Source organism: Moschus berezovskii, chromosome 2 (genome assembly GCF_049115385.1).
Source record: "Moschus berezovskii isolate FMDL1 chromosome 2, NW_MosBer_1.0, whole genome shotgun sequence".
Taxonomy (NCBI): domain Eukaryota; kingdom Metazoa; phylum Chordata; class Mammalia; order Artiodactyla; family Moschidae; genus Moschus; species Moschus berezovskii.
The window spans coordinates 8,669,325-8,813,503 of record NC_142461.1 but is presented as its reverse complement, the minus strand read 5'-3'; the positions used below and the strand labels follow the sequence as shown (position 1 = coordinate 8,813,503).

The 144,179-nt window shown below is 46.9% G+C and overlaps 2 protein-coding genes across 5 annotated transcripts; both read right to left on the bottom strand.

The window, feature by feature from the left end:
- Positions 1–4,132: 4,132 nt before the first annotated feature.
- Positions 4,133–36,063, bottom strand: LDLRAP1 (low density lipoprotein receptor adaptor protein 1). 3 transcript variants are annotated; one of them, XM_055397531.2, is made up of 10 exons: positions 35,845–35,986; positions 34,816–34,947; positions 25,797–25,939; positions 24,859–24,971; positions 22,838–22,952; positions 16,716–16,788; positions 16,254–16,340; positions 15,392–15,522; positions 13,934–13,968; positions 4,133–12,151 (listed from the first exon to the last, which is right to left on the bottom strand). In XM_055397531.2, the coding sequence occupies exons 3-10, from the start codon at positions 25,890–25,892 to the stop codon at positions 12,007–12,009; spliced, it is 795 nt and encodes a 264-aa protein (XP_055253506.1). In that variant the 5' UTR covers positions 25,893–25,939; positions 34,816–34,947; positions 35,845–35,986; the 3' UTR covers positions 4,133–12,006. The 3 variants fall into 3 exon arrangements, with proteins under 3 accessions (XP_055253506.1, XP_088699740.1, XP_055253505.1); XM_088843614.1 differs by lacking the exon at positions 34,816–34,947 and having other exon boundaries at positions 13,934–13,965; positions 35,845–36,063; XM_055397530.2 differs by lacking the exon at positions 34,816–34,947 and having other exon boundaries at positions 4,134–12,151; positions 35,845–36,061.
- Positions 36,064–67,972: 31,909 nt separating this feature from the next.
- Positions 67,973–136,726, bottom strand: MACO1 (macoilin 1). Of its 2 annotated transcripts, XM_088843613.1 has the most exons (12): positions 136,438–136,726; positions 120,406–120,547; positions 118,741–118,867; positions 113,647–113,770; positions 111,737–111,915; positions 110,003–110,504; positions 103,259–103,369; positions 85,424–85,582; positions 83,736–83,918; positions 80,437–80,557; positions 74,890–75,064; positions 67,973–69,901 (listed from the first exon to the last, which is right to left on the bottom strand). In XM_088843613.1, the coding sequence occupies exons 1-12, from the start codon at positions 136,515–136,517 to the stop codon at positions 69,699–69,701; spliced, it is 2,106 nt and encodes a 701-aa protein (XP_088699739.1). In that variant the 5' UTR covers positions 136,518–136,726; the 3' UTR covers positions 67,973–69,698. The 2 variants fall into 2 exon arrangements, with proteins under 2 accessions (XP_088699739.1, XP_055253336.1); XM_055397361.2 differs by lacking the exon at positions 103,259–103,369 and having other exon boundaries at positions 136,438–136,725.
- Positions 136,727–144,179: the final 7,453 nt, after the last annotated feature.

The window sequence follows — 144,179 nt, the reverse complement described above, 5'->3', positions numbered from 1 at the left end:
ACGCTCACAGGACATCACCAGGGGCACCCATGGCCCAGCTGAAGCCTCCCCTGACCCAGCTACCCTGCAGCCAGGTTTTAGGCAGAAGTCAGTCTGTCCTGAGAGCGCAAACACTGGCCCGGGCCACACTGGCTCGCTTCCGGTCTGTGCTTCCAGCCAGCCCTGACAACACATGGCCTCCTCCACACCAGGAGGGGCAAGCAGAGCCTCTAGACCTGTAACTGGGGTTTGCTAACCACGTGGGTACGTGCCTCTGCCCTTCAGCCTGGCTTTCTGGAGAGGAAGAAAGGCCTGGACCTGAGGTCTGACCCTGCCCTTCTGCGTCAAGGTCTTTAGTCAAGGTCCATCTTCTCTCTGGGCCCCACCCCAGTTTCCACCAGATGGCAGGCCGATATGATGTGTTGAGGGAGGCCAGGCCTCAAATCCTGGCCTGCCCCTTTTGGGCTGTGGGTCCTGAGGCCAGTTACATCATCTCTCTGAGCCTCAGTTTCCTCATCTGTAAAATGGGACTGTTATAAAATGAGCTGTTATAAAATTACTGTAAAACAACATTCAGGCACAGACTAAGTGCTGGATAAATTACAACCATAAATCATCCTAATCCAACACCACTTCCCCACAGCAGCCCTAGGGGACTGAGAGAGGACCCTGGTCAAGGGGACTGAGGAGGGGAGGCAGAGCTTTCAGAATCTTTCCAAACCTGGCCCACCTTCCTTCCCACCAGCCAGCACTGAGGACACACTGCTCCAGGGACGCCAGGCGGGACTCACATCCTCCACTCACAGGCCCTACCTGGGCAGCAGGCCCGTTGCAGCAGCCTCTGAGCTTCTGCCCACACCTGACCTCACTGAACCTGCATACCAGCCCTTGGGGAAGGCAGCTTCTGGTTCATGGTCCCACTTCACAGACAAAGACACTGGGGCTCAGAGAGCAGGATGTTGACAACTGAAGTCAACCAGGCAGTGATGGAGTCAGGACTTGAAACTGGTTCTCTGGCTCTGACACCAAGGAGCCACTAACTGCCACTTCCCTCTGCAAGTATATACGGCCGGGGATATTCTATGGGTTTCGGTGATCCAGGCCGTGAGACCCAATAGCTCTGGAGGCAGGTGGAAAGGGCAACTGCCCCAGAGTACAGAAGCAGATAGGGAAGGGCTGCAGAGCAAAGCTGAAGATCTGGGTCCTGGGCTGCTCCAGGGTCACAGGGTCACCTGGCCTCCAGCCGCAGCCCCTGCTCCTGAGCAAAGCAGCACAGACTCCAGGGTTGCAAGGACCCTGGTTTAGTCCTGGCACTGTGCTCACCTGTTGTGTAATGGGCTGATGACTTCACCTGTCTAAGCCTCAGTCTCCTCACAGCATCAATGGGGTGCGTGCTTGTATCCCCAGAAAAAAAATGGTGGGCATCACGGATCTTACGTCACAGGCCCGTTTTACTTTCCTGGGGCTGCAGAACAATAAACAGGTATCCCTGCTTTTGCAAAGTTTGTTTTGGGATTTCCCCGGTGGTCCAGTGGTTGGGACTTCACCCTCCAACGCTGGGGTGTGGGTTCAATCCCTGGCCAGGGATCTAAGATTCCCACATGGCTCAGGGCCCATAAAACCAAAACATAAAACAGAAGCAATATTGTAACAAATTTAATAGAGTTTGAAAATGTGCCACATCAAAGAAAAAAAAAGTCTTAAATAAAAACAGCCCAGTTAGCTTTATGCCACTTTGTGTTTACGGAAGATCAACGTTAGTTCCTGTTTCCAGTAACCGAAAGACATCCAAGAGGGTTTGCGCTTTTCTGAAAAAGGCAAAGAGTGAGACTAGCGCTCAGCGTTTGTTCTGCAGCAGCTGTCACAGGCAACGCACACCGAGCAGACGGAGTGGCACCGGCCGGCTCCCTTCCTGAAAATACCTTCTGCATCTCAGCAGCTCAAGCCACCTTAGCTTTGAACCGCGTCTGTGAGCATCTGTACTTCACAGGATTTCCTTTGCGCATCTGTTAGCGAGGTATATCCTATGGAATTGCTTCTTCGCTTTATATTAACTCAGCTTATGAAAGGTTTCACAGGAGCTTTGGAATAGCAGGGAAACCTATACCCAAAGTGTGTAGCTTAGAATACCAGAAATGGACTGTCTCACAGTTCTGGAGGCCAGAAGGCCAAAGTCCAAGTGTCAGTAGGGTCTGCTCCCCGTCCACTCACCTGCAGGAGACCCTGCCTCAGCTCCTCCAGCTTCTGATTGCGCTAAGTGTTCCTTGGCTCATGGCAGCATCACTCCAGCCTTCACACTGCCTTCTCCCTGTGTCTCTTCACACAGCCTTCCCTCTGCGTCTGTCTGTCCCTCTGTCCAAATCTCCCCCTTTTTATAAGGGCACCACCCAAATGACTTTGTTTTAATTTGATTACCTCTGTAAAGACTCTTTCCAAACATGGTCGCATTCTGATGTACTGGGGTTTGTGGACACATTTCGGGGAGGACACAAGTCAACTTATAACAGGTTGCAAGCTCTTCTGCACTGGATCCTTACAGGCAGGCCAGAAAGGAGTGTGCCCATTGTACAGATGAGGAAAAATGGAGCTTGGGGTTGGGAAGTTGAGTACAAAGTCGCATAGTGAATGAGACGCAGAGCCAGGATCAGAACTTCAAGTCTCCCAAGTCTGATGTTTTTCCACCGCCTTCTTTAAAATTTAAAAGGGGAAAGGAGAGTCCAGAGCTATCCTTTGGGGTCAGGAGTTTGACCCTGAACAGCCATCTGGCATCAGAAATTACAACTGACCAATCACCTACCAGAAGTCAGCCCTCGGCTTATATTCACTGTGTCACGCTGCTGCTTTCGAAGTCAGACTCCCTAGCTCAAACCCAGGTTCTCCCACTCCTAGCTCAGTGACTCCAAGCAAGTAACTTTACCTCTCTGGGCCTCAGTTTCTTCCTCAGTAAAATGGGCCAGCATCCACTGTAGAGGATTCAATGTGGTGACTCACGCAAAGCCCCTTAGCCCAGGGCCTGGCATGTTGGAAGTTCTCATTTAATCTTCATAAGGACTCCGTGAGGTGGGTCCCCACTTTACAGAGAGAAAGCCAAGCCATCATTCAACCACAGTTATGAACTATGTCTAGTAAATGACAGGAGTGGGACTTGAACCCAGCTTCCTCTGACTCCTAATCCTGTCCCCTCCCCCACCACAGTGCTGAAGTCCAAGGCCTCCAGGCTTGGGAATATGACTCTTACTGTGGACTGGCAGGACTCAAACTTCAGACAGCCTTTCTAACTGGATGCCGAAAGCCCTGGTCCAGCTGGGTCCCTGGAGAAGGAGGAGGTCCCTGGGTTTAAACAGTGTGATGTGGGAACCAGGGGATGGGTGTCCTCTCTACTTCAGCTGTCTGATGCCCCCTTTTGGGGCAGACCCTCAACCCAAGTCCCCAGGGAGCATGTGACAACCCCCCTGGGTCCCAGGGGCCTCTGTTCGGATTTGCTGTGAAAATGAGAGCCGCTCAAGCCAGCAGGGGGACCAGACAGTGAAGGGGCCAAAATCAGACATTCCCCACTGCTGCCCCCTATAGACCAGCGAGGCGCCCACACAGGCGCAAAGAAATAATCTGCTGGCTCCCGCCCAGATCACCGTCCACACTCACGTTCAGACACCCACACCTGCAGCACAACACAGACCCCAGAGGCGACACACGCCCATCGGGATGTGACATGTGCCTGGCTACCCTCACACCTCAGCCTGACGCGGGTGGGGACTCAAGAGATGCAGACCCACAGACCGCCCTCAGAGGGAAACAGAGTCGGAAGTGTGTCCTGATGACAAGCTCCCACCTGCCCCGTTTCGAGCCCTGAGCTCTCTTCTGAGCCTCACCCTGGATGACTGCCGCAGCCCCGAGGCGTCTGTGGCCTCTGTGATCTTGTCTCTCTGCACAGAACCGCCCGCCCCGTCTCAAGCGAGCCAAAGGTCCGCGCGCTGAGCTGCTCCCTGGCCTCGTCTCCAGGCTCTCTGCTTCCGGCCACGCTGGCCTCCCCCGCTCTTCCAGGGGCGGCAGGGAGCGGGGTGCACTCGCTGTCTCCTCTGTCTGAAGCTCTCTGCTTCCTCCCCCACCCTCAGGTCCGTGCTCAAGCGGCCCTGACCCACCCCCAGCCCCACCGCCCTGTGTAACGCGGGCCTGCCCCCATCTCCATGCTGGATTTCCATCCTTCATAGTACTGAGCACCGCACAGATGAATTCTACATCTCCGGGCAGGAGGGAGGTTCAGATCCCCCTCCTCCAGTGGACGCAGCTCCGCAGGATGGGGTCTTTGTCATGTGTTGCTTGCTGCCTGCCGTGTTCCAAGCTCCGGGGACCCAATCTGGTGGTGGACGGTGGATGCTCAATCAGTGGGTGCCAAATGGATGACTCCTGATGCCCAGCCTGGCTCAGAGAGCACCCAGAGGCAGGGCCAGAGCTGACGTGCAGACAGACCTGCGGGCCAGCCTGGGCCGGTCACGCCACCTCTCAGTCTCGGCTCCTGCGAGGACTGAAGACCACGTGTGTCGGCTCTCAGCACAGCAACTGACACGGTCCACACGGTGGTGAGGTTTTCTCTGGCCCACCCCCCCACTCCGTTTCTCTCTCCCTGCCTACCTCAGGAGTGTCAGGGAAGGAAGGGTGGCCAGGTGGTCTCAGCACCATTTCCCTTCCTTCCAACGTGCCCCCCTGCATCTCAAGGGCTGGATGCAGGGAACCACTCTCTCCACCTCCCTTGGCCAGCCGGCTTTGTATCGGCTTCTGGCTGCGCGATCAGATCCCACAGGACCAAGGGCTGGAGCAGAGGGCGGCCAGGCCACGGCAGGGGCTCCCTCAGCTCCAGCCTTCCCGGATTCCCTGAACCTTGTGGGCCTTCCTTCACACCCCCAAGCACTCCCAGTGGTTCCGAGGGCCGAATCTCTTTATTAAGAGATTTATCTCCTACATGAAACAGGCAGAGTGGACAGTTTTCTTGCCTGCCTCCTGACTGGCTCCCGAAGTTTCTGGAGTTCTCCCTGGGGGCACACTTTGATGGGGAGGGGTCACAGCCTGCACTGGGTGGCACGTGACTTGTCTCCTCCCCCTTTGCCATCACCGGTGGGGCTGGACCAGCCCTGCGGTGACACTGGTCCTGCACTCCCTCTCCTCCCCCAGAAGCCCTCACAGTGACAATAAAAACAAGTGGCAGCCACGGCGGACAGCTCTCAGCACCTTGCCAGCACTAACTCATTTACTCCTCACAACATCCCTGCGTGGACGGGGCTGTTACCGTCCTATTTTTGTTGTTCGTTGTTCGGTCACTGCCATGTCTGACTCTTTGTCCCCACGGACTGCAGCACACCAGGCTTCCCTGTCCTTCCAGCTCATGTCCACTGTGTTGACAGCGTCACCCAACCATCTCATCTTCTGTCGCCCCTTCTCCTGCCCTCAATCTCTCCCAGCAGCAGGGTCCTTTTTTTTTTTTTTTTTTACAATGAGTGGGTTCTTCACATCAGGTGGCCAAAGTACCAGAGCTTCAGCATCAGTCCTTCCAGTGAATATTCAGGGTTGCTTTCCTTCAGGATTGACTGGTTTGATCTCCTTGCTGTACAAGGGACTCTCACTGTTTTATACACGAGTAAACCGAGATCCAGACTATTAAGTCATCTGCTCTTCAGTCATTTACATGGCTAATAAGTGGCAAATCTGAGAGTCAAATCCAGCCTGGCTCCAGGGGCTGTGCTCGTAATTACAGCTCTCTGCTCTCTCTTCCAGGCATCCGTGCCAGCATCTCGAGCAGCAGATGAGACCTCAGAGCCCTTGAGGAGGGGGGATGAAGAGACGGGTGATGAGCCAACGCTCATTACGTGCTTGAGAACTCACTAAGGCCCTTCCTCCAGCCTCTCCTTGTCATCATTCCCACTTCCCCACAAGCACGTGGCCCCCTCCAGCACACATGGGGAAGGGACCTCTCTCCTTCTTATGGGGTGGGGGACAGGGCGTGGGGGCCCTGGAGAAGAATAAAGCTCCAATCTCAGCTCTGCTTCTCCACTGCCCCATTGGCCTGAGGTGACCTGCACAGTGGGAAAGAGATTTCCCCCGGCCTGTGAAGTCAGCCCCTACTGCCCTAGGTACTGAGCCCAGTCAGGGCCCTACCGCTCCCTTCCGCGCTGAGGGAGAGGCTCCCCAGAGCAGGGAACAGGCAGCTCGGCTTGGGGTAGGTAGGTAGGTACTCCATGGGGAAGGTCAGTTCAGTTCAGTTCAGTTCAGTCGCTCAGTCGTGTCCGACTCTCCGCGACCCCGTGAATCACAGCACGCCAGGCCTCCCTGTCCATCACCAACTCCCAGAGTACACTCAAACTCATGTCCACGGAGTCGGTGATGCCATCCAGCCATCTCATTCTCTGTCGTCCCCTTCTCCTCCCGCCCCCAACCTTTCCCAGCATCAGAGTCTTTTCCAGTGAGTCAACTCGTCACATGAGGTGGCCAAAGTATTGCAGTTTCAGCTTTAGCATCAGTCCCTCCAATGAACATCCAGGATTGATCTCCTTTAGAATGGACTGGTTGGATCTCCTTGCAGTGTAAGGGACTCTCAAGAGTCTTCTCCAACACCACAGTTCAAAAGCATCGATTCTTCGGCTATCAGCTTTCTTCACAGTCCAACTCTCACATCCATACATGACCATGGGAAAAACCATTGTAGTGCCATGGAAATACACAAGCTCTGGCACCAGGCAGACTAGGATTCAAATCCAAGGTCCATTCCTTACTGGCTGGGAGACTCTGGTCAATTGTCCTATCTTGACAGTGGTACTAGGACCACCCGGCTCCTGGCATGGTTGGGGGGACTAATATCTCTGATGTTAGGTGTAAAGGACTAACAGGGCCTGACATGTGAGCCCCGCAGAAAAGCTCACTCCCCAGTCCCCAAGTGAAAGCCAAGGCGGTGGACTGGAGGACTACTGTGGCTCTCCCAGCTCTCACCTTCTAGAATCCTGCTTTAAAGACGTCTGAAAATAAAAATCTTTGGGTCAGCGCAGAGGAGTGGACCACATGTTTTAGCAAACCAGGCTGGACTGGACATGCGAGGCCCCTGGCTGCACGATGGCGACCAGAAAGTCAAAGCCCTGGGGAATGGGAAGCCGACCACCGGGCAGTTTTGCCTCTAGAACAGATGACCTACGAAGCTGATCTCTGGGCTGCTGACTCCCAGCCTTGCCGGCCGATCCGAGGCTGCCCCTGCTCTCGAAGGTTCTCACGGGAAGTCCGGCTGGTTGTGTCACCAGCTGACTCGAGTCACTGATGGCCACTCTGTGCCAGGAGCTACACTGGGCACTGAGAGCACAGGTGGATCAGACCCAGGCCCGGCCTCCTGGAGCTCCCAGGCTGGTGAAGGCTGTCTCCAGCACGGCTCCCCTCCTCCGAGGCCCAGCTTCTGGAATCCTCTTCCAGAATCCTCCCTGGCTTCCAGCTCTGACTTCTCATGTCCCCCTGGTGTGGTACAGACCTAGCCCATGCCCAGGAATTTTCTAGGGCACCATGACCCACAGTCCCTGGACAGATCCCAGCAGCTTGACCCCATGCTGGGGCTCAGCAGATGTGGTCAGCTGGTCAACAAGGACTTGTGACATGGCTCACATCTGTCCTGGCTGAAAGTAAAGGCCCCAGTCTAAGCCAGCATCCACGTGCTGGGCACTTGGCTAAGATTACTCTGTGCTGGGCCCCAAAGCTCCTAAGAAGAGAGGACATGGTATTGCCCAAATGTTCCAAGAGATTGGCAGAGAGGCGGGGCCACCTCAGGACAGTGGCAAACACAAGGCTCTGAATCCCAGGCCCGCCTCTTTCCAGCCATGTGAGGCTGGCAGGTGGCAGAAGTTCTGTGGGTCTCAGTGTGATCATCTTTAAAATGGACTAATGATGGATGCCTGCTAGCACAGTCACTGCACAGCAGCTTAAACTAGCTTTAAGGTTCAGATGGTGCCAGGGTTCCAGAGATGTGTTCCCCTCCTTCTCAGCTCCTCTGAGACTGCTATCACCACCTAACACCCTGAGTCTGCTCCCAGAGGATACTGCCCCCCTCTGAGGGACACCAAAGCTCACTCTGGACATCTCCCCACCTCCCTGCCACCTCCCTGCTCCACTACAGGCAGGGTGATGCTGACCAGGGGCCAGACAGGGCCCGAATGTGATGCGACATGCCCTTCCGAGTCCTCAACTGGACGTGTGCAGGGAAGCAGCCGCGAGGGCATGCTTGCACAGTGGGAGGTTTCCCCGGCCTGTGAAGTCAGCCCCTACTGCCCTAGGTACCAAGCCCAGTCAGGGCCCTACTGCTCCCTTCTGCGCTGAGGGAGAGGCTCCCCAGAGCAGGGAACAGGCAGCTCGGCTTGGAGTAGGTAGGTAGGTACTCCATGGGGTAGGTAGAGCCATGGAAATACACAAGCTCTGGCATCAGGCAGACTAGGATTCAAATCCGAGGGCCATCCCTTACTGGCTGGGAGACTCTGGTCAATTGTCCCGTCTTGAAAGTGGTACTAGGACCACCCAGCTCCTGGCACAGTTGGGGGGACTAACATCTCTGATGTTAGGTGTAAAGGACTAACAGGGCCTGACACGTGAGCCCTGGAGAAAAGCTCACTCCCTGACAACGGAGAGGCCGCCTGGGTGCTCTGAGAACAGGCAGGAGCAGAGGGAAGGAGGCCAGGTGAACAGACCCCAGACTGGAACTGAGGACACGGGAATTCACCCAGATTCCTTCTCTGGACTTGTTAGCAAGTCCTTGGAGAGATTTTAATTGGGATGGTCTCTCCTCCGGGGAGAGGAGACCCCAACATCCACCCAGTGAAGCTGAAGGTCACATCAAATCTGAAAGGCGACTTTGTTCTCCGTGGCTTCATCCGTTATGCATGAAAGAGCAGATGGCGGGTGCTCAGGATTCATGATTTGAGACATCCGGAGACTAAAGGCACTGGCCAAATTTAAACCGAAAGATGAACTTGTTGGGTGTCTTTTCAGATTATGGGAGAGGAAGAAAGGAGAGAATTTCTCTGTCATCTCCCATCCGCTCAGAATTCACAGCCTCTCTGCCTGAGAGTCAACATCAGAGGGCTCCGCCCTGGGTTGTGGAGACTTTTATTATCTCCATTTAAAAGGGACAAAGAGATAAATGTCCGAGGAGACCCCCCCCCGGAGCCTGAAGACGGTGGCCTTTCTGTGCGGCTCGAAGGGAGGCCACAGGGGATACAATCACAGACGTGGCTGCTGGGGGGACCGGGACATGGCAGAGTGGAGGGTCACACAGACCTGAGGCTGTGTGTCTCTGCCGAGTTCTGGCCGCATGGCCCGCAGCCTCAGTGCCTGTAGCAGGAAAGGGAGCACGAGCCACCTGGGCTCAAGAGGAGCAGAGTGATGAGGTAGAGCCGAGAGCCTGGCAACAGCCACGGGCACAGAGAAAGAGAGCTCAGTAAACAGCGGCCACCATTACCACTTTCACTTTGACTTCCTTAAATATATTTGGTCCAAACTGCCTTTTGCTCTGAGATAACCTCTGAGCCATCTACGCCCATCACCAACAATACGGTAACTGTCACTCAAGTCCCACAAAACCCAGAGAGGCAGAAAAGGGTCATGATGGTTGTACCCTTTCCCCAGATGGGGAAACTGAGGCTCAAGGAAAGAAGACGCAGATCCAGAGTCATAGCCCCAGTCAGCAAAGCCAGAGCTAGACCTTAGATCTTCCAAGTCACCAAAACACACTTTCCACCAACCCCAATCACCTGAGCCACAGTGTCCTGAGTCCACATGGACAAGGTGTCTGGACTGCTTAGTCCCCAACTCTAAGTCCCAGGCCTGGTTTGAGTTTAGCACAAAGTCTGTCAAATGAATAAATATCATGGCCTCATTTGAGAGGGCGAGAAAAATGACAGACATCCTTCCCAAGAAAAATGTATGTGTGGCCATGTATATTTCAAGGGGTCACAGACCCTGGTTAGGGGCCTTGACCTAGACTTTCAGAGACCTCTCCAGGGCCGAGCTCACTACGCTATCCAGAGATGACTTCTCACAGCCCATCGGCCAATGAAAAGAGGGCCTGCTGGTTTCATCTGCGGGACCACAGACCACCGTTCCCCACGTCTGGACCTTTGGTCACCACCACTCCAACCACCCCAGGGCAGGGTCCGCCAGAGGTCGCTCCATCTGAGTGCTCTTTGTATTTCAAAAAGAACGTTTATTACTGTTTTTTTTCCTTTTTAGAATTCCTTTACAGCAACACCAAGTAAAGCACAAACTTCTCTGAAGACACACCGGGAGCACACTGACTGCTGTTGGTCGGGCACCAGATGAAGGCCTCACTGCGAGTCACACAAACACAGCACAGCCTTTCTCTGGGCTCCTGGACCCTCACGCCAAGGGCGGCCTGTGTCAGGCCCAATCCCTGCTGCCTCATGACAGACACAGGGGCTGACACCAAGGAGGTCTGGGTGGGGGGGTGCAGGAGCTGGGCCAGGGCCCCATTCTGATAAACACAATCCCACCCCAGGTCTCACCCAGGCATTTCTGTCTGTGCTGATTCCAATGCTTAGATTTGCAAAAATCTAAAAAAATGATGTTTCCTAGGCTGGTGTAACTTGCTCCGACTACCACCAGGGACTTCAGCTTGGTAAAGCCAGGCCTGGGAGGCACCTGAGGATGGAGGATGTGCTGGTGGCTTTGCTGGGAGCCCTGTGCGACAGGTGAGGGGGTAGACTCTGAAGACAGGCAGCTGCTGGCACCGACCTGGGGTTGGAGCGTCAGGAAGGAACTGCATGATGCTTACGAAGTTTGGTTTTGTTTCACCCTCTGAATTAGCAGACTTCAAACACTTCCATTTTCACGGAAATCAACAGCAAGACAGTTAGCAGGGCACACAGGCTCATGCCAGTTCTGTGTGTAAAGGCACCAGATGGTTTGTTATGAAACACATTTTGGTCAGAAAATAGCTGGGGCTTTTTGGTTCCTGGGAGGACAACAAAGCTAGAGCAAAAAAAAAAAGGAGGCGTGACTTCTAAGAGGTGCGGGTGAGAAGGCAGCTTTGGCACCAGAGCTGGGTTCCACTCTCGACTCTTACTTCTTCCACACGTGTGGTCTCAAGTTTCCTCATCTGAACCTTGTGACCAAGGAGTCGCAGAACAAGTCTAGGTGTTAGGTTTCGCGTGTCATCTCAGGAAGGGTGGGGAGGTGGAGCTCAGACCCAGCAGCAGCACACGAAGGGGTAAGGGCGGCCACACAGATGACCCCACTGTCGCTGGCAGACTCTAGGAGTCCATGGGCAGCCAGTTACACTGGTTCCCAGCAGTGGTGGGGACCTTCCACGGGGACTTTGGGCCCCTTCTCTCAGAAGAAGGGCAGAAAGCTCGCTCTACACAACGCAGCACCATCGCGGGGCGGGGGCCCGCACCTGCAGTGACTGCTCTAAAGTGCCTGCCACGTGCTGTCTTTGGTCAGGGGCTGCCCCTGTCTCTCTGAGCTCCCCTGGGGCCAGGAGCTCAAGCCCCAGCCTGCTGGGGCCTGTTGGGAAGGCGAGCGGGACGAAGCATCTTCTCCTGAGGCTGCGGGGCCCTCCTGTGCTCAAAAGGTGGCAGAAACGAAGGACCCAGATCCTTTCAGTAAGGAGCAGGGGCGCCTTCAGGGAAATCTGGGCCCTCAGAGAGAAGGGACGAGAAATGCTTTGGTCACCATCCTGACACCCACAGCGAGCAGCGCTCACGCAAGAGAGGGCAGGAAGTTGCTTATCACACTGCGCTTGTGCCTGATGCCAAACCGGCTTCTGTAACCAGGAGTCACTGAATAAATATTCAAGGCATCTTTCAGTTCTTAAAGAACAAGGTTTAAAAAAAAAAAATCTCTCCTTCCCTCTGCTTGACTGGCTACAGCTTGATCTTCAGGCTGACAGCACTGCCAATTACAGGAGGGTGGCCGGTGTGGGGGCAGTCCAGGAGCTGGCCCCCATCCCAAACATGGAGAGCTTTGGTTCATCATGTGTCCTGCCAGCCCCAGGCCTCAGAAGTTGAAGAGGTCGTCCGGCTCGGCGCCACCTCTGTCAGGCTTGTCCCAGTCGACAGGTGAGAGGCACTGGGCGTAATGAATGTCCTGTGCTGTCAGTCCAGTGTCCAGGACCTGAGGGTTCGTCCGAGACTGGGCCAGCCTGCAAGGCAGAGCCGTGTAAGCTGGGGGCCCAGGCGAGGGGCTGGTGGGGGCTCAAGGAGACAGTCCAGCACCAGGGTCAGAAGCGAGAGAGCATGGGTGGGCAAACGGCAGGACTCAGGGACAGAGAAGAAAGACCCAGGGATTCCCTGGTGGTCCAGGCATTAGAAATTTTCCTGGGTACACAGGTTTGATCCCTCGTCAGGGAACTAAGATCCCACACGTGGGCAACTGAACCCACGTGCCTCAACTACTGAGCCCATGCGCTACAACAAAAGAAGCCACTACAGTGGGAAGCCTGCACACCGCGGCTAGAGAAAGCCCTTCTTCAGTAGCGGAGACCCACTGCACCGAAAATAATAAATAAAATTATTGTTTTAGAGAACAGCAAGAAAGACCCAGTTGTCGGGAGAGGTGGAACCTCTAACCAGAGAGTCTACCCTTGAGGGTCAAGTGGCTCAGCAAACTGTGGGGCAGGCAGTGGCATTCCCACCACAAAGAGGCCGGGCACCCACGGCTCCATCAGGAAATGCCCAGCAAAGAGAAGAAAGGGCAGCTGTGCCAGGGCAGAGAGAGGCATGCGTGGGAGGAGGCCTGGGGCAACCATGGAAGACCACTGGCTCTAACTGCGTTCAACACAGCGCCGTTCACAAAGTAAATTCAAAAAGGGGCACGATTAAATGTCAAAAAAATCCGGAGAGTTAATTACAGCCCACATCCTTAAAAGAATGTGAGGCAGTCGATGAATGAGGTGTTTACAAGGAGTTTTTAATAGCCTGGAGAAATGCTCCCGATATATAACAGCACAGAGTGAAAAATCAGGATCCCCAAATACAAATAATCATGAGCTGATCAAGGCAAAAAAATGCATATGTATAGGATCAGCGTGAGTTAAGCCCCAAAGTCTGGGCTGTGGGATTATGGGATGGTGTTATTTCCTGGTTAATGCTTTGTTGATTTTCAAAGTTGTTAATTAAGGGCATATGACACTTCAGTAATCTGGAAAAAGCAAATGAAAGATTTCCTTCAAACAGGAGGGTTGCAATCAGCCAGGGAAGCAGGAGAGACGGCCACAAGAATAATGAAGGGGCCACACCTGCTGCTCCCCGCCCCCACCAGTATGGGCCGAGAGGTTCCCACTGGCTCTGGCAGGAAAGTGATAAGGAAGGGGGAGACGGCTGTACGGGGCTGCTGCGGGTCGCAAGGGAGAAAGGAAGGCCTGACTCAGGACCCAGAGCTGCCCAGGCCTCTCCTCAGCCTGCCTTCGTGGTGGCGTGTCCCTGAGCTGAAGGAAGCCGTGGACAGAGATGAACCCAGGTAAAAAGGGGAAATGCCACCATCCTCCAGCTAGACAACCTGTCTCCTGATGGGCTTCACTCCCACCTCAAGTAAATGCTACATGGATTTAATTTAACATTGCCTTCTCCCTGCCCCTTTCCATAGAGGCAAAACCTCAGGAGCCAAAAGCCCATTTTTGAAGGCCACACCAGGTACAGGAAGAGCAAGCCAACCTGAGCTGCAGGGTGCTCAGTTCGGCTCAGACTGGGTTCAAGCAGCCACAAGGAACAATAGTTTCAGATTTCATCGGCAAGGACACTTTGGCAGGCCTGGCTGAGCAGTGAGCTCCCCGCCCCTGGACGTATTCAAGTTGAGATTTTCCCTCTGGAGAAGGTCAGAATTCATGTTCTTGGACACAGCAAAGAGCCCTGGAGGCCAGCTCCCCACCTCACCCCCACAAGCGCCAGGCCTCCTTCCCCAGCATCAGGAGCCCAGCTAACATTACCTTGAAAATGCTTCATCCAGGCCATCATCCAGCTCCTTGGGGAAAACAAAGTGGGAGATGAGAGCCCTCAGAGGGGGAGCACGTGCCCACAGCCCTGGGAAGCTACAGGGACCGAGCTCGCAGGAGGACGGGAGGAGTCTGGCGGGCACCTGGGGGAACGGACACAGGAAGGCCTCCCTCTGGCTAGCCATCAGCATCTCAGCACAGGGACCCAAACCTGGGACGGGAGAGAGGGCACCCAGAGGCCTGGGGGTTCAGTTCCCAGCTCTGCCACAACTCAGTGACACCTTAGTAAGGCAAATCACCACTGCTCTTTGAAACTCAGCTTTTTCTTCTATAAAATGAGGAGACTGGACTGAATGATCTCTGGCGCTTTCCAAATCTGAGAGGGAGAGGGTCGGGGGAAGGTTTTTCTTGCTTTTACCCACTTTCAAAAGCTGAGCCAGGATTCTAAGCTCATGATGGATAGCTGGTGGCAGAAATCCCACAGCCTAGGTGAGAAAAAAAAAATAGACAAGGCTCCTTCCACAGCCTCCTGAGGGACAGGCAGGTGGCAAGGCTGGCTCCCAGACCAGTTCATAGTGCCCGCTCGGGGGACAATGGGTGGTCCCCAATAGGCAGTGGGATTTGGCAGTTTTTTAAGTCCCTCGACGGTCCAGATTTTTAAAAATTAAAGGGATGTGACAAGTAAAGTAACGCGTCATTCTGCAGCGGATCCGGACCAGAGAAAGGACACTGGAGGGACAAGTGGAGAACTGTGAATCAAAGCTGGTAGCTTATATAACAGTGCTGTATCAACGTTAGTGATTTTGATCTTTGTAATGCGGTTATGTAAGATGTTAACAATTGGGGAGTCTATATGAAGGGGAACAGGAATTCTTTGTGCTGTTTTTGTAATACTTCATGTCTGAAAGTATCCACAAATGAATTAAAAAATTTTTAATAAAAAAAAAAAAAAATCAGGTTCCTCTGGAAGATTCTTCAGGCAGAGGTCATGATCATCATTGAGGAAGTGAAAGAGCTGAGACAGAAAAAGGTCAGGGGGCTTGCCCCGGGTCACAGAGCTAGTCAAGGGCCAGGCTGCCTGCCTGAGTCTCAGGCTCCTCATTCAGACGGCCAAGGGGGAGGGGGCGTCAGGAGAGAGCGGCCCACAGGGAGAACAAGGGGGCCTTTGGCTGGCCCTGCAGTGGGCAGAGCGGGATGCTCAGGCCAAGAGGCCGGGCATTGTGAGGAGACAGCTCTGCTGGGAGCCAAGCCTGCTGGCGACACAGCCCTAGGTTCAAAGGGACATTGTTCATCCCCTACCCGGGGCCCGGGTGCTGCGAGGGTCAGGACCTCCTAGGGGCCTGCAAGAAGTGGGTGCCAGGGCTTGCCCAGGAGCTGCCGTAGGCCTCATCCGGGGAGTAAGCCGAGGCTCGCTGGATCCGTGGGGGACCCCCAGGCCCCATGGCCACTCACCCAGACAACACTGCTGCTGTTGAAGGCTTGCAGCCGCGGTGGCTCGTCCGTGTTGGCAGTGTTGGCGCTGACCGTGGACAGCGGGGCCTTGGCTGCCTCTTCCAAGTCCAGCAGGTTCCCAGTGACGACCACTATGAGGGTCAGGCGCGTCAGGGGGAGTGGAGGCTCCTGTCCTCAGCCCAGCCTCTGGGCCCCATCCTGGTGTCTCCTGGGCTGGGCTGGTCCTGACTCCCTCCCTGGGCATGGCCTTTCCAGGCCCATCACCCAGACCACCGAGACCCACCCTGGAAGCTCCTGAGGCAGCTGCACAGCAGCCCACGGTGGGAAGCAGGGCTGGGAAGCTCTGTCCCACTCGTAATTCAGGCTGGAGCCCGTATTCACAACAGGCATTAAGGTTCTGTAAAGTGTGGAGGGAGAGACGCATACGCAGATTTCTGTATCTGCACAGGATACACACCTAAACAAGTCATTTTTTCCCTTTACCTACATTTGCTAATTTATCTATAATTAAGTATTACTTGAGGCTTCCCTGGTGGCTCAGAGGTTAAAGTGTCTATCTCCAATGCTGGAGACCCAGGTTTGATCCCTGGGTTGGGAAGATCCCTGGAGAAGGAAATGGCAACCCACTCCAGTACTCTTGCCTGGAGAATCCCAAGGACGGAGTAGCCTGGTAGGCAACAGTCCATGGGGTCGCAAAGAGTCGGACACGACTGAGTGACTTCACTTTCACTTTAAGTATTACTAGTTTAACAACAAAATGAAAATTAGAACCTAGGCGTTGACCCCAGCCCAGGAGGGAGGTGGCCAGGGTAGGGGGGTGCTCTGGATGAGGGGCAAGCCCCTTCCCCAGTTCAGGACTCACGGTTCCTCAGCGCAGGGGCGCTGTCTCGGCGGCCCCCGCCCAGGACGTCTGCTCCCTCCTGGTTGGCTTTCTCCCTCTGCTCCTTCTCTGTGGGACCAAGCACAGCGTGTTGGGAGTCCCCGAGCCCGGCACTCCAGCCCTAGCCACCTCTGGGCAGGGGCAGGCTGTGGCCCATCTCAGGGGAGCCAGGCGTCATGTCTCCAGAAGGGAGGAAAGAAACTTGGCCTATTTCATTTACTCCTCACAAGGACCCTGGGGGAGGGAGACAGCTGTTCCCAATTCTTCAGATGGAGAAACTGCAGCTCAGAGGTGCAGGGACTTGGCCAAAGCCACAAACCACATAGGTGATGAAAATGAAGTTGACTCCAGAGCCTTTACCATCTGCCCCGCCCCTACTGCTCAGCTGGTCTTCAACACCCCCACCCCCACCACCCACTCGCTGCATCCACAAACAAGACTCACCTTCCTTGGATACCTGCCAAAACTCAAAGGCGACTTTGAAGGCTTGGGCTACTGTGAGGGTGACAGCCTGGGCCTAAAAAACAGGAAGTGGAGTCGGGGAAGGGGTACAGTGTTAGGCAGGTAACAGCAAGTCTCCACCGGAGGCCCTGGGACTCCAGGCCAGGCCCACCCTGGCTCTGGAATGTCTGATGGGTGGAGGTGGAACCCCAGCCCCTCCCCGTCACCAAAGCAGGCCGGAAGGAAAGGGGCCACACCTTCCCCAGGCAGCTGAGGCCCATCATCACTACCCAGAGCCCGGCCAAGGTTCCCACTGGTACTTCAACCCCCACCTTGGCAAGGCCTATTCACCTTCACGTTTTTTCCTTCCCCTTTGAGTTTCCCTAAATGCAATTAATTAACCGTGAGGCTTACTTCTTCCAAGAAGTCCTCCCTAATGACCTGAGGACTTCACATAGTAACTTAGCCCTTAGAATTACAGGGCAGAACAGCCAGAGTTGGGAAAGGGCCCCCACCACTGCCTGAATGAGCCACAGGTTAGACTCTGGTCAGGACTACAGCGGTTAGAGGGGCTTGCAACCGGATGCCAGAAAGGTAGGACGAGGCTCTTTCATTTCCTGGCAGGAAAGTGAAAGTGAAGTCACTTAGTTGTGTTCGACTCTTTGCGACCCCGTGGACTGTAGCCTACCACACTTCTCTGTCCATGGGTTTTTCCAGGCCAGAATACTGGAGTGGGTTGCCATTTCCTTCCCCAGAGGATCTTCCCAACCCAGGGATCGAACCTGGGTCTCCCACATTGTAGGCAGACGCTTTACCATCTGAGCCAGCAGGGAAGTCACTTCCTGGCAGGAGCAAGATGTCAATAAGGGCTCGGGGCAGAAGACTAAAACCATCCAGTGCCATCACCCACTTATAAAGGCCACATGTTGGCCCTCACCCCTGGGGGATTCCCATCTACCCCTTTAAACCCAACTTAAACGTCCTCACCCCTCTTTTGTCATGCCATGTCACATGACATCACAGGTGCTGGGCTCCCACAGCCTTGCTACCTCTCTCTAGTGACATCATACGAAAGTGTTACTAGTCTGCATGCCTGCCAAGAAGAAGCTTCAGTCGTGTCTGACTCTTTGTGACCCTATGGACTGTAGCCTGCCAGACTCCTCTGTCCATGGGGATTCTCCAGGGAAGAATACTGGAGTGGGTTGCCATGCCCTCCTCCGGGGGATCTTCCTGACCCAGAGATTGAACCTGTGTCTTCTGCATTGCAGGCAGATTCTTTACCGCTGAGAGAGCGGGAAAGCCCATGCTTGCCTGCCTATGTCACCCCAACTGGGTGCTCCCTAAAGGCAAGCATCAACTCTGAACACCCCTGACCCCCAGAGCCCTCCAGGGGTGCCTAGGATGCTGGCTGGATCGCGTTTGCCTGGGGACAGGTCTCTGAGGCCTCACGCTCCGCCAGGACGGACCCTCAGCCCACCTTCATCTCAGCCCCTTCCTCTGATTTCAGCTCAGGGTTAATCAGCTCGACTTCTGGGAGTCAAAGTCCTAGAACGTGCAGCTGTAGCCGGAAGCGACATGCAGCTTCCTCTGCAGGCCCGGCCTGGGGAAGAAAGTGCCAGACTCTTTCAAGTGCACAACAAGTTCAGGCCTAACCAGCCTCAGCCCCATTCCCTTCCCCTCAGCCAGACAACTCAATTTAATTGAGAAATGAATCTGTGGCTACTGCCTTTAAAACTCTTCTTTAAAATTTAAAATCCCTAAACAAGCTGACTGATCCCTGCCAATTAAACTTCACGAAGTATAAAATCTCATTTGAATGTCTCCGTCATTTACATTTTTGATAGAAGTACGGGTGCTTTATGGCAAAACTTAAATATGGTAATTAAGTATGAAACTCTTCACAGCTGTTTACAATTTAAGCTGTCACGTCTGAATCAAGTTTAATAGACCCAGTTACCATTGAGAATTGCCCATGAACTAAAAATATGGGCTAATTACCAGCCAGAGTCAGATCACTATACACCCAAGCAAGGGCTGGTCACCCAGTGTGGCAGGGAGATGGGAATGCCATTATTTTTGCCTCCAGGAAATCTGGGGACACAGGCCTGATGCTGTTTTTGCATAAATCTGCTTGTTCATTTGCATACATCCCCGCCCTTTCGCCCTGAAGTCCCGAGCTGCAAGTTAAACCAAATATAACTCCAGATGCAGATGCCTGCAGGTGGCTGCAAGCCCAGGCTGGACAGCGACTGGGACTGGGGTGGGCCCCATTCTCCTGGGCGACTGCAGGAATCTGGGCACCAGCATGAGATGGAAGGACTGTTCGTGTCTGCCCACAGAAAAGCCTTCCATTCTCCTAGGCGGCTGCAGGAATCTGGGCACCAGCATGAGATGGAAGGACCGTTCATGTCTGCCCACAGAAAAGCCTTCCATGACTCCACATGCCAGATGTCCGCCCCTCCTGAAAGCCTCTGGCCTGTGGGTCTGTCTGATTACCTGACCTGGTACTACCTTGCCCAGTTTTTCATGTCCCTGTCTTGTTCTGGATAACCAAGCGGTCAGCTTCTCACAAGGAACCGTCGGTCTTAGGGCTGCAGACCCGGGCCAGGACTGTGGGATCCAGGATCCCAGCTGGGTACTCAAACCAAATGGGGCCAGGTGCCTGAACAGTCCTGCTGCCCAGAAGCATTAACTGCTGCACCAAAGGATTACCTGGGGGAAGCCATGGTCCTGAGAGGGAGAAGAGCTCTGCCCACCTGACCCCATGTAGAATTAGGGAGTCCACCTGTACTGCAACCCTGGACTCCCCACTGACGCTGGCAATGGCACTTTCACTTCTGAGCCCAGAGGTTGAAGTGCTGGCTGAGGACTCCCAAGTGGGCAGATAAAAACATTTCTTTGTAGAGAATCTTATCCTGGCCATGTGCAAGAGGAGCCGCCGGGGAAGAGAGGCCTGGTGCTTGTGCTGCCCATGTTGAGCTGAACTGGTGGGCGATCCAGAAAGGGACCCCTTGCCCCTCCATCTGGGTGGGTCTTGGCTTCTTGCTGATTCAGGCAGCCCCGTGAGGAAGGGTGGGGAAGTGGCGACTCTGGGCCGCTGGCCAAAAGGACTGAGGGCTGCGTCAACATCCAAATTCAAGGCTCCCCTGAGGTGCCATCCACCCAGGCTGCAGCGACATCTGAACCCCCACCCCCAAACACATCACTGAAGTTTGCACTCGGGTCTCTGCACGTGCTGGTGATTCCTGGGCTGGAGTGCAGCCACCCTCTCACCACCCTGCCCTCTTTTTCTCGGCCTGGGAAACTCCTCCCACTCATTGCATCCCTCAAAGCCCAATTCGAAATGCCTCCTTCTCTGAGAAGTCTTCACGACCTCCAGCATGACAGTGACCACCACCAGAGAAGCAAACTCCCTGTGTGCCAGTAACTGATTCCTGGCTCTCCTCTCCGTGGCCTCACTCCCCGGGTCCCCAGGGCCTGGCACCGAGCTTTGCCCAGGACAGGCAGCGGCACGCGTCTGTGGAGGGACCTGCCCGCAGCAGGGAAGCAGAAACCGGGGTACCCATTTCACCTTCTGCCCCCTCGTCAGCCACACCCTCTCCGCCCTGAGAGTCTCGGGATCTCCAACACAACCAGACCACGAGGACATAACACACTGGCAGTCCAGCCTCGGCTGAGGCCTTGGGAGCCACGAAGACGCCACCCGCATGTCAGGTGGTCTATTTACCCCGCCCTGGGCTGGGCTGTCCCTCAGAGGGGGCTGCCAAAATCAGAGAGGCCAGGTGGGAAAGGCTGGAGAAGGACAAGCCGAGACCCAGCCGCTCCTGATGCAGATGAGAATGGGCCGAGAAGAGCAAAGGGCCTGGGCGCTGGGCGGCCAGCAGGAGCCGGGCCTCTGCCGACGGCTCTGCTGTCAGCACCGAGCAGTGGCCAGCTGTTTTCCCCAGTAAACCTAACCAATCAGCCGGGGGCAGACTGGTTGCATTCAAGCCCATCTAAAGTCCTCTGGCCCCAGGCTAGGCTCCCATAGCCCCTGGGCCAGCATTCGCTGTCTTTCACCCCCAACCTTCCCACCCCAGAGCAAGTCCCTGCATGCTGGGAGCCCCTGCTCTGTAGCAATGGCTGAAGGCCAGCTGCCCCTGCTCAGCGCCTGCTCTGCTCAGTGCAGAGGAAGAGACAAACAATGGGGACATAACAAGCTTGTTCCATGGGGAACAAGGCTGTCACGGGAGAAGCCACCACAGCTCAGGGACCCAGGACTTCATGAGGCCCGGGGGAGGGCTGGCGACACTGTGTCTGCAGGGAAGAAACAAGGTGCACAAAGAAACTGGGGCCCGTGAGAACAGTCCAGGAGGCCGTGGAGGCGACCTCCGCGTTCCGCCAATGGCAACGCAGCCCAAGGAAGGGCAGGGTCTCACTCACGGCCGCAGGGTGGGATCAGGCCCCCGGTCAGACTCCTCGTACAGTGCTCCTTCCACAGGACCTGAGGTCTGTTGAACCAGGCCCCCCCTCCTTCCACATAAGTGAAAGTCGCTCAGTTGTGTCCGACTCATTGTGTGCCCACGGACTGTATAGCCAGCATACTGGAGTGGGTAGCCGTTCTCTTCTCCAGGGGATCTTCCCAACCCAGGGATCGAACCCAGGTCTCCAGCATTGCAGGCTGATTCTTTATCAGCTGGGTCACAGGGGAAGCCCGCCTACCCCTCCCCAGCCCAGATGTCCACAGTCTAATCCTAGAACCTGTGGACGTTATGTGGGGAGAGGAACTTGGCAGGTGTGATTAAGTTAAGGGCTCTGAGGTGGGGATTACCCTGGATTACCCAGCAGGCCCAATCGCAAAGCGAGAGGGAGGCAGGCGGGCGAGAGTCAAAAATAGCAAAGTGACGACAGAAGCACAGGGAGACTGGACAGTGCTCCACTGCTGGCCCTGAGGGGTGGCAGAAAGCCTGGGGGCCATTTTAATGTCGGAACATCCTGGATGTGTCCCTGATGACAGGGGGCGTTGAACAGAGCCTGTCTCCTTGGCTTTAGGGACCCTATGATACAGGAACTGGGGCTCTGGGCTTCGGACACAGAGATCAACCAAGGACAATACTAAATCAATAAATGTCAGGAACCTCCTTACAGGGCGGATGCTCAGACCTCAGGGGCCTCAGAAACAAAACCTTCAATGCCAAAGGCTGACTCACTCCAGCGCTTGCCACGAAGTTCAAGACAAAAGCCCAGAGACCACCGAGGTCCCACCCGCCTCAGCCAGATGCGATCAGGGTGGCCTGTAAATGGCGTAAGGGGCTCCGGGCTCCTTAGTCACACAGGGAGGGGAGAAACGTGGGTTTAGACCCTCCCTCTGCCTGGCTGGCTATGTCATCTTGAGCAAGACAGCCAACCTCTGTGAGGCTGCTTCCTCATTAAAAATAAAAACAGTGAACACAGTCACAGCACCCATCTTGCAGCGTTGCTCTGAGAAGCAAATGAGACAATACCTTAGAGATGACCATTGGAACAGGCAGAGTGGGAACCAACATTGGGCCATCTCCCTCGCTGCTCTGGCCACAGCCAGCGAGGTCCTCTGGGGCCCCCACCTCTGCCTTTCACCCTGGACCCCTCTGATCACCAGTCTCCAAAGAGTAACCTCTGTAAGGCCCTGCATCCCCAGACCATACCAGGGACAGATCACCTCTCCCAGATCTCAAATCCATCAAGTCATGTGACACAGCAGAAGGAGCCCCAGGGTACTCCCTGGAAACGTGGGCTTGTTGCTGCCCAGAGGCCAGCTGAGGGCAGTCCACCTGCCAGGTGACCTGCAGCCTTACATGGGTGCCCACAGCTCTCAGCTGAGGAGCCACTTGAAGTTCCCAGGGATTTCAGACTTTTAACTGATACCCCTAAGCTGGGAAGGATTGGGGATGGGAGGAGATGGGGACAACAGAGAATGAGATGGCTGGATGGCATCACCGACTCGATGGGCATGAGTTTGAGTGAACTCCGGGAGTTGGTGATGGACAGGGAGGCCTGGCATGCTGTGATTCATGGGGTCGTGGAGAGTCGGACATGACTGAGCGACTGAACTGAACTGAACCCAAGCTGAGATTCCCGCTGCCCGAGCCCAGCCTCCCCCTACTGACCATCTTCCGCTTGGTGCAGAGGAAGGCGTGGCACTCGAGATTCTCGTTGTGCTGGCTCTGTGCGATGTATGCAAACACTTTGTCGTGCATCTTGTCTGCCGTGCAGTAGGAGATTCTGAAAGGCAAGGGGAAAGTGTCACCAGACTCTGGGACAGGGGCCTGACTGCGTCCGGGACGTCCCTTAGAGCATATCCCCTGAGGTCCAGACAGCCTGCCGTCCCATTCCACCAGGGCAGGACTCTGGGCCTGGTGTCCTGGGCCAGCTGTGGCGGGACAGGGGAGGAGAGGGAACCCAGGCTCGGCAGGAAGGAGTGATGGGAAAGACTGGAGGAAGGCCACATCCCCAAACAATAGTAGCTGAACCCTTACTGCACACCAGGCAGCTTTCTAGATGGCACCTCACTGAATTCTCAGAACTGCCCTCTGAGATGGCCACCCTCACTTTTCATGTGAGAAAACTAGAGCTAACAGACCACCAACCTAATGCGCTGGGAGCCACAGCCACTGCCATGCTGCCTCACAGAGGTCTGTGCTGACCGGCTGGAAGGGGGAGAAGGATGCCCTTCACCTGAAGGCCCCCCAGCTGCCCTCCCTCTGATCACAGGTCAGAGGAGTCCCAGGCCCATCGCTCCCAGGGTGACTGAGACTGCTACCAGGCCTCCTGGAGCTCGGGCCGGGGGAGGAGCTGGGAGCAGGGTGGGGGCCTAGGAGGCAGCTCCCCCCGCTTGAAATACCCCCCTCACCCCATGTGATCCCTCCGTGTGGCCTCCAGTTGTCCTGGGAATCCCTGTCGGGAGAGGAGCTGTGGGCCCAGAGGTGGGACAGGAGCACTGCAGACTCCCTGACTCGCATGGCCCCAGCTTCAATCACAGGCAGCAACAAAGGGATCCATCAGGACCATTTAAAACCCCCACGCGGGCGGAGGGGCAAGTGCCCAGCCGCCTCTTCTCCAACCCTGGGGAGCTGGTCTCAGTGCCCTGGGTCTTTGGTATCAATGAACCAGATCCTGCTACTCCTCAAGCCTCAGCAAGGAGAGGCTTTCCCGGGGAACCCCAGGCAGGCCTCTCCTTCTCTGCCCTCTTGGGAAACACTTCTGTCTCGTGTCCTCCCCTCCATCTCCTCCGAGACTAGAAGCTCCCTGCAGGCAGACTGGGTCTGGTCCCCTCACCTGGCACAGACCTCAGCAGAGCAGGGAAGTGCTGGGTGAGGGAGACAGGCAGCGTTAGGAAGGGACGAGGAGGACACAGGCTGGAAACTCTGTACCGACCCCACAGCTTAGATCCAGCGCCCCCACTCCAACCCGAGCCTCAGGACTGGCTTGTGCTCTAGCTGGCTGAGCCGCCTGCTTGGAGATGAAGCAAGAGGGTGTAGGGACGTGAGGCCTGACACAACTCTGCCCTTGGTGTCCTGGGCTCAACTCAGTCATGACCTCACCAGGAGGGCAATTCCCTCCCAGGGCCTCAGCAACCCAGGTGGAAAATGGACCGGAGTTGTCTGTCTCTTCCAGCTCTGAAGTCCTACAACTGACCAGCTGAGAGAGAGGTGGGGATGGCCTGAGGCTCCAAGGGCCGGGCCTATCACTCTGTGACCAGCCCCCACCCACTACTGAGATTGTCTATGCTCTGGCCTTGGCCGCGCCTGAGGCCTCCCTGGACAGCCTGGCCAGATGTCCAGAGCTGAGCTGCTGTAATCCCAGGGAAAAAAGGCAGTGACAGTGCTGCTGTCTGCTCCAAGCCTGACTCAGCAGCACAAGCGGGGAGGCACAGGGTGTCCCAGGGCAGCTGCAACTAGTGACGGCGGCAGCGGCCATTCAGCCAGGCACTCGCTGTGAGCCAGGTGCTGGGCCCTAGGTGCTTCATAACAGCTTCTCGGGCGGGATCTGTTTCCACCCAGACAGATGCAGATGAGGAAACTGAGGCCCCAAGGTCTCCCAGACAGGCAGTGGTAGAGCCTGGACTCAGACAAAGTACTCCACCCACTGCTCTGAGGGGCAGAGGGAAGCCAGGCAACGCTGAGCGTACCTGTAAATGGAGACGTTCTCAATGAGCTGGTTGGTGATGTTGTCCGTCAGGATGATCCCCCGGGGCGACACCTTGAGAGTCACCTTCTGCAGCTTCTTCCCGCTGGCCTTGGCCTTGGGGCAGACGTGGGTCAGAGGAGCCTTACCTGCCTGCACTTGGGACCCACCCTTGTGGGCAGCTCCCCGCTGTTCTGAGTCCCCTGATGTGAGGCCCACGGGAGGCCTCAGTTCGGGTGACTGGCAGAGATGCAAAGGGGAAGATAATTCGGTTGACACCCCCTTGTGATAAAAACAGGGACACAGGTCGCTCACGGCACGGCACCTCGAGTCACCCTCACAGGCTGCAGGATTTCGCCTTGGGAGGAAACAGACTCAGAGAGGTTAAGGGACTGGCCCAAGGACACACAGTCAGGAGGGGTGTCAGACTCTGGCTGAACGGGCTATTAGAGTCCAGCAGGATGGGGACTCTGTGCTTCACCCGCTGTACCTGCCGGGGTCTGAGCTGAGGGGGCCTAGACCCCCAGGAGAGGCGGGCTCCGAGGGCACGCGCTCACTCGTGAGCTGGGGAGGCGATCCAGTAACACAGGGCTACCCCGTCTCTCAGGTCATAAGGCAGGCGGTGGGTGCCAGCAACACCCCCCACCCCCACAGACTCTCTCTCCCTTGGCTGGTGGCCTGACCTGAGGGACAGGAGGCTTAGAGAGGTCATGGCCATAATAGCTAGACAGGAGGACACTGGCCTTGACCCTGACACCCAATGACTCCCCTCTTTAGAATCTCTGAGCTGGATGCAGGGGGGCGGGGGGGCAGGGCAGCTCTGACACATTCATCCCTGGTGATATACGGGGAGCGGGGGGCGGTGACGAGTGCTGACCCACACCCCCGCAGGAGATGGCTCCCCCTGCCTGGAGCTCCCACAACCCGCCCTGATGGGCTCACCGTGGCTACAATCCTCTTGACGGCGGCGGCTGACAGCTCCTCACCCTTGGGCTGCTCCACCAGCGTCATGCCCAGGTACTTGAGACTGAAGAGCATACCCTCGAGCAGTGTTTCCCGGGTGTCTGTCCAGTTTTCAGGCAGCTCTGGGCAGAGGAGGACAGGCCCTCAGACCCTGATGGGTAAGGCCAGCATCTGCAGCCCCCATCTCCTAGGAAGACCCAACAAAGGACACTGGGGTCCCCCTATCTATCACTTTAACCTTTAATGAAGAGCTAACATTTTCTAGCATATCCCAGGCACTGTGGTGGGAAGCTTTACATAAAATCTTCTCATTAACCCTCATGAGAATCTGTGAGGCAGACACTTCTATCAGACCCATTTAGAGACACAGACTCTGAGACCCAGGGAGGCGAAACCCCATGACCAGGACCACAGAGCCAGCAAGTGCAACAGCCAGAATCAAACTCTTATTTTCAAGCCCAAACTCCTAACTTCAGTGCTCAGATTTTCTGAGGGCAAACCATGCCGCTTTCTTACTGAATCTTCAGTGCAATCCGGTGAGATGGATAGTATTCCCACTTTACAGATTAGGAAACTGAGGCTCAGAAAGATGAAGTTGGCAGACAAAGGCCAATGAGTAAAGGGTTGGAGTCAGAATTCAAGATTAGGTGATTCCCATAGCCCCAGCCTGGCCTGTTTTTCTCTCTCTGTATAGCCACAGACCCCAGGAGGCAGGGAGGAGGGGAGACCAGGAAAGAGACAGCAGTCCAAGGAGAGCAGGAGTGAGGTAAGGCTTAGTGGGGAAAGAGGGAGGTGACTGGACAAAAGACATGACATGAAGGTCACCTGAATCCAGAAGACCAGGGTTCAAATCCCAGCTCTGCTTCCTTCCACCTGCATGGTCTTGGGGAAGGCCTCTCTCTTTAAGACTAATAATGCCGGGGCTGCAGCAATGGCACCCAGCAGCACCCACAGGAAGGACCCTTTGCAAGCTCTGAGCATGACCGAAGGAAGGAAGGTTGGAAAGAGGGGAGGAGCCTGGCTCACTGGGTAGTGAAACAGACCAGGAAGGAGAGCTGGAAAAGAGGCCCCTGTTTGGCCCCACGCACGTGAGAGGCCCTGAGCAGGCAGAGGGACAAGAGGAGAAGTGTGGTCTTGGCTGGGGTACGGGTCATACGAGAACTCACAGAGTTCCCAGTCCCCTCTCTGCAGTGAGACCCAGGTGAACGGGAACTTGAGGGATGCAAGCCGGCATGCCCGAGTGAAGGAATGACCCAGAGGATGCTTTCAGGCCTGAGATGCCCCCAGTGCCACCCTCAGCTCTGGACCCTGGCCCACTGCCTTCAGGCCTCTACCCCGAAAGAAGGCCAGGCCCCACTGAGAAGAATCCCAAAGGGACCCCATCCTCCATCCATCAACCAGGAGTCTATTTCATTTGATCCTCCAAAGAGAATCAGAAAGTCCTCGAGGTGTTACGGTCCTGGTCTGCTGATGAGAACTAAGACAGTGGGCCTTCCCCTCAAAGAAACTAACAGGGCAAAACAGAGCTCTGACACTCACGACTACCTCACAAGCGAGCATTCTCTCATGCCCATCTCCCAGATGAGGAAACTGAGGCTCAAAGGACAAGGAATTGGTCCAATCAGTTCTCTAAGTCACGCTTAAAGCCCAAGTTCCTAACCATCAGGTGATATTATCTTCCCATGAGGCAAACTACCCTCCTTTTAGCAAAATGTCAGGGAGAAGTTCCTACAGCCAGAGGTATTTCCCTCCACAGTTCTTAATTCCTGAGGCTCCCTCTCTGTAGAAATCTGCCCAGATCACCACTCTCAACCTGAGACCCCTCTGAGCCAGGATGGCAAACCAGGTGCGGCCAGGCCTGTCACCTGTGTCCTTGGCAGTCATTGCTAATCCACTGCAGCTCTATTCCCTCCGATTTAAAGGCTCTGAACTGTTTCTCAATACAAGGCTGCAGGCAGGTAATCCCAGTCCCTCAGGGGTGGCCTTATCCGTCTCTTCATCCACCCCTGCCCCTCGGCAAACATCCTTCCTCCTCGCATTTTCATGTCTCCTCGCTCTCATTTCCGCGGCTCTGCCCTTTCCTGGCCCCTCTCCAAAGCCACTTCCGCTCCCTCCATTCCAAAGGGTCAGAGCTTGCCAAGGTCACAGACGACCTCTTTGTTGTCAAGATATTCCCCGGTTCCCCCTGACCTCTGAAATGCTTGGCATTTTTCTGCAATCCTCCTACCCTGGCCTGACCCTTCCCTTCTTCTGTGGGCTCCTAGAAGAGGGCCCTGGTAGACTGGTGGCCACTCACCAAGCCTCAGAGACCCTCACCCCAACCCCCTTACTTGACAGATGACAAAACGGAGGCCCAGAGAATGATGGGACTCGTGCAAGGTCACACAGCAAGTCAGAGGGACCCCAGCTCCCAATCCACTACAGGTAATACCCACAAGGGCTGTTGGGAGTTACAGGCTGCCCAGCCTCCTCTCCTCCTACACGTGTGCGCACACACACATACACACAGGCGCGCGTACACACAAGAGGTTCCAATTATGCAGAGCTTCCTCCCATGATGTAGCGTTTACTTTCCCATTTCTATGTCTTTGCTCACAAGCAGCTCCCTCTACCAGAAATGCCCTTCCCTTTGCTAGACTGAAACCCCTCCATCCAGTCTCCTCCAGGAAGCCTTCTTTGAGGCGGTATATCCTAGTGGTTAAGAGCAAGGGCCTTAATCCTAGAATCCACTGAGCTTGAGCAGGTTAATTAACTTTCCCTAAGCCTCAGCTGTCTCTTCTATAAAATGGTGGTGGTTTAGTCGCTAAGTCGTGTCCAACTCTTATGACCCCATGGACTGTAGCCCGCCAGGCTCCTCTGCCCATGGGATTCTCCAGGCAAGAATACTGGAGTGGGTTGCCATTCTCTTCTCCAGGGGATCTTCCCAACCCAGGAAATGAACCCGGGTCTCCTGAATTGCAGGCAGATTCTTTACCAACTGAGCCACCAGGGAAGCCCTCTATACAATGGGAGAAGCAAGTCTCCAGCTCACAGGGCTGTTCTGACCCTTTGATGAGACAATTATTAGCACAGGGCCCCAGCCATGGTTCTGCCTCCTGGGGCCTCTTCTGTCCTGTTGGAGGCTACTCTGTTCTGGGTATGGATTTCCTCCTCTTCCTCCGTAGCCACATCACCACCATCAAGCAGCTGCCTGCGAGTGTGTTCTCCTCCTGAAGGACTTCCGTGCACGTCTGCCTCCTCCGCGATCTGCACCCCTGCTCGATGACACTGTCAGGCCTCACTCTGCTTCTCCCTGCCCGCCCCCATCACCCTGGCCTCCCAGGCCCAGGAAGGAACTTTCTTCCCCTCCAGTAAACCCTCCCTCCCCTCCTGTACTTCTGGGCATGAATCATCTCTTTGAGGAGGTGTCAGCTCTCTCAGGCCCCACGCCCTCCCAGAAGAAACCAGCACCTGGGAGCACTCAGGAAAGACCGAGGTAAGGCTCACTACCACAACTGCCCGCTCACCGCCCGGCCACCTCACACCGAAGCCACGAGTCCCTTTCGAGGAGGAACCCCAGGCATCAGGAAGAGCTCCCAGAGGCCCCGAGGCAAACGCAGGCCTGAGTCCACAGCCCTGTTCCGGTCCTGGTTATTTCTGGCCCTGTAGCGTGTAATAACTGTGCTATTTTAACTTGTGATTTTTACAGATGACCTGCTGTCAGAATTAGCTAGGGACGGAGGGACCGCACGCCCAGTCTAACTTGTAGCTGCAAACACGGTACTCTTTCTTCACTGAGGAGCCCTTGACCGGGAGTCAGGGCTGGGCAGGGTGCCCCCATGCCCCTTCCAGCCTGGTTGATGGCTGGAACATCAGGGCTACAGCCAAATCTGTGGGCTAGGAGGAAACCTCCAACCGGGCTCCTGGCCTCCAGTCCCCTCCAGCCTGCTGGGGAGATGGCCTCAGGAGCCACGGAGCGGTATCTCAAGAGGACCCAAGTTCTGCCATGACCTACAGTGGGGCTGCTTCTCCAGGCCACAGTCTCCTTATCCGACAAATGGGCTCAGTCCTGCAGGAGCATCAGCAGAGAAAAGGTTCAGCGTGTGAAATGTGCTAAGCAAATTTCAGAAGTTATTAAGATTATCAAAAGAAAGTAATAATGATTTTTTTATAAGGTGATCAAGTGGTTAAGACTCAGGGCTTTCACTGCAAGGGCCTGGGTTCAATCCCTTGTCGGGGAACTAAGATCCTGTAAGCTGCCAAGCCCTCAAAATGATAACAGCAGTAGCCACCAGATGGGCAGTGGGGTTCACTGTCACTCTACTGCCCTGGTCCTTGGCTTCCACATTTTAAAATGGTATTAACAATAGTATCAGTCCCACGGGACTGGGTGGGTGAGGATGTGGTGAGGATGGAATCAGTATACACACGAGCTGGGCTTAGAACCATGCCTGGCAGATCACAAGCGTGAGCGCTGGGTCTTTCAGTTCAGTTAGGTTCAGTCACTCAGTCGTATCCAACTCTTTGCGACCCCATGAATCACAGCACACCAGGCTTCCCTGTCCATCACCAACTCCTGGAGTTTACCCAAACCCATGTCCATTGAGTCGGTGATGCCATCCAACCATCTCATCCTCTGGCATCCCCTTCTCCTCCTGCCCTCAATCTTTCCCAGCATCAGGGTCTTTTCAAATGAGTCTGCTCTTCGCATGAGGTGGCCAAAGTATTGGAGTTTCAGCTTCAACATCAGTCCTTCCAATGAACACCCAGGACTGATCTCTGGTTGGGTCATTCAGTTCAGTTCAGTTCAGTTCAGTCGCTCAGTCGTGTCTGACTCTTTGCGACCCCATGAATCACAGCACGCCAGGCCTCCCTGTCCATCACCAACTACCGGAGTTCACTCAAACTCATGTCCATTGAGTCGGTGATGCCATCCAGCCATCTCATTCTCTGTTGTCCCCTTCTCCTCCTGCCCCCAATCTCTTCCAGCATCAGAATCTTTTCCAGTGAGTCAACTCTTCGCATGAGGTGGCCAAAGTACGGTTGGGTCATTACCAAGGGTCAAATGCAAAGGTGCACACAGCCATATCCAGTACTTTAGAGAAGAGTCAGGATATATCATGGCAACCCACTCCAGTGTTCTTGCCTGGAGAATCCCAGGGACGGGGAGCCTGGTGGGCTTCCGTCTATGGGGTCACACAGAGTCGGACACGACTAAAGTGACTTAGCAGCAGCAGCAGCAGCAGCAGGATATATCAAGACTCCCATTTGGCAGATGAAGATGCTCAGAGGCATCTAGGCATGACTCAGAATCCACAGTGCTGAGCCTTGACTTTCACAGCTGTGCTTGAGACTCTCTCCTGCAGTCTGCCGAGCCCCTTCCCATGAGCCAGGCCAGGCTCAGGATCACCCAGGAAGAACAGGTAACCTGCCCTGCATGCTGCCTGAAAGGAACATCTGGCTCTCTTTCAGTGGGCCGTGGTGACTGGACTCCGTCAAGCCACACACCCCTCCCTCAGCCACCGGGCTGTGAGACAGCGCCAGTTAAATGTCCCTTGCACATGCTGTTCCCTCGGGCTGAAATGTTGTTCCCAGATTCCTCCCTCCTTGTATTCATCCCTGTGTTCCGAGCCACCTTCTCTGAGAGGCCTTCCCTGACCCCCTGCACTGCACTTGCATCGCCCCACCTTTAGCTCCTCGCGCTATGCCAGGTCACTCAGTCATGTCCTACTCGCTGTGACCCTATGGACTGTAGCCCGCCAGGCTCCTCTGTCCAAGGGATTCTCCAGGCAAGAATACTGCAGTGGGTTGCCCTTTCCTTCTCCAGGGTATCTTCCCAACCCAGGGGTTGAACCCTCGTCCCCTGCAGTGGGAGGCTGGTTCTTTACCATTAGTGCCACCTGGGAAGCCCAAGGTGGGTACCATTTCCACCCAGGCCACCTGACATGCCATCTCTCTGGCTGCTGGAGCCCTGGATGCCCACTCAGCACGGGGCAGTGAGAGCTCCCGTCTCCAGCAGCCCTGCAACCACTGACAGGAACTGCCCCTCAAATGAAACTTAACTGCCCTGGAGCTCCCCCTGGGGTGGCGTCTCAGGTGCCTACAATGCAAACTGGCTTCATGGTGTCCACGCTTTGGACTCCTTTCCCTTCTCGCTTCTCCTAAGAATACTTCCTGGGATCTCTTCCCAAATAAGCGACTGGTAATCAAACCCCGGTCTCGGCATCTGCTTCGAGAATAACCCAAGGACACCGTCTATCATTTCCTCACCTGCTTTATCTTGCCTCTCAGTGTCACCACTACCCACAAGCACACCACTCACTGGCGCGCCAGTCATGCTTCCCACCCCAGAGGGCAGAGATGAACTCACTCACCAGCCTCCCCGACACTATCAGCGCCTGACACACAGTCGGGGCTCAGTATATTGTGGTTTGGGGTTTATTTATATCATTCATGGTTAACATTATAAATAAGTAGGACGAGATCCTCCGTCCCACCCCCCACTACCATGAACCAGCTTTGCTGAAACCTGCACCTCCGATTTCTTTACTTGGTCTCTCTCTCAGAGTCCTCTGACAACCCATGGAAGAACCCGAGGGTCCGAGGGACTCCTTGTGGAAATAAGGGTATTGAGGGGGTGGGGTGAGTCAGACTTCCAGGCAACTGGAAGAAAGGAAAACCCCTGGCCAGGGACTGAAATAGAATATTTATGGTTCCCAAAGAGATGGCATGGGGTGGGGGGCGGGGGAAGCCATGTGTGCGAGAAGAGAGTCCCCTTGGAGTCAGCAGTAACTGGGAGACAGGCGGCGGTGAGGTTCAGGACAAAGACGCCAGTCTGCTGCTGGCTTTGCTCTGTGACCTCAGCCAAGCCCTACTCCGGGCTTCAGTTTCTGTGCAGATAAAACAACGATCGCACTAATCCCAGCTGAGGACCTTGAGGGGTGAGGAGCAAGTCACAGCCGATAGCCAGTATCAGGTCTAACCTTAACTCCACTGGCTTCAGTTCAGTCCCCAAACTCAAGTGTAGGGCTCAGACCTTGAGGGCTGGATCCAAGGCCTGGCTGGGACATCAACCCACGTCAGGCTGCCTCAGCACTCCTACCCCAGGCACACCCCACTGCCTCCCCCTCTACTTGTGGCCACCGCTGTCCTCAGGGGCGGTCAGCCCTGCCTCGGTCACTCCCGGGGTCAGAGTCCGTGGGGCCACACTGATAAGACCCTGGGCTAGGGATTTGGAGCCAGCTCTTGGAAGCTCCATGTTGGAGCTACTGACTCCACTTCCCCAGCCTCGGGTTCCTTTATCTGAAAAATGAATCTGATAAGAATCCCTGCTCTGACACCTCACAGGAGCAAACACGATAATGGAAGCAAAAACCCTACCTAAAAGGAAGAGTGACAAAAGCAGTAGTCACCATTCACTGAACTCTTTCTGCCAGGCAAAACATGCTTTCAGTTAGTCCGCATCAAACAACAACAAAACTGAACTGGGTACTACGATTATCGACAATTTACACATCAAAAAACTGACTTAAGCAGGGACAGGTGGGGATTCACCCCAGCTCATTCTGGGTCCAGAAGGCTCCAGGACGGCACTCTTGGCTTACTGGGGTCTGCCTAAGAGGAACGGGGCTCTCCTCTCCTTTCCTACGCAGTTGTACACAGGCTCTGAACCACCCTCCCCCCCAAACTTGTTCCACCACATTAAGAGTCATGACACATTAAGGCCCACATGACAAGTAGGGGAAGGGGGAGTAGGGGAGAAGGAAACCACCAGTTAGGTGCCAGAAGGAAGTGTTATTGTCAACAACCTTCTCAACACCTCTGCCAGAGAGACTTCCCTGGTGGTTCCGTGGTTAAGAATCTATTATATCTTCTGGACCTCCCCAGTGGTGCAGTGGACAGGAATCCACCTGCCAAGGCAGGAGACACAGGTTCGATCCCTGGTCTAGGGAGATTCCACATGCCGCAGAGCAACTAAGCCCATGCTCCACAACTGAGCCACATGCTCCAGAGCCCAAGAGCTGCAACTAGTGAAGGCTGTGCTCCGCAAAAAGAGAAGTCACTGCAATGAGAAGCCTGGGCACCACAAGAAGAGTAGCCCCTACTTGCCGCAACTAAAGAAAGCCCACTCGCAGCAATGAAGACCCAGTACAGCTAAAAATAAATAAATTTTTTAAAGTAAGCTTAAAAAAAGGGCTTCCCTCATAGCTCAGAGGGTAAAGACTCCCACATGTTGGGGGGGGAACTAAGTTCACGTGCCACAACTACTGAGCTGGCAAGTTCTGGAGCCCTCAAGCCACAACTAGAAAGAAGCCTGCTGCACTGCAAGGAAAGATCTCACACGCCACAAAGTAGATTCCCTGGTAGCGGACCCAAGGCAGCCAAATAAATAAAAATAATTAAAAAAAAAAACTAACAAACCATATCTCTGCCAGGTTAGAGTTTTTATCCTGATTTTACAGATGAGAAAACTGAGGATCAGAAAGGGCAAGTGTCTTGTCCAAGATCAGAGCAGGCAGGAGAAACTCTTTTCTGCCACTCAAGTTGGCTACTTCTCCCCTTTCCCCATACTGAGGGTGGGGGGGGGAAGAGGGAGGAGGTGTTCCTAACTTTCCTTCCCTGTCCTCGCTCCTCCCTTATCCCCAGAGAAAACGACAGGGTTTCCCCATTGGAACGGGCCATCATTCTCAGAAGTTCTGATCAAATCCCACAAATATTTAAAGGAGCTATTTTGGGAGTCCATAAATGTGGGAGATGGGTGCATCCCTGGCCTCCTCCAGTCCTAATGGCCTGACCCCAGCCCTGCCAGCAGGCACCAGCCCATGTTCCCAATGCTACTCTTTCTTGGTTTAGGAGGCAGGCACCGCTGGAACCGCAGAATGGGGCAAGAGGTGGGGCAGGGCAGACTCCCTAGGCCCAGACACGCTGGCACTCCAGGGCCTCTCCTGAGCCTAGGGAACTCGGGCTCCCCTGGTGGAGCCCTGGAAGGCCAAGACCGAAGAGGGTGGAGTGTACTGACAGCGGGCTTCCTGGTGCGGGAGAGGACAGGGTCCCAGGCTGTCGGCAGGGGAGGCGGGAGGGTGCAGCAGTCCTGGCTTTCGCTCTGTATCTCCCAGTAAGGCGCTGCGTGACCCCAGGCAAGCCACTCCTCCTGAAAAAGGAGGGACCTGGGCTGGGTTTCTCAGGCCTCGCGGGGTAAGGTGCCAGGTGGCTGGTTGGTTCCCTGAGAGCAACTGGAGACAGGGAGAGGAGGCGGGAGCCCGGTGAGGTTCCTCGCAGACGCCCGGACGCCCCTGGGAGAGGCGGCGGCAGAATCTGCCTTTCGCCCGGGGGCCCAGGGACTTCGGAAGCTCAAGCGGCGAGGTGCGAGAAATAAAAACAGGTTTCCAACACAGCCAGGACGCTGGCCGGGCCACCTGAACCCCGCCAGAGGAGGGGTCTAGCCGGGGCGGGTGGGGGTCACCTCCTGAGACCCCAGGTTGAGCCCCGCCCCCAACTCCCAGCAGGTACCTGCGAAGCCCGGGCTCGCACCTGAGTCGGTTTCCCGGCGCCCGAGGGAGTTAAAAGATGACTTTGTGGGTTGGACTGGGGGAAGCGGACAAGGTGGGCGCCCGCCGGCCGCTGACCTCGGGCCAGAGTGCAGAGGCGCGGGGTGGGGGTGTCTTCCCAAATCCCCCCCGGCCCCCCGGCCCTTCCCCCCACTCCTCCCGGGTACAGACGCCGAGCTCCCGCCTCCCCTGGCTGTCCAGAGGGGAGGTGCCCGGGTCGCGCAGGGCGCCTCCTCCGACCTGCAGCCCGCACCTGGGGACCCGAGCTCCCGTTTCTTCCCCCAGCTCCTGCCCCTCCTCCACAGCCGGAAAGAACGGGGGCCGGAGTGGGGACGTGACCTTCGCAGACCCTCAACCGCGCAGGCCGGGGCAGGTCGCTCCCGGGCCACAGGGCGCGGGGTCGGGCCCTGCGTCTCCACCCACTCCGGGGCCCCTCAGGAGGCGCGGTCCGTGCGCCGCGACCCCCAGCCCAAGCCCCCGGCGGACGCGCACACACTCACTCCGGTGCCGGCCGCCGCCGCACCCCCAGCTCTGCTTGGCGAGGCTGGGGCTCCGGATCAGCGCCCGCCCGGCGGACTTGAGCGCGTCCATGGCCTCTCCGGGCCGCCGCGCTGCCGCCTCCGCCGCAGCCAAAAACTCCGTCAGGGAAAACTTTCCGCCGGGGCCAGGCGGCGCGCGGGCTCCGCGCTCCTCCCCGCCCCGCGCGAGCTCCGCGCCGACGTGCTGCGGGGCGGGGCGACGGTGGCCAGGCCCCGCCCCCGGGCCCGCCCCGCCCCGCCCCGCCCCGCCCCGCCGCTCCTCTGGCCCCGCCCCGCCCGGCCTCTGCCCAGCTCCCTAAGGCTGTCTAGACAAAGGGCGCCCCCGAGGCCGCGAGCCAAGCCGTAGACGCCCTGTCGCTTCCTCTCTGTCTCTCTCCCTAAACCCCTTATTTCCCACCTGGTAGGGGGCTGAGAGTCCGAGAGCCGCGGCCCCGCCGCGGGAGTCAGTCAGTTCAGTCGCTCAGTGGTGTCTGACTCTTTGCGACCCCATGGACTGCAGCATGCCAAGCTCCCCCTGTCCATCACCAACTCCCGGAGCCTACACTCATGTCCTTTGAGTCGGTGATGCCATCCAACCATCTCATCCTCTGTCGTCCCCTTCTCCCCCTGCCCTCAATCTTTCCCAGCATCAGGGTCTTTTCAAATGAGTCAGCTCTTCGCATGATGTGGCCAAAGTATTGCAGTTTCAGTTTCAGCATCAGTCTTTCCAATGAATATTCAGGACTGATTTCCTTTAGGATGGACTGGTTGGATCTCCTTGCAGTCCAAGGGACTCTCAAGAGTCCTCTCCAACACCACAGTTCAAAAGCATCAATTCTTCGGCACTCAGGTTTCTTTATGGTCCAACTCTCACATCCATACAAGACTACTGGAAAAACCATAGCCTTGACTAGAGGGACTTTTGTTGACAAAGTAAGGAGGTGTGGGAGGCGCGGCCCTAGAATTTCGAGACCACTGAAAAGTACTTGGAGACCATTTTACAGATGGGGAGACTGAGGGCAGGAGACAGGAAGCTTATCCAAGAGAAACGTGATGACTACAGCAGTGGGGGGCGAGGGGAGCTTGGAAAGAAAGCTCTTGGTGGTAGAACTTTCCTGGGAACAGGGCAGGAATATAAGGTTGGCCTGAGCAAGACTCGTTGGACACTTGACTCACCCAACAGACTCAGCCTGTTCCCTTGCTCCACTTGGGCCCTCTGGGCTGCCCCCTGCCCACCTTACTCCCCAAGTAGCCTCAGACATGGTGTGGTCTTGATGTTATGCTCTGAGGTATGGGGAAAGGAGCCTCAGCTCTAAAAATGACTTGCTGTGTGACCTCAGGCAATTCCTTCCCATGTCTGGGTCTTAGTCTTTACTTGAGAAATCAGATGAGATCCTGTCTAGCGACCCTTCCAATCTGTCAGACCTTGACCCAGACCCTGCAGTTCTTTCGAGGAGTCACTTCCAGGGGAGTCTGGATTTTAGACTTGGGGCTTCGCTGATGCCTCAGGCAGTAAAGAATCTGCCTGCAACGCAGGAGACCAGGGTTTGATCCCTGGGTTGGGAAGATCCCGTGGAGAAGGAAATGGCAACCCACTTCAGTACTCTTGCCTGGAGAATCCCATGGACAGAGTAGCCTGGCAGGCTACAGTCCATGGGGTCACAAAGAGTCAGACACAACTGAACAACTAACACTTTACTGGATTCTAGAATTCCTCAAGCACAGATGTTCTAAGTCTAGAATTCTCTCTAGAATCCTGTGCCTGCCTGTCAAGCTTTACCAAAGGGAGTTAGAAGGAGAACACACATATCCAGGCCTCCACCCAGTTTCTTCGGGGGTGGGGGGGGGTGGGCATGTTGCCTCAGCAAGATGACTGCAGCCTCTGGGATTCTTCTTGCTCAGAAGGCAGGAGTCCTGTTCTCATGATGGGGGAAAGAGAGATCTGTGCTGTCCCCAGTGGGACAGGGAGGCTGACATTCCTCTCTCAGTTTATAAACTAAGTGCTTTTTCGGCCATTCTGTCCTTTGCTCCAACAACACTGCAGCCAGCAGTAGACCCACTTTACAGATAAGAGCCCGAGGCCTGGGAGAGAAGCCAGGATGGAGTTCAAAGCCAGCCCCTTAGGCCAGAGTAGAATGTCAGGGGTCTGGAACCAGCTTTCCTTCTTTTAGTGGTTGTGAATTCACCTTTCTGAGCCGCAGCTGTGTAAGAGGCAACAATACCTACTCCACAGGGCCGTTGTAAGGAATAAATCACATGAGTTGGAAAAGCTGAATCCTCTCAAGAACTCACCTATAAAGTTGCCACCTCCAGGAAGCTTTCCAGGCTGCCATCCATCAGTTATACTTTTCCCTGCAGGATGCCATAGACCTGAGCTTTTGACAGTGTTGCGGCTTCCCGTTTCTACTCGATTTTGCCTCCAGCATACTTTGTGTCCTTCAAGGGCAGTAGGTTTTTCTGATTTATTTCTGAAGCCCAAATGCCTAGCAAGGGGTCCAAATGGAGTGGAACACAGTGTTTCTTTCCTTCTTCCCTCCCTTCCTCCCCCTCTCCAGCTTTTCACCACAGCAGACTAACTTCTCCTGTAAAGGGCTTTTGCTGATGGGTAGGTAGGTCCCCAGGGCTGAGCATCCCAGCCCTGAGCCAGGTAGGCCCTGCGGAAGAGAGAAGATTCTAGAGCTTGAAGGAAAAGTAATCACCTAGGGCTGGCTGGTGAAGGGCAGCTGGTGGTGTCCGGCTGGCAGGGGGCACCATATGGGCCTGGTAAGCAGGCAAGCCTGGGCACTCTGTGCCGTGGTGAGGCTGTTTCCAGGGCCATCGCATCCTCCCGGAGGTGGCTTGCTGGGAGCAGTCAGCCGTGCATCCCCCGCAGAGGGGCAGCCTGCTTGTGCCCCTTCTGCCAGCCCCAGAAACAGAAGCAGAAACAGAAGGTCAGAGCCGCAAGGGGCCTCCTCTAAGGTCACCATGTCCAAACCCTCATTTCATAAGTGAGGAGCCTGAGGCCCAGAAAAGGGCAGAGACTCATCCAAGGTCACACAGCCAGGCAGGACCAGAAGCCAAGTCTATTGCCTCCTAGTCTGGATGCTAATGAAAACAGAGAGGGAGCAAAGAAATCTTGAAAATACACCAGTATTCAAGAAGGCGTTTTAAGGTGGTTTTTCTTTTTTACTTATCTGATCTATCTTCATAAAAATTTTTACGATGATCATATATTCTTTAATAATCAGAAAGGAAAAAAGCAATAAAACGGAGGCAAAAGCTGCCTATGGGAGTAAGTGGCTTTGTCTTCAGGAAAATGGTATCAGAATTGTAATCTTACTGTTCCCTCATGGGACCCCAGTGAGACAGTGGGTGCCAGGGAGCTGGTAGGGCTCTCAGTTTCTCTCCTGCTCTCACTTGGGCTTGCAGTGGGATCAAGACCAAAGCCTTAGGCTGGGATCAGGAGCCCTGAATTCCTTAAATAATCTGTCCTCCTGCACCAGTCTCTTCACCTGTCCAGGTCTCAGTTTTCCCATCTGTAAAATGGGAGTTTTTACAGTAGAGTATGTATTCTGGCCCTCTAACCTCCACTAGCAGAGCACAGTGGTGAAACCCATGGGCACTGGAGTCTGGGATTCCATCTCCACCTCTTCTTTATTCTATGACCTTAGGCAAGTCATTTATATTCCACAGGCCTCAGTTTCCTTATCTGTAAAAATCGGTGGCTATTTATTATACAGAGGGAAATAAATCACAAAGAGAAAAACAAATATCGTATATTAAGGTATATATATGGAAGCTAGGAAGATGGTGCTGATAAACCTATTTGCAGGGCGGCAGTGGAGATGCAGACATAGAGAAAAGGCTTGTGAACACAGGGGCAGGAAAGAGCGGGTGGGATGAATGCAGAGAGTAGCCTGGAGACATATACACTACCAGATGTAAAACAGATCGCCAGTGGGAATTTGCTATATGACTCAGGGATTTCAAACCAGGGCTCTGTGACAACCTAGGGGAGTGGGCGGTGGGAGGGAGGTTCAGGAGGGCCGGGACAGATGTATACCCACGGCTGATTCATGTTGATGTATGGCAGAAACCAACACAGTATGTAAAGCAATTATTCTTCAATTAAAAATAAGCAAATTTCAAAAAAAATAGATGGCTGTGAGGATTAAAAGAATTAATGTTTGGGACATCTTTAGAATTTTCCCTGCATGTAGTAAGTGCGATTTATGTCACATATTTTAATAAAACTCAAATCATGTTCCTCATGTGAAGGTGAATGTGAACAGGGAAGATGGAGTAGTTATTATCATCCTAGTTCTTGACTGGCTCCCAGAGATGGGAGCTCTCCTGGGACTGGAACCAGCCTGGGCCAGGCTGAGCTGCGGGTAGTTCACCCTCTCCCCAGAGCCGCCCATCCGCCACTCCCCTCAGGCCCAGGCCTGACACAGCCCTTATCCCCGGAATCTGAGGGCACCTGGGTTCCTGCCCAGGGATTTCTGCTTTCACCTGGCTCTAACCTCTCACCCACCCCACAAGGCCTCTCCTGCCTGCGGTGTTCCACCGTCCCAGTCCCCAACCAATCACCTCTGAACCTTTCCCTCCTCAGAACCTTTCCATGCTGCTTCCTTGTGCAGAAATGTGCAGCCAGGGACTTCCCTAGTGGTTAGTGGCTAAGACTCCAGGCTCCCAATGCAGGGCTCCAGGTTCAATCCCTGGTCAGGGAACTAAATCCCACATGCCACAACTGAGTCCGTGTGCCACCACCAAAAGATCCCTCATGACCCAACCAAGATCCCGCATACTGCAGCTAAGACCCAGTGCAGTCAAACAAACAAACAAATAAATAATAAAAAAGAAACATACAGCCAGATCGCCTCCTTAACTTTCCCAGCCTCCTCACCTTTGCCCAGAACATCTAGTTGGCTTCCTCCCCAGCATCCACAGTTGCAGCTACCCACACACCTATCTTCCCTCCCAACACACACACACACACACACACACACACTCTTAGACAGCTGTTTGACCTTGGAGTTCTTTATGAAAGTGAAAGTGTTAGTCACTCAGTCATCTCTGACTGTTTGTGACCCCATGGACTGCAGCCCGCCAGTCTCCTCTGTCCATGGAATTCTCCAGTCAAGAATACTGGAGTGGGTTATACCTGGGCTCTAAAACCTCCACCTGTTATATATAAAACCTCAGCTAGCTGGGCCTCAGTTTCTTCACCTGTACACTGAGGGTATTACCTGCTTTAGAGGGCTTTGCAAGGCTTTTGTGAGATAATATGTGGGAAATCCTTAGCCCCATGCCTGGCATGTGACAAGCGCTCAGTAAATGCTAACACTGGTTATCATTCATTTTTTGATGTATTTTTGGTGAACCTGTTTGCCTTCCCCAGCAGCTGGGCATGTCCCAAGCACGGGACTGGAAATCATCGTTCAACCCAGGGTCCTTAAGAGCCACTGACCAGTGCCTGGCACAGGGGAGGCACTCAGTACTCACCCAAGAGCTGGACTTCAGCGCTGTGCTCCGGTTCTCAGAGTGCGCCCAGCAAGTGGGTGACCCTCTGCAGCTAGAGAAGCAGCAGCAGCTAGAGAAGCAGCAGCACCTAAGGAGGCTGGGGGAGGTGCTCCTGAGAGGCCCCTACTGACCCAGACCACCCTCCTAGGTGGGACCAGCAGCTGTCTCCCCCTCAGCCTGGGCATCCATAAGGCTGTCTCTGGTTATGGAGCTGCTGAACTAATTAAGAATGACAAGGCACCATGTAAATGAGTTCCCCGCCTCTTCATGCCTCTCCTACCCTACCCTCCTTGGCACCGTCTGGCCCGGAGGTCACCGCACAGACTTGGAGGCAGGCAGAGTGGCGAAACTGAGCACAGGCTGATGTCAGGAGACCTGGAGGCTGGCCACCTCTGCCATCTTTTTGAAGGGGGACCCCAGGCACAGAAGTTCACTCCTCACACTGGCTCCATTTCCCTATCTGCAGGGCTCTTGACCTCGTGTTAAGTGGTTGGCAAGGCTAAGGGATTGGACTGCACCTTACCACATAGCGAGGCAGAGAGCTCCAGGCATGAATCCCAGCCCTGCGCCTCGCCAGCTGTGTGATCTAGGGCAGCCTACTTGCCATCCCTGAGCAACAGATTCCTCATCTCCAAAATGGGATTTGTTTGAGAGCACTTATCTCTTACTAGGAGAACCTACATTGTCTTCAACCTGTGCCTGTAACAGAGATCCCTGGCCAAGCTCATCTCTTTCAAAGTGAGCTCAGAAATTAAGGGTTGAGAACTTGTAGAGCAGTTTGATAGAGTTATTTTATGTCTTCAATCCCATCATGAGAAAAATAGGTTCACATTTTTAAAATTTTATTTTTCTAGTAATTCATTTTCTTTGTATTGAATGGAAGTACTGGTCTGTGACAGATTAGAAAAATGTAAAAAACAGTCCTTCACTGCAGATGGTTTGAGAAGCACTGCTTCAGGGGACTTTGTAAAAGCAGACATCATAGCAACTCACCATAATATTTCCAGAGTTCTAGGAACTTTCATCTCCTTGGCTCCCAAAGCCTACAGGATAAAGACCCAGTCTCTTTTCCTGACTTCTGAGGCCCTTCTCACCAAACTCCCAATCTCTTTTTCCCATCTTGACTCCTTCCCCACTACACACCCTCATCAAACCACCCTGTTCTTTCTTCCCTCAAATTTCCTACACCTGTTTATAACTCCATGCCTCTTCCTGTGCTTTTCTTTCCACCTGGAATGCCTTTCTCCACGTTGTCCTAAAACTGGCAAACTCCTATTCATCCTTCAATACCCAGACCAAATGTCCACTTTTAGGAAGACTTTTCCCATGCCACCCCTGCACCTCCCCCAGGCAGGATTAGGTGCTCCCTGTTCTGTGCTCCGTGGTGCAACTTGAAAGGTTGAGGCAGGATGTTGCAGTGGTTAAGGCTACCGACAGAACCAAGAGGACTTCAGACTTGATTTTGCCAGCTGTGTGATCCTGGGCAGATGATTTGATACTATTGGGCTTCATTTTTCCCAGACTGTGAAGAGTAGAGATGATGCGTGGAAAGTTCCCAGCAGCGGGAGAGACTCAGGATATGGCAGCATCGTTAGTGTTAGCCCTCTGGTCTATAACCCCCCAGGTTGTCTGTCTCCCTACTAGACTGCTTGTTTCCCGAGAGTGGGAAACCTGAGAGCATCTGGTGTACCTGGATATGTCCTGGGTCCAGGGCAGGGCACGCACAAAGGCTGTGTGTTGGCCAGGGTCTCTGTCTGCTCCCCTCCCCGTGGTGCCAGTGGCTTGGCTCCCTTGTCAGTGGAGAGGTGATCAGTCAGCTCAGCCCACCATGGCCAACTTTGTTACCAAAAGTTTAACAACCAACCGGCTTGCCAATTTCTTGAATATTTAACAGTCCACTCTGTGAGACTTAGCTCCAGGGCACCTCCAGGTATGACTGCTCTGAGTAGAAGAGCAGCCACCAATAGGCTTGGGTTCCCAGTTTGAGAGACAGGCTGCCTCCTCTGCCCGCCGCCCAGCCAACGCCTTGAGGGCCACCCAGGGAGGAGCCATGAGGTCGGTCATGCCCCTCAAGAGGTCTTCCTCACTTATCCCCTTCTTCAAGCCTCCAGCCCCTTTGTTCTCTGGGATAAAAGCCTTAACCTCCCTCGGGAGGAAGAAGAGAAGCTGGGGTAGTGAGCCCAGCTGACCCATCCATCATGACTCTTGGGGGTCAAATCAAGGAGGGGGCTACCTCTGCAGCTAACAGCAACCAATTCTCAAGAATCCTGTCCCCCCAGTTGTTGCAGGCTGATGAAGCCCACCCTGGTCCCAGTGTCTGTTGGTCACAGAGGGGTCCGAGAAAGCTTGTGCAAACCTCCTCACCTCCTTCCTTTCTGTCCTTTAGTCTTTGTCCAGGCAGCTCCCACCTCTTGCCATGCCCTCCCCCTGCCTTTCCGTTCTCCACCCTGGGGCATCCCTCCCCCTTCAACCTAGCCCAAGTCATTGAGTTATACCTCCCAGGCCAGCGGAAGCCACTCTCCACACACGTGGTGGGTGGCACGTCTCCCTGGGAGCCCCTTTTCCAGCTGCTTATCCACCTGCCTTGCTCCCTCTCCCTACAGCTGTGGTTTTCCTGGGGTGCTGGTTTAAAATGCAAATTCCTGGGACTTCCCTGGTCCCAGATTGCAAGCATCTGCCTTGCAATTTGAAAAGACCCTGATGCTGGGAAAGATTGAAGGCGGGAGGAGAAGGGGATGACAGAGGATGAGATGGTTGGATGGCATCACCGACTCAATGGCCATGAGTTTGAGTAAACTCCCGGAGTTGGTGATGGACAGGGAGGCCTGGCGTGCTGCAGTCCATGGGGTCACAAAGAGTTGAACCCTACTGAGGGACTGAACCAAACTGAACTAAAGACCAGATGCAACTAAGATGCAACTTAGATGAAACTAACACCCAGTGCAGCCAAATAAATGTTTTTCTGAAAAAGAGCATGGTTTTTCTCTCTCACTAAACCTCCCTGGTGAATGTTCGAGGCCAGGAAGGCGTGTCTGCTCCACACAAGCATGCAGAGACCAGGTTCCTTCAACGCAATGACTTCTGTCAGGTTCTCTGTCACCACTTCTGGTCTCGGCCAACAGGGAGGAAAGAGCGGGCAGCCGGTGACTGAAGGCCAAGGCCTGAATGTGGCCTCTGTCACTGCCATTCACGTTCCAACGTCCAGGACGTATGCGGCCAGTGCTGCAAGGGAGGCTGGGAAATGTCCAGCTTCATGGCCACGTGCTCAGGAGGAGGAGGACAATTTGAGTGGATTTACAGCACCTACCCTCTCTCTAGAAAGACAGTCTGGGTTTTGGACAAACTGGTTTCTCAGCTTTGTGTCACAGAACCCAGAAAATGGGAGGAGAGAGCCTGAAGGGGAAAGGGAGAGAAAGAAAACAGGGAGGGAAACAGCTTTTAAGAGTATTAGACACGAGTCACAGTTGGAGTTGTTTTTAAATTACTTTTGGTTAATGGTCTGTGTCTTACGATGTGCTCTGCCCTCCCAGAGCCAAGATGAGGCCTCCTGGGGTCTCAGGATACATGGGTCACCATGCACGTCAGCTTACAATTTACCAAACCCAGTGCTGAGACTGAGGCTGTGACGAGAGCCGGTCTCTGCCCTTCGGGCCTTCACAGGCCGATGGGGGAGACAGACACAGGATTAGAGGCGAGTCCAAGCTGCTGAAAACACGTCAAGGTGGGAACTACCTCGGCCGTGGCAGGGTGGGGGAGGAGCAGACAAGAAAGAGCCTAACTGGGACCTCACATTCTAGGTTTACCTCTGCCTATGGGAAACACTCAGCTCTCTAACGTTTTTTATTCAATCCTAGAATCATAAAAGGTAAAGGGAAGAAGATCAAGTGGAGAATCAAGAAACTTGGGTCCTGGCCCTGCTGCTCTGTGTCCTAGAGCAAGTCCCCACCCCTCTGTAATCGCCTTCTCTCCCACTGTCTGCAAGGCCACTGGGAGCACATTTGATACCCTCCCAGGAAGTACTGGTGAAAGATGCTGTGAAAGTGCTGCACTCAATATGCCAGCAAATTTGGAAAACTCAACGGTGGCCACAGGACTGGAAAAGGTCAGTTTTCATTCCAATCCCAAAGAAAGGCAATGCCAAAGAATGCTCAAACTACTGCACAATTGCACTCATCTCACACGCTAGTAAAGTGATGCTCAAAATTCTCCAAGCCAAGCTTCAGCAATACATGAACCATGAACTTCCAGATGTAAGCTGGATTTAGAAAAGGCAGAGGAACCAGATATCAAATTGCCAACATCCGTTGGATCATTGAAAAAGCAAGAGAGTTCCAGATAAACATCTACTTCTGCTTTATTGACTATGCCAAAGCCTTCAACTGTGTGGATCATAACAAACTGTGGAAAATTCTTAAAGAGATGGGAATACCAGACCACCTGACCTACCTCACGAGAAATCTGTATGGAGGTCAAGAAGCAGCAGTTAGAACTGGACATGGAACAACAGATTGGTTCCAAATTGGGAAAGGAGAACGTCAAGGCTGTGTATTGTCACCCTGCTTATTTAACTTATACGCAGAGTACATCATGAGGAATGCTGGACTAGATGAAGCTCAAACTGGAATCAAGATTTCCGGGAGAAATATCATTAACCTTAGATACGCAGATGACACCATACTTATGGCAGAAAGTGAAGAACTAAAGAGCCTCTTGATGAAAGTGAAAGAGGAGAGTGAAAAAGTTGGCTTAAAACTCAACATTCAGAAAACGAAGGTCATGGCATCTGGTCCCATCACTTCATGGGAAATAGATGGGGAAAGAATGGAAACAGTGACAGACTATTTTGGGGGGCTCCAAAATCACTGCAGATAGTGCCTGCAGCCATGAAATTAAAAGATGCTTGCTCCTTGGAAGAAAAGTTATGACCAACCTAGACAGCATATTAAAAAGCAGAGACATTACTTTCCTAACAAAGGTCCATTTCGTCAAAGCTGTGGTTTGTCTAGTAGTCATGTATGGATGTGAGAGTTGGACCATAAAGAAAGCTGAGCACCGAAGAATTGATGCTTTTGAACTGTGGTGTTGGAGAAACTCTTAAGAGTTCCTTGGACTGCAAGGAGATCCAACCAGTCCATCCTAAAGGAAATCAGTCCTGAATATCATTGGAAGGACTTATGCTGAAGCTGAAACTCCAATACTTTGGCTGCCTGATGCGAAGAGCTGACTCACTGGAAAAGACCCTGATGCTGGGAAAGACTGAAGGTGGGAGGAGAAGGGGACAACAGAGATGGTTGGATGGGATTACCGACTCAATGGACATGAATTTGAGTAAGCTCCGGGAGTTGATGATGGACAGTGAAGCCTGGTATGCTGTAGTCTACGGGGTGGCAAAGAGTTGGACACCGCTGAGCAACTCAGCTGAGGAAGTACTAGGGCTTCCCTGGTGGCTCCAATGGTAAAGAATCTGCCTGCAATGCAGAAGACTTAAGAAACATGGGTTCTACTCCTGGGTTGGGAAGATCCTGTGCAGAAGGAAATGGCTACCTACTCCAGTAATCTTGCTTGGAGAATATCATGGACAGAAGAACCTAGTGGGCTACGGTGGGTGCATGGGGTCGCAAAGAGTCGGACACACCTGAGCGACTAACACTTAGGAAGTACTGAAAGGAACCCCCACCAGTGGGCAAAATACAGAAAGGTGCCCCCTGCTCCAGGCTGACCCAGCCCCCGTGCTTAGACACACAGAGTGGGGACAGGCTGGATTTCAGCCACACTTGCCCCTGGGCCTCACACCCTTGTGCAGGGCACACCACACACAGCTGTGTTTAGGCAGCTACCTTGCCGATCAGCCTCCCTGGGATATTTCATGATCCCAAGGAGGCAGCTGCTGTGAGAGTGACTCAACCCCAGCAATCTCCCAAACAGCCTCCAACCAGCAGGCTTTCTGTCCCTCGTGCTCTGCATCCTGGCTGGGACTAACGGAGAAGAGTGAGGTCTCTGGGGCACACAGGAGGCATTCACTTTCAGGTGACCATTAAGAATGGGTGCCTCCATCAACTCTGTGCCCCAGGTACCTCGCCAGCCTCCCCTCGTCCTGACTCTGCCCCACATGATTCCCGCAGACATTGGTGGCGGTGTTTTAAAGGAAGGTGCCTGGAGACTACCTCAGACTCCCCGAGGGCAGCTTCTTAGTGGTGGGGAGTGACATCCAGGAGTCATGGAGGGGCTGAACCTGGAAGGGAAGGCACAGGGTGGAAGGACCAGGGTCCAGAGAACGGGTGCCAGGAGAGGCTCTGTGCCAGGAACCTCAGATTCACCTGGGGAGATAAGGAAGGAAGGGGAGGGCCGGGTAGTCAAACCCCTTGCTTGTCACCTGAGGGCTGTGTGCGGGAGGGCGAGGAGAGAGGAGGATGCTGGTTTGGCTCCTGAGCCATGGGTGACACAGCAGCCCCGGGCCAGGGTGGCTGAGCTGATGGTCCTAGGAGACAGGGCGGTCTCCACCCAGGAGGGCCACCAGGGTCCTCCCCACTGTTACCCTGGAGACAGGAAGCCTGACACCCAGATGCTCCGAAGACAAGGACTCCAGCCACTGGGAGTCCAGTGATGACATGTCCAGGGCAGGGTCCTTCCGGCAGGAGAAAACCAGGATTAAACCACCCCACCTCCCAGATCCGTGAAACCCTGGACTGTTTCCCAAACCACCCAAACATTCAAAACCACTTTCCCTCCTGCCAGTCCTGACAGCTCTTTGGTGTCTTCTCAAAACTCAACTCATCTTTATTTAAATAATTTATTTTCAAGGAAACTGTATTAATAAATGAAAAACTTCTTGATTGCCATAAATAGAAGCTAAGCCATGGCATGAGTAAAATGTTAATCAAGCTGTGCCCTGACGGGTTCCCTGGTGTCCCCAGGGTTCTGGATTTGAAGGCCAGTCTCTTTGCTCAAGGAGGGGCTTCCCGGGTGGCGCAGTGGTAGAGAATCTGCCTGCCAATGCAGGAGACATGGGTTCAATTCCTGGGTAGCAAGATCCCCTAGAGTAGGAAATGGCAATCCACTGCAGTATTCTTGCTTGGAAAATTCCATGGACAGAGGAGCCTGGCTGGCTACAGACCATGGGATCGCAGAGTCAGACATGATTGAACACACACACGCTCTGTGTTCAAAGGGAGGTCAATGGAGGTCAGAAAAGTGTTAAAGATGGAACGCACCCACCCAAGACTCTCCTTCCTCCTCAGAAATGGAATCACTTTCTCCCTCCGTGAGTCCGTATTTTGTGTGCCCACATACCCCATCTCAAGCATGTGTCCCTTCCTTGTGATAAACTGTCCCCAGGAGTCCTGAACATAAAACAGCAAGAGTGACCTCTCGTACTTGGGGTGGGGGAGCTGAGGTCCCTGGCTCTGGGGACAGGCTGGGCCCTGAGCTGCACCCCCAGGTCTCAGCCAGGCTACTAATGTCTCAAGTGAGTCTTAGACAAGCTGGTGTTGATGCCCTTTAACCTCAGCATGTGGTGTAGGTACTCAATAAATGCACAAATACAGAGCCCTTGGAAGAGAGGATGCGTCCAACCTCAGTGAGCCTGTGGGCTGGCTCGTCTCAGGGTCCAGTCTCATCCCTGTCATGGTGGGCCCACTTCTGCGGGCCTGGAGGGAGACGCAGTCCCAGAGAGGGGGCGTTGGGACAGGGAGGGGGGGCCGGCACAGGCGAAGGGAAGCCAGTGGGTTTGGTGCTGCGGTTTTGTGGCGGCAGCTGTCTCTCATGACTAGAGCAACGATAAAAACAGGAAGTACTGAGCGACCGGGCCCTTCTCCGCCTGACTTCAGTCTTCCCTGGCCCACCAGCCCGCGGGCTCTCCATATCCTTGTACAACAGGCTGGTCGCTTGTCCGGTGGGAGGGGCTCCGAGAAGGCCCAGGATCTCCCAGCACTCGCCCCGCCCCGCGGCCCGCCCTCTGACCCCCTCCACCACCGGGGGTCGCGGTCGGGGGCACTGGGCCGGCTGTGGGGTGCCTGGAGGCTTGGTCCAACTCTGCTGCCACATCAGCCTGTGACACTGGGCAAGGCTTCCTTCCGTGGACCAGCTTCCTCATGACAAATAGAAGGGGCTGGAAGGCTGACTGACGGCTCTTCCCTCCCAGGCAGGCACCCCTCCAGGATGCTGGGGGCAGCGGGAGAAGGACCCGGGTAGACTGGAGATGGGAAGCAGCCCGTGCCACAGGAGCTGGTGTATGAACAGCTCCAGGACCAAGCTGTGTGTGCACGTGTGTGCGTGCACACACACGCACACGTGTGCACTAGCTGTGGGCACACACATGCACATACAGGGCATGAGCACAGCTTTGTGAGTGAGAGCAGTTTCTACACCTGATCCTACCTGCCTGGAGCAGGGGCCACCAGAGGAACAAAAATAGCCAGGCTCCACCACGGCTTTGAAGGATTCCTGGGCTAGGGGAGACCCGCCAGTCCACAGAAATGAGCGTAAAGATAAGGGTTACGAGGGTGGGGCTCACAGTTTGGGGTGGGGGTGAACAACACCACTCTGTTGGGGGACAGGAGTGCTTCTTATCCTCCACTTACTGATTATTATGATTAGTTACTTATTTGCATGTTTCATACTATCTATAGTTTACATTCTTTATATTATTTCATTTTATATGATTGTTTTTGTATTTCATTTTTTATGTATAATTCATACGGCGTAAACTTCATTTTCAAGTGGGTTGCGGTACAGTCACATTGTTGTGCAACCACCTCCACTGTCTAATTCCAGAACATTCCCAACAGCCCCAAATGAAACCTTGCACCCACTGGCAGTTGCTCCTAATTCCTTCCTCCCCCAGCCCCTGGCAGCCCCTAGGCTACTTTCTGTCTCTATGCATCTGCCTGTTCTGGACACTTCATATCAGTAGAATCATGTACTATAAGCCCTTTTATGACTGTCTTTTCCACTTAGCCTAAGTGGTTTTTGTTTGTTGTTAGGGTTTTTTTTTTTTTTTTTGGTGGGGGGGCATGCATGCCACACAGCATGTGGGATCTTAGTTCCCGACCAGGGACTGAACCTGTGCCCCTTGCAGTGGGAGCATGGAGTATTCCCTGGAGCTCCAGGGAAGTCCCTAGCCTAAGTGTTTTGTTTTTAGCCTAAGTGTTTTTAAGGCTTATCCGTGTTGTAACGCGTATCAGGACTTCATTCTTTTTTATGACTGAATAGCATCCCATTGTGGAGAAGGCAATGGCACCCACTCCAGTGTTCCTGCCTGGAGAATCCCAGGGACGGCGGAGCCTGGTGGGCTGCCGTCTATGGGGTCACACAGAGTCGGACACGACTGAAGTGACTTAGCAGCAGCAGCATCCCATTGTCAATGCTTGCTTATCCATTCATCTGTTGATGGACAGGTGGGCTGTTTTCACTGTTTGGCTATTAACTCATTTACCGAGTTCTGTCTCCATCCTATTCCCACAATTCCGCAGTATCATGTCAATGATTTAAGTACTGTTATTCTCTTTATGCAAATGGAGAAAGAGATAGGTTGACGGGTTTGCCTCAGTGAGGAGTACTTTATTGCCTGAATAAAACTTTGTAGCTTCCTCTGCTTTCTGGGCACAGGGAACAGCAGCAGTTGGGTTGGTGGCTACTCCTTCAGCCACGTGCCTGAGTGCCTACCAGGAGGAGAGTCCCAGCCGAGCCATGATGCACACGCAGAATGACCGAAATCAGGCTCTGTAGTTCAAAGCTGTGGGGTGTTCATTACTGCCTGCATGACATGGTCCTCCCATGGCCAGAGACCTCGCAGCCTCCGCGCATAGAAGCCCGGCCCAGGCTCGCACAGGCACACACACACAGCTTGGGTATATTTCTGAAGCAAATAGCTATGCACCCAACTGGATAAAAACCAAGATCAAGTTGTACGGCTTGAGTTCCCAAGGGCTCTGCAGGTACACTTTGGGAGCTGATTTTCATGAAAGAGCTGCACAGTGACTGAAACTTAAGCTGGTGGAGGTTCTCTTGGGGATTAGCCTCAGCCTTGAGGTTGTTTCCAGCTGCCCCTCACGCTCCTTGAGAACAACCACTCACCTCAGCAGACAACCAGAGCCAACTACAAGTATTTATTGAGAATTTATCAGCTGTTGCACTGAGTATTTTTCATACATTTTTCTCCCCCTAACCTGTGGGATGGATACTTTTATCATCCCCATTTTCCAGGGGAGGAAACCAAAGCTCAGAGAGGTAGAAAGACTTGTCCAAGATCCCAAAACAAGCAGGTGGAAGGGGTAGAATTTGAACCGAGGTATGCTTACCTCTCCTTGCAGTCCAAGGGACTCTCAAGAGTCTTCTCCAGCACCACAGTTCAAAAGCATCAATTCTTCAGTGCTCAGCTTTCTTCACAGTCCAACCCTCACATCCATACATGACCATGGGAAAAACCTGAGCCTTGACTAGACGGACCTTGGTTGGCAAAGTAATGTCTCTGCTCTTTAATATGCTGTCTAGGTTGCTCATAACTTTCCTTCCAAAGAGTAAGCGTCTTTTAATTTCCTGGCTGCAATCAGCATCTGCCATGATTTTGGAGCCCCAAAAAATAAAGTCTGACACTGTTTCCACTGTTTCCCCATCTTTTCCCATGAAGTGATGGGACCAGATGCCATGATCTTTGTTTTCTGAACATTGAGCTTCAAGCCAAACTTTTCACTCTCCTCTTTCACTTTCATCAAGAGGCCTTTGAGTTCCTCTTCACTTTCTGCCATAAGGATGGTGTCATCTGCATATCTGAGGTTATTGATATTTCTCCTGGCAATCTTGATCCCAGTTTGTGCTTCCTCCAGCCCAGCGTTCCTCATGATGTACTCTGCATATAAGTTAAATAAGTAGGGTGACAATATACAACCTTGACGTACTCCTTTTCCTATTTGGAACCAGTCTGTTGTTCCATGTCCACTTCTAACTGTTGCTTCCTGACCTGCATACAGGTTTCTCAAGAGGCAGGTCAGGTGGTCTGGGATTCCCATCTCTTTCAGAATGTTCCACAGTTTATTGTGATCCACACAGTCAAAGGCTTTGGCATAGTCAATGAAGCAGAAATACCAGTCCATTCTAAAGGAGATCAATCCTGGGTGTTCATTGGAAGGACTGATGCTAAAGCTGAAACTCCAACACTTTGGCCACCTCATGCGACGAGTTGACTTACTGGAAAAGAGTCTGATGCTGGGAGGGATTGGGGGTGGGAGGAGACGGGGACGACAGAGAATGAGATGGCTGGATGGCATCACCGACTCTGTGGACATGAGTTTGAGTGAACTCCGGGAGTTGGTGATGGACAGGGAGGGCTGGCGTGCTGTGATTCATGGGGTCGCAAAGAGTCAGACACGACTGAGCGACTGAACTGAACTGAACTGTTGCTTACCTCTATAGAGTTCACGTTCAACTCGAAGGTCATCTTGATAGCCCATGACAGATTCAGCATCAGCCAGTGTCTTGCGCTGGAGTTTATGGTCAGGCTTTCTTGATGAGTAACAGCATGGTGTGTAGACAGCCCAGGGTTAAAAGCCAGGAGCTCTGGGTTTGAGTTTCAGATCCAGCTCTAACTTACTCCGCGGCTTAGGGCAAATTCCCCCTCCTGCTATCTAGGCCTCAGTGTCCACATCCGTGAAATGGGACCTTTGGACTAGATCAGTGGTGTCAGTGTTAGTTGCACCTCTGGACTACCTAACGGTCTGGTAAAAAATACTGATTGCTGGGCTCTTCCCCAGACCTATAATATCAGGCCTGGGAACCCTGAATCTATAGGTGATTCATACCTGAAGCAAGCATTGGGAAACCTGCTTCTAGGGACCTCCCACAGCTCGGCCTCTGTGAGTCTATGGAGTCAGAGAAGACCAACCAAGTAACCATGCCTGCCAGTCTGAGTCAAAGACCAAATAAAACAATTTCTGCACAGTATGTTCTGGGAGAATCTAGAAAAGAAAGAAGTTGATTGGACTGTGGAAGTTGGGGAAGTAGAAGCAGAAGCTGGCTGGATTTTGTTTTCATGGTTTCATTTTCTCCTTGGAAGAAAATCACATTTCCAGTTAAGCCATGCTTCTTGGGCCCCTTGCAGTCCAGAGGGACAGTTCTGGCCAACAAAATGCGTAGAAGTGATAAGCAGCAGTCCCATGACTGGTTATAAAGCTCTTGTGGGACCCTTTCTGCTGCCTCCCTGTTCTGTGATGAATTTGGACACAAAGTGCTGATGATGGTAGCGTTTTAAAATGGAAGGAATCCGGGTTCCAGGCTGAGAACAACCTCTCCTGGCCTCTAGGACAAAGGGGCAATACATTTAGATTGTGTAAAGTTAGTGATTTTGCACACTAAAATTACACACTAAGACTATGGGGCTGTTTGTTACAGCAGCTAATGGTACTTATCCTGACTAATACAAACTAGAGGAAGTGAGACCAGAGCAGGCTCTTAAAATATGAATAAGATTTGGAAACATGGAGAGAAAGAAAAAGGCATTTCAGAGGGAAGGGGTAGTAGGAACAGAGAGGGGGGAGCTAGAACAGGTGCGGTGTGTTTGTATCCTTGGCAGGAATTCAGTTTGCTCGGTACTGAGAGCTATGCTGGTTGGAGATGAGACCAAAAATATTCCAACAGTGACGTGCTAGAGCTAGCTCACACCAGCTTTTAAGAGCCAATTGTCAGCATCTTTTCCCAACTCTGTGTTCAGTGACAAACATCACTTTGGTAGCTTGAAATTGGGCATGGTGGGTGTATTTATACCATGGCAACCAGTAAACACTATAAGCCAGGGCTTTTTTTCTCCCGTGTTTAAACATTTAACAGCACACTGCTGGCTGCAACCCACATACAAAAGAGTCCTGCCAATTTGAGAGGCAGCGGAAAGATCAAAGACCCTGCAGCCCATTCTAATCCTTACTTCACTCCTTCTGAGCTGTGTGTTCTTGGGCAAGTGAACGTTACCTCCCTGAGCCTCATATTCCTCATCCGCAAAATGGGGCTAACAATAGAACCTCCCTTATGCGGCTGAGGGATAAATAAATGAGATGGTGCATGTGGACCCTGTCTACACCTCAGCAGCATCACCATTCCGAGGCAGATGACAGCCTCCGATGTAAGTACCTGCAACTCTCCCAGGTCTCTCTCTCTGCCCAGAGGGCCTGCTCGGCCCCCTCACAGGGTGGTCTGGAGGTGCTTGGAAGCAATGAAGTGTCTTAGGGAGCAATCCTCAACCAAAGGTGGATGAGAGCTGGTGGAAAATAACCCAGCTCCTCACCTCTCGATTAGGACAAATCTGAGGCCCATGCTGCCCTATCTTGCAGAAGTCTCTAGAAGGACTAATCCCCCGTAGCCGGTTCCCCTGTAGCCTGCCGATTAGCACAGCCTGAATGCACTCTCCCTTCCCTACCTCTCTTCCCCGCTTCCCCAGGGTATCACTGACCAAGAAGTTCCAAGGGAACTTCTCTCATCCTTGGCTCAGGGTCTGCTTCTAGGGGAACCCAACCCAGATAGCAGCCAAAGATGGTCAATAACCAGCATCATTTTATGTGTGCACGGAGATTCACAAAGCAAGAACACATCTGCTACTGGCTCAGGCCCCACAGCAACCCCGGGGATTATCCGCCGCCTTTTATAGATGGAGAAAGTGAGGGTTTGAGAATAGCAATGATTTGCTCCAGGTCATCCCACCAATAGGAAGAAGGCTAAAATTGGGGGATCCAAATCCCAGGTTTTCAGCTTTGAGCTGCTCTGGGCTCCTGGAGAGCCCTGAACAGGCTGGGAGGGTGATCTCCACCCCTCCGACTTCTCTCCCCTGACGGATGAGGCTGACTCTGGCCCCTGTTGAGGTTCTAGGACAGTGGAGGGCAAATGGGCTAGAGGTAGGAATAGCTGGTTATTAAATCCATCTATCACCCAGCAGGTCTGACCCCATTCTGTCCTGGGAAAGCCGGGCTTTGCCTGGGGGTGGCCGGGAGGGGAGGGTGGGGTGGGAGGCTGACCCAGCAGGAAGGGGTAGGTGGGGGCCATGAAGTCCAGAGAGTAACCAGGGCAGGGTGAGGTCAGAGGCAGCTCCTGGCTGTCTGTGTCCCCACAGTGTGAGGACAGCCAGGGCCCCGGGGACAGGCAGGGCCATTATGACGCAGTGACCTAAAGAGGGGCCTGCCCATTTGCCCATCACTGCCTGAGCCATGTTCGTTCTGAACCCACCAGACCTGGTACCCGAGCTCCAGAAGACAGGAGTCAGGGCAGTGCAGTGGCTATGACATGAAACCTGGATGCGCCTATGACTGCCCACTATCTAATGAGTACCAACCATGTGCCATATACTGATAAGCTTGGGTACTCAATCCATGTTTCATTTCACCATCCTTAGGCTGTACAAGGAGAGGTTTTAGGAGCTCGAGTTCAGACTCAAGACTGACAGACCTGGCTCGCCATCTAGGCCCCACTCCACGGGTGCTCTGTGTGCCTCAGTGAGTTGTTTCACCTTGCTAACCTCAGTTTCCACATCTGTAAAATGGGCTTAACGATAGCAACCATCTCATGCAAGGAACATAGTGAAGATCCACTGCAAGATCACATGTAACGTGCTTAACTCAGGGCTGGTCCACAGGGCACAGCGGCAGGAGGATGTCAGACCTATATGTGCAGGTGCCATGCTAAGCACTTCCCATGGGTTATCTTGTTTAAACTTCACAACCGCCCCGAAGGGAAGGGACTACTGGTAGCCCCCTCTCTTATAGGTAGGGAAGCCAAAGCTCAGAAGGGTGAAGACCCAGGCCCAAGGTCACCATAGCTGCTGGCAGTGGAGGTGGGGATCTGAATCCAGGTGTTCTCTCTGCCTTGGAGGCCTGATCAGCCAAAAGCTCCCCGGCCTTCCCCATCACCCTCTACCCCACATGTGAGGTTAACAACCCACTGGCTCATCTATCTGTTTGATCTTTTTTTTTAAGCTGGATTTTAGATTATTTATTTATTATTTTTGGTCTTTGTTGCTGTGCATGGGTTTTAAAGTGGGGGCTACTTGCAGCAAATGGGGGTTGCTCTCCAGTTGCAGCGCGTGGGCTTCTCACTGCGGCGCCTCCTCTTGCTGTGAAACATGGGCTCCAGAGCATGCAGGTTGCAGTTGTTGGGACGCCCGGGCTTTGCTGCCCCGCAGCACGTGGCATCTTCCTGGACCAGGGGTCGAACCTGTGTCCCCTGCATTGGCAAGTGGACTCCACCACTGGACCACCGAGGAAGTCCCATCTGTTCGCTTTTGGAAGAGATATTGCTGAGTGAAGGGTGACTAGAGGCCCAGGGTGGGCAAGGCACCGGCCGGGAGCCGCAGACAAGATGATGCTAGAGCTGGGACTAAACCCAGGGCCTCCGGCTCTGGGCCAGGCCCCCTGCGGGACCTGGATGTCGTTGCCTGCTCAGGCCTCTCCTCTGCTTTGCCCTGCCCCCTGCTCACCCTCTCTTGGTGAAGGAGAGCTCCTGGGCTCCCCAGGGCACTGGGGTGTGCCACTGATGCCCCAGTCTTTTCTTTTCCACTGAGAGGTGCTTTGCCCAGAACATGTTGACCACTTTAAAAATCTGGTCACATTGTAACCACGTGGGTTACCATGGTTACCTCATTTTGAATTCACGTCCCGGGGGGAGTGGGTGATAATTCATACAGCTCTTACTGCTGGGTGCCCGCCCATGGTGAGCGTGGGGAGGATCAGAGTCCTGGGACCAACTTCCCAAGGGGAAGCAGGGCCTCCGTCCTCCTCTGAGCAGGGTCCTGGGGTTTCCCGAGGAGGCAGGGGAAGGGCCAGGATGCCTCCACCCTGCCCCCACCTGTGCACCCCAACAGCCACGTTGTTGCGGCTGAACTAGATTGGGGAGCTCCCTTTTACGGATGGGGAATATGAGGTTCAAATGAGTAAGTGACTTATATAGGGCCACACAGCAGGATCCAGGCAGCATTGCCATCGGGCCAGAACGTGGGTTTCCCGGGCTTCAGGACAGGGCTTTGGGGATTGCCAAGGTTGGGGGAAGCCCTGGTCTGAAACTTCTCCCCTTCTTGAGTGCCTGCAAGAGCTAGGGAGGAGGAGCTGGCTGGCTTGTCTGCTGGGAAACTGGAGTAGGCATGGCTCAGGCAAAAAGATGGGAACTTGGGAACATCAACTATAGAAGCTGGGTTTTAGTAAAGGGGTGGGGAGAAGGGGAGTTGGGGGAATGGCTTTGATTATCTCTGGTCATGCCCCAAAATTGAGCTTGTTGTCGTGTTCATCTCAAGCAAAATAAAACAAACCCGTGACTTTAGTATGCTGCCACCAGGTGGCGGTGTAATGGGGCTGTTCCTATCAGATATGAAACCACTAAAAGAAAAAATTTCACTCATTTTTCAAAACAGACAAAAGTCTAAAGAATTAGATTTATACATTATTTCACATAATTTTAAAAAACTGAGATAGTATTTTAGAAGAAAGATGCCTGCAATATAAGTTGACTAGTCCTTCCCTGACTCTTAATTGTGTCTATCTTTCAGATCTAAACTCTGGGTTCTTTGGTAGTCTGATGCTGGGAAAGATTGAAGGCAGGAAGAGAAGGGGATGGCAGAGGATGAGATGGTTGGATGGCATCGCCTACTCAATGGACATGAGTTTGAGTAAACTCCAGGAGTTGGTGATGGGCAGGGAGGCCTGGTGTGCTGCAGCCCATGAGGTCGCAAAGAGTCAGACACGACTGAGCGACTGAACTGGTAGTCTAACTTCATTTTCTGTCTGGTTCATGACTGGAGCCTATCCCAAATGTTTTCAAGCCAACTCAGCATCCTGGAAAGAGCAGGGGATATGGATTCAGTGCCACCTCTCACTTCAATTAGTCTAGTTTTGGAGGTAACTTCTCATTACCCCAGGTCACCCCACATCTGTACAGTAGACTTTCCAAATGCCCTGACATTTCCCCCACTGGGTTTTAACTCTGACTGCCTGCCACACCAGAAGGTTAATTCCTCCAGACACAGACTTTGGCCCATTCATCTCTGTAACTGCCCCAGATCTCAACAACATGCCTGGCACATGGATGATGATCAGTAGTTTATTGAATGAACAGATGAATTCTCATTTCACAGATGAGAAAACTGAAGATCCTAGAGGGAAATGATAATGCTAATCTTAACAATAACTGACATTTATAATGTACCTACTAGTGCTTCCCAGGTAGTGCTAATGATAAACAATCTGCCTGCCAATATGAGACAGGTAAGAAATGCAGGTTCAATCCCTGGGTTGGGAAGATCCCCTGGAGCAGGAAATGGCAACCCACTCCAGTATCCTTGCCTGGAAAATCCCATGGACAGAGGAGTCTGGTGAGCTATGGTCCATGGGGCCACAAAGAGTCAGACAGGACTGAGCGGCTGAGCACACCCACATGTATCGACTATGTGCCATATGTATTAAAATCATTTAATTCCCACAATAATTCTAGGAAGTAGATGCTATTGTTACACTCATTATACAGATTAGGGAGCTGAGGCTGGAGACATTTGGGATGGGACAACAACTGGAGAGAAAAAAAGTCTAGTTCAGCTGTTCATTTGGGAAGAGGGAGCTGAGGGCAGGCATCATCACATCCATCCATCCATTCATTCAGGAAAAGTTTATTGTTGCCAGTTGCCTGGTATTTAGGGGATCCCTAGGGCATGGTGGGCCTCTGGTCTGAGGGTGAGCACTGCCTGGTCTCCCTTTTTCACCCAAATCAGCCTGTGAGTGAGGCTCTTCACCCAGCGCCTCATGGACAACCCACGACAGGCCACCTTGAAGGCCACGTCCTCATACTGCCTGGCAGTTTGGGTGGGAGAGGAGGGAAGCCCTCCTGAGGAAGGCAAGTGAGGTCTCCTTGCAGCTCATTGGTCCTCATGGGGTTGAGGTTTCGTACCTGAGCCAATCAGGGTGTCTGACTCCACCCCCAAAAGAGAGTGTCATCAATTCCAGCCAAGTCCAAGTTAGGAAGGTGAGAGATCTGGAGCCGCTAAAGAAAAAAGCAGGGTTGGGGTGGAAAAAGGCGAGGTGCCCTAACATGGCCACACTTGCTGCTGTCGCCTGAAGCTGAGAGGGCACAGACAAACCCTGACCTCACTGGAGGAGCTGCTGGCCAACCCCCGCCCCCCAAATCAAGGAGGCCAGCCTCCTTGCCACCCTTGGTCTGATTGACTGCAAGCTTGGCCAGGGCCTGTCTGCTCACCTGCACAGAGCCCTGGTCCTGACCCGGGCAGGGCCCATGAAAGTGCTTGCCCACTAGGCCTTCTTTGACTCAGTGTGATGTCCTGATTGGGCTGAATTCCTTCCTCTTTCTCTCTGCAGACCCCAGCCACAAAGCCCCTCCCTCAAAGCCTCACACAGTCTTGGTAGAAATGTAAGTTGGTCCAGCCACTATGGAGAACGTCATGGAGGTTCCTCAAAAAACTAAAAAGAGAGTTGTCTATGATCCAGCGATCCCAGTCTTGGGCATATATCCCAAGAACACTGTCATTTGAAATGATTCATGCACCCCTAGGCTCATAGCAGTGCTATTGACAATAGGCAAGGCATGGAAGCCACCTAAACGTCCATGGATAGATGAACGGATAAAGAGGATGTGAACATATACTCAATGGAATACTGCTCAGCCATGAAAAGAATGAAATCATGCGGTTTGCAGCAACACGAGTGGCCCTGGAGGTTATCATGCCAAGAGAAGAAAGGAAGAGAAAGACAAACACCATATACCGTACGTGTGGAATCTAAAATACGACACAAATGAACTTATCTACAAAACAGAAGAAGGCTCACGGGCATAGAGAACAGACTTGCAGTTGCCAAGGGGGAGGGGGGAGGGGAGGGATGGATCTGGAGTTTGGGATTAGCAGATGCAATCTTCTTATCCATTATATATAGAATGGATAAACAACAAGGTCCTCCTGTACAGCACGGGGAACTATATTCAGTATCCCGCAATGAGCCATCATGGGGAAAAGAGCCCTCCCTCTAACTGCTAGAGGAATCCCAGGCTGCGGGAGACGTGGGTCTCAGGGAGGCTGGTCTTGGGCAGGCCAAAAAGTTCGTTCGGTTTTTCAGTAAACCTAGAAGGCACTTTTTTTTTCATCTTCACCAAGAACTTTATTGAGCACCTTATTCATTAACCAGATGAAACTTTTGGCCAACCCGATAGACTTGAGGAGGCCAGAGGCTTCATTCCCCGCCTGTGTGACACTGCCTCTCTGAGCCTCAGTGTCCGCACATGTGAGGAGAACAACCAACCCCTTGGGGTTGTGGGAATACATAAGGGTTGGGCTTCCCTGGTGGCTCAGAGGCTAAAGCGTCTGCCTCCAACGCGGAAGACCCGGGTTCGATCCCTGGGTCGGGAAGATCCCCTGGAGAAGGAAACGGTAACCCACTCCAGTATTCTTGCCTGGAGAATCCCATGGACGGAGGAGCCTGGTAGGCTACAGTCCACGGGGTCGCAAAGAGTCGGACACGACTGAGCGACGGAACGGACGGAGGTGGACCCAGGGTCCACAGGAGGGAACCACTCAGAGAGATTCTTCTCTTGTTTCCTGGGGCGGGGGCAGGGAAGGGAATGCAGAATGTGGATCGCAAGGGGACCCAGTGGCTTACCGTCGGATTCCAGGGCTCACTCTCTCATCCAGCAGACATTTATGGAGCATCTTCTGCTATGTGCCAGGCATGCTACCGAGTGCCAGGGACACAGCAGTGAGCCAAACAGACAAAAATCCCTGGCTTCATGGAGCCGATATTTTCCATCAGGGGAGACAGACAAACCACAAGATAAATACAAATTTTAAATGTGATAGATAGTGATTGAGGCTGAGAAGAAGGAAGCAGAGAAGAGGGATGAGACTATTTGGTTTTAGCTGGTCAGAGTGAATCAGACATTTAAGAAGGAATAGAGCTGTCACAGCCAAGAGGAGCCTAAGAGATATGATGACCAAATGTAATGCAATGTCCTAAGGGGATCCTCAAACAGAAAATGGACGTTAGGTGAAAACTGAGGAAATCTGAATGAAGTGTGGAGTCTAGTAAATAACAGTGTATCAATATTGGTTCATTAATTATAACAAAGGTACCAAGTTAAAGTAAGATGCTAATAATACGGGGGAATTGGGTGATGAGTACAGGAATTTCTGTACTATCTTATCATTTTCTTATAAAATTGATTTACACATAAAACTGTTCTAAAATAAAATGCTTATCAACAGTAAGGGAGACAGCAAGTGCAAAGGCCCGGAGGCAGGAACATACCTGGCAGGATTAGCACTGCTTGATGGAGATTGGGAGGAGAGGCGATCAGAGAGATAGGTGGGAGATGAACTGTGTACAGGCTGGCAAGATGTTATAAGGACTCTTTTCTTTGCTCCAAGGATTATGTAGATTCACTGGAAGTCTGACATCACCCGGTTTGTGGTCTAACAGCAGCTCTCTGGTTGCTTTGTTGGAACCAGACCATGTGGGGCAAGGGCTGAGAAAGGAAAGCCAGTGAGGAGGTTCCTGCAGACATCCGGGTGACAGAGGATGGTCGGTCAGACCAGAATGGTAGCAATGGAGGAGGGGAGAACGGGTCAAGTTCTGGAAACATGTTGTATTTCCAGGGGTAGAGCTGACCGGATCTGCGGATGGATGAGACGAGCAGCGTGAGAGAAGGGGAGGATCCAGGGGCCACCTGAGCTGCTGGAAGGGTGAAGGAAGACAGGTCCTCAGTTTAAAAAGACTTGAGTCAGAGGGCCCGTGAGACACCCCAGAGGAGCTGTCAAGTGGCATCTGGAAATGGAAGTTTGGAGTTGAGGAGCAAGGACCTCAACTGAAGACTATGGACGTGGGAGTCGGCAGCAAAGAAAGAAAACTGCAAATTCTCCAAACCAGGGAGGCCAGATCCCCTCGGGGAGGGAGGGTGAATGCTGAGGTGTGGACACACACACACGATTTGTGAGCACGGCCGCTTAAACGAGCTTATGTAAAGCAATTATTCCTCAGTAAAAAATTTAAAAAAGAAGAGCTTAGAGGGACTTCTCTAGTGGTCCAGTGGTTAAGATTCTGTGCTCCCAATGCAGGGGGCACAGGCTGGATTCCTGGTCAGGGGACTAGATCCCACATGCCTCGATTCAGACCCGACGCAGCCAAATAAATTTTTAAAAAAATACTTATAATAATAAATTAAATAAATGAGTTTAGAGGCTTCCATGCTTTAGCTCTATCATCCTGGCAACAGACTCTCCAGCGCACTTCTTGTATGTTCCTCCTAAAAGAGCCGAGAGGATTAGTGACCTGACGGATGAGGTGAAGTGCAAATAAGCCCAGTGCCTGGCCGGTGCTGAGTCACTGAATTCTCACAGCACCAGTGTGACCTGGGGGCCGTTTTCATCATCCCCATTTGACAGATGAGGAAAGTGAGGCACAGAGTTTAGGGACTTGGTGCAAGCTTTGTCTGACAGTGAAAAGCATCCTGGGAGGCGGCGGTCCTGTCCCTCTCTGCCTCCCAAGGGGTTCAGTTGATTCCGAGTCAGGGCTGATCAGTGGGCAGAGACAGGGCCTCCCTGACAAAGGCCCAGGGTATCTGCTACAGTTCACGGGGGTCGCAACGAGACTGAGCACAGCACAGCGTAACTGCTGTACCACCTGCCACGAGCGTCGAGCGTTGCCTGCTGGGCGAATTCCTTTGGTTCTCAGGATACTTTTGGCTTCTGGTGCAGCCGCTGGAATGACAACGCTCTCAGGACAATGAGCACGTTAAGTTGTCAGTTCCACTGGGCCCAGCTTTACAGAGTCCTGGGAAGCTATAACGTGCGCTCTCAAAGCTACTTTTGATGTTTCAGAAAGGCTGCACAGGTGACTTGAAAGGTAGAATTCTCTGGCTTTTCAGCTCCAATAGCTGCTGCGGTGGATCAGAAGTTTTCTGAGCAGTTACCTCCTAGACTGATACAATATTGGTGCCGTGCCAAGTCGCTTCAGTTGTGTTCGACTCTGTGTGACCCCAGGGACTGTAGTCCCTGCAAGGCTGCTGTGTCCATGGGATTCTCCAGGCAAGAATACTGGAGTGGGTTGCCATGCCCTCCTCCAGGGCATCTTCCCAACCCAGGGATTGAACTGATTCTCCTTCGTCTCTTGCATTAGCAGACAGACTCTTTACCACTGAGCCACCTGGGAAGCCCCGAACAGCTGTTTGGCCAGCTAAAAGCCCCTTCGATCCTGGCCCAACCCCAGACCCACAAATGCCCATAAGACCTGTCTGAGGCCCCAGGCCCCAGCCATTACCCTATAGTTCTCAGCCCTGATTGTACATTAGAAACCCCTGTACAGTTAAAACAAAGCCCAGGTTCCTCCCAGCCTGGTGAGATCCGGCTCTTTAGGGGTGGGCCCTGGGGATGAGCATTTTTAAGAGCTCCCCCAGTGGTTCTAACAAGTGAGGGACGGACTCTTTGAGGCTTCCCACCACCCCCACCCCCTGCTGCCAGACTCTGCAGTGCCTACAGCCCCCTGGGATGCCAGAACTGCAGATTTTCGAAGAAAACAAACAAAAATCTGGGTAGTGTGAAATCTCTCAATTCCTAAATGTTGATGTTTTGGCTTTTAATTCCATTGAAAGTGTGTTTTAAAAAACATTATAAAAGAAATATTAGGCTTATTGTGGAAAAATGGGAATATATATAGTGAGATACAAAGAAGAAAGGGCTTCCCAGGCAGGACTGTGGTAAAGAACCCCCCCTCTGCCAATGCAGGAGACGTAAGAGATGTGGGTTAGGAAGATTCCCCTGGAGAAGGGAACGGCAACCCACTCCAGTATTCTTGCCTGGGAAATCCCATGGGCAGAGGAGCCTGGTGGGCTATGGTCCATGGGTTGCAAAGAGTTGGACAAGACTGAAGCAACTTAACACACACACATAAAGACGAAAATGAAAGTCACTTATAATCTTAAGTGCCTCTTAGGTTCTGAATAGGCAGTGATGCAGAACATTCTGAAAGAGAATCCCTATGTCAGTGGGGGAGCGGGGGCCCCCCGCAGAAGTCTTTTCCTATGGAAATGGACTTCCATTTCTTGAAAGCCTGGACATGCAACACCTTAAAAAGCTGGTCCCTCAGACCACTGATGCTTGTCAGAGACAGACTTGGAGAACCTTCCCTGCTCTTTAGATCAATATTTCTTCTTCTTGATACACAGTAACAAAAATTACATTTAGAAAGAAATCTTTAAGGCAGAACTTCTGCTGTCCAGTGGAGCTGGCTCTGGAGGGGAAAGAAGCCCTCTCGCTAGGCTCGCATGTGCCCCCTCGTGGCAGCTGGAGGGATGGCGTCACAGGGCTGGGCTCCACGTTCCCCGCTTGCTGCTCTCAAGTCAGTGGTTCTCCAAGTGGGGTCTTGGGACCCAGGGTCACCTGGGAACCTGTTAGAAACACAAATTTTCAGGTCCTAAACCTCAGTTCTTCTGCATAGAAACTCTTGAGGGTGGGGTCCAGCAATCTGTGTTTTAACAAGCCATTTAGGCACTTCTGATGAAACTTCCAAGTTTGAGAACTACGGTTCTAGATACGTTCAGGCCTGGTACCAGATACTGTGTCGAAACGGCCCAGGCTCTGAGGGCAAAAGGCAATGACCATGCCGAAGGTGCTGGTGCTGGGTTAACACACCTCCTCAGCCCCACCTCCCTCTCAGCCCTCAGGTGTCTGGAGGCTGCAGAGCTGGGGAATGAGCGGAATGGACCACTGACCAGAGTAAACCCATCCTGGCTTCTTGGACACAGGTCAAAAGACCACACCATGTTGTGTGATGCTAAACCTGGGATTCTTAGGACAGAGATCAGAGGTACAAGGGCAGGATGACTCCAGAACTCTAGCAAGCCCTTCCTGAGGGCAAGACTTAAACTTCAGCAGAGGAAGGAAAAGAAACACCGAGGGAGAAATACAGCAGAGACGGGGTAAGCCCGAGGAAGGAGGAGACCGAGGAAAGCATGGTCTCCCTGGGCAGATGGGGTCAGTCTAACCAGATACCTTCCAGGAAGAAAGGCTTCATAATTCGATTATTGTCAAAATGAAAAAGCCCCACATTGATTCAAGATGCAGTTGAACCGGCACTTGGGGAAATTCAATCTGGGTAAAAACACCTAGGCCCCCAGCAGGTTCCCTGCAGCAAGGCTTTCCAGACAGAGAAGTGACTGTTTGCAGGGCATCCAGCAGTTTAGGAAATCTTGGCACCTGGCAAATTCAAGCAGGAGTTTGTAGAGAAAATCTGACAAGAAAAACAAGGTTTCAGCAAAAACCAGAGAAAGGCAGATGGAAGAAGTCACAGTAAATATGCCACTTCAAATTCTCCCCTCCCCTAGAAACAGTTGTTTATACTGTCATTCTAACAGTAAATACTATTACAGAGATGTTCTGATTTAGTTAAGACATCATATTTCAGGTCACGTCTCATCTAATAGTTAGCTTTATTCATTCAATAAGGATTCACTGGGCACCCACTACGCGGCACTCATTGTTCCAAGGTGCTGGGGTGACCAGACGAAAATCCCTGCCCTCACAGAGTTTGCATTCTGTAAGAGCGGGGGAAGGTAACACACGAAATAAGCGAAAGGTTTAACACTTTGGGTTCCTCCTCTCCAGCTTGGCCCTCATCGATTATATTCTCATTCTGAATTTGCAAAGATGAACTAGAAGAGTAAGTGTTGAGGCTTCGCGTTGGGAAAACCAGCTCAGGAAGGGCTTCTTAACAATTCATAAGCAACAGAATCACCCGGAGACGTTGTTCAAGTGCAGGTTTAACTGGAGGCTTGGAGAAGAGCTCCTGGGTGCTGACACTGCAGGCCCTGGGGGCAGACCACGTGCTAAGGAGCTCTCTTGGAAGTCAGGCTGTGGGGACAGAGTCCCCAGCGTGCCCAGTCGGCCCAGGATGCCGACTCCCAGCCAGGCCGGCCTCACGGCCACTCCCTGTGACAGCTCCAGCTCCGGACCTCGTCGGAGGCCCTGGCTAGTTCATGGAGCGCTCTTCTTCCTGATTCCCACAGCGTCTCCTTCTGGGCAGCTGGGCAGTTAGGAACACCGCTGCTGCTGTTTAGTTGACCTCCTTAAAGGTGAGGGAACAGCACCCACCCGAGAGAGGCTGTGCTGGTGGCAAAGCTGAGAGCAGACTGCCCTCCCTGTCTAGAGGGCTCTGCCCAGCCCAGAGCAGACTAGGGCCTTCAGAGAGGGAGAAGCTGCAGGCCTGTGAAGGCAGCTCAGCGTGAATCACCAGAGTCACAGAAAACCAGGTGTTTATGGGGCTCAAGGGCCGTTAGCCTAAACAGGTCTAGTTGCTGCAGGCCACAGTTGACTAGTTTGGGTCTTCATTGAATTGGCTCTGGGGTGGGTTTCCAGTTTTCTGTTTTGTCTTCCTCTGGGATGATGTGAATTTCGCAGGAAGCAATCTGAGAGCAGCTGTTAGAAATGTTCAGTCTTCCAGGTGGCTTGCCACAGCCCTGTGGAAACAGACATGTGAGCCTGGGCAACTGGGATGGCGGGAGAAAGGACTAGCCCCTTCCTTTTAGGCTGGGAGCCACGAGGAACTGTTCATTCTCATTTTGTAGAGTGTCTTGGAAAGATGATCAGAGAGGGAATGGGCACACAACAGCTATTTCCTAATGTCACGTTGGGAGACGTCAATAAAGATAAGTTATTCAGCCAATCAAAAGGCATGCAGGCCGCCTTCTCTGTAAATCATCATCCAGAATGGCCAACATTACTTTGTGGCCTGTAATAAATTACACTGTACTAATACAGAACTATTTCAGACGGCCCTAGAATAACAAAGACAACAACTGGAGATCTCCTTGGTGGAAGAGAACACGACAGTGAGAGGTTCTGGACAGACACACTCCTTCAGGGAGGGTGAAGGCAAAAGCCAAGCAGAGGGGTCTCCTGTGGGGAACCCGGCTCGCGGAGTTAAGTGTGGGATGTTTGCAGCAGCCTAAGTGGCCAAGACTCAGGAAGGCTGTCCAGCCATAGGGACAGGGCTGAGGTGCCAAGAGCAGAATTTTCCAAAACTGGAGCCAAGGTCAACTGTAACAATGGCCAAGAGAGGAAAAGAGCGGCCCAGAGGGGCAGGCAGCTGGCTACTCAGAGGATGAAAACAGGCAAAGCCTCTAGAAACAGGGCAGGACTACAGACGGTTACCCTGGAGATCAGCTCAGGATACAAAGCAGAAAGGAAACCCGATAGGGCATTGGTCACAAAGTGGCCCAGCAAGACTCTGGAAAATGGAAAGGGAGTTTGCTCTTAAAAACTTCTCACCAACCACGTTCCGACTCCTCCCCTAACTTGCTTTTTGTACCAGAAAACAAGTCAGCTTTGTCTCTATTGCCATGGAGAAAGGAAAAGGCCGGAGGGAGGAGGAGGGAAGGAAGAGGGAGGGTGAGGGGATAAGAATGGATACGTCCTAAGGAAGACTAGAAGGAAAACCACCTGAGAGCTGGGATGGATTCGTCCCAAATCCTGTACCTGAGCCCTGCTATACTTGCCACTGTCATGGTGCAGAATTGAGGTCAGGAGGGTGAAAATCTAAGGCCCATTCAGAACAATCTACCTTGTGTGCCCTCCTGAAAAGTTAAAAAGGCAGAAAACTAGTTTTTATCTGTAAGAAAATGTTTATTCTTTTGAACCCCACAGGAAAAAAATAAGAATGCAGCCAAGACCAAGTATTTAACCAAAGTAGTGTCCCAAAAGGCAGCAAAATGGGGGAAACCTCAACACAAAGTCAATAACAATTTTCCATGTTTTTGCACAAAGATGAAAAAAACCCATGACAATTCCAAGTAACACTTTCATGGTGACAATTACACAAGATGATTCAAAAATGCAAAATGGCAGCAACATGCACACCTGGCTAAAGCTAGAAGTTTTTAATTCCAAAATAAGATCTGTGATTAAAAGGATGATTCTTTTTAATACTTCTATTTTGCTGACTTGCTTGTCCTACTTAATTTGCTTTAAATGAGACGTACATGCCAATTAACAGGAAATTGTAAAACTATGTCCTTCCAGAATCCATGGCAAGAAAGCCAAGCCAATCTGTTTGGTTTCTGAATTTTGCTAGTTTCCAAATACAGTTTTGCTTTGCCCCTCCCTCTCCCAGACCCTCCCTCCACCCCCACCCTGATTCTTAAAACACTTCCAAAGGTTGCCAGTGCAAACACTTTTCTACCAATGTATAATAATACACACTTGAAACCGAAATCTTTGTGCAGAATTTTGAGTTTTAAACTCTTAAAAAAAACTAAAATAAAACCCTCCTTGGCACAAGAGCTGAGGAACTGTCAAGTTCCTTTTAAATTGTCAAACACAAGATGACGAACACTGGAAAACACAGTTAAAGGAAATTAAAACAAGAACAAAACCTAGAACCGCAGCTTTATTAGCCGGCACTGCAGTCTCTCGAACACAATCACCACCCAGCTCCCCTCTCCCAGGGTGCCTGCCTCGAGACCAGTTCAGAACACTGTGGTGCTTTCTATGAAACGAAACAGAAGGTGTGGCTGCGGTGGTAACAAACAGCCCAGCCACCCACCAGTTTTACAGCAGGATCCGTAGTGAGCTTGATAGAGAGAGAAGACAGATGATGGTAAAGGGGGAAATCGTTTAAAATCAAGTTTCCTCTTGAATGTCTTTTCCCAAGGCACTGTGAACAAGACTGCTGCTAGCTGTTTTCCAGGACTGAACACACCGATGGGACTATACACATTTGAGACACAAACCCTGTGACATTCTCACAGCTGGTCTCATCACCTGAGTCTCTCCCCTCGGCTGAAATGACACACTTTGAATTTGTTTGGTCCTTGGAGGGGTCATCAATTTTTGTTTTCTGTAATATCTCCAATGCAGCTATGGAATCAAAGCTGTGTTAGGTTATTGAACCTTTTCACACTAAAAACTAAAATTTTTCACTATCATCCCATGTGAACCCAATGTGCAGGTTTTGCTTACTGATTTAAGAACAAAACAAAAATAAAGGGCTGAAAAGCAAAAACTCTGCTTTTTTTTTTTCTTCAAGAGGAAACTATAAGAATACATAAAAGGCAAAATTGGCTACATGAAATCCAAGAATGGTTTTAATGTATTGGCCGAGAAAAATAAACTGCAAAGTTCTGTGAGGTCTTCTAAAAATTTACAAGAAAAACTGATGGGCAGTTCTAATCAGACTTGGATGTTATCTTTACCCCCCTTTTTAAAAACGACAACATATACAGTCCCACAAAATACAATATCAACTTTCTTTTTTATCTTGACTGCCAGAGACGCTCCTTTGTGATGCCTTCTGATAACCAAATGGCTGAACAAAACACATTGCTGGCCTTCATTTCTTCAGGGGCTGGTAAACAGAGGCATTGGGATCGAGTCCAGAGGGGCTGGTCTCCACAAACTTGGAAGAGTAGTGGGGGGAAACAGGGCTCAGGGGGCTGGTGGCAGCATTGTATGTTATGCTGGGCATGACGGCCATGACTTCAGCTATCTTCTGTTTTAGGTCCTTGATTTCCTGGTCTTTCTGAAGAATTTGTCCTGGAAGATCAAAGACCCGCCATTAGTGAGAAGGAAGGGCTCGCCCAACACAGTGCCCTTTTGGGCCCATCAATCCCAAGTGGGTTCAACTCCAGCTCTGATGGTTTGCAAGGGGAGATGTTTTTCCTGTAATGGGCCAGTAAATATTTTAAACACTGTGAGCCACATACTGTTCTTGTCATTTTTTTCAAGGCCATAGTAAAATGTAAAAACTATTCACAGCCCACCAGTGGTACAAGAAAAGCTGGCAGGCCAGACGTGGCCCATGGGCCGTGGTGTGCGAGTGGAAAGTAACTGGGTTTAGGCAGGTGTGATGAAGCACAGAGCTCGCGCACCAGGAGCCATGAGCTCAGCAACAGCAGGGAGGCCTAAGAGGGAGCCGCTCTCGACTTACGGCTCTGCCTCTTGAGCTGACACACTGCTCTGGGAGGACAGAGCATCTCTGAGTCAGCGCGACCAGCTCCCGCCCGACGCACGGCCGCTTCTCTTCCTGTGCTTCTCCCGTGCTCTGTGTTAACTCAGGAGGTTTCTGTTTCTACCACGTCACAAAGCTGTCCTTGCTCCTCCATCTGAATCATCCTACCCCCAGGCCCCAGCTCCTCGATGCTCAACACACCCGAAACTTCCCTTCTGTCACTTTCTTCTTTGTAGTAACGTTAATAATCACTACAGCTAACGCAAATGTGCCAGACACTGTTCTAAGTGCTTACAAAGACGAATTCATTTACTTATCAAAACAACCCTCTAAGGTGGGAATTATCATCATCATCCATTTTACAGACGAGGAAACCGGAGCACAGAGAGGTGGACTGACAGAGCTGGGACTCAACACGACAGTCTGGCTCCAGAGTCTGCAATTCTGTCTCCTATGAGTGCTGAAACGGGCAATGATTAGTGCCCCATCGGAGAAGGCAATGCCTGGCAACTCTTGCCTGGAAAATCCCATGGACAGAGGAGCCTGGTGGGCTGCGGTCCGTGGGTCGCTAAGAGTCAGACACGACTAAGCAACTTCACTTTCATTTTTCACTTTCATGCATTGGAGAAGGAAACGGCAACCCACTCCAGTGTTCTTGCCTGGAGAATCCCAGGGACGGGGGAGCCCGGTGGGCTGCCGTCCACGGGGTCGCACAGAGTCAGACACGACTGAAGCAACTTAGCAGCAGCAGCAGCAGTAGTGCCCCATATCTCTCCCCTGGCCCATGAGCTCTGTGAGGGCCAAGACTGTCCCCCCTTTTTCATCATTGCCAAAACCTTAGTGCCCGGCTCAGTGCAAAGCTGAGACCCTGCAAGGTATATATCCTACCAAAGTCATTCAGTTATCAATGGCTGAGCAGGATTTAAACCCAGGACCACTTGGTTCCAAAGCCCATGCAATCTCCATCATGCTTTGATGCTCCCTGGTCCACTATGGGCAAGAACACTTAACTTAGGAGGAGTCCTTTTGAAATTTAAATGCTGAAAAAGTAAGAGGTTACATTTGAGTTGCACTCATTTTGCATCCTACAGAAGATGGTAATGTATTTGAAATGTAAGAGAGCGTGGTGGAAGATTTTAAAAGATGATATAGTAGAGATGAAAGACATTTTGCAACCAGGATGAATCAAATGACAGAGAAAGCAGGAGAAAGGCAACAAGGGGGTTGATTTAAATTACAAAGTTGGGTTCCTATTAGAATATTCCGAGCATGACAGAAGAGAGGAGTAGTGGGGAAGGCAGAGGCAAAGAGCCGCAGAAAGGAACTGCTCCCTCTGGCTTCCTTCACGTCCCCTCAGCTTCAAGTGAGCACAAAATACCCTCCTTCTCTTTGAACAAAGAAAGCTCAGATGAATAAAATACCTAATGGCATCTGATACATGAGCCACTGTATCTTCTTTTCCACGCAGATTTAAGTTTGGTTTCTTTAGTCAGTAACGTACAAACATTCCCAGAGCTTTGGAAAAGACAGTTCTCTCTGCTTCTCTGTGGCTTTACAGGAATTTCTGGGCCAACAAGGAAGTATAATCCGTGCTGAGAAGCCAAGCTCCCCTCGGCTACTCTGAGACCAGGTGCTGCTTCCCTCTAGGAGGTAACCTCTTTCGAGTCTGCAAATCCAAGCAAACAGGAGGAGGCAGAGAGAGGGTGGCCACTTCTCAGAGAGCTGAGCCAGGCAGGCAGAAAAATACAGTGTGAGCTCAGAAGCCTGGCTCTAAAGCAGGATTCCCAGGAAGCTTCTTTTTAAATGTCTTTCCTTGAGTCTGCAGACTCATAAGCCTGATTCTCATAAGCCTCTTCTCTTCCTGCTCTGTCGCTGTCATCCCAAGCCACTCCTATGGCTTCACTGACCTTTCACAACTTCTCTATCCCACCCAACCCCAAGGGTTCTGGCCCTCTCTCTGGGTGTAGGCCCCAAATTCCCACTGACTGATGAAGACCTTCAGCTCAGTGTCTGGGAGGCAAGTGCAGACCAAGGCATGCCAAACAAAACTCAGTTTCTCTTCTCGTTCCTTAAATCTGTTCCGCTCTTCTTTCACTGTTTTAGCAGCCCTGCTGGAACATGTCACCCTCCTCCCTCCTGAAAATCCAGGAGTTGCATCCTCGAGCATTGCTTCACTCATGGTCCCCCTAATCCACTCTCTTCTTCCACGTCCCCCAGCTAGAGGTCACTGGACTGCTTCCCTGGACGTTCTCAGCACCTTCTTTCCTTCGCTTACACTGTTCCTTCAGAAACAGTGGTCTTTCCTGCCATTCTCTGCTTTCAGAATTCACCCTTCGAGGTCACGTACCCACTGCTATATTCAAAATGGATAACCGACAAGGAGGACCTATTGTATAGTATGCGGAGCTCTACTCAAGTTTATGTGTCAGCCTGGATGGGAGGAGGATTTGGGGGAGAATGGATACATGTATATGTATGGCTGAGTCCCTTCACGGTTCACCTGAAACTACCACAACATTCAGTTCAGTTCAGTCGCTCAGTTGTGTCCGACTCTTTGCGACCCCGTGAACCGCAGCATGCCAGGCCTCCCTGTCCATCACCAACTCCCGGAGTCCACCCAAACCCAACCATCTCATCCTCTGTCGTCCCCTTCTCCTCCTGCCCTCAATCTTTCCCAGCAATGAGTCAGCTCTTCGCATGAGGTGGCCAAAGTATTGGAGTCTCAGCTTCAGCATCAGTCCTTCCAATGAACACCCAGGACTGATCTCCTTTAGGATGGACTGGTTGGATCTCCTTGCAGTCCAAGGGACTCTCAAGAGTCTTCTCCAACACCACAGTTCAAAAGCATCAGTTCTTCGGTGCTCAGCTTTATTTACAGTCCAACTCTCACATCCGTACATGACTACTGGTATTAATTGGCTATACCCCAATACAAGATAAAACATCTGAAGTATGAAAAAAAAAAAGAATTCACCCTTCAAAGTCCATTCAACGGCCCCTCCCTTAGGAAGCTACCCTGACCTCTCCTCTGACCTTTCAAGCCTCCTGCCTCTACCGTGTGGTGGCAGGCCTTATGTGCAGCTTTCCCTGGTGCGGCACTTTTCACAGTGTCCACGCTATCCTCACCCTAGTGTTAAGACATTATCTGCCTTCTTCACGTGCATTCCCTCATGAGACTAAGTGAAGTCTTCCAGAAGCAACATGGCAAATGAAAGCACAACATTGTGAATGCAGAAACACACACTTGAAATACACCTCCCTGGGACACTCAATTTTAACAGTTTATCGACCGGAGACATAGTAACACCACAGGCATTAGTCCCTACAAAAATCCCCTGGTCAATAATGTGTCAAGAGTGTAAAGAGGTCCCTAAGACCAAAAAGTCTGAGTGCCACTACCTGAGTGGAACCTCAACTAGAGTATATCTTGTTTATCTTGACTCCTTTTTACCTTCTAGTAAAATGGTTTATGTAGACCAAGTGTGAATGCTCTGCAAGTACCTGTTGAGATATTCTTTTCCTTCTACTAAGTCAACTGCTTGAAAAAGCCTTTTTCAGTCATCTATTTGTGGCTTATCAACTTGAACAAAATCTAAATTTCTTTTCATTAGGTCATGTCAGGTCTCTATTCTGAAGCCTTCCAAAGCTTCCCATGGCATTCAGAATAAAGTTCTTTTCATAGGCGGCAGAGCTTGGCAGAATGTGGCTCCTGCTACCTTTGATCCTGAAAACTCTCCCTGTCACTCAGGCTGCAGCCCCCCTGGCCATGACTCAAGTTCGCTCTAGACACCTAACTGCTCCCTCTCTCCCTTCTCCCAGTCTCTGCTCAAACGCTACCTATTCTAAGGCTCTTCCATGTCCTCCAGGTCAAACTGGCAGCGCCCCCCAACCCCGAACAGGCTCCCTCGCCACTGTTCTATTTCCTTCACCGCACCCCTCCATGTGACACGCCTGCCTGCTGCCGTCGGCCCCCTCGGGGATGCTCGCAGCGTTTGGTACACTGTGAGTCTCAGTGACACCCGCTGAGGAGCAGCCTGCCCTCCAGACCCTCCTCCCCTTCCACTCCTTCATCTGCAACCTTTGCTCCAGGCAAACAGAGCCAGCAGCCTCCTCGCTCAAGCTGTTTCTTCTATTTAGATGCCTCTCTTCCCCTCCCGCTCACCACACCACTTCTTCACTGGGCTAACCCCTTCTCATCACTCCAGACCCAGGTCAGACATCAGCCCCTCTGAGAAACGGCCCTCTCTAACTCCAGAACGGCTGAGTATCTGCCTACGTTCCCAATGCTGTTCCATTGGCACCTTCTGGTGACTGCAGTTCTCTACATGTTTGGACAGCACTCTGAGCTCCTTGAGTACAGAGACTCCTACTCCTCCCTGTGTGCCCTGCACTGGACATGTTCTCATCTCAAAATACGTCTGCAAAATGAATTACTGTGACGATTCCCAGATGTTCATGATGGGCACTTATCAAACCACTTGAAGTGCAAGTGCAAATGCCTTTGGTTAGAGCTCTAAGGAAGCTCTGCTCTGTGTCCCCAGGCATCCCTGACCTGGGCCCGTTGCTTGCCTACCTTGGGCAATCTCGAGCTGTCGCTTTGCGTCCCCCAGTGCGGAAAACAGGTCCAACTTGATTCTTGTCTCTGCACTCAGGCTGTTCTCCAGGTGCTGAGTTTTATCTTGCATGGCCGAGAGGGCTGACATTAACACCTCAGTATCCTTCTCATTTTCCTTATACTTCCGAAGCTCCTATCAATATCATCAAAGAAGCAATGTTACAAGACAGTTTTGACATCAATGTCTACAAATTAGCCTGAAATCACAAATAAAATCCCACCATTACTGACCTGGCCCCTAGAACACAGAACCCTGATGCTTCATAGGTTTAGACCTTACCCCTTAGAGGGAGTGCAAAATGTATTTATACAGTGATGTGCATCTACAGAAACACTGACTGTGTTGGGTTATTTCGAGGTAACAGTGGACTCTGTCTCCAAATAAAACACTTTCTTAAAATCCTAACTCAGAACCACAAAGACCCTGCTGCCAGTTGCAAATGGTGCTATAATGCTCTAGTTAAATTAACCAAAACTCTACTCTCAACTTAAAACTAAAAACTGGAAAAATCTTAAATTATTTTGACGGCATATTCCAAAATAAACCCACTTAAAACATCAGATGTGCGCGCGCACACACACACACACACACAGATATTTTAATATTTTCATTTTAAGAGAAATTAAAACTTATTATAGTGAATTAAAAAATACTTAAAAGTTCAAAGAAGAAAATAAAAATCACCCAAAATCCCAATGTTGCAAAAAAGTTGATACATCTTCTTCTAGTCTTTTTTAAGCCTATGTATCTTTTACCATAATTGAAATCACACTAAATGTATAATTTTTAAAAAACGTATATAATATACAGTTCTTCGAAAATACAATTTTTATTGATCACATAATATTCCTAAACGTATCAGCTCAGTTCAGCCGTTCAGTCGTGTCTGACTCTTTGCAGCCTCATGGACTGCAGCACACCAGGCTTCCCTGTCCATCACCAACTCCCGGAGCTTGCTCAAACTCATGTCCATTGAGTCTGTGATACCATCCAACCATCTCATACTCTGTCATCCCCTTCTACTGCCTTCAATATTTCCCAGCATCATGGTCTTTTCCAAAGAGTTAGTTCTTCTTATCAGGTGGCCAAAGTATTGGAGCTTCAGCTTCAGTATCAGTCCTTCCAATGAATATTCACGACTGATTTCCTTTATGATGGACTGGCTGGATCTCCTTGCAGTCCAAGGGACTCTCAAGAGCCTTCTCCAACACCACAGTTCACAAGCATCAATTCTTCGGCGATCAGCTTTCTTCACAGTCCAACTCTCACATCCATACATAATTACTGGAAAAACCACAGCTTTGACTAGGCGGACCTTTGTTGGCAAAGTAATGTCTCTGCTTTTTAATATGCTGTCTAGGTTGGTCATGGCTTTTCTTGCAAGAAGCAAGCATCCTTTAATTTCATGGCTGTAGTCACCACCTGCAGTGATTTTGGAGCCCAAGAAAATAAAGTCTGTCACTGTTTCCACTGTTTCCCCATCAATTTCCCATGAAGTGATGGGACCAGATGCCATAATCTTAGTTTTCTGAATGTTGAGTTTTAACGCAGCTTTTTCACTCTCCTCTTTCAATCAAAAGGCTCTTCAGTTCCTCTATTCTTTCTGCCATAAGGGTTGTATCATCTGCATATCTGAGGTTGTTGATATTTCTCCCAGCAATCTTGATTCCAGCTTATGCTTCTAGCCCGGCTTTTGCAAGATGTGACAACATACAGCCTTGACGTATTTCTTTCCCAATTTGGAACCAGTCTGTTGTTCAATGTCCGGTTCAAACTGTTGCTTCTTGACCTGCATACAGATTTCTCAGCAGACAGGTAAGGTGATCTGGTATTCCCACCTCTTTAAGAATTTTCCACAGTTTGTTGTGATCCACAAACAACTGAGACTTGCCTGTGAGTGTCCAGGAGTCTCTGGCAGAGGTGTGGGTTGACAGTGGCCTGCTGCAGGGTAAGGGGCACTGAATACAACAGTGCCTGCACAAGTCCTTTTGAAGGAGGCTGCCATTACCCCTACCATAGTTTGGCCTCAGGTCAAGCAACAGGGAGGGAACATAGCCCCGCCCATCAACAGAAAAAATCAGATTAAAGATTTACTGAGCACGGTCCCACCCTTCAGAACAAGAAGCTTCCCATCCACCACCCCCACCACCAGTGAGTCTCTCCTGTCAGGAAGCTTCCATAAGCCTCTTATCCTTATCCATCAAAGGGCAGACAGAATGGAAACCACAATCGCCGAAAACGAACCAAACTGACCACATGAACCACAGCCTTGTCTAACTCAGTGAAACTATGAGCCATGTCATGTAGGGCCACCCAAGATGAACGGGTCATGGTGGAGAGTTCTGACCAAACATGGTCCACTGGAGAAGGGAATGGCAAACTACTTCAATATTCTTGGCTTGAGAACCCCATGAACAGTATGAAAAGGCAAAAAGATATGACACTGAAAGATGAACTCCCCAGGTATATAGGTGCCCAACATGCTACTGGAGAAGAGCAGAGAAGTAACTCTAGAAAGAATGAAAGATAGAGCCAAAGCAAAAACAATGTCCAGTTGTGGATGTGACTGGTGATAGAAGTCAAGTCACATGCTGTAAAGAACAATATTGCATGGGAACCTGGAATGTCAGGTCTATGAATCAAGGTAAACTGGAAGTGGTCAAAGAGGAGATGGCAAGAGTGAACATTGACATTTTGGGGACGACGGAGAATGAGATGGCTGGATGGCATCACCGACTCTGTGGACATGAGTTTGGGTGAACTCCGGGAGTTGGTGATGGACAGGGAGGCCTGGTGCTGTGATTCATGGGGTCGCGGAGAGTCGGACACGACTGAGTGACTGAACTGAACTGAACTAAAATGGACCGGAATGGGCGAATTTAATTCAGATGACCAATGCATCTACTACTGTGGGCAAGAACCCTTTAGAAGAAATGGAGTAGCCCTCATAGTCAACAAAAGAGTCTGAAATGCAGTATTTAGGTGCAATCTCAAAAATGATAGAATGATCTCTGTTCATTTCCAAGGCAAACCATTCAATATCACAGTAATCCAAGTCTATGCCCCAACCACTAATGCTGAAAAAGCTGAAGTTGAATGGTTCTGTGAAGACCTACAAGACCTTCTAGAACTAACACCAAAAAATGATGTCCTTTCCATCACAGGGGACTGGAATACAAAAGTAGGAAGTCACGAAATACCTGGAGTAACAGGCAAGTTTGGCCTTGGAGTACAAAATGAAGCAGGGCAAAGACTAACAGAGTTTTGCCAAGAGAACGCACAACTCATAGCAAACACCCTCTTTCAACAACACAAGAGATGACGCTGCACATGGACATCACCAGATGGCCAATACCGAAATCAGACTGATTATATTCTTTGCAGGCAGAGATAGAGAAGCTCTATACAGTCAGCTAAAACAAAACCAGGAGCTGACTGTGGCTCAGATCATGAACTCCTTATTGCAAAATTCAGACTGAACGATTATACAGTGGAAGTGACAAACAGATTCAAGGGATTACATTTGATAGACAGAGTGCCTTAAGAACTATGGATGGAGGTTTGTGACACTGTACAGGAGTCAGTGATCAAGACCATCCCCAAGAAAAAGAAATGCAAAAAGGCAAAATGGTTGTCTGAGGAGGTCTTACAAATAACTGAGAAACGAAGCAAAGCGAAAGGCAAAGGAGAAAAGGAAAGATATACCCATCTGAATGCAGAGTTTCAAAGAACAGCAAGGAGAGATAAGAAAGCTTTCCTCGGTGACCAATGCAAACAAATAGAGGAAAACAATAGAATGGGAAAGACTAGAGATCTCTTCAAGAAAATTAGAGATACCAAGGGAACATTTCATGCAAAGATGGGAACAACAAAGGACAGAAACGGTACTGACCTAAATGAATATGTACCATAATTTATTAAATCTCCACTATTAAGATTATTTTGAATTTTTTTGCATTTATTAACATATACCACTGTGACGTACATCTTTGTGTATCAATCATCGGTGAGACTTTAAAATATTTACCTTAGGCTGGAATCTGAGGAAAATATTTTTAGAAAATACGTGGTCTTTCCAGAACATCATCCTTCCACCAGCAACAGACGAGGCCTATTTCATTGCACCCTTACCCATGCTGTTATCACTGTTTAAAAACTGTTTGCTAATTTCACAGAATATAAATGATACCTAATTTTAATCTGTCTTTGGTGACAGATAAGAACATATTCTTATATTGTTATCAGTCATTTGTATTTTTTCTGTGAATTATTTATTCATATCCTTTGCCTATCTTCTGTATATTTGAGCTTTTCTTAGGAATATTTATGAGGTATTTACATATTGAGAATATTAATCCCTCATTTATAATATTTGTTGCAATATCTGTATCCGCCCCAGGTGATTTTTTTCATTTTTTTTTTCCACTTTGTGATTTAAAACAAAACGCGTTTCTTTTCCTGTGGAATTTTGACTGTTTCTCTGGAATTTCTGTTTCTGTGGTATCAGATGAGTGATACCCATTGTCTAGCTGTTCCACAGCCTTCACTGACTAACCCTTGCTGTTTTATCCATTTCTGATGTCACCTTCACTGTGCACTTTAGGATTTGTCTTTGGGTCATCTATTCTATCTGCCACTGATTTTTTATGAGTCCCCTATAACTCAAATTACTGTAACTTTACAGCTTAAGACCTTAGTTTTAAGGGTCCCTTTAAAGGCCCTACATCAACTGCTTCGTCACGGTGTACACAGCCCCAAAACTGGCACCGTCCAAAGAGCCGCAGTTCCCCATCCCATGCACACGCAGTTTCCTCCACTCCATGCCCTGAGTGGCCATCCGCGAGGCTCAGAGCCAGCCAGAATGGCCAATTCCTTGGCAGTGGACACAGAGTCAGGGCTAAGAAGAGGTGTATCAGTTCCAAAGCTCACTAATTTGGCCTGTAACCTGAAAACATTGGAAGGACTGATGCTAAAGCTGAAACTGCAATACTTTGGCCACCTCATGCGACGAACTGACTCACTGGAAAAGACTCTGATGCTGGGAAGGATTGGGGGCGGGAGGAGGTGGGGACGACAGAGAATGAGATGGCTGGATGGCATCACCGACTCGATGGACATGAGTTTGACTGAACTCCGGGAGTTGGTGATGGACAGGGAGGCCTGGCGTGCTGTGATTCATGGGGTTGCGAAGAGTCGGACACGACTGAGCGACTGAACTGAACTGAACTGAACCTGAAAAAGTGAAATGAATCTCTGGTAAGCCAAATTCTGGTATAAAACATGTCATGGATCAATATTTCTAGCTTGTCTTGGAATTCAGTTAAGTTAAATATAGCTTGAATGAGCTGGACAGGATGAGAGCTTCTTCTGGTCATATGGAGATTTTTAGATGTGATGGGGTTTGGCTTGTATTAGCAGGGACCATCTCCTCACGGCAGCACAGAGCACAGATCTAACACAGAAGAGGAACTCAAGTGCAGTGAAGTCAGCTGCTCCTCCCTTACCTGAACTTTCAGCTCTAATTCTCTGATCTGGTCTTCTTTAACCTTCATGTCCATCGTGAGCTTCTTGCCCTCTGCTTCTAATTCTCTGATCCGATTCCGTAAGGTTTCGGTGCACTCTCCCCTTTTAAAATAAAAGAAGAGAAAGGAAAAAGAATTCAAACAAGTATAGGTTTAATCATATTTCAGGACTGATATTTTTCTTGTACTCACAGAATCAGATTTCAGCTTTTGGCTTATTCTGCTCAGTCTCTCTGTACTTTTATAACTCCAAAAATGATCTAAAATGATTACTAACTGGGAGTCTTAGATGAGCCAGGTGCCAAGCTAGTACTTTTACCCATACTGCCTTCTCTACTGGAGTTGGGTTTATTATTCCATTTTCCAGAGAAGAAAACTGAAGCTACTTAGATATAATACTGAAAAAGTGAACACAGTCCCAAGGTTCCCAACTTTATGGTCACAGAACGGGGTAAGAACTGAAGTTTTTCCACTTTGCAATCCACCAAGCTTCCCATCAGGCAACGTGACCTGAAACAATGAATACAAGCTAAGCAAGACAGAACCAGATGTGTTCTGTCTCCAGCAGAGGGCAGTGAGCTAAAAACATTTTCACTTTTGAGAGGCTGTATGCTTTACATAATTGTCTTTTAATGGTGGCTCAGTCCATGGGGTCGCTAAGGGTCGGACACGACTGAACGAATTCACTTTCACTTTTCACTTTCACACATTGGAGAACGAAATGGCAACCCATTCCAGTGTTCTTGCCTGGAGAATCCCAGGGAAGGGGGAGCCTGGTGGGCTTCCGTCTATGGGGTCACACAGAGTCGGACTGAAGTAACTTAGCAGCAGCAGCAGCAGCAGCAAAGAATCTGCCAGTAATGTGGGAGACCCAGGTTTGATTCCTGGGTTGGGAAGATTCCCTGGAGAAGGGAATGGCTACCCACTCCCGTATTCCTGCCTGGAGAATTCCATGGACAGAGGAGCCTGGTGGGCAGCCTGGTGGGCAGCCTGGTGGGCAGCCTGGTGGTAGTCCATGGGGTTGCAAAGAGTCATACATGACTGAGTGAGTAAGCATTTACTGGTCTCTTAATTTCTTAAAGTAGATTTAAGTTACTGGTGGCTCAGAGGGTAAAGCGTCTGTCTGCAATGCAGGAGACCCGGGTTCGATTCCTGAGTCAGGAAGATCCCCTGGATAAGGAAATGGCAACCCACTCCAGTACCCCTGCCTGGAAAATCCCATGGATGGAGAAGCCTGGTAGGCTACATACAGTCCATGGGGTCACAAAGAGTCGGACATGACTGAGCGATTTCACTTCACTTTCATGCACTGCAAACATCACCTTTCTTTAGGCATGATATTTTGACAAGCCTGAAGTAAATAGAAAGAGAAGGAAACAGCATTAGAGTTGCTTCTCAGGGCTATAATAAGGAAAAGCTTAAAAAGATGATGATAACAGCAAGTTCAAAGCTGATAAATCGTTTAGGTTTCAGAAATAGCCTGGTGGAGAAAGTAGGTATTCTTTGCCCACAAAAAGCAAGGTCCAGAGAGACTCTTAAGGTCTGAGATTTATTTAAGAATAAAAACAGCCTCTACATGAATGAGGGCTTCCCTATTGGCTCAACTGGTAAAGAATCCGCCTGCAATGCGGGAGGATCTGGGTTCGATCCCTGGGTTGGGAAGATCCCCTGGAGAAGGGAAAGGCTACCCACCCCAGTATTCTGGCCTGGAGAATTCCATGGACTTTACAGCCCATGGGGTTGCAAAGAGTCAGACACGACTGAGCTACTCTCACTTCACTACATGAATGATGGCAAACAAGAACCATCCAAGAGTAAGAGAGCAAAGGCAATAAGCCTAACTGAAAGCAGAAGAGATTAAGGGTAGAGACTGAAACCAATGCACTGATTCTCAGGCGTAAGAGGCACGAAACAAAACAGTTAAGAAACTGTCACATCCACCTCAGGGGTTTTTTTTTAAAGAGTAAGAGTTAGATGAATTAAGGAGAGCGCAAGCCACACCAGACAACTGTTCAGGAAAATCTCCTGCTACGCAAGCGCTTCAGAAATGCTTACAAATCTTTAAATGATGGACAAACCAAACTCGTCACATCCTAGGCAAGTCAGTAAATGGTCTTATGAATTCATAAAGATGCTGATGGGCCAAGTCAGCTCAGCCAGCTGTAGTCCAGAGTCTGCTGGGGTAAGGCAGGATCACACAGGAGAAAGACTTCTCCATCCCACTGATACTTCCTAAAAGATGAAATGATGGTTTACCAAGTATTCTACAAATGCCAGAACTGAAAAAAAGGCTATTAAGGTGCCAAATACAAAAGAGCAAAAAGTAGAACTATATCACATAGACACAAATCTGGGGATAGAAATTTAAACGAAATAAGTAATAATTTATCCTCATGCTGCATCTGTAAACCCATAACTGACCCTCACTATGCAGAAGAACTTCAGCAGTCGAAAAAATGAAGAAAAAGTGAAGTAGAAGCTAAAGAGAAACAAAGAGGGAGAAAAAGAGGCTCTTAACTCTTTCCCCATCTTTTTTAAGGTCATTTGACAGTTTGCTGATGTCCAACAAAAACATGAGCAGTCAGGACACAGTGCTTGGGGAACTGAGATTTTATCTTTCTTGCATTTTAAGATAAAAACTCCAGAAACACACAACTTAAGAGAGTAATGACAGTTCTGCAAGGGAACAAAAGTCCAGATCGGGTCTCTCAAAGTATGTAGTAATTACAGAAAGTGACTGGAACCCCCTTTTTCAGCAGCATTTTGCCTTCCAGGTGTGGAAGGCACAGTAATTCCCTCATCCTGCTTTATAGAGGAGGTCACTGAGGGATGAAGTGGTCATGAGAGCTTCAGCTTGCACAGATGGAGTTTAGACCAGTTAACATAACAGTACTTAACAGCAATCCATCCGTGCACGATTGCATATTTCCAGACCTGCCCATGACACGCAAATTCGTGAAGCGTCCCATATGTTTATGGGATGGATTTATATAGATAAGGGCTTCCCTGGTGGCTCAGAGGTTAAAGCGTCTGCCTGTGTCTGCCTGCAATGCGGGAGAGCTGGGTTTGATCCCTGGGTCGGGAAGAACCCCTGGAGAAGGAAATGGCAACCCACTCCAGTATTCTTGCCTGGAGAATCCCATGGACAGAGGAGCCTGTCAGGCTACAGTCCACAGGGTCGCAAAGAGTCGGACACGACTGAGCGACTTCACTTTTACTTTCCAAGGCATCAAATTCCCATTCTCAGTCCCAGGAAAGCCACACAGGTGGTATGGACCTACCTTGATGCAGCAGCAAATGCGACAGCCCGGGCAGCAGTGGCTTCTTCTAACTTCTTCCTTTTTTTCTCCTCCATTAACTGCTTTTCTACAAAACTTCGGGCTTCCTGCTCTGCTTTTAGCTTTTTCTCCAACTGGCTGATATTCTGCTTATCTTTCTGCTTCATTTGCACAGCATTATGTAATCTATATGGAAATGATTGTCATACAGTTTTACAATTAGAAGTGTTCACCATAAACCCTGGAAAGACATGGCTTCTCTTTATTATTTTAAGGCCAAACAGGAGATTTGAATAGCATATCATAGATGTCAACTCCCAGAGGGCCCAGGGAAAATACACTGTCATTATTATTTAACAATTCCTAAAAACAAATAAACAAGCTACTTTACAAGATACAGAACTGGACCTAGCCTCTGCTTTCCTGGGCTTTCCTGGTGGCTCAGATGGTAAAGAATTCGCCTGCAATGCAGGAGACCCGGGTTGGGAAGATACTCTGGAGGAGGGAATGGGTACCCACTTCAGTATTCTAGCCTGGAGAATTCCATGGACATAGTCCATGGAGTCACAACGAGTTGGACATGATTGAGCGACTTTCACTTCACTTCTGCAAATGATCTACAGAAGGTAATCCAAAAAAACAAGATAAAACAAGTTTCTAGGAGAGGAAAAGGTAACTGGAGAACTAATTCTACTGCCTCATAGAACTTCAGTCTGAGATCAAGGAAGAGCAGATGAAACCAGCCCCACTGAAACGGAGGGAAAGGGTGGGAAGGGAAGGTCTTTCTTTGCTTGAATACAATATGCTACAGCCTACTGCAGCCTTTCCTTTCCAGCTGGGAGATGTTTTCTCCCAGTATCCCAAAATAGAACTCGTAGTTAGAATCACAGGATGCTTAATTTCAGATAGAAATTTCAGCTACATTCTCTGCCTTGCTACTCCTCCTCCTAGCTTAATATATCAATATAAGGTGAGCTTTTCTCACTATATCAATAATGCTAGAGCCATCACACACATACATGGGTCAGAAACAATGCAAAGGCTATTTGTCTATAATGCTCTAGCTTTTGAGTTACACTCCCTGAAAATGAGGAAGGAGTCTTCTTTCAAGGGAAAGCCCAGACAGCTCAGCACCTACAGTAGCAATCACTACCCCAGACACCCAATGCATAGAGATTAAAAAAAAAAAAAAAGACAGACCCACATTTAGTCAAGAAGTAATTCCAGAATGAATTAATGGAAAGCATAAAAGAAGAGCGGGCTTTTGGTCCGCCTCTTCAAATAAAATCAAAGTTCAATGCCACTTTTAGCTCCAGAAATCAAAGTACAGAGAGTCTAATCCTCTGGAAACTTTCACTCCAAGGAGTAAGAGCTTCAAATTGTGGCAGAAATACTTCTGTTCAATTTTACTCAAATTGTCACAAAAGCTCAATGACTATTTTAAACTAAGAGCAGAAGTTATTAAATGAGAGAAGACAAATAGTATTATTAAACTGTTTTGCTAACATTAAATCTTTTTATAGATTTCGTAACACATTGAGTATCTCATGCTAAATACTTTTAACATTTTATTTTTAAAAACCCCTCTGCTGGATTCTTTTGTCATCATGAACCTTGTACTCCAATCCCCGAAAACAGAAGTGATGCGAGGATGCTTGGCTCACTACCATAGGCCCACAGGGTGCACGTACTTGTTCTGCAGCAGCTCATTCTCCTGCCGGAGCTGGCCCATTTCTGAGCGGATCCCTCGCTCGGTGCTTGAGAGAGAGCTGATCTGACTGCGGAGCTCCTGTTCCACTTGCCTGCTGGCCTGCAGGTCGGCCTTTAACTTTTTAATGTCTTGTTCCAGCCTAGGAGAAGGAAAAGAGCAGCATCTTCATCACTGAGGGGGCACCCCTGGGGCTCTGTGGGAGACCCTGGCTGAAGTCCTTGAGGGCTGGCTGGACGGCGGAGCATCCCACCATCACTGCAACTCCCATCTGCAATCAGCCTTTGAATGAGTGCTTCTGCCTGGGTCCCCACGCCTTCCCACCAGAGGGTAACTTTTGCTTCTCCTCAAACATTTGTGAACACTGACAGGTGAAGATGGTGACTTGTATCTGAGCTGCTAACAAAGGAAGAGGGGAAGGTAGAGGGCGGGTGGCTGAAGGCGAAGGTCCCCTCCCCACTAGTGAATTCCCCATGCTCCTCGGCACAGGAGATATGCTCATAACAACTAGCTCAGGACCCACCTGCTGTGAGACATCCTGACAGGTCAGAATCTACTCTCTGAGATTCCCTCCCACCGTGGGCCAAGAAGACAAGTATCTGAGACAGCCTCCTGACACTGCTCTCACCCTTGCTCAATGATGCTCACACTTGCGGTGACTGAGACAGAAGAGCTCATTAGACTCAACAACAACGAAAAAAGGAACAAATTACATGATCTACGAATCATAAGAAAACTCCATCTGTAAAATGCAGCTTATCGTTTCAATCCTTCACTCCTGTTTGATCTGTTTTCTTTGCAACAGTCAGTTTCATTTTAGGTGCTCTGCACTGTGCACGTGTGGGCCTGAAAAGGGTCAACAGGAAGTTGCTGTCAAGCCCCTTTCTCCATGAGAGGACACGATGAGTTCACTAGAGGCCAATAAAAAGACAGCTGAAGTGATTAAGCTGCAATACAGGGAGACCACGGTTAAAGACATGCTAAAAGGAATAACGAATATTTAATGAGAACTTATGTGTCAGGCGCTGTCCTGTAGATTTTAATGGCACAAATTTATTTAATCTATACAAGTATGAGGTAAGCTGAATAACCTTGGCAATTATTAGTCCATTTTTAAAGATGAAGAAACCTAGATTCAGAAGTCTTCAGCCTAAGGTCACACAGGCAACCTAGCTCCACAGTCCACTCTCTCCTCCCACTGGCCAAACTGCAGCTCTATCAGCCATAGCACGGTGTGGGGAGAAGTGCCACATGAGTTCCGAGCAGAGAAGATGGGAAATGAGCTGGGCCTCGAAGGTTGGGCAGGATTTGGAGAAGCAGAAGGGGAGGACGAGGTATTCTAAATAAGGGGAAACACACTCAAAAGCACCAATAGCCACAGATATCTGGGGACAGAGCAATCAGTCTGGCCTCTGAGGAAGGGATATACTCTGGGGATAGAGGGAGAAAGGACAAAAGGGGTTTGGAGATTGGACTGTGGAGACTGGCACTGAAGGTCAGGCCAAGGATGACTGCCAGGGGAGACTCAGAAGACCCCTGTTCCTACAAACTTACAGGTAGACAGATGTCAGTTTGCTCTGACAAGACTCTTGTACATTTCACTAATCCAACATAGCAACAGAACCAAGATTTTTGGAGGGTAATGGTGACTGCTCCTTAGAACTGACAGCAGCTCCACAGGCTAGGTCCTTACAGATGTGTTTCATGAAACATTAAATCCCCAGGGCCCATCAATCACTGTGATCAACACTTACTAAATACATATATCTGTTGCCAGGTATTCCTTAGAAAACCAAAGAGCAGCTTTATTTACTTGTCTCCCTTCAGCCACCTGAAACAAAACCTCAAAATCAAAAAGTCATGCAACATCTATTGTTATCTCCAGGTGCAGGAGCCAGGAGAGCACAGACTAGAAACCTTGTGTTCCAGAGGCACTGCCAGGGCTCCTGACACAGCTCAGTCCCCAGGGAAGGGTCAGGAATGGACATCACGCCACACTTTCCCTATTGCTAGGGTTATCCCAGTTGAATGTACTCCCGAAACGGCTCTAAACAATCACCAACTGGCATTTATACCATCCCCACACCATCCCTCATTCACCCAAAGTAACCCAAGGGACATTTTCCAAAACAGGTTGATGCTGTCAGGCTACCCCCATTAAGAAGTCTGGGTGAAAAACGTGTTAGGTAATTTATCCTTTTGAGAAGTCAGTTTCACTGCCTGAGGAGTACATTTTTAGTCAAAAAAGGATGAGCTTTAAGAAGAGACTTGGGACTTAGCATAGTTTAGAAATGGGATTGAGGATAAGGATTCTATACTCAGCTATGGTGCCAACTCTGTGACCCTGAGCAAGGCATGTAACCTTTCAGGACTCAGTTTCTCCATCTGAGCCAAAATGATCTCTAAAGTTCCTCTCAATTTAGTCTAGGATTTCTAGGCCTGACACACTTACCACTGGCTGCTGATCTGCTCCTTCAGATTAGCAACCTAAGCTGTATCATATGTAGGCCCAGGAATCAAGTTCCACACAACCTGTTACTGGGGCAAAGCATGTGCCACAGTTGGGAACGAGAAAGATTAAATACACAAAAGCTCTGTGCGCGCATGTGCTCTCAGTTCTGCCTGACTCTTCACGACCCCAGAGACCGTAGACCGCCAGGTTCATCTATTCATGGAGTTTTCCAGACAAGAACACTGGAGTGGGTTGCCGTTTCCTCCTGCACAGGATCTCCCCGACTCAGGGATCAAACCCATGTGTCCTGTGTCTCCTGCACTGGCAGCATATTCCTTGCCACTGCGCCACCTGGGAAGCCCCCAACGTAAACGTCAGATGTCAGTAATTTTGAAGTTATTACTTTTTTTGCAGTTTTTAATCTACAAAAGCCAAACTTTCCTACCATGAACTAAGAATAACAATATTCTGAATGAAACTTTCAGAGTTCCTTGAAAAATGTAAAAAAAAAACAAGGGAGTTAGTGAAGTTATGAGAGCAAAACAAGCAGAAATATCAAGAGTGTAACTTCTGGAGATCACAGAACGCTAAACAATATCTTCCGTGTGGAGAGCTATGAAAATTTTGTCAAAGACATATAGCAGTACAACACAAGAGACAAAGCGGCATGGTTACAAGGGCTTTGTGAAAATTCATAAGCTGCACAATTAAGATTTGTGCATTTTTGTGGATGTGTATTATTCTTCAATAAAAGACTTATTCTCAAAAATTAGATAACTTAAGTTCACAAGGTACAGAATTAAAATGCTTCAGGATTTTCATAACTGCTGCCATTAGTTCTGTAAAACTATGAATGACTGTTTTCCAAATCTGTATTTAACACCAGCATTCCCCAGTTTAAGAAACCCTAGTCTACAGGAAACTATAACAACATGTAAGATAACTTAATGTGCTAAATGGTAAATTCTCAGTAATTTTTAAAATTTATGAGGGGAAATTTTTCATTGTCTATCTGCAGAAAGCATTAATTTAATGTTGAATATTCACTATATTTTAAATCTTTACTGAGGTAGGTGGTAAAATGATTTATAATTCCTTACTGGATTTATGTTTTTATTGGAAAAGTGATACCCAGTCAAAATAAAAACTGTATTCAACAGAAAAGAATAAAAATGTAAATAACTCATAATTCTTTCATCCAGACAGAACCACTATTTGCATTTGGTTTACTTCATTTCTCTATGTTTCTCTTTTCTTTCTCTTTCTTAACACACATAGATATTTACATTGCTGAGAGAGTACCACGTGTATAGTTTATTTATCTTAAGCACCTTTCCACACTGTTAGAAACTTTTCACAAACAACTGCTGCATAATATTACATTGCACAGATGTACTGTACAATCCTACTTTTAAAAATATACCTCAATCCCTGCATATGCTCAATAAAATAATGTAAACATGAGTTTTTAAACAATTATGTGCATTAGTAAATTGAACTGAATTGAGCCAGTCAAACGCCAGGGGCATTTATTAGAAAGATAAGTACCTGCTGTAATGGTATATTTAACCCTTTTGTGTTGAAGATCAGTTCTTACTAGGTAAAATGCAGATATGGTGTGAAGCACCAAGAAGTACTAATTAAATGGTGTTAAGAGGTTAATGCAAAATCTTCAAATGTATTCATGGGACTATATTAAAATGTCAATAGCTGCAACCTAAATTTGAAGCAAGTGGTCAGGAAGAAAATGAGGCAGAAGTAATAGTTTATAAACCTTAAAACTAATTTCAGTAAATAGGAGTCAAAAGAAAAGAGGATGAATGCTCTACAGCCCATGAGCCACAACTGCGGAAGCCCACACTCTAGAGCCTGAGCTCAGCAGAAGAAGCCACCGCGGTGAGTGCGCCCCAACTACAGAGCATCCCCCACTCGCCACAACTAGAGAAAGCCCACGTGCAGCAACGAAGACACAGCGCAGCCAAAGATAAATAAACGTATAAAAAAAAGAAACGAGGATAAAACATTCAACTCCAAGCTTAAACCCATTTATCAGAGCTAATTCCTATTCTCCTCCCTACACAGCAAAAGATTAAGGGATAAAAGAGGACTTTCCTCCAGCAGAGCTACAAACTCATCCAAAAAAGAGAAATAAAGGATCACACAGATCTTTACACTTTGGAAAGGCTTAGGCAGTGAATAAATGCACTCCCTCCTTGCCCAACTCCTGTGGCACTAGTCACCCTTACAAAGGCTGCCCAAGAGTGCTGCCACTGGGATAGAGTCAGGGCACACGGCAAAGCTGGAGTCTATGTGTCCACTTGTGCCCCATCGGACAAGCCAGGGTCTAACCGACTCAAAACATTACTTATTAGGACCAGGCACCTTTCTGAGCCAGTTTATTCATAAATTTAAACTCAACTTCTGAACTTGTGAAGCTATCTCTGAACTTCAGCACACCACCTAACTCACAGCCCTCCCACTCACCAGCCCAGCTGACTTAAGGGCAAAACTGACACTCCAAACCTCAACTCTAGCTCCTCTTCTCCCTTAGTCCACTCAACTAAGGTAAGTTATAATGTAAATGGTTAACAATTATTTAATTTTAAGGGGAGATTTTACATTTTAATAAGGGGTAATATTTCCTAGCTGACCAATAAGTATGAAGCTCAACCTGAGTCTTTCAGGGCAAGCTAGGTAGAAAAAGTAGCTCTGAGTATCTTGAAGCACACCTGCTGGTAAAACAAAGTACAGTATTCAGGTGTCAGTTTTCAGTTGAAAGAAGTATTGTTTTTAAGTATCTGAAAAGGTAGGGAGATATTTATGTCTAAATGTTTGTAATCCTCATCTTTTGTGAATCATTTGAATTACAGCCACAGTACTGACTTCACTAAAAGTATAAAAGTCTCCAATGTGTATAGCCAGTACCTTCACATTTTAATAAAGCCTGAGGGGTTATGAGGCCTGATTGAGAATACACAAGAACTTTAATACTCTGGGTCAGTAAATTTCTCCAGGAAGTGTGTGTGTGTGCTAAGTCACTTCATTCGTGTCCGACTCTTTGCAACCCCGTGAACCGTAGTCCACCAGGCTCCTCTGTCCATGGGATTCTCTAGGCAAGAATACTGGAGTGGGTTGCCATGCCCTCCTCCAGGGGATCTTCCTGACTCAGGGATCGAACGTGAGTCTCATGTCTCCTGCATTAGCAGGCAGGTTCTTTACCACTAGCACCACCTGGGAAGCAAGTCCTGCAAAAAAGAGGAAGACCTTTTCTTAGCCAGGACTTCACCTGGGGAGGACTAGGCTCCCCAAATACTCTGAGTCACACTCCATACCCATTCCAGAAAACAACCTAAGTGTATATTTCTATATGCATGCCAGAATGTCCCCATGAGGCCATCAGGAAGATAAGGAGCCTTGGCTCTGATGGTTATCTCTGAATTCTAAGAAGCTCTGACAGAGACGCTGTAGGCCCTGCAAGAAAACACAGAATTTACAATGCTGCTTGCTCTGTAAGAAAAGGGGCTTCAAAGCTCATCTCCAAATTATACAGCCAAGTGACTGAAAGATGAGTTTTTTACACACACCCATCATACCAGCCAAAATGATTCACTCGTTTCCAGACATCTCTTGGCTTTAACTATACCATCCCTCCTGGAAGAAAGGCCTCTAATTTTCAAATCTCACTCATTCAAGGCCGTTAAAAAATAAAAACAAAAATGGCAATAGAAACATACACATCAACAATTACTTTAAATGTAAATGGATTAAATGCTCCAACCAGAAGACACAGACTGGCTGAATGGATACAAAAACAAGGCCCATATATATGCTGTCTACAAGAAACCCACTGCAGACCTCAAACACATATAGACTGAAAGTGAGAGGATGGAAAAATATATTCCATGCAAATGAGAAGCAAAAGAAAGCTGCAGCAGCAATCCTCATATCAGCCAAAACAGACCTTAAAACAAAGAATATTACAAGAGACAAGGAAGGATACTACATAATGATCAAGGGATCAATCCAAGAGGAAGACATAACAATTGTAAATATCTATGCACCCAACACGGGTGCACCTCAATACATAAGAGAAACACTAACAGACATAAAAGGAGAAATTGACAGTAACGCAGTAATAATGTAAGACTTTAACACCCCACTCACACCAATGGACAGATCATCAAAACAGAAAATTAATAAGGAAACACAAGTCTTAAATGATACGTTAGATGAGATGGATCTCATTGATATCTTCAGGACATTCCATCCAATGCAGAGGAATACACCTTCTTCTCAAATGCTTATTCTCTGGTATAGACCACATCTTGGGTCACAAATCAAATCTCAGTAAATATAAGAAAACCAAAATTGTATCAAGTGTCTTCTGCAAATACAACGCTATGAGATTAGATATCAATTACAAGGAAAAAACTGTAAGAAACACAAAGACATGGAGATTAAACAATACATTTCTATATAACTAACAGGTCACTAACTATGTAAGTAAGTAATAACCAATAATATTAGTTATTATTAATATTAATAATCGCTACTATTTATATTATCAATTATAATATTAATATACAATTATAAATAATATTAATTAACATAATTATAATATTGATAACACTGATGTTATGATTGGTATAATTAATATTGCTACTAGTTACTAAAGGTTACTGAGGGAAATCAAGAAATTTCTAGAAACAAATGACAACGAAAACATGACAACTCAGAACTCATGGGATGCAGCAAAAGCAGTCCCAAGAGGGAAGTTTATAGCAATACAATCCTACCTCAAGAAACAAAAAAAAACATCAAATAGACAACCTACCTTTACACCTAAAACAACTGGAAAAAGAAGAACAAAACCCCCCCAATTTAGCAGAAGACAAGAAATCATAAAGTTCTGAGCAGAAATAAATGAAAAAACAACAGTAAAGATTAATAAAACTAAAAGCTGTTTTTTTGAGAAGATAAACAAAATCGACAAAGCCTTAGCTAGACTCATCCAGAAAAGAAGAATCAAATCAACAAAATGAGAAAGAAAAAGGAGAGGTTACATTAGACAATGCAGAAATACAAAGGATTATAACAGACTATTATTTACAAATATACAGCAATAAAATGGGTAACCTGGAAAAAATGGACAGATTCTTAGAAAAAGTCAATCTTCCATGACTGAACCAGGAAGAAATAGAAATTATGAACAACCCAATTACAAGCACTGAAATTAAAGCTGTGATCAAAAATCTCCCAAAAAACAAAAGCCCAGGACCAGATGGCTTCATGGGAGAATTCTATGAAACATTTAGAGAAGAGCTAATGCCTATCCTTCTAAAACTCTTTCAAACAATTTCAGAGGAAGGAACACTTCCAAACTCATTCTATGAGGCCACAATCACCCTGATGCCAAAACCAGACAAAGACAACACACAGAAAAGAACACTACAAGCCAGTATCACTGATGAACATAGATGCAAAAGTCCTCAACAAAATTTTAGCAAACAGATTCAGCAACACATCAAAAAGCTCACACACCATGATCAAGTTGGGTTTATTCCAGGGATGCAAGGATTCTTTAATACATGCAAATCAATCAATGTGATACACCATATTAACAAAGTGAAAAATAAAAATCATATGATAATCTCAATAGATGCAGAAAAAGTCTGTGACAAAATTAAGCACCCATTAATGATTAAAACTCTTCAATACATGGGCATAGAAGGAATCTATCTCAACATAGTAAAGGCCGTATATGATAAGCCTATAGCAAACATTATTATTCTCAGTGGTTAAAAACTGAAAGCATTCCCCCTAAGATCAGGAACAAGATAAGGGTGCTCACTTTCACCACTATTATTCAACATAGTTCTGGAAGTCCTAGCTACAGCAATCAGGGAAGAAAAAGAAATAAAAGGAATCCAGAGCGGAAGAGAAGAAGTAAAGCTCTCATTGTTTGCAGATGGCATGATACTGTACACATAGAAAACCTTAAAGATAGTATCAGAAGATATACTAGAGTTAAGCAGTGAATTTAGCAAAGTTGCAGGATACAAAATCAATACACAAGAATCATTTGCATTTCTATATACTAACAATAAAAAATCAGAAAGAGAAATTAAGGAATCAATCCCATTCACCATTGCAACAAAAACAATTAAATATCTAGGAATAAACTTACCCAAGGAGACAAATGACACCACCCTTACAGCAGAAAGTGAAGCACTGAAGAGCCTCTTGATGAAAGTGAATGCTGCTGCTGCTGCTAAGTTGTTTCAGTCGTGGTCAACTCTCCACGACCCCACAGACAGCAGCCCACCAGGCTCCTCTGTCCCTGGGATTCTCCAGGCAAGAAGATTGGAGTGGGTTGCCATTTCCTTCTCCAATGTATGAAAGTGAAAAGGGAAAGTGAAGTCACTCAGCCGAGTCCGACTCTTAGCCACCCCATGGACTGTAGCCTACCAGGCTCCTACATCCATGGGATTCTCCAGGCAAGAGTACTGGAGTGGGGTGCCATTGCCTTCTCCGAGAAAGTGAATGAGGAGAGTGAAAAAGTTGGCTTAAAGCTCAACATTCAGAACACTAAGATCATGGCATCCAGTCCCATCACTTCATGGCAAATAAATGGGGAAACAGTGGCAGACTTTATCTTTTGGGGCTCCAAAATCACTGCAGATGGTGACTGCAGCCATGAAATTAAAAGACGCTTACTCCTTGGAAGGAAAGTTATAACCAACCCAGACAGCATATTAAAAAGCAGAGACATTACTATGCCAACAAAGGTCCGTCTAGTCAAGGCTATGGTTTTTCCAGTGGTCATGTATGCATGTGAGAGTTGGACTATAAAGAAAGCTGAGCACCAAAGAACTGATGCTTTTGAACTGTGGTGCTGGAGAAGACTCTTGAGAGTCCCTTGGACTGCAAGGAGATCCAACCAGTCCATCCTAAAGGAGATCAGTCCTGGGTGTTCATTGGTAGGACTGATACTGAAGCTGAAACTCCAATACTTTGGCCACCTCATGCAAAGAGCTGACTCATTTGAAAAGACCCTGATGCTGTGGAAGATTGAGGGCAGGAGGAGAAGGGGACAACAGAGGATCAGATGGCTGGATGGCATCACCAACTCAATGGACATGAGTTTGAGTGGACTCCAGGAGTTGGTGATGGATAGAGAGGCCTGGCAGGCTGTGTTTCATGGGGTCGCAAAGAGTCGGACACGACTGAGCGACTGAACTGAACTGAAGAAGACAAAAGAACTGTGCACAGAAAATTATGAGACACTGATGAAAGAAACCAAAGACGACATAGACAGATGCAGAGAGATTCCACGTTCCTGAGTAGGAAGAATCAACATTGTGAAAATACAAAATGCAATCTATAGACTCAATGCAATCCCTATCAAATTACCAGTGGCATTTTTCACAGAACCAGAACAAAAAATTTCACAGTTCATATGGAAACACAAAAGACCCCAAATAGCCAAAGCAGTCTTGAGAAAGAAGAATGGAGCTGGACGAATCAACTTTCCTGACTTCAGATTACACTACAAAGCTACAGTCATCAAGACAGTATGGTACTGGCGCAAAACAGAAACACAGATTAATGGAACAAGATAGAAAGCCCAGAAATAAACCCATGAACCTATGGGTACCTTATTTTTGTCAAAGGAGGCAAGAATATACAATGGGTCAAAGACAGCCTCTTCAATAAATGGTAGGGAAACTGGATAGCTAAATGTAAAAGAATGAAATTAGAACACTTCCTAACACCACACACAAAGATAAACTCAAAATGGATTAAGGACCTAAATATGAGACCATAAACTATAAAACTCTTAGAGGAAAACAGGCAGAACACTCGATGACATAAATCAAAACAAGATCCTCTATGACCCACCTCCAGGAGTAATGGAAATAAAAACAAAAGTAAGCAAGGTGAAAAGACAGCCCTCAGAATGGGAGAAAACAATAGCAAATAAAACAACTGACAAAGGATTAATTTCCAAAATACACAAGCAGTTCATACAACTCAATACCAGAAAAATAAACATCCCAATCAAAAAGTGGGAAAAAGACCTAAACAGACATTTCTCCAAAGAAGACATACAGATGGCTAACAAACACATGAAAAGATGCTCAATATTACTCATTATTAGAGAAATGCAAATCAAAACTACAGTGAGATATCACCTCGTGCTGGTCAGAATGGCCATCACCAAAAAGTCTACAAACAATAAATGCTGGAGAAGGGTGTGGAGAAAAGGGAATGCTTTTGCACTGTTTGTGGGGTTGTAAATTGATACAGCCACTATGGAGGATGGTATGGAGATCCCTTAAAAAACCAGGAATAAAACCACCATATGACCGAACAATCTCACTCCTAGGCATATACCCTGAGGAAACCAAAATTGAAAGAAACACATGTATTCCATTGTTCATTGCAGCACTATTTACAACAGCTAGAATGTGGAAGCAACCTAGATGTCCACTGACAGATGAATGGATACAGAAGTTGTGATACATATACACAATAGAATATTACTCAGCCATAGAAAGGAACATATTTGAGTCAGTTGTAATGAGGTGGATGAACCTAGAACATATTATAAAGAGTGAAGTAAGTCAGAAAGAGAAAGATAAATACTGCATTCTAACACATATATACGGAATCTGGAAAAACGGTACTGAAGAATTTGTTTACAGGCCAGCAATGGAGAAACAGAGAATAGACTTATGGACATGGGGAGAGGGGAGGAGAGGATGAGATGCATGGAAAGAGTTAACATGGAAACTTACATTACCATGTGTAAAATAGACAGCCAACAGGAATTTGCTGTATGGCTCAGGAAACTCAAACAGAGGCTCTGTATCATCCTGGGGTGGGGGGAGGTGGGGAGAGAGATGGGAGGTAGGTTCAAAAGGGAGGGGATGTATGTACACCTATGGCTGATTCATGTTGAGGTTTGACAGAAAACAGCAAAATTGTGAAAAGCAGTTATCCTTCAATAAAAAATTAAATAAATGTTAAAAAATTTTTTAAAAAAACACAACTCTCCAGGATGAGGTGCTGACTTCTCAGGGCCCAATGTTCTCTATCCTTCTGAAATCTTAAAACCCTTACTGTTGCTGTTTCTCACTTGGCACTAAACCATGGCCCTGTGCTCTGTTTAAGTTTGTTTTTCATCTTTTCCTATGCATGTTATCTCATTTCTAAAAAGCGTGTAAATTCTCTGAGGCCGGGGACTGGCAGTACTCTAAAGTTAGGGGCTGGAAGTGCACTTCCAAGGTGTCTTTCAACCTCCCCAAGACCTCGCCCCTAACCCTCACTCTGTCCATCTCCGCAGCACTTAGAGCAGGACGGGGCCGCTGTTATGATGTACGAGGCCCTGGAAACAACCTATCTGGAGCAGGCTGGCAGATTTTCAGTTTAAACAGTGGCTGATGGAGACAGGGGTAAAGGGGTGTTTGCTCATCAGGAAGGCAGGTGCACATGAAAAGAGTGAGTGAAGAGCAACTGCTTCATCTCACGAAGTACCTAATTCCATCAGGAGACCCCCGGCATGCATTAATCATACAGGACAAGACTTGTTTAGGGACCACACAGCTGTCTCTGCAGGAAACTTAGCTCATAAATCAAAGCTCTGTTCCCAGTAGAAATACTGTTTGCCCTCTCCACCAACTCCTTCCTTTCCCCCCTCTCCAGGTCATTCACCCTGATAGGACAGGCAGCATGGGTCATTCACATAAAGACACGAATGTCTCTCAACTTAAATGAGGCCTACACTGAACAACTGAAGCTGTTCCAATATATCCAATTAACCACAACTTTGGAAATAAGGAAACGAAGCTGCCTCAGGTTTCACTGTGATTACTACAACTGCTTACCAGGAACAAGTATCAAAAATAAGTAATAACCTGATGACCTAACTGCTAGGTGAAATCGTATTACAGAGTACCTTAGGTCTCTGCTCCCTAAGCTGTCCTTTTCATTAAGGAACAAAAAGAGACAGGAAAGGAAGTCTAGAGGATTTCACTGGCCGCTCAGGGAAATGGGAAAGTGAATTCTCGAAGCCCCTCAAGCATAAAGCTAGGGGTGCCATGAACTAGGATTTTTAATAAGGTCCTTAAAGGATGTGGTCAGATATGACAGTTTGTATCAAAAGTCTTCAAAATGTTCGTATCTGCTGATACAGCAGCCCATTCCCAGGCTGGAGATACACACAAAGATTTGTGTAAAAGTGTAGTTTGTTGCAATAGTATTTATACTAAGAAAAAAATCAGTATTCAACAGAAAATTAACTAAATAAATTGGCTAAATAAATATTCAACAGAAAATTGGCTAAATAAATTGTACATTCATGTGTCTGACTGACACGCAACTATTAAAAAACCACTGAGGAAGAATATTCAATGACATGGGAGAATACTCATGACAGAATCAGTGGGAAAACATAATTATAAACAGTATGCACAGTATATGAGCTCCATTTTGTGAAAAGAATAAGTATGAATGCAAAAGAAAAAAGACTGAGAGGATGTATATGTAAGATAGTGGCCATCTCTACTTTCAAAGTTGGAAGTAATCAACATTAATCAAACATTAATAAATATTTTTATATTTTAATTATTATTTTCTGATTGGGAGAAAAGTTTGGGTTTTTTTTTTTAAAAGAGGAGGCTGTTTATTTCCTCTGCATGGTTTTTCAACATTCACCGTTACTCTCAGATTTGCCCACATCACAGGCCAGTTTCAGAATAATCTGAAAGTCTTAGGGAAAACCCAACTGTTTTACTTCTTAAACTTTTTAGGTCACTCCAAAAAAGGGGAACTTAACTTTCTGAAGTAGAAAATGTCTCAGTTCCTAAGTCTACATCAACTATTACTTCCCATCCATCAGTCCCTATCAGAGCAACAGTTTGTCTAAGTCCAGATTCAAACCCAGATGGTCTGTGAAATCTGTGAATAACTAGTCTCATGTCCCCTGTTTGGGTGTCTGCTCCAAGAACATGGCAGAAAAACACCCTGATGTGGAAGAAGTTACCATCCTTAGGCATAGGAGGCCTCTATACTGTATCATTTGAAGAACACCTCTGATAGCTCAGCTGGTAAAGAATCTGCCTGCAATGCAGGAGACCCTGGTTCGATTCCTAGGTCAGAAAGATCCCATGGAGAAGGGATAGGCTACCCACTCCAGTATTCCTGGGCTTCCCTTATGGCTCAGCTGGTAAAGAATCCACCCGCAATGCAGGAGACCTAGGTTCGATCCCTGGGTTGGGAAGATCCCCTGGAGAAGGGCAAGGCTACCCATTCCAGTATTCTGGCCTAGAGAATTCCATGGACTGTATAGTCCATGGGGTCGCAAAGAGTCAGACACGACTGAGAGACTTGCACAGAGACTCAAACTACCCTTCTTATGACAAGATTGCTCCTTCTCCTGCTAAGCAGTCTGAAAGCCTCACGGTCAGGTGTTGAGGACTGCAACAGAAAAGGGAGCAGTCTTTTGACTCTGGAGGGTGCTGTCAACAGGTGCATGTTTTCCAGGAGCACAAGGAACTCAAGAATAGCAGAAGGCAAAAAGCCCCATTAAATACATGGCAGATCAGCTTATGGGATTGCCAGACAGTCCCTAATTAAAACTCCTTTCTACAGGAGTCCAGTCTTAATTGATGCGGTCAGTGAGGGATGGAACAAAATACAAGAATAACAGGAAGGGTCAGGTGCACAGGTTATAAGCCGGTGAACCCATCTGGCCCATAAACATGTTTTGTTTGACCTTCTTCTACATGAAGTAAAAAAAATATTGAACTGTGACATTTCACATAAAAATATTTATTTTTGGAATCTCTTCTAAATATCTTAAGATTTAGCAACATTGGGCCTACAATCCCCCAGAGCAACAACTGGTTGTCCTGTCTGGAAGGGCATCTGCTTTCAAACTCCCAGGTGCCAGGTACAGTACTGATTATGAATGATGCCCACCCTGGCCCCCAGCTCATGCCTATGCCCTGCCTCGTTCCTATACGCGTCTGAGTCTGCTATACCCTCTCTCGAGTCAGGGGAGAGGGAGGACAAGGGCCCTTCTCAGCTTGCTGCGCTGTACTTCTATTTGTAATCTGTGTCCACACTCTGCCGCAGCACTCTACCAAGCAAGCAGAAATGCACCTGAGAGGAAGAGGCTGTCATTCTTCTCACAAAAAAGAAACTGAAACTTGGTTTCATTCTGAGAGTCCCAGCTGGCTAGCAAAAAGGTTTCAGAGATCCCCGAGCGATTTGCACAGACTGAAGTATACTCACGCTGGCTGTCAAAGTATTCAAATAGCTAGTTTCTAAATGAGAGCGTGAGTAACATTTAAAGACCACAGTTCCTTTCCGTTGGAGTTCCTCCCCTTCAGGGAATCCACCCCTAATCCTTAGCTGGTAATCTCAATTCATTATGTGCCAATGGGGCATACTGACTCAGAATTTAACACAAAATTTTATAGCAGTTCCTTCTGAATTCTAGGGAGGGAACTTTCTAATTGTCTAATCAGAAATTCCTGTTATTGGAATAAAATCTCAGTACTCAACATAAAAGTGTTTCTAATGTGGACGCAGCCCATCAAATAATTTATGTGTTATTTCATAGTTTATCTACACAACACAGATAATTATTTCCTTTGATCACCTGGATATGGAGACAATAAGTAAACCACTGGCTTAAATTCATTAATGCCTACCTTCTAAAGTGCTGAGTGGTTTTCAAGCTGTAAAATAGGCCTGCTTAAGTCTAAAATTATCATGCTTCTATGACTACATTTATATCCCAGAATATTATAGTTTTAAATCACTGCAATGATTAAAACAAATTCAAACTATATTATGAATTAATATAATAAACAAAGCTAACCAAGTAAAACCTACAGGTGCCTTAAATACTATGAGCATGGCAGAAAATGGAATCAGGTCTGACAACACTTCGGCTCAGAAACAATGCTAGACTAATATAAATCTGAAACATGTTTCCACAGAGACACTAAACTTACTAAATATTAATAGAAATACACTCCACTACTTATTTTTTCCACTTAATCATTTCCAAATAATTTAGTAATAGCTACTAAATAGCTACATACAAGATATTTAATTTAATCTAACAGAACCTCTAAGTGTCTAGTTAAAATCTTTCTGAAATGTCACATATTGTACTAAGTTTTACCTCTAGGCTGGAAATGATACTGTTACGAATAAACGATCAAATGCACCCGCAGAAGTGGAAAGGCCTGCTTTGGCAGCCATCACTCATGGGACAGCGTCAGGCACGTCACTGTGCAGCACAGGGTGTCAGTGCAGGCGACAGGCAGCACACTGACGGAAAGTAGCCAGGGTAAAGTCCAAAGCCCCAGTCACTGCCTCCCAGAGTCAGATTTTCTCTCACAAACTATTCCTGACACATAGCAAAATGTATTCAAATGAAATGTATTCAGAAGAAAACAAGCCAATGTACCACTTTCTCTCTGGCACCTGAGATGATATACAGGGCAGTCAACACATTTTCTAACCAAGGGGATTTCCCTGGAGGAAAGGTTCTGGAACAGAAACATGGGATCTGAGTTCTCTCTAGCTACCACAAAGACAAAGAGAACTGCTAGGGCTAAGCAGGAAGAGAGAAGGCAAGAGCCACCAGGAAAGAGGAATAAGACACGGCAAACAGATTTTCTCTGCGTTCTTGGCTGACATGTGGTTTGTGCCTAGATCCTCTGGCCCTGCAGCATAACCAACCCACTGCCAGAAAAAAATGGCTTTTTCGACAGCTGTCCCTTGGAGTTTTCTCCCCTTGCCCTTGTAACTTCCAGAAATTCCTGAACCTCTTGCACAGCAAGGAAGGGGGCTTAAGAGTGGAAACTTTTTATTTTTTTAGAAATAAAGTCAGTAATGACTTACTCAAGAACAACAAACAGCTTGACACTAGATAGCAGGTCCTTGACTTGGTCTAATGTAACACTGAGGTTTCCCAACTTCAAAAGCCTTTGAATTACACGGCACTGGCACTGCACTGAAATTACTGAGGCCCATCTTTCCTCCCTCGGCTGTCTATCTATTATTTTTCCTGGACAAAGGTAACATTTGTTCAGTAAGTATTTACTGAGCATCTACTGTGTGCCAATCACCATTTACTGTGGCAAAGGAAAAAAGGGGAAGACAAGAAAGAGCAAAGGTGGTTCCTGGCCTCACTGAGCTTCAGTTCAGTTCAGCCGCTCAGTCGTGTCCGATTCTTTGCGACCCCATGAATCACAGCACGCCAGACCTCCCTGCCCATCACCAACTCCCGAAGTTTACCCAAATTCATGTCCATTGAGTCGGTGATGCCATCCAACCATCTCATCCTCTGTCATCCCCTTCTCCTCCTGCCCTCAATCTTTCCCAGCATCAGGGTCTTTTCAATTGAGTCAGCTCCTCACATGAGGTGGCCAAAGTAATGCAGTTTCAGCTTTAGCATCAGTCCTTCCAATGAACACCCAGGACTGATTTCCTTTAGGATGGACTGGTTGGATCTCCTTGCAGTCCAAGGGACTCTCAAGAGTCTTCTCCAACACCACAGTTCAAGAGTATCAAATCTTCTGTGCTTAGCTTTCTTCACAGTCCAACTCTCACATCTATACATGACCACGGGAAAAACCATAGCCTTGACTAGACGGACCTTTTGTTGGCAAAGTAATGTCTCTGCTTTTTAATATGCTGTCTAGGTTGGTCATAACTTTCCTTTCAAGGAGTAGGCGTCTTTTAATCTCATTGAGCTTACATTCTATTATCGGCATAATAAGCCTGTGTAAAAATTCAAAGTATGCAGAAACAGACAATGTAGAAAGTAAACATCTACTATAACTGACCATTTGGTATAAACTATTTCAAATAATCTTCTGCGTATATAAAGAACAATACTTACCCATATTTTGTAATGGGGTCATACTATCTGATCAGTTTTGCTACTTCCTCCCCTTTAACAATCCATCTTGAGATCTTTCCATTACATTCTTTTTAAGATACGTTTCCACCTTTCAGGGCTTCCCTTGTGGCTCAGCTGGTAAAGAATCCGCCTGCAATGCAGGAGACCTGGTTCGATCCCTGGGTTGGGAAGATCCCCTGGAGAAGGGAAAGGCTACCCACTCTAGTATTCTGGCCTGGAGAATTACACAGACTGTATAGTCCATGGGGTCGCAAAGAGTCGGACACGACTGAGCGACTTTCACTTTTCCACCTTTCAAGAGAATCCTCCGTAACATTCCCCACTTAAACTACTTTGATGCCTCATGTAGGACTCTTTAGGGACTTGAGAGAAGGCTGGAAAAGTCCATATAAGGCCAACTTCCCCCGGGTACTTACCCCAGTGAATGCACAAAGGCTCTACCTCTGGAACTGACTGCACTGTCCTTGTTTCCTCCCCAGAGTCGGGTCTCAGCTTTGGATTCTATCCTCGCTTTGTGCCTACAATCTCTAAGATGACAAAACAGAGGCTTCTTGGATTCTCTCTTTATTATGCTCTTTCTTCACAGCTATTCACACCAAAATCATACTGAACCCACTGATAATTAAAAATCAGTATCTAAAAATATGGCCCTTTCCTTTCAGTGGATATCTAACTTTAAATTGTCTGTAGATGTCTTAAAATGGGGCCTTCCAGATGGCCTAGTGGTAAAGAATTGCCTGCCAATGCAGGAGACTCAGGAGATATGGATTCCATTCCTGGGTCAGAAGATCCCCTGAAGAAGGAAAGGGCAACCTGCTCCAGTATTCTTGCTTGGCGGGCTGCATTCCATGGACTTGCAAAGTTGGACACGATTGAGCGTGCACACACATCTTAAAATGTGGGGAAATGAAAAGTCGGAAGTAGTGTAAATTGTCTGTTGTTTGTCCCCCAACAGCAAGACCACACTAAGGAGTCTTCATTAAGGCAGAGGTTACCCAACAATTTAAAACACAGGTATCTGGAGACAAAGTTCAGTTCAGAAATACAAAGACTGGAGAACTGCTTAGTCAAACCACCTGGGCCATCTGTGCCACCAGCCAAGTCCCATCAAGGAAGAAAGTTGGCTGTTCTTAGCTTTTGCTATCTTTGTCCCTCATAAGAAAAACATAAAATCACAAAACATAAACATAAGATTTATAATTGCTAGAAAGTGGAATGAAGGCCAGTGACATTCTGCTCACCCACCAGCTTAAACTAGAAAAAGATGAGTCACAAATACTCATATCAGAGCCTACTAAAAAACACAATACTAATCAATATATTCACTGATGGACCAGAACATTATAAAGCCTATTTATCAGCTATGTTGTCATCAATCTATATGCTCACAAAATATTTCCCTAAGACCCAGAAGTGGTAATATAAGTTAGTTCCTGGGTATGAATGTAAATTAAACACTCCTCTGTGTAAGTGAATGGGTTAGAATTTCTTAGAGAGCTTCTCTACCCCTTTGAACCCCTACCCCCAACCACCCCCCAACCTTTGCTGAGGCAGGGCTGCCATACTTGCTTAGTGATTACTGGAAAAGTCCTAATAAATGTTCTCTACCTTTCCCCCAAGGCTTTTAAGTCTCCAACTATGCAGAATTGTTTGAAAAAACTAAGTTATAAGTAATAACATTTTGGTGTGCCTGAAATAGCCAAATGAATTTAGAGAAGAAAAAAAAAAAACAGTGACTATTCAATAAATTACAGCATCCCCCAGATTTCCATTTTCCCCTGAAGAAAAGCTACCCCCACCTCTGCCCTCAGAACTTACCACGATGGCCATGCCCATGCCTCAAACCTTTCAAGCAGTCACCAGTGGCCTTTCCCCAGCGTAAGTTGATGTTTATATCCCCTATCTTAAGTTCTCCAATTTGAGGCTCTCGGGTCTGCTCTGTCAACGTAGGCCTCAGTTCAGTTCAGTTCAGTTGCTCAGTCGTGTCCGACTCTCCGCGACCCCATGAACGTAGGCCTATCCCAGGTTTATTCCTAAAGAGCAAATTCCCTGCAAGGGGGCTCTAGGGTGTCTGAACCAGACTAACCCCCATGGAGTCCTAATGAGAGCTGCATTCTTAGAGATCCTATAAACTTTCAAGGGTTCCTGCGGATGGCCACCTTCTGTTCAGAAATAAATACACCCCTGAGTCTTTGGCAAGAGCAAGAATTTTTAAAACTCTTAAAACAGCATCTCTCTAGAAGAAAGGAAAATTAAACAAATTCTAAAATTCTAAGCGTTTCTTCTATAGATTTTAGCCAAAAGAGCACAAAATTTAGCTCCGGTGCCAATCCGTGTGCCAACTTTGATGTATATATATTTGAAACAAACAGAAACACAAGAATTTGTAAAAAATTAAAAAACCAGAACAATAAAGCAGTCTCCCCATATATAACTTTTTATTAAGAAGCACACTATTAACAGCAAAGGCAGAAGTCAAGAAACTTTGGTTCTGGTCCTTGTAACTGTCCCTCCAGCTGGTTACTAGGACTAGTCATTGAATCTTCCAGGGCTTGCTTATTTCACTGATGAAATGACAGGGCTGGGGAGGCTGGTCTAAATATCGCTGCAACATTCTAAATTCTACTCAGGTTTGTTAAATGCATCTCTTCTACGCAAAGTGTGGATACTTTCCTTTATGACTCTTCACACCAAACATTATTCAACTGCGTTAAAGAGTTATTATCTTACTAAGAGTAAGCATGAGGAACAAGAAAGATTAATCTGTCTGAACGCAAAAACAAAGAAAGAAAAAGTGGGATGGAAATAAAGAAGAGACTTCTACTTCAACATTTCTACAGAATATGGATCACTTTACATTTTGTACCCAGGGTTAAATTCTCTCCCTTAACCAGGAAACTGAAACAAGTAACAAATCCCAAACAAGAAACCCCACAGTCTTGGGCTGTGCTTGAGAGGGAGCATTGAGAGGGAGCTCAGGTGTTACACCCTGACCTACTGGACCTCAGACAGATCACTGAATGATCACACAGAATTGCTATGGAATATGCCACAACAAGTGAAAACCAGGGTTAGGTTAAGTTGGGAAAATGATTTCAATATAATTTAGGTGAAAAATCAGGACAAAAAAACTACACGAACGCTATGGCCACATCTATATAAATTCAGTTGATGAAAATACGACAACAATTTAAGTGATCTGTGTCATATATCTCCTTTTTCCACCTAAATTTTCTATAATTTTTTGCACACTTAAAATATTTAAAACCTGACCACTGGAGAAAAAAATCGAGCAAACCTCAGTCTAATTTACATGATTCCTTTTTAACCCAGCACTTAGTTAAAACAACTGATCTTCCTCATTGCTTTTTTGTTTATATATAGAATTTTTTCCATGTCAAAATTAAAAATATTCTTGGCTACCAACTTATAAGTCTGTTTCTAAATAACTTGGGTAAAGAATTCAGAAATCAAATTGGCAGAAATTGGGTCATTTTGTAAGATACTTATTTCTCAAACCAAAAGATGCTTTAGCAAGTTCCCAAACTTTTCCTGGAAAGTGGCCTACAAGCAATGGTTACTGCCAAGTTCCTAACCTTCCCCAACCTTAGCAATCTACCAGCATACTTTTTAGTTGCTGGCTAGGAACATTTTTGGCTTTGTAGGCAAAAGAGTTTCTGTCACAACTACTCAACTCTGACACCATAAACCAGCCTCGGACACTACACAAATGGATGAGTGTGGCTACGTTTCAATAAAACTTATTTTACAAAAACAGGCAGTGGGCCAGCTTTGGCCTGTATGCAGTCATTTGTCAGTCTGTGGTATACAGCACACTAGAGAACATCCTTGGAGTTTGGAGAGACAATGAAAAGACCCAAAGGACTGCTTGCTCCTTCACAGGGAACAACCATCAGATCTTACTTTGACAGCCATACCAATCTTCAAGACTTCTCTTTGAAAGTACTATATTAATGAATTCCCCTCCGCAAAGACAATGAATTGGTTCCTCAAACATAGCAGTTTTCAACCATGATAACTGAGATACACATAGCTATGTGGAATGTGTTGCATTTACTAATAATACAACACTGGTTTTCAAGTGATTTTTAAAAAATTTATAAAAGGGACAATCAGTCTTATCCCTCTAGCCAGACTGGACCTGTACACAGCCCTGGATATACCTGCAAGAGCGAAGAACTCATGTTCAAACTGTCGAAGAGACTTCAAGCCCAGACTTTTCCATCTGAAGATAACAAATCCACTCTCTGGCTAACAGCTCAAACATGTCACGTTTGGATCCATTAGAGTCTTAATATTCATCAAAACATATATGAAGTCAAGGAAGATATATTTTCCTTTTATAAACTTTCACTGTTATCACAGAAAAACTTGAAAATGCATGAAAGATGAAATAAAAACTAAAAGCCCGAATACTATCAAGGGGAAATAACTACTATTATCGTTTTGGCTCCTTTCCCGTCAAATCCTTTCTCTGTGTATATCAGAAAAACAAAATGCTTTCAGTAAGATTCCTCTCTACTTTCTTCATGAAATATTATAAGCACTATCCTATATTATTAACTGTCTCAAAATATGCTTTTTAATGTCTGTATTAAAAATCCATCAAATAGATGGACTATAAGTATTAAGTTTCTCCCCTATTGTTGGATATTTACATCATCTATTTTTTATAATATTACATGAAAAGTTGAAAATAATCCCATGGATGCTTATGAAACTATTTAATATTTTATATTTATGTATTTGACAGCAGGTATTCCCTAAAAGAGTAATACTCTGGAGCCCTTCAGATCAAGGCACATCAGAATACACATCAGTGACCACAGGAAGAGGTATACACCCCAGGAGCACTGACCCACGACTAGAAAACAGGCCATCTGAGTCCCTGAAATTCTTTACTAAAGGCAGATGAGGTAGTAGAGTTAACCGACATGACAAGTGGGGCCCAAGTGAGATGGTATCACAGAACTGAGCCTTGATTGCTCTCTCTGTAACACCCAACAGAGGAAAATTGTTTTGACTTGACTGCTATTATTAAAATTGTGCAGGAGAGAGGATGTTAAAAAGCTGGTGGCAGATGTTTCATTTATAGCATATAGTAAATTTGTGAGATATTCACTTTGACATAGAAAGTCAACTAACTGGTCTTTTTCCCCTGAGCAAATGAAAGACAGCTGTCTGCTGAGTGTCTTCTCCACAGGGCACAATGGGGCAGAATGTCAAAAAAAACACATGTGAATGTCAGCCTGGTAATAGCAGCAGCATGGTATGTTTCCAATAGTGGCCAAGGGTTATGAAACCTCTAGAGCCTTAAGGAGTGGAATCCACCTGTACTTCCCTTTATCTAGCTGCCAAATCAGAAAACTAAAACAAATTATTAACCTAATTCATACAATTTATAATACTAGAAACTTTCCCTCATATATTGTCTGCTCTGAATCAAGCCCAACAGGAACGTGAGATAACTTAGTGGAGAGAGGGCGTCGCAGCGGCCCTCCTGAGCTATGTACGTTTTAAAAAGTTCCGTGAAATAATGCCATTTACAATAATATGGATGGACATAGAGATTATTAAACTAAGTGAAGTAAGTCAGAGAAAGACAAACACCATATGATTTCATTTATATGTGGAATCTAAAATATGGCAAAATGAATTTACCTGGAAACAGAGACACACAGACATAGGAAACAAAGATGGTAATCAAAGAGGAAAGGGGGAAGGGGGATAAATGAGGAGTTTTGGATTAGCAGATACTAACTAATACATATAAAATGGATAAACAACAAAGCTTTACTGTATAGTACAGAGGACTATATTCAATATCCTATATTAAACCATAATGGAAAAGAATATGAAAAAGAATGTAGAGATATATGCATAACTAAATCACTTTGCTGTACACCAGAACCTAACACAACACTGTAAATCAATTACACTCCAATTTTAAAAAATAATAAAGAGAGAAAAAAAATAAAAAAGCTCCAGTTCAGATCTCAGTTTCCAAATGGAAAGATATGAAGTAAAAGACTCCTGAGAGTCCCTTGGACTGCAAGGGGATCAAGCCAGTCAATACTAAAGGAATCAGTCCTGAATTTGAAGGACTGATGCTGAAGCTTCAATACTCTGGCCACCTGATGCAAAAAACTGACTCATTAGAAAAGACCCTGACACTGGGAAAGATTGAGGGCAGGAGGAGAAGGAGATAACAGAGGATGAGGTGGTTGGATGGTATCACCGACTCGATGGACATGAGTTTGAGCAAGCTCCAGGAGTTGGTGATGGACAGGGAGTCCTGGCGTGCTGCAGTCCATGGGGTCGCAAAGAGTCGGACACGACTGAGCGACTGAACTGACTGACTGATGAAGTAAAAGGAACGTATGTGTATTTTATAAAATACATAAAACACAGCAAAATTAAGTCTGAGCCAATCAAGGTAATACAACAATGTTCATCTTTAACTTAAACATGGGAAAAGGAGCATTTCTAACTAAAATCTGTATCTAACACTGTACAGTTGACCCTTGAAAATATGCAGATTAATCCCAATGCAATTTATAGTTGGCCCTCCATATCCATGGCTCCTCCACACCCACAAACTCGACCAACTAGGGGTTATGTAGTACTGCCATATTTACTATTGAAAAACATGTAAAAGTGGTCCCACGCAGTTCAAACCTGTGTTGTTCAAGGATTAACTGCATTTACCTATGGAATTTTTAGAAAGAAGATTATTTTTTGTACCTGTCTGACAAAGATCTGCATGAACAGGCCACAAACTCTTCTTTCCGTGTCTATGCAACATGATCTTTGGATATGCAAATAGAAAAAAGACTAAAGATACACCTCTCACAACCACAAGAAGAATCAAGTTATGTGTAAATTTGTCCAATGTGGGAAGTAACCACTGCCACCTCACACTGAGAACACTGGAAAGAGCTTTAGTCGGTGCTTCTGGACAATGGTGCGGGTGACCAACAGACCCGCGGGCAAGAAGCACTAAGTGTCCAACACCACAGAGTTAATCATCACAGTATCTGATCACAAAAAATCCCTACAGGCCTACTCAGAAACATGCTTCTCAAGACCCAAGTCAAGTTTATGGGAAGTGTTGGTAAGGACACAGCACACACACTTACCTTACCAGTGCATCTGGTTTGCTTAGCTGGTTATTAGGAATACAGTTTTCCATTAAGTCCTTGTGTGCACTTGGGCTCTTGCTAGTGCATTTCTGCTTCTTCTCATTTTTACTAGATGAGGAAGGGATGCTCCCATTTGTGGTGCTGTGACTTCGAGGTGAGGAGTTCACAACGCCACTGGCATTTTTGTAGTTTTTTGAGGAAGCAGTGCAGGAGTCCTCTTTCAAGAGATTTTCTGTACTTCCCACAAGATCATTATTTAATCTTTTACTATTGATATGGTTTTCCATATACTCAATTTCTTGTATTTTAGAGTCTACAGGTTGTAGAATATTGTTATTATTTATTCCAAGGTTGTGTTTTTTGGCATCTTTGTCTTTTTCTTTCCCCTTTTCTCGATATTCTATCTCTGGCAAAGTTGTAGAGAGTTTTTTGTTGGCTGGAATACCTCCATTGTGGTGTATGAGGATTGAGGAATCCATATCAGGTAATCCTTTGGCTGCTACAATACCAAAAACAAACCAACAAGCAAAAAAAAAAAAAAAACCCACACTGGAATATTTAGTTGTAAAAAAACAAAACTGATTGATTCAACAAACTGTGTCATCTACACTTAGAAACACGCTACATTAAGTTGCAAACTCTTTCAGAAGCAATAACCACACATTATGCTAACTTCAAGAAGCAAAGCCAAATAAATTTGAAAAAGCTGCACATTTAGAAAATCACCATCATTTCTAAACACCACGTCATTAAATTTCTGACCTTGAAAAGAATATGAGGATTTCACAATTAAGTCATACCTCATATATCAGTCAAATCAAACTTGTCTATTACTGGGGTGACAGGACACAGGCAGACCATAGGCAGATCATAATCTAAAGGCCACATTTAAAAAGACGCTTGGATTAAACAAATTTAATAACTTTACTGAAAAAGGAAGATTAAGTGAAACAAACAGGTGTGATGTTAACATACAGCACAGCTATCCTTTGTTTTGCCTCTATTGTTAAAGTAATAAGAAGTCTGTTATCATTGAGTAGGCCGCTTTACAATGAATTTTCTGTATAGGTCTACATATTCAAAGTCAACAAAGTGTACTTGAAGAGATAATTTTGCACCACACCAGAGAACAAGATTTTGTTATGTATCAACTAAAAACAAAAACCAAAGAAAACTGGTATTGCTGTCTGTTCACTTATTGAATTGGTTACATATTCATGAGAGGCTGTATTAGAAAAAGGTCATTCTAAGACCCATGTTGCATTATACAAACCATTTAAAATCATTTAAAATAAGACCTAGCCATGTTTGCTCTATTCAGAAGAATTCTGATTTGTAAAACAATTCTGTGTTTACATCTCTATCTGACTTATACTTGGCTTGCTTCAATTACAAATGCACATAGTTACATATACTATTGTCACTGAGAATAAATATTTTAAAATCTTCATAACAAAATATTAACCAGAAAATAAACTGTAAAAGGAAATGAAATAAATTTAAAAAATAAACATATTTAAAAGCACACGGTCTTAAGACACTAGGCAGAAAACATCATCCATATTCTGTGTTTCATGACCAAGTAAAGCAACAGTACTAAAGAGGAATACCAGAAAACACAAAAAGCCACAGTAATTTCCCAAAGCCCCAGCAACTTTTCTGAAAACCTACTACTGACAAACAAACTAATAACTAACCTATTGAGCCAACAGCTTTAGAGTAAAGACCTACCTTCCTCGGCCTCTTTTTCTTGCTTCTGTAGCATCTGTTGCTCTGGAGGGAGGGCTTGTTGAAGAAGCTGCATGTAAAACTCGTTCTCTTTTTGCACTTCTTTTTGCTTCCTCAACCGCATTTTGTAGCTTACGTAACTTTTGAAGCCAAAGCCCAAAGTCACCACAGGGTACCCAATACTAGAAAGAAGACAATTCTGCTAGTAAACGTTTGTAAGTTAAGAAAACAAGCAACACATGCATCAAGCACATGAAGACCCTATGACTGATTCATCATTATAGATGATGATGATAGCTGAGCATTCAGTAAACACAAATAAATATGTCTGTTGTGGAAATCAGGCAGCTAGCATGCAGGACAAATCCCTGCGGAACAGCAGGACCGTTGGACCGTAAGAAGCTGCCCATTAGGCCCTGGCAATCTTCAAATACAAGAAGTTACCACAGGGACTGTTGGATACAGTGGCTAAAGTCTTTGATTAACATGGAACCTGCCTCATGCATGGTTAGGACTTAGGGATCTGTATGTTTTTAAGAACTAAAAAGGTAGAGATTTTATGAGTGGTCATAAGTAAACATTGCAAGCGTTAAAATCAAACACATCATTTGGTTTTCAATACTAGAAGGCAGGATCAAATTCAGGTGACTCATCTTCTTGCTGCCTGAGAAATGTCTGTCACCAGCTATTCCTGGAAAATTAGTTCATAAACACTCTATCAAACATAAATTAGGAATCGTTTAACCACGTATCTGATATTATCAGAGCCAACATTTGGTTTGCACCAACAAATTAAACCAGCTGTACTTACAACTCTAATCTCTGGGACAAAAAGTTGAAATATTTTCATTCAAGCCATCAGTCTAATATTGTTTCAAAGCCTCTGAAAACACTGTCAAAACTTTTCTTAAGCTTCATTAATGCTGTTGTTTAGTCGCTAAGTCATGTCCGACTCTCTTGCGACCCCACAGACTATATAGCCTGCCAGGCTCCTCTGTCCATGGGATTTCCCAAGCAAGAATACTGGAGTGGGTTGCCATTTTCTTCTCCAGGGGATCTTCCCAACCCAGGGATCGAACCTGCGTCTCTTGCATCTCCTGTACGGCAAGAGGATTCTTTACTGCCACCAGGGAAGTCTCATTAACATTAACACTTATAATTTATCAATTATAATTAGTCTAAATGTGATCACACCAAAAATTTATAATGACAAGTTAATTGACCAAGTTTATTTAATTCACTTGTTTGTGAAGACGTTAAACATATTGGTAACTATTTTTTGGTTGTTGATTCCTGTTTTGGTTTCTGCCATAAATATTAGCAAAAAATTGGTGTGTTTAATAGAAACATACATTAAGTGGTGATTTCTACAATAGATATAAACAAAAATCAAGCTTATTTTAAAAAATGTTTCATGGTTCAAGGTTAAAAATAATAGTCCTTAAAAATTATTAATAATATTCTCTTGCTTTTGTCAACATGCAAAGGAAATTTTAAAATCATTTAAGCTCCATGAAATTGTCATGTATTTCATCAAGACATTTTGGAATCATTATCTGATTATAATAAAAACAGATAACACATATCAGACACCTATATACATGGACCTAATTAAACACTTTACATATATCACCTCATTTCATCTTTCCCATGACACCCCATGAGACAGCTTCCCAATATATAGGTAAGAGAACTAAAGCTTAGAGAGAGTGACACACCCAAAGCACAAAGCTGTTAGGGGGCACAGCTGGGATTCAAATACTCATCTCCCTGACTAGAGGGCTCATGTTCTTTACCACACCATGTTGTCTTCTGAATTCATATAATATCTCTAAGAAAAAAGTTACAATTAAATTTACCATTCTACATTGAAAACACTGAATTGGATTATAGATTAAGAATATAATACTCACCAGTGAGCAGCAAATGGGCGACAAAGGTCTACATGAAAATTTTTGAGATCTTTAAATCTAATTGCTGCTTCAATATAAACAAAGAGTATCCAGAGGGATACTGTGGGCAAACACACTCCCCTTTCTGTGGGAAAGCAGCAGAGAGACAAGCATCAATGAAACATTAACTAATATAACAGATGGGTTGTTTGGGAGACTGGTTCAACTACAGTAACTTTCACTGAAGACTTTGAAACTAATTAAAAAGCAATTTGATCCAAATTGAAAGTTTTCATATGGCAAAACATGCTATGGGATCACAGACAAAAATAAAAACTAGTCTTCTGGCAGAAAATATTTACAACATATGTAAAACAAAGAAATCATAGCCCTAGCATACAAAGACGTCCTACAAATCAATAAAAAAGGCAACTGAAGAAAAAAATTTGGAAGTTATAAAAGAAAAAAAGTGTGTGCGTGTGTGCTCAGTGACTCAGTTATAGACAGCTAAAAAAACATGTGAAAAGATGTCAACTTCCCCACTGATTAGGGAGATAAAAAATTTTTAATGAGACTTGATTATTTTCACCTATCAGATAAAACCAAAATTTTAAAGATGGGTAATAAATAGTACAGGGAAAATGTGTGAACGCCTTCCCTCTCATTCTTAGCAAGAATATAAATTGGGGTAACTTTCTTATAAGACAATTTGGCAGTATAATTAAAAATACTTATACCTTTGACCCAGAAATTCCAATTCCAGGAATCTACATTATAGACATATAAAAGAGCCCTGGGATAAATATATAAGAATGTTCAGTGTATTATTTGCAATAGCAAAAACTAGAATTTAGAATTAACTTAAATGCCTATCAACAGGAACTGCTGAATTATAATAAATCTATTTAATGAAATATGATGCAACTTTTCAACAGGATGAAGATCTGTATTACCATAGAATGATATATAAAAAAAAAAAAACCCACAATTTTTAAAGAATGAATTATAGTACTAAGAAATGTTTCTAACATTCAGTTCAGTTCAGTCACTCAGTCATGTCCGACTCTTTGCAACCCCATGAATTACAGCATGCCAGGCCTCCCTGTCCATCACCAACTCCTGGAGTTCACTCAAACTCATGTCCATCGAGTCGGTGATGCCATCCAGCCATCTCCTTCTCTGTCGTCCCCTTCTCCTCCCGCCCCCAATCTTTCCCAGCATCAGAGTCTTTTCCAGTGAGTCAACTCTTCGCATGAGGTGTCCAAAGTATTAGAGTTTCAGCTTTAGCATCAGTCCCTCCAGTGAACACCCAGGATTGATCTCCTTTAGAATGAACTGGTAACATTCAAGCATTATTCAAAAAAGTTTTTTTCTTAACTACAAGCTCATTTTCCTTTTGTAATTAAAAACAATCTTCAACAGAGGAAAAAGCAATTTGCAATAGAATAAACAAGACTCAAATAATCAGATAATTTTCGCTGGGTTTTAGAATCAAAGTCTGTAGGCTAGGTCCATCCGTATCAGGACACAACTAATAATGGGATATTTTATGAAGATGGAACACAAAGACATGAGATCTATAACTCTGGAAAGATCCCCTTTGAGAGTGTATAAAGCAAGCCAGTTACAGAAGAGACAAATGGAGGGAAAACTCAGTGACCTGAAGGACTAGATGGCTTTTTTCTAAGATTCTTTGGAATGGATGAAAGAGAAGAAAAATTACAGAATCTTGGGACGAGAAAAATTAGTCCCAAACATTAGTCCCACTTAGTCCAGCTTCCTCATTTTATGCAAGAGTAGAGTGAGGCCCAGAGTTTATATAAACTGTGTCCAAATTCACAGAAACAATACTGAATCTGCTTCTAAGGAGAATTCAAGTCCCCACAGACCTAGTCCATAAGATAAGAAGATGGGCAAAGTCCTGTGAAAACAGCTAATGGCTTCAACCATTCTTATAGATTTAATAAACTAAAAAAAGGGTATTTTTGCAAGGTAGGAAGACAAAGGCAATCCTTAGGATTGTCCATTTTCAAATTCATTTAAAAATACATTTTAAAAAATTTACATTCTGTAAATATCTAATTTCTATATTAATTTCTAAAGTCATCATAAATAAAATAAGCATATTACAGGAAAAAATAGAAAAATTTGGACAAATTACTCATATTTCTACATCTAAATAAATAAAACCACACTGAAAATATTTTTGAACTAGTTTAATAGTTATACAGTTTTGTATCCTGTTTTCTCCCTCTTAACAACAAGGAAAAAATTAACGACATTAACATTTTCATGCTCTTGTGGCAGTATATACAGTTTCATCAACCATTCCTAACATTCTTTTAAAAAATGTTAAATTTTAACAACGAAAGAGAAATTAATCCCAACCTATAAAAACTGCACTCATATTTACTGGGCCTAATAAGAACACAGGGTTTATACTGTTTGCTCACTAACCACTCCGAATTAAAATGCGTGTCATAATTTAGGTATTCCGACATGCATTTCTGAGCCTAGAGCTAAAGAGAGACCAATATCATTTATTACATTAGCTTCATTGCTGCCCTGTGGGTCACCTACTGAATTCCATAGGTTCTATTAATAGTTATATGAGTAGCTTTTTCTCAACTAATAAGATACTATTAAAGCAACTGGTTCCAAACAGGAAAAGGAGTACGTCAAGAATGTATAATGTCACCCTGCTTATTTAACTTATATGCAGAGTACATCATGAGGAACACTGGGCTGGAAGAAGCACAAGCTGGAATCAAGACTGCCAGGAGAAATATCAATAACCTCTGAAATGCAGATGACACCACCCTTATGGCAGAAAGTGAAGAACTAAAAAGCCTCTTGATGAAAGTGAAAAGGAGAGTGAAAAAGTTGGCTTAAAGCTCAACATTCAGAAAACTAAGATCATGGCATCTGGTCCCATCGCTTCATGGGAAATAGATGGGGAAACAGTGTCAGACTTTATTTTTGGGGCTCCAAAATCACTGCAGATGGTGACTGCAGCCATGAAATTAAAAGACGCTTACTCCTTGGAAGGAAAGTTATGACCAACCTAGATAGTGTATTAAAAAGCAGAGACATTACTTTGCCAACCAAGGTCTGTCTAGTCAAGGCTGTGGTTTTTCCAGTGGTCATGTATGGATGTGAGAGTTGGACTGTGAAGAAAGCTAAGACAAAAGAGTTGATATTCTTGAACTGTGGTGTTGGAGAAGACTCTTGAGAGTCCCTTGGACTGCAAGGAGATCCAACCAGTCCATCCTAAAGGAAATCAGTCCTGGGTGTTCATTGGAAGGACTGATGCTGAAGCTGAAACTCCAATACTTCAGCCACCTCATGTAAAGAGTTGACTCATTGGAAAAGACTGATGCTGGGAGGGATTAGGGGCAGGAGGAGAAGGGGACGACAGAGGATGAAATGGCTAGATGGCACCACCGACTCGATGCATAGGAGTTTGGGTGAACTCCAGGAGTTGGTGATGTGGACAGGGACACCTGGCGTGCTACGATTCATGGGGTCGCAAAGAGTTGGACACGACTGAGCGACTGAACTGAACTGAACTGAAAGCAACTTAGAAAATCATTATAGTTCATCAAAGTCATAGATTATCTGAGCTGGAAGGTTCCTTTAATTATTATCTAGATCACTCCACCCTCATATGACAGAAAAGAAGCTGAGACCTAGTGAGAATAAGTGTAAATGGCAACTCACTCGAAACTGAGGCCCAGGACAAGAAAATACAAGTAAAACCTGGTATATAGAAAAATGAGGAAAGCAGACTAAGGAAGAAGCATGCTAGCTCACAAATTCAGTCAGATATGAGAGAATGCTAAAGATGGAGAAAACCATGCTCACAGCAGATACTTTAAAAATACAGCTGAATTGTGTCTCCTAACATGGAACAACATCATCCTTCTAGCATTTAGAGAAGATGACGAACGCTGCTCCAGAGAGCTTTTATTAGTTGGTGCTCTTTCAGTGGTCAAAATGCTACAAGTTACAGCTGGGCCTAGGAATCAAGTTTCATGCGGCTTTTGAAGACAAGTGCGACATCCCCACATGTCTGTGAGCCAGTCCTCACATCCCCGTGTTTCCTATGTGCAGGCTTCGTAGCGGACTGGAGTTATTAAAACATCTTATCTCATCTTAGTTTGTAATAGCATAAGAATAGCTCTAAGAAGAAGGGAGGTGACTATGTAGTTCCACTCAAGCCAGGACACACCTGAAATGTACATTGTGGTTTAGAGAGCCACTAAGAACTAGGGAGACCAAAATGGTGAAAGTGCTGAAAATAACATACAAGGAAACGCTGATGAAATCGGAGATGCTCTGTCTACAGAAAAGAACATGAGAGGATACAACAGTGTGTTTTAGCCTAAAGAACTGTTAACACAGACGGAAGAGTACACCTATTCAGCGTGGCTCTGACACAGGGATCCAATGTTGGATTAGAGGGATGGTCTGTAAGCCCGCTGAAATGGAAAAAAAAAAATTCCCTACATTCCCATATATTTTTCTGGAGAAAGCACTTTATCAACTCAAAGCGATCAGTGCACCCCAAGACAGTCAAGATATCCTGGGTCAAAAGCGTAAGGAGGAAAATTCTGGCTCAGTATGAGGAAGAATTTTCTATTCCAGTTGCCCCAAAACAACACTAGTAAGTTTCTTGTCACTGTAGATTTTCAATCAGAGATTAAAACATCATGTGCCAGCAATGCTGTGGGGATTCTTATACTAAGTAAGGGTTCAACTAAATGACTTCTGACATTCCTTTCAATGCTGAAGCTGCAGGAGCATTTTTCTTATTTGGCACATGGCTGTCTTCAAGTCTACCTAAATAATAATTGCTTCAATTTTTAAAAAAATATGGATACTTCATAATGAGAGTTGATAACTGAAAAGCCTACAATCAAAATATCAAATCATAACGGCTTAAACTTTTAACAAAAAAGAAATATACTTTAAAGGTATACTATAATCTATTATGAAAAGGGATCTTTAAAATGTCCATGTTAAACTCAATTCTAAATAATTTATTCAAGGAAATCACATTTCAGAAGTTTGAATCTAAGATTTCGATGTATCTAAGAAACCATTAAGACTTACCTGTGTGCCATACGTATTGAACCCACACATATGTACTAGCAGCAAAAAAAAGCCATTGAATGGGGATAAATAGCAGACATATTATATTTGATGTGAATGCTACACAAACAAAAAATACTGAGAAGGCCTAAAGGGAAAGACAAAATAAAAAGCACATATTAGAACTTGTTCATTTCAAACAGAGATTATTAAAATCACGTTGAACAAAATCTCTGAAGCTGCTATGCAATAACTACAGAGCAAGTTACAACAGGAAATTTTAAATATTTAAAATCACCCATATAAAAAGATGTGGTTAATTCAGCATTGAAGAGTAATCCTATTTATGGCCTCAAATCATGAAGAATTGGACCAGAACAAATTGAGGTTGATTCACAGTGAGTTTATTTGGACTCCACAGGTGGGTTACCTAAAAGAAACAGAATTTAACACAGAAAATTCTCCTCTCAAAACATTACTAAATAGCCTCATTCTTAAAGGACAGGCTGTTGGAGCAAGGATGAAACACAACTGTGGTTAAGAATAGCATACATGTCCAGCAATGCAGCTTCCTCTGGATACATCATTATCTACTGCTAACAGGACAGGAGCCTGAAACCATCTTTCCAAGGCATGGATTTGCTCTGACCAGAGTACCAGGCCTGGGTAGAGAGTTACAGGTTTAAGATGTGACTCTGAAACACAACAGAACTACGGGTCAATCAAGGGAGCAAGTCCAGGCCTGCGCCCTTGCTCTAATCCAGCAGTTCTCAAAACACAGTCTGGGGATCCCTGGGGATTTCGGAGATTCTTTCAGAAGTCTTCCAAGTAAAATAATTTCGTAATAATGCTAAGGCATTATCTCTCTCACACTCATTTACTCAGGAGTATGGTGGTGTCTTCTAGAATACATGACATTGATATTCACTGATTAAAATCACTGATTACATGATTACATGATATTGGTAACAACCGAAGTAGATATGAAAATCAGCTGTCTTCTATTAAGCCAGACATTAGAAAGGTTTTCAGAAATGTAGTCAATCTTTCAATTTCCTGTTTTGGAAAATACAGTTAGGTTTTCATTTTAAAATTTAATGTGTATTAACATGTAATGGGTTTATTATAGTTATTTTAAGTGATTTAAGTATTAAATTTTCATTTTAAATTTAAATTTTATTTTAATAAACTTTAAAATTTTTATTTAAATTAAATAAGCATCAAAATTTTTCCTAGACTTAATTTATGGATAAATGTAACCCACACAAATAAAAGCCTTCTGGAGTCCTCAATAGCTGTTAAGAGTGTAAAGTGTCTTGAGCACAAAAAGTTTGAGAACCACTGTTCTAACTCTAACCCAATCACTAAGCCAGAGGCTCCAGAGGTACTTCAGAGTAGGGCTGGATAGGTGATTACTGCTTCCCCCACTACTCTGCCTCTCCCTCCTGAAAGCCTCCCTCCCTCCCCTTCTTTTCACTGGAATGGGAGAGGAGGAGGGAGTGTCATGATTTGATCAATGGATTTAGATAAAGTGGCCTGAAAGGGCCGTTTCAGCCCACAGACCCTATTAGCTCAATACAGTCACCTAAGTATTGCTAATAAAACCTTTAAACAGTTTCACTAGCAGTTACTGAAGACGTTCTTAGAAGGCCTTTATACTTGAAAAACATGTATTAATGAACATACCAGTCCCTGGTATCTGAAGGAATCATAGACACTCCTGATGAAAAGCCAAAATGGCCACAGGTACTCAAATCTGAATTCCAGGACAAAATCTGCCAGGAGGACAAGTGCCCACACCACCAGGAACTTCAGGTATAAAAATGTACTGCAAAATATAAAGATAAAGAAGTCAAGGTCACTGGTGAAGAACTAGAAAACGAAAATGCACTACTTTATTTAAAAGAGAAAAAAATATCTTCCTATACTATGAAAACAATGGAGATAAAAGACAAAAAGAGATGCTGCCCTGGCCCATGTAAATTTTAAAAGCTCTGGTGTTCATTCTGAGACCCACAACTATCAAAATAAGATGATGACCCAAAATGCTTAATTCCATTTAAGATGGAAAAAGCCCATTTAAATTTCACCACTATTTTAAAATGTGCTAAGTGTCTGACTTCAAAATACTGCAACACTCTCAAAATTACAGCTTTCAAGCTGTTCGTCATTAGAAGAAATGTCATGGTTGAGCAGCTTCGAATTTGCTGTTTCCCCACCCCTCTACATCTGTTTGAAGTCTTTGAAATTCTTGATGCACATCTCTACATGCTTGAAGAATTCTGTATTTTTCCCCCCGCTTTCTCTTCTTGCCTCTCTCTATAGTATTCATCTGCATTAACCAAACAAAAACCAAATAACTTCCCCAAATAGACAGACATTAACTTAGGGAGCAGATGCCAATCACTTCTAAAGGCTATGAGGGTATCAAAATGTACATTAAAGGAAAAACCGTGAAGGATCCCAGCATTGCCCTAGCTGAGATGCTGATGTGTCCTCCCACTTCCCTTTGGACTTTTGTGAAGTAGGAACACACTTTGATAAGCCAGTCAGAACACCTATCTAACCACTGTAGAATCTCAAAGCAAAGGAAGGGCTTGGATTAAAAAAATAAAAACACTTCTCATATAATCTAAAATCCCTTTCTTCAAATTCACTAGTTGTATTAAAGATAATGAAGCTTTCAAACTCTGCTTATTAATAAGTCTCTAAGGTCTTGAAATTAAAAGACGCTTACTCCTTGGAAGGAAAGTTATGACCAACCTAGACAGCATATTAAAAAGCAGAGACATTACTTTGCCAACAAAGGTCCATCTAGTCACGGCTATGGTTTTTCCCGTGGTCATGTATGGATGTGAGAGTTGGACTGTGAAGAAAGCTGAGCGCCGAAGAATTGATGCTTTTGAACTGTGGTGTTGGAGAAGACTCCTGAGAGTCCCTTGGACTGCAAGAAGATCCAACCAGTCCATTCTAAAGGAGATCAATCCTGGGTGTTCACTGGAGGGACTGACGCTAAAGCTGAAACTCCAATACTTTGGACACCTCATGTGAAGAGTTGACTCACTGGAAAAGACTCTGATGCTGGGAAGGATTGGGGGCAGGAGGAGAAGGGTACAACAGAGAATGAGATGGCTGGATGGCATCACCGACTCGATGGACATGGTTTGAGTGAACTTCGGGAGTTGGTGATGGACAGGGAGGCCTGGCGTGCTGTGATTCATGGGGTCGCAGAGTCGATCATGACTGAGCGACTGAATGGAACTTAACTGAAGGTCTTTAAGTCTAAAGTCTTTAGTCTGGTCAGTTCTAGAGCAGGTTAAATATAGGTATTTTAAAAAAAGATTTTCCAAGATATTCAGGTCAGAAATGCCTAAATTCACTTTGACTTGGGCTATAGCTTTGCATTGTGTTCTGCAACAGAAACATTCCAATACTGCCATGATTAAATCAGCTGTTTGAATATACCCCATGAACAATAAATCAAGACTTCTAATAAATAATTTTAAAATATATTAAAATAAGGTACAAAAAGACTTATATTCTTGGGGGTAAAATTAATAAAGTAGGATCCAGTATAGAGGATTCTTCCGATGCCCTATAAAGCCACACAGGTAAAGAATGTCAGAAACAGACACAAAAGACCCTAAATGTTATATAGTGGGGTTCGCTGGTGGCTAAGACAGTAAAGAGTCTGCCTGCAATCTGGGAGATGTGGGTTCGACCCCTGGGTTATAGTATCATGGGGATACATAATTTGCAACTAGAGTCAATTTCTAATACTGATTCTTGGTCGAACTTCTTTAGGCATGACAGTAAGTTCTGATGAAGAGGTTTGCTGTAGAATCAAGGAACCCAAGGCAAACTAGAACACAGGTTTGAACCTTAAGTCTGACTTTTACTTTCATTTTACTGGAGTCATGTTAGCCAGATGAGAACAGAGCTCTCATTCTCACTCATTAAAGCCACTGCTGATCCAGGAAAGAGCGAGGTATAGTTTGTTAGCAGGAATAACTAAGTCATGCAGGCATTAGGGAGCACAGATCTAGTCTGAAACTAGACTTCCAAGTTTGGCTTTAAAACTAAGTGGTTTTCTCCTTGTAGCTGAATAAGACATGGCAGGCACCTCCTTAGGCTAGTTGTCACTACTCCCCAAGTGGAGAAGCTAAGAGTTCTACCAACTACTCTCTGCCCCAAATGCTCCCAATTTCACTGTTTAGACAGCGTTATGGAGAAGTAAATGGCTACCACTCCAGTATTCTTGCCTGGAAAATTCCATGGACAGAAGAGCCTGACGGGCCATAAAGTCCACAGGGTTACAAAGAGCCAAACATGACTCATCAACTAAACAACAACAAATCTTAAGAATGGCAACCTGTTGAATACTTTTTAATAACTCTATCATTTAAACCTATAAGGCATTACAAAAATGATTATCTTTGCTATAGTGACTACTCGTTTCCAATTCTGTAACTCAAAGGGGTTCCTTTTGATCTATTTCATTTCTTTTCAAACAACTGCTTTCGTAACTCTGATGTTCCCTGACACTCAGATCTTATGGAGTCACGTTGAAGTATACATATAGAAGGAAACTTGATTTTTCACAAACATGTGCTGTATCTTCAGCTTTCCTCAGGCTCCCCCTTCTAGGTGGGCCTACCTCTAAAATCAAGAGGCATTCTTAACAGTTGATTTTACTCTAGGAGTAGTTTCAAACTTTACAGATTCACTTCAATCTAATAGTTTTAGAATGTTTAAGACAGTTGCCTGATTCAGTATTCACTGAGCCTTCTATATCAGTAAATTATGCCTATACTCCGGGAGTTGGTGATGGACAGGGAGGCCTGGCGTGCTGTGATTGATGGGGTCGCAGAGAGTCGGACACGACTGAGCGACTGAACTGAACTGAATCTTCTATAGGTGCAGATACAAAAGTTAAAAGAAATTTAAAATAACTGCTCATCAGTGTAGAAAATCTGACTAATTCCTTTCTTTCCATATTCTGAAGGTCATAAGATCTTGACAAATCCAAAGAGATGACATTATAGGGGGGAGAAAATTTTAGAGTTTTAAACCATTATTATAACATTCCAAAATATTTCTATTAAATCATGAAAAAATATGCTATACTTAATCATATTTTTTCATGACTTATGGCTAACTTGTTGTTACTTTAATTCTCCAATCCAAATAAATTTAATAATTACTGGAAACTATCTTGAACAAAAATTTAAAGCATAATTGCAACCAAAAGATATTTCCCATAATAATATCCTGAAATAAGGGCAGACAAATAATATCTTTTGATAGTCTAATAACTTCTACTCTGGGTGCCAGTGAAATACAGAAGAGATATGCAAATATTAGGCTTACTGTCGGTGACCTTTTCACAGTGGATATTAACCATAAGATTCGTTTTTCTCCCCATTCTATTCCTACCCTTGCCACTTACAATCATTTTTAAAAATTGAATCTATTTAGAAATATGTCCATCTATGGATTAATCACCTATGACTAATGAGAGGTAGTACTGAACATTCTTTTTTTCCCCCAACTAAAAGTGCACTTTCTCTCTAGGATCTCTTAGAGCTTGTCACTTAGATCATTTTCTGGAGTCACATAATTAATTGCCATAGGGTGGCCATAAATCCTCAGTACCTGACCTTTTCCCTAGGCAGACTAATGGCCATATAGTTCACTTGGTCCTCACCACAGAAATGAGTCTGTGAAATATTTCTCTGGCTGTGCTAAAAGTGAAAAGTGAAGTGAAAGTCACTCAGTTGTGTCCAACTCTGCGACCCCATGGACTATACAGCCTGCCAGGCTCCTCTGTTCATGGAATTCTCCAGAACAGAATACAGGGGTGGGTAGCCGTTCCCTTCTCCAGTGGATCTTCCCAATCCAGGGATCAAACCCAGGTCTCCTGCATTGCAGGCGGATTCTTTACCATCTGAGCCACCAGGGAAGCCCCTCTGGTTGTGCTAGTAATCATCTACTGCAATGCCAAGCTTTCCTGTCCTCTCTGTAATTGCAACTGTGAATCCCTTTTGCCTTTCACTATGGAGCATGATACTTCTTGAACCAAACTGCTTTGTCTTCTACTGTTATCAAATACTTCTTCTTATTGGACATCACCTCTCGAATATTCGCCCAGCCTCTTGTTCAGCTGGTATTCTGCTAAAAGTCTTATTATATGTAATTGTAGTCTTGCTACTCAAAGTGTGGTCGGTGGATCAGCAGCATCAGCATCAAGTATGAGCTTTTCAGAAAAGCAGTACTTCTGGGCCCACCCCTTATTCAGTCTAAGCTTATGTTTTAACCAGATCCCTAGACTCTTTAAACTCTAGTGTGCATACACTAAAATTTGAGAAGAGTACTGTCTTCTGTATAAACGTCTCACAGTCAAAGAACTCCCACTGATTTCCACAATGTCTCAAAAAGAAGACAACAATCTACTCAGATAATCAGTACTTATCTCCAAACTGTTAGCTGTCCATCCCTCAACTAGGAACATTCAAACTGTTCAGGGTCAATTTTTCTACATTTCTTTCTCAGTCACAGATAAGATCCTTAAAGAAATACAACTTAAACTAAATGAAACACTTCCACTACTCCTTATCCTTCAATACATGAACATTTATTCAAAAAAGGCCTCCTTGACCCAACAGTAAAGACTGGTACCCCATTACATGCTCAGAGTATCCATACCATAAGAATCATATTATAGTTAAATAACATTTTGTATGACTCTTTAAATGCAAAGTCCATGAAAACAAAGGAGCTGCCCATTTTGTTCCCTGCTTTATTCTCAATGCCCAGCACAGAACCTTAAACACCAAAGAAACTTAACAAATACTTGTTGAATGAATGACCTGCCACGCATAAGAGTATTCAGGACCAACAGTAGGGCTTTTATCAAAGCACACACTTACAATAAAGGGAGAGGGAGAGATGAAGCACAGACGACTAGGAAGGGGGTCTGAACGAAGCAACAGCAACGAGGATGACAGATACAGCTTCTCCCGAAGGGTTACCATGCACCTGCTCCGAATTTGTTCTCACCAGTTTTTCCGCAAGGAAGAGAGGCATCTTATCAGCTTTGCTCTGGATGCCAGATCATCACTCCATTTAGCTTACCTGACACTGGCTCTGACCACTGTGAGGGTCCTCAAAGTTATCTTCTATTAAGCCTAATATTAAATAAATCTGTAAAAATGTAAAAGCATACCACTCTTCTCATGGATTTATTATTGCTATTTTTATATGAACTAGTATTTCAAAATTCTTGTCTTAATTTCTAACCCAGCAAAAATTTTAGATATAACCCATATAAACAAAAGCTCTTTGGACTCTCAGTCACTTTTAAGAGTGTAAAGAAGTCCTGAGAGAAAATATTTGAGGAATGGTGGTCTACAGAAAGTTGTGCATGAGCCTCAAGACTAGAATCACTGCTATGTTCTGCAACCAATCCTTGTATTAAATCCAGAAAAGGAGAGCAGCCTGAGAAGACCTGACCTATTCTGTATTTTTCTTTTCTATTCTGGGCTTCCTGCAGGCTGCAAAGAAAACCATGCTGAAGTCAATCACACACACACACACACACACACACAGGAATCACACACACACACACACACACACTGGAATCACACACACACACACACTGGAATCACACACACACACACACTGGAATCACACACACACACACACTGGAATGACAAATCTTAACAGGATGAAATACATCCAGTTTAAAAAGAAAAAAACTCTAGATTGTAAATCACTGAAAAAAGCTTTCAAGAATTGTTTGTATAGCATTTTTCTAAAGTACTTATGACTCAAGATATCAAAGACATGTTTGTTATAGTTCAGTCACTAAGCTGTGTCGGACTCCTTGCCACCCGCTGGTAACATGCCAGGATCTACCATACTCCACTATCTCGCAGAGTTTGTTCAAAATCATGTCCAGTGAGTCGGTGATGCTATCCAACCATCTCATCCTCTGCTATTCCCTTCTTTAATGACAGGTACTCTAACCTAATGCAACTGGAAAGTTTAAAGTTTTAGAATTTCTGCTTCAAAAACCCTTTCAATAGTGTGGACGCTAGGGGTTTGGGATGAAAATATGTGAAGACATCAGGAGAAAGAAGACAAGCCAGAGGCCCTAAAACCTGTGCTAACATTGTATAAACATTAGAGACTTATTTCATAAGTGAATCAAGTATTATGTGTTATATCTTCAACAGTAAAGATCATCTACCTAATCACACTTAACATTTACATTGCCCTTGTGCTCAGTTGGTAAAGAATCCGCCTACAATGCAGGAGACCCCGGTTCGATTCCTGGGTCAGGAAGATCTGCTGGAGAAGGGATAGGCTACCCACTCCAGTGTTCTCGGGCTTCTGTGCTGGCTCAGCTGATAAAGAATCCACCTGCAATGCGGGAGACCTGGGTTCGATCCCTGGGTTGGGAAGATCCCCTAGAGAAGGGAAAGGCTACCCACTCCAGTATTCTGGCCTAGAGAAATTCATGGACTGTATAGCCCATGGGGTCACAGAGTCGGACACGACTGAGTGACTTTCACTTTCACTGTGTAACTCTTCTAAAAGCTTTCATATTAAAATTATCTCACTTTTATCCCTACAACTATCACATAAGCAGGGCTGTTATTGCCATTCAATAGAAAAGAAACCTGAGGAACACAGAATAGGCTGTGGGGCACTGCTGAAAGAGCAGAGGAATGGAACTTAGGAGACCAGAGAAAACAGTGAATTCTACATGCATTGTTGTGTTGCTACTCAAAGATAAATTTCTATGTATAAAAAAATGGGTAAGATTAACTGTGGAGAAAAACCAAGAAACTTGCATATAAGACAGAAGTCTATTTCTGTTAAGAAATACTTGTTTATCTATATGGATCATACTTATAAATTATATCACAGTGATCATTCCAGAACAGGAGAACTAAGGTTTTTTACATTATACTTACACACTGTCATACTGCTTTAGTTTTTCTAACAAGCATATGTTACTTTTCTTTTCTTAACTCTTCATTTTGAAATAGTTTTAGATTTACAGAAAAGTTGCCCAAATACTACAAAGAATTCCCTAATATCTTTCCACCATTTCATAAACGATAAAACATTTTATCAAGTTTCTGTCATCACTCTCTCCCTATATATGTGTACATTTTCCCCGAACCATCTGAAAATAATTTGTAGAAATAATGTACCCTTACTCAATTTTTTAAAAACAAGAATATTTTCTTATAAACCACAGCGCAATTATCAAAATCAGGAAATCAACACTCATATACTACTATCACCTGACCTATAGACATTATTCTAATTTCAGTAATTATCTCACTAATGTCCTTTATAGCAACAGACAGACCCACTGATCAAGACCAGGATCCAGGCCAGGATTCAGTCCAGGATCACATTTTGCTTTGTTGTCACAACTATACTGGATTATTTAATAGAAAAGAGATTCTCATTTTGAGAAGGAAAAAAGATTAATGTCCTTGCACAGGACACTCCTTCCTGGTAGCTGCTGCTTCACCTGAAACATGCAGATAATGACACGTGTTCTACATGTAGTAGAGTCTGAGAGGACCAAACTCTGCTATAAGTTATTGCATGTAAACACCATCCAGAAAGGATGAAATAGCACAGCAAGTAGAAGAGAGGTCAGACTGCAGGGTGAGATAGACTCTATCAAGTAGTGAAACCACCTGCAATCTCAGTTTTCTCATCTGTGTAACTAGTGTCTTTCCTGGAACTAAATAACAGAATGAAAATAAAATTATAGTAACAACAGTATAAAAGAAATCAACTTTTCAAGCAACTATGCCTGTGTCAGACACCATATTAAGTATTTTACGTGACTTAGGTCAATTATCCTTATAACAATCCTAAGTAGATAATATTATTTACTATCCTCATTTTACCAATGAGAAAACTGAGGGTTAAAGCAGGTAAATGACTTGTTCAAGATCACATAACTAATGTCGGAGGCATTACTTGAACCCAAGTTCGTATGATGTTAAAGCCCATATACTTAACTATCACACTGGACTTACCCAACTTGTTACATGCACAATAAATATTATCGCCCTTCTTTATATCCCTTTGTGTGTATATATTCAAGTTATATAATTGTTTAATTTTCCAGAACCAAGCTTTTAAAAAATAAGCAAAAACACTTTACAAAAGAATAAACCCTCAGTACCTTAATTTACAAACTATGACTCAAAAAACTTAATTTGTAAATACTATGAAGCTTTAAAAACAGAAAAAGATGCTAAAGTCAAATGCTCTTTACAGAAATAGCCATGGCACAAAAGATGGGACAATTCAAGACTGCTCTCCAATAACAGTCATACTCACAGAATGGTCACTGTAATAGAGAAAGACGTAGTTTAAAAATAAAAAGACGACTCATTTTTTAAAAAAGCCAGAAACCATGAGGTATAGTTTGTCAAGCCTAGAAAAAGACAAGAAAATAATACTTATTACATCTGTGAAAGAAGACTCCAACCTTAGTATTTCTATCATCTGAGACAGGGGTTTTTGTTTGACCAAGAAAACAGTCACCGTTCTCTCCAGAGCTCAAGTGACCTCACTACAAGATAGGCAGAGTACTGACTTTAGTACAGCGCAGCTTATTTGGGTTTTAAAAGTGTTTTGAAGATGAGCAAAGTAATAATATAATTTAAACAAGAGTGTGATTACTTCTAGCCAACTCCCCTGCTCTGGGTAGGAAGCAGATCCCGAACAGCCTTAATGAATCAGTGATTCCCATGGATACACCTAAAGTGGACTGGGCGCACCATTTCAAGCCACTAAATGCAAAACCTCCAAAACAGCAAAGGCAACAGAGGAGACGGGGTGAGGGATAAATGACTTCTGACGTTATAACCCTGTGAGTCAATGTAAGCACATGGCTCTTAAGGGCAGCAGAGGTAAAACTACAAAGGAAGGAAGGCCAATGCTATGAAGGGGCTTCAGAGTCTGGGGATGACAGGCACCTTAATTTTAGTTGAAATGTATTTTACGATGTTACTAAACCTGCAGAAATATTGAAATATTTCAGAGAACTTATTCACTGTACATTTAATTTATTTTATTTATAAAAGTTATGAACTGTAGAAAGTTTTACTTGTTGGGTCAAATGCTTGTTGCTTCAAATGCTTGTTGCATTTGAAGTGCTAGTTACAAGAAAATCAAATACCTTCAATGTATAAATGCTATTAAGTTTTTAAAGGACTCTGGAGTATAAGTAAGTTTGTTTAAAGAAATTTAGTCTATTCAACCTGAATCAGCTCTGTCAAACATTAATTAAAAGCCTCATTTTAAAAAAATAAATAAATAATGGTGGTGGGAGGGAGGGTTGGGAAGCTGGCTGGAGGTGGAGGTGGTGAAGTTTATAAATCTAATTAAAAATGAAGTTGCATTTCCATTTTCCAAATCCACCCATCCACCTGCGTACTGTATCACTAGACATTATGTACGATTTTACTTTGCGACAGAAACCATTACATTTAAAAATTCATTACAGCAAGGTGAGTTAGACACATGATGGATGCAGCTTTAATTCTGCCATATATTATTACAGTTAAAATGTAAATGATGAGAAATATTTTGTGCTTATCAGCATTTTTGTGGAAATGTGTTTTACAGTGATATATGTTATATTTCTATTATTGTGATGAAAAAAAAAGCAATACAAAAAGACGAAGTGTTTATTAAAACATGAAAAAAAAAAAGAAATAAATGGTTTTGCAGCACTGAAGAGATTATAGAAAGTAAATAAGCTAGATCAGACCTGTTTTATGTAGTAATTTTATAGTTTATTTTAATTATTTCAGTTGTAAAATATTGTTATACTGTTAATTAGTTCTGATTGTTCATATTAAACTATTGTAATGCAAAAAAATAAATAAATAAAATTAAAACAAACAAACAAAAAAAAAAAGAAGGCTGAGGAGCTGAGGCCAATTTGATGTCAGTTAAACTGAAAGTCAAAGTAAAGACAGAAAGCCTCAAAGAATATACTCTAATAGTTGATTACATTTTTACAACAAGTTTCCATTACCAGAATGCATTGCCTGAAGGTGAGAGACCTTAAGGAAATAGTCACTCCTCAGGTATTTGAAGAAATCCATGATGGGGGAAAAAAAAAAAGGGCAGCAGAGGGTATGTGTTTCTCCTGTTGGTATGTACCACTCTACTTATGAAGCCTGTTGAGAAGAAATTTATTTTTCTTCTGGACCCAATTCTTGAAAATGATCCAAGTAAAATAATTATACCCAAATCTGAGAAGCCTAGAGAATAAAGTAATAGCTATATTTGAAGGGCACACTAAATTTCATCAAGAAAAGTAACCCAAATTACAGTATTTCACTTTGAGGTTTCAACTAAGTTTATAAAATTTCTATCTGATTCTCCAGACTCCACAAGATATATATTCTATCCTGTTATAGCCCCTTAAGTATATCATCTGGATGGTAGCCTAGAAAATGACAAAACAAAACACACATATAGCCACATAAAACCCCAAAAGGTTAGTATCTAGGAAACCTGGGAGAAATGGCCAAAGAAAAAGACTCTGGAAATAAAAGTGCTTACAGAACATGGATTGGGTCCATGGTATATAGGTATATAACAAGAAAGTGAAAATAATAAGCTATTAAGATTACTATTAAAATCAATCTCCAAATCGAGTGAGGTTGAAGAAAAGCCATGAGGAACCAATATGAAGAAAAAGGAAAGTATCATTAATAAAACAGAATGCTTTTAAGCAAATAATCTGAAATAGATCATGTTCACTCCCTTCCCCACCTCAACTGATAGCAGCAACTTAAAGTAATTTTCAAAACATCTAATGAAACTAAACTGCCAAGAACACTCAGATAAGAAGAATCATAAATGAAAGCTGGAGGAAAGTATTTTTTTTTTAAGGTAGTACACTACTAGCAAAAATGAAGTACAGAATTCCAGTGTGGAAGATTTGTTTAAGTGTATTTTACAGAAACTACAAATATAAGAGTTAAGCTAAACACCTCACTAGAAAGGTTAGTGAAAACATTTCAATTTCTAAATTTTCCATTGTATTTACCCCTTTCCCCAATATCCCTCTAAAACAATACTGCGTTTATCACTTTTCTGTCAAGTCCAGCACCACTGAAGTTAAGGTCTACAAGATGATCAAAATGCTTTTAGGCTGTGAGGTTGCAACACTGGTATCTGGGGTTTCAGTTGCAGAACACATGTACAATTAAGGCAGCCAAGGGTCAGGCCAGCCTCAATTGGCTTTAATAAGCATGGCCCAAAGAAGTCTAAAACTAGGCTTAGGAAACATCATTAAGATAGCAGGAAAAGCAGTGAAGTGAAATCTCTGGAGATGAGATTATTCAGACAAGGGTTTGTAAAAGGAAATTAGGAAGCTGAGAAGTATATAAACTTTGACCATTTACAGAAAGTCAGAGGCCAGAAAATTCTCCTCTGAAATAAAGATGGGAAAAGTTATGGTACATACCAGGGAAGTCCCCAGTCCTAAAATGGAAAAGTCAGGTACAATATTACACTGCTTAATCTTCAGGCAACATATTACAAGCAGAACTCAGCACACCATGACAGGAAGTATCCATAAATCCACAAGTGAAGGGGTGCTTCCTTCAACTACCAGTTTGAGATATAAAATAATTTCCGGAAGTTTATAACACACACATGCCTTACTTAAAATTCTTATTATACTTACTTCGGTAAGCAACGATTTTAACTGCAGAGACTTTAAACATAAATGTTTCTGCCTCCGTCTCCTACTCATCAAAGCTTGTCTTCTCATCTTCCTATTATAAAGTCAGTAATTCTCAGAGGGGGTGGGGAACCTGGCAAGATGAAAGGTGTGGAACCACACAGAATTCCCTTAAGGCTTTTAAAAACTACATAGCACTCCAACCCCATCTCACCCGGAGAATCACTGCATGGAGTAATTAGATATTACTTTGGGGAGTGTCTGGTGCATGTGTGAAGGCAGACACAGGGAGACAGTCACTGCCCTAAAAGCCAAGGGCTTCTGACATCTTACAGTTAAGTAGGGTTATTCATTTTACTTTCTCTTATTAATAACTTTTTCCCACAATTTCCAAAGTACTTTCACATCAATTTCATTTGAGTATATGTATTTCCTCACTTAGTGGTGACTGCCTGCTTCATCATAAAATAGCACAGGGCAAAGTACGTCTGTCAATGCATCAGGTAAACCAGCAAGTGAAAATTTAATTCAAGTATTTTTACTAAATACTTTTTCTAAAGTATTTTTACTTGGACAGAACTCAAAGTTCTCTAGAACCTCAAAACCACTATACAAATTTAAGAGGGAATTATTATGGTCTCCTAGACTGTAAACTCCTTGAAGACAAGGATTCATATCTTATTCTGTATCCTCCATAATTATCTAAACAATGCGGGTTCTTAAATGAGTACAATGGATTGGCTTACATGCATTTATTTACTAATTCACTTGCTCAACACTGAGCACTGAATTCCTATTCTCTGTCAGGTTCTGTGCAGGCTCAGATTTTTTCAAAATGGCATTGAAGTTCTAGCCCATAATAATGTAAAAGAAAATGATCACCATTCCTATTTCCTTTCTCTTATTTTTGATTATTAACTTGACTGGAATAACATATTCTTAATACATTTCAGTTTTCAAATGATGGGTATACACATAAATGCAGGTAACATTAATATAACGTTAAAAAATTATTTTCCATCTACCTTGCCCCTGAAACAGAATTCTACCACAGCCATACTGATAATAATGGTATCATTTGACAATCACCTCAGTCACAGTTGCTGGATTGGAGCCCATGATTAAAAGCATCTCAGCAACAGGGATTTTTTTTTTTTTTTCTTCAGCAAGACCAAGCAGCAACTGATCCCTTGTTTTGACTACTCAACTTCTGTTGATAGTTGTAACAAATTTTACGGTCTTTCCTGACTCCTTTAAAAAATAAACCAAATATGGTAAACTGTGATAACAACAACATGCTAAATTAATAATGTTTGTATTAAGATGCTAGAATTTATACAGAGTTTCACAAACTGGACATTATCTCCTTTTAGTCCTCAAAACTCACTTGACAGATGTGAGAACTCGGGCTCAAAGCTGTGGTTGCCCTGTCTGTCCCACACAGCAGAGCTGGGACACTTGAGTCTGAACATAGGTCTCCTGACACTCTCAGTCCAGTGCTCTCTTCACCACAGCTCCCTCCTTGTTAGCCCAAGCTCAGAGCTGTGCAGACTGAGAACATGCAAATATTAAGTCCATGAAAGGTTATGCTGTGAAACAGTAGATAGTGGTTATCAGAACTGTCAACAGAGCCTCAGAAAAAAAACAAAGCTCTCTATTTAAATGAGACCAAAATTGGCCAGACATTGAGAAACAAAATGGGCAATAGATGGTGTTACAAACTATTTAGTGTAGACTTAAATGTGATGATGAACAGAAATTTGATACTCAGAAATCCTCAAACACCACAATTCATAACTAGCTCACTCATTCGGTCTGCTTTAGAAATAACTGGAAATTTTCTAAATCTCTTTTTGAAAACAAAACTGCAAAAAAACCCTAACACTATGATCTTGTTCTTCAGATCATAATATTCCATAATATAATAATATAAACTAAGAAATATAAATAACATAAACTAATAATATAAACTAAGAGATAAGTAAATTGAACCGCTCACTTGATATATGGTGCTCCAAGAGAAAAGACAGAAATATATGTAGGTCTTTTATTAACACTTAACTTAAAGAGTATCAAAAAGAAGCGCAGACAGATTTGAGAGCTGAAATACTATTGGTTTTTCACAATCTTACAGATGAAACTCTAATAGTTGCATAGGGTATTTACTACTAACCTTTAGGGTAAGAAAATTCAAATTTCAAAAGTTCATTAGTAAAATAACAGAACTTCATTAGACAATAAATTCACTTATTGGGGCATGTACTAAACTGCACATGTTTAAATACAAGAGAAGCTTAAATACAACAGAAAACATGGAAACTATACCGTATTCTCACTCTTCTGACTATAAACAGGTACATCATCATATGTTACTGTAAATAGCAGCCATTCAAATAGCACCGTTGTCCTTGGTTTACCAACTGTTTAATATGCTTTCTCTATTGTGTCACCATTAATATTAAATTGTCCAAATCATTTTCAACAGGCAGGGGGAAAATCTTTGCCTTATTCAAAAATTATAGTGTGTGTAACTTGAAGAGACGTTTTCCCCATCGATTAAATTTGTAGGAAAAATGTTTTTTGCTTTTACAGCTTTTGCTTAATTGGTCAGGTTTGATTGATTCAGCATGGATTTTTGGCCTGCTTTGCTTACTGCTATACTCTTACTAGCTAGAACAGGGCCTGGCACATAGTGCAGGTATTTGTTGAATGAATGAACTCTTCCTATGATCTGTGGCTCCTTACATAAGAATATAATCCAAGAACTTCTTACTTCAACTGACTTCTTAACTGCTTTTAAACTTGAAATAAAGAAAACACCCAATGTTTACATCAGTCAGCTGCCTGTGAAAAGGAATCTTTCTAAATGTGTAAAAAGGAGTATGAGCAAGGTGTACAGTTATGCTCAGGCAACTTGGGTGTCATCAGTTACCTCACGTATTTCTCTAAGTTCCACAGCTAAAAGAGCTAAATTGTAAAACACCGCCAGGACTCAATTATATGCACATCCTGAGAACTCTCCTTTGTAAACTAACCACTTCTCCTCTAAAATCATTTCTTTATCAAGGCAAGTACCATTTAGAATTAACACAGTGAGAACCAGAAAATTACAGTCGAACACAAACGCTGCTGAGGGAAGCTGGGATGGTCACTTAGTTGCCCCGTGAACCTGTTGTCCTACCCCTCGGTATTGAATTCAATTTCTATTTAAAGGGACACGGCTTTGCTTTGGGGAGGATTAAAAACAAAATAAACAACAACAACAACAAAAAAAAAAACACGTGAGTTTGGAGAAAAACTCCCTTTTAACGGGTTCGAAGAAAACTATCTGCTTAGAATTGATGCGGCTGAGAAAAGGGTCATCTCGCCTGAGTCTGGAGCGGGGCCACAGCGCCTAACTTGGGGGTGGGTATGAGCTTCAGCAGTCGGTGTCAAGTTTGAGATCCCGTAAGAGAAGTAAAGGGCGAGAGGGGGCAACGCGACCACCTGCCCGGTCCGCCAGGGGCCGCGGGGGTACCCTGTCTGCTCCCGACTTCGTCAGCCTTGCCCGTCACCGGGGCATACGGTCCACGCGCCTCCCAGCCCGGGCCGGCGACTCCCGGGCCAGAGGGGGCTGAGGGGCGGCCCGCGGGCCCCGGGAGCGGCCCCGAGGGCGCGGCGGCGCGGGCGGCGCAGGGGTCGCGCCCCTCCCCCGCGGCGGGGCCCGGACGCTCCCAACGGCGGCACGGCGGCTCCCTCTGCCCGCGCCCGCCGCGCCCTCCAAGCCGGGCCGGCGGCCCTCGCCACGCCCCGCGCTCCCCGGGGCGGACCCCCGGGGCCCCCTCCCTGCTGGGCAGCGCTCCTCCGAGGAGCCCCCGGCGCGGGCGTGCGGCCTAGTCGGGGTTACATAACGGGGCCCGGCCCCTCCGGAGCCGGCCGGGGGGCCCGCGGGGCCCGCGCCGGCGGAGGCGGGGGGCGCTGCCGCTCACCTGCCGTAGATGCCCTCGGTGATCCGGTTCCGCTTTAGGGGGCGGCGGAGCTTACTGCAGTCGGCGTTCCGCCGCTTCATCCTCCCGCTGGGGGGCCGGGTGCCCGCGCCGCCGCCGCCGCCGCCGTCTCTCACCTCAGCCGCCGCCGCCGCCGGCCCGCCCCGCGTCGGGCCTGGACTCTACCCCTGGGGCCGGTCACGCAGACATGGAGCCAGCACCCGCGGGGGAGGGGGTGGGACGGGGAGGAGGGAGGGGGGCGCCCAGAGCTTCCTCCGCCTTCGGAAACAAAGAAATGACAATTCCGGGGCCCGCCCGCCCCAGCACCAGCCAGCCGCCTGCCCCGCCTCCACCGCTCCGACGGACGGCCTCTCGGACCAATCGCAGGCGCCGCTACGCTGCTGCCGGCCAATCCTGGGGCCCGCTGAGTCAAAACGGACTCTAGAACCCACCTCTTTGAAGGACAGAAGAGTGCACCAATCATGAAGGTGTCTGAGGCTGCGTCCGAGCCTATCAGAAACGATTTAAATAGAGCCTTATAAATAGGCCCTATAAATATAACATCCTATATTCTGCCTTGTTACGAAGGTGCATTTCTTTATTGTTGGGTTGCATTTCACTGTATGAGAATTCACATTAGAGCATGCAGTGCCTTTTTTCCTTGTTAAGCTATCCCTAGCGCCCTATGAAATCGCGAGGCCTGGGTTTGCGGCATGTGCGTTTCTGCGCTGAACTGAAACTCCAGTCCGCCGCATCCTTATATAAGGGGCTGGCCGCATCCTCCTCGTCCGGGAGGCGCCGGGGGCCCTTCCTGAGGATCCTGGAGTGCTCGGCCAAGCCGGCCGCGTGTGCGAGCGACGGGGATACGAATGACAAAGCAAACCGCACACACACACACACACAGACACACACAGGCACACGCACACACCCTGCCAGCTTCCCGCGACGTGGTGGTGACAGCGCGGCGGCCAATCGGAGGAGGTGTGGGGCGGGGCCTCCGTGGTCCCGCCTCCTGGACGCGCGTCACAGGGGGCGGGGCCGTGGTGCGCGCGCCGTCGCGAGAGGTTGCTGAGGTGGGTGTGTGTGGGGCTGGGGCGGTGCGGCCCGGGCTCCACGTCCGCAGGGCTCACTTTGGCCGCGGCGGCGGCTTCTTTCGTCACCGCGCTTGCTGGACCTGGCGAGCGTCGACGTCGGAAGCGTCTCTGCCCTCGGGCAGGGTTCTGGTGCCGCGGGGAAGCCGGGTCAGCGACCCTTCTCACCTAACATTCCTAGAGCGCCCAATTGTGCTTGAAGCACCGCGCAGAGTGCCCTGCATCTATTTGTTCTTTTTCTTCTCATTGCTCCCCTGCAGCATCAGTTCAGTTCAGTCGCTCAGTCTTGTCGTGTCCGATTCTTTGCGACCCCATATGGCAAAATAGCAGTTATAAAAGACAAAGTTTTTTTTTTTCTAAGAGAAAAGAATAGATGTCAAAAAGAGGAATGCACGTCAGTAAAGAAAAACTGGGAAAACGTAGAGAAGTTGCTGAGGGCGAGGGGTGGGAAAGACACCCATGGATCTCATCACCTTAACAGAACTACTGTTAACAATCTGTATTTTTCCCTTTCTTTCCAGTTTCCTACCCCTGGATGATATATTACTACTATTACTGTTGCTTTTATTATTATTAAGACTTTCAGTTTTGTAGTTCTGCTCTTTGACATAAGCATTTTTACATGTTATATTGAATTCATCCTTCCTAAATATTTCTGATGGTTGCAAAATCTTCTATCAAGTGACTGTACCAACTTAACCATTCACCAACCGAGGGACTGTTAGATGGTCTTACAACACATTTAAAAAACTTACAGGAAAGCAGATGCCATCTTGTTTTGTCCTGGGATGCGTGGACATCTCCCAGCCCTGTGATCATTCCTTTAAATAAAAACCCACCCCAAGAAGGAAATTGTAATTGATCCCAAATGCATCATCCTCAACTGCTGCTGTTACTTTATACTGTCACAACGATTACCCAGTGCCTGGAAGAGAAGCCCCATTCTGTTTATTATGGCATCCAAAGCTGGTCACAAGGGAGACCCACCCCTCTTTTCCAGGCCTCCCAGGTCAGCAAGCCTTAATCTATTCACTGTCCTCAAATCCAGTAAGACAACTATGTCTTCCCTCTTACCAGCCTTTGCTTCTACAGAGAGCATCTCCAGCAGTACTGTTCCTCATTTGTGGTTTCTTGGATGAGGTTTGTCCATTCACCTGAATGAAAAGCTTCTTGGGGACTGGATTCATACCCTGTAGAGATGCATTTAGAAAAATTGCAAGAGTATCTGCTTTTTCAGAACAGGATTGAAATTCCAGCTTGGCCACTTACTAGCTTGGGCAAGTTACTGAATGTCTCAGAGCCTCTGTTTTCACTCAGATTTGTTTGAAGGCTGTTACCAGATGATGAACTCTCAGGGCCAGACATGCAGTAGGTTACTACAAGTCATTTCTGTAAACAGTATATCTGTTTTTCATCCTTTACCTCTACTCCAGCCTGTTGATAAAGTGTCACTGGGCAGCCAAGGATAACAAACTCTGTGAGCTCAAAGTTTCACCAAGGCTACCTATCATTGTGAAAGCATCTGAACCTAATGCTCTGCTTGAAGCAACAGAAAAAGACTTCTGTTGCCAAGTTGCCAAGGTTGGTTGCCAAGGCAGGTTGATTCATGGAAAAGGATACAGGTTGGTTCATGGAGAAGGATACCTAAATCAATATTACTGGAGGCTTGAAGGCATAGGTACATGGTGAGATCATGGCTTCAGACTCCATGGGGTCTGCCAACTGGAATAGCCCTCTTCTCCATGACTGCAAGTTTCCAGATTACCTGGGTCAGCAACTAAGACAGTCAACTCCGCAAGGTTAGAGGCCATATCTTTGGTCTTTCCCACTCCCCACTGGGTCCCTGTTGTCTAGAACAGTGCCATGGCACACTGTGGAATGGACAGGTTAATAGTCCAGAAAAAAGATGAGAGAGGCACTGGGGTCACTTACCAGCTTTCTGGAGCTCTCTGGCTAACCTCCCATCAACTAGGTTCCTGACAAGGGCATTCCGTGCTGTGGAGAAGTATAGAGTGGCTGGGAGTTACTGTTAGTTGTTGGGCTTCATGGGAGCAGAGGAAGGGCAGAAAAAATCCCAGGGTGATGGCCCAAGGAGAAGCAATCTGGAGGTCTGGGTTCCAGTCCCACTTGAGATATCAACTTGCTGGTGTCCTGAGTTGAGTGACTTGTCCACTTTGTGCCAAGATTACCTCTTAGAATAACTTCAAGCCCTATGTTTAGAAGCAGAACATGTTAGCTCCATTTTGCAGATGAGAAAACTGAGGCTCAGAGAAAACTGAGGCTCAGAGAAAACAAGGTCATGCAGTTGCTATTGTAAAGGAATTTGGCTTGAGTCACAAGCTAAGCTGTATGGAGCCTTGATGCTCTAGGCATCTCCTCTGGTGCCTGTAAATAACTCTTGATGTTAAGGGTGGTTGATATAATGATTGGCTGGAGTGGAATGATGGGAAAGGCCTTCTTGCCAAGAGTCCAAGGACATACCACTGTAAGTCTTCCCTTCTCCATTCCCTTCCTTCACTCTTCCTGCCCCAGCTGGATTCTGTATTTTCCTGGCCCACCTTACTCCAAACCCCTTTGGCTTTGCCTAAGTTCAAGCCTTTCAAACTGAAAGGACCTTTTGGGATCTTCAGCACACAAAACTGGCCTGAGATGAGGCAGGCCTCCTGCCTAATACAGAGCTGCCCAGCTCTCCACACTTCCTCCACCAATCAGGATGCAGGGGAGATCAGCAGTGGCCATTCAACAGATGAGTAAGACAGGAAAGAGAAATCATTTGCTCTCATTCCAAAGACCAAGTGCCAGACAGGAATTCAGGGCTGTTCCTCCTCTTCTCTTGGGACTTTCAGATGGCCAAGGGGTTGGGATTGGTGCATGAGGTTCAACTGAGCTCAGAATAGCCTGGAGGAGATCATCACGTGCTGTTTCACGTCCAGTGAAATTGCATGCCCACCTTTTCAGCCGCTTTTATCCCCTCAAGCCCACCAGGCAAGGCTGCCCCACCTGCCTTGAGCTTTGTTCCTGTCTCATGGGAGTCACAGGAAACTCCAGACTTTGGATGGCCACCTCTTACACATGTGTCTGCATCCCCCAGAGAACCCTGTTAATGAAGGATATTTATAGTAGTGTTTAGAACAGAAACAGTTTTATAAATAACCCAAATATCCCACAGAGGGAGCTGGTCAAACAAATGATCACATAGCCTTACCATGGAAGTCAGCGTGCCCTGGAGAATGATGACACGTAACATTTATTTTGTGCAGATACTCCTCTAAATACCCTGTGCGTTTTGATCTAATCCTCACAGCAACCCTATAAGGAAGAGATTACTGTGCTTGTGTGCTAAGTCGCTTCAGTCGTGTCTGACTTTCTGTGACCCTATGGACTGTAGCCTGCCAGGCTCCTCATTCAATGGGATTTTCCAGGCAAGAATACTGGAGTGGGTTTCCATGCCCGCCTCCAGGGGATCTTCTCAGCCCAGGAATTGAACCCATGTCTCCTGCATTGGCTGGCGAGTTCTTTACCACTAGCACCACCTGGGGAACCCAAGAGATTACTACTGGTGCTATATTACAGATGAGAAAACTGTGGCACAGAGAAGCTAAGGCACTTGCCTAAGGTCACACAGTAAGTGTTAGAGCTAGGATTCAAATCCAGGTAGTCTAGTGTTTGAGCCTGGACCTTCATCCACCATAATAGTATCGTAGAAAGATTTTTCCTGGTTTGGAAACTGCTTATGATATACTGTTCATGAAAAAAAGCAAATTACTAAACATGTGCTATATAATCTCATTTTTTGTAGAGGAAAAAACAAGGCATAAATTCACATGAACAGAAAAAAAATCTGAAAGATTGTATACAAAAAGAAGTAGAGCTGGTTTGGAGAGATGATGAAATCATGGGTGCTCTATGTAAGTTTTACACACCTCTGCATTTTTGAGGTTTTCTAAGGTAAACATGCAGAGAAGGCAATGGCACCCCACTCCAGTACTCTTGCCTGGAAAATCCCATGGACAGAAGAGCCTGGTGGGCTGCAGTCCCTTGGGTCGCTAAGAGTCAGACACGATTGAGCGACTTCACTTTCACTTTTCACTTTCATGCATTGGAGAAGGAAATGGCAACCCACTCCAGTGTTCTTGCCTGGAGAATCCCAGGGACGGGGAAGCCTGTTGGGCTTCCATCTATGGGGTTGCACAGAGTCGGACACGACTGAAACGACTTAGCAGCAGCAGCAGCAAGGTAAACATGTCGAGCTTACGCAATAATAATCACTTCTAATATTTATGGTAAGTTCTCTACATATGTGACACTTTATGTGTACTACCTCATTTAATATTTACAACCAACCTATGAGATGGATACTGATTTTCTCCACGTTACAGATAAGGAAACAGACTCAGAGATATTGATCATCTGACCCAAGGTCACACAGCTAATAATTTGCAGAGCTAGGATTTGAACCCAGGTCGCCTGACTCCAAAGCTCATGTTTGTTAAATAGATAAGTGATTGACTTAGCCATACTCTAACTAAGCATGCCCAGATCAGAATCACACCTTTAGTGTGGACAGGATTCCGGAGAGAAAATGTGGGGCACCTACCTACCTCCTTGGTCACTGCCCATGACTGAGTTTTCCAATATTTAACTCAGATGAGGAGGGCATGGTAAGTTCTCATCGAGTCCTGTTTCTACAGAAAATGGATGATTACACGTGAAAGCTACAGTTCAGTCACTCAGTCGCGTCTGACTCTTTGCAACCCCATGGCCTACAACATACCAGGCTTCCCTTTCCATCACCAACTCCTGGAGCCTAGTCGAACTCATGTCCATCAGGTCGGTGATGCCATCCAACCATCTCATCCTCTGTCATCCCCTTCTCCTCCTGCCTTCAATCTTTCCCAGCATCAGGGTCTTTTCCAATGAGTCAGCTGTTCACATCCGGTGGCCAAAGGATTGGAGTTTCAGCTTCAGCATCAGTCCTTCTAGTGAACACTCAATCAGGACTGATCTCCTTTAGGATGGACTGGTTGGATTTCCTTGCTGTCCAAGGGACTCTCAAGAGACTTCTCCAACACCACAGTTCAAAAGCATCAATTCTTCGGTGCTCAGCTTTCTTTATAGTCCAACTCTCACATTTATACAAGACTACTGGAAAAACCATAGCCTTGACTAGATGGACCTTTGTTGGTAAAGTAATGTCTCTGCTTTTTAATATGGTGTCTAGGTTGGTCATAGTTTTTCTTCCAAGGAGCAAGCGTAGTCTCTCTGATTTGATTTGTCATACCCGTAGGAAGTCTGGTCACTCAGACAAAGAAGCCACAGTCATGGCACCACTTGCCCACCTTCATTTCCAAAACACAGGTTGCCAAGCATGCTTATGTAGTTTCACATTTATAATAACTCTGTGAGGAAAGAAAAGCAGCTCATCTTATTTGACTCATAAGGAAAATGAGACTGTAAGTGGTTTAGTTAATGGAAGACAGAATTGCAAAGCAGTTAAGAGCACAAGCCGTGGCATTGGATGGATGTGGGTTGGGTTCCGACTCTGCTGTTTACTAGCTGTGTGACTTTGGGTGCTTGCATCACTTCTCTGAGCAGCAGTTTTCTCATCTGTCAAATGGGAGTGGTGATGCCTGTACTCACAGGTTTGAGGGAAAGAGTAAATGAAATAATGTCTGTAAAATGCTGGGTCCAGTGCTTGGCATTCCAGAATTGGCAGCTCTTATTCAGTCAACAGGTATTTCATGAGCACCTGCTATGGACCAAGCACCAGGTGCTGAGGGTACAACAGTCTAAAGTCCCTGGTCTCATGTCGTTTGGATCTGAGTCAGTGAGGGCAGGAGCTTGTAGACACCTGAGGTGGGGGGGTGCTTTAGACATGGGGAACAGCAGGTACACACAGAACGTTTTCCCCCAACATTTTGTTATGAAAAACTTCAAACATAAACCTAAAAAATTGAAAGAAAAGGTACAGTGAAAAGCCATTCACCTCCCACCTAGAGTTGACAATTAACATTTGATTTATGACATTTCCACTCTAGATCCCATGTGCTTTCCCAGGGACCCTGCCTTGAAGATTTGGAGTCAGACTATCTGGAACTGTCATCAGAAAACGGGGGTGTTTGCAAGAGTCAGAGAGGAAGAGAGAAAACTCCCCTTTTGACCAATCTTCTGGGAGAGGCCACCTGTGGGGTCAGCTCCCTTTTATTAAAGAAAGCCTTTCTGTTCATTCAGGAGCTTGGCCCTCTTGTCAAGTGGTCTGCCCCTCACTGGGCAGGATCAGGACACACAGGGCTTTAGGATGCCCCTGTGGGAACCAGCTGCCATCATCACTGAGTTTGCCAGCATGTAAACACAACCATCAGGGGCCCCAAGCCCAGGGGCTGGCAGCGACTGGAAATCTCTAGTGTTCATCTGCCTGACATTTGGTGCCCCTGGGTAGGTGGGTACAGCTACCTGGTTCACAAACTGCTGGTACAGAACCCAGGCCAACAAGGGTCACATTCACTTATCCCTCTCACAGGGGAGTCCCCTGTTAAGGAAACTTCCATAACCAAAGACACGGAAGCCACCTAAATGTCCATCGACAGAGGAACGGATAAAGAAGATATGGTACATATATACAATGGAATATTACTCAGCCATTAAAAATGAAAT

Excerpts from the sequence above, each read along its gene's own strand:
- LDLRAP1 (XM_055397530.2), bottom strand. The coding sequence starts at position 35,935 with ATGGACGCGCTCAAGTCCGCCGGGCGGGCGCTGATCCGGAGCCCCAGC. Across the intron at positions 25,940-35,844 it reads CGGCGGCGGCCGGCACCGGA|AGCTGCCTGAAAACTGGACA; the intron begins GTGAGTGTGTGC and ends TCCTCTGCCCAG. Across the intron at positions 22,953-24,858 it reads GAGAACGTCTCCATTTACAG|AATCTCCTACTGCACGGCAG; the intron begins GTACGCTCAGCG and ends CTTGCCTTTCAG.
- MACO1 (XM_088843613.1), bottom strand. The coding sequence starts at position 136,517 with ATGAAGCGGCGGAACGCCGACTGCAGTAAGCTCCGCCGCCCCCTAAAG. Across the intron at positions 103,370-110,002 it reads AAACCAGATGCACTGGTAAG|AGATTGTAGGCACAAAGCGA; the intron begins GTAAGTGTGTGT and ends TTGTCATCTTAG. Across the intron at positions 69,902-74,889 it reads ACAGCTCGAGATTGCCCAAG|GACAAATTCTTCAGAAAGAC; the intron begins GTAGGCAAGCAA and ends TTGATCTTCCAG.